The sequence below is a fragment of the Oncorhynchus clarkii genome, chromosome 2, assembly GCF_045791955.1.
Source record: "Oncorhynchus clarkii lewisi isolate Uvic-CL-2024 chromosome 2, UVic_Ocla_1.0, whole genome shotgun sequence".
In the NCBI taxonomy this organism is placed as follows: domain Eukaryota; kingdom Metazoa; phylum Chordata; class Actinopteri; order Salmoniformes; family Salmonidae; genus Oncorhynchus; species Oncorhynchus clarkii.
In genome coordinates this window covers 26,943,145-27,087,323 of record NC_092148.1, presented here as the reverse complement: position 1 = coordinate 27,087,323, position 144,179 = coordinate 26,943,145, and the positions used below count along the sequence as shown (strand labels likewise).

General features: G+C 41.5%; 2 protein-coding genes across 2 annotated transcripts; both read right to left on the bottom strand.

Moving 5' to 3' along the window:
- Positions 1-39,049: 39,049 nt before the first annotated feature.
- LOC139365594 (inactive phospholipase C-like protein 2) lies at positions 39,050-99,346 on the bottom strand. The gene is made up of 6 exons (XM_071102822.1): positions 99,006-99,346; positions 57,906-60,389; positions 53,944-54,147; positions 48,331-48,406; positions 43,447-43,556; positions 39,050-40,667 (listed from the first exon to the last, which is right to left on the bottom strand). Exons 1-6 carry the CDS (start codon positions 99,252-99,254, stop codon positions 40,461-40,463), a joined length of 3,330 nt encoding a protein of 1,109 aa, XP_070958923.1. The 5' UTR covers positions 99,255-99,346; the 3' UTR covers positions 39,050-40,460.
- A 14,766-nt stretch (positions 99,347-114,112) lies between these two features.
- On the bottom strand, positions 114,113-118,180 carry LOC139380612 (cysteine-rich venom protein ophanin-like). Its single transcript, XM_071123488.1, has 6 exons — positions 118,082-118,180; positions 117,782-117,872; positions 117,311-117,453; positions 115,280-115,368; positions 115,074-115,156; positions 114,113-114,887 (listed from the first exon to the last, which is right to left on the bottom strand). The coding sequence occupies exons 1-6, from the start codon at positions 118,178-118,180 to the stop codon at positions 114,760-114,762; spliced, it is 633 nt and encodes a 210-aa protein (XP_070979589.1). The 3' UTR covers positions 114,113-114,759.
- Positions 118,181-144,179: the final 25,999 nt, after the last annotated feature.

Sequence of the window (144,179 nt, the reverse complement as noted above, 5' to 3'; positions counted from 1 at the left end):
GCAGAGTCTATATCCGCGCTTATAAACTAGGGTCGCAACAATACTAACAGCATAATAATTGGTTATAACGTGCTGAGATTGTCCTTTAAGTTGATGAAGTTGAAGAACACTGCTAATCCACATGATAAAAGAGCTCGCTAAGACCTGTTTTTCGAAATGTCTCTCAGCTCTGTACTGTATAAGGCATTTAGAAGTACAGGGAATGAAAAGTCATGCTGATGCCAGAAGAAGAGGTGCTCTCACAGATGGTGTGTGATTCAGACAGTGAGTACTGTTACATGCACACAATACGATTTGTGAATAGTCAGATTAATATCAATTTCATTTAAACATTTACATGCTTTGCAAGAGGAACGATTTCCCTAGTAATCCTATTTACATGATCACATCTGAAATCAGGCTACCTGATGGGACTTTGATAAATGCAGAAAATCGCCAGTCAAAATAAACGTTCTACCACAGCGACCATGTCATTTTTATGAAGCATATTTAAGGTCATATTAACATCCAGCTTATCCTTCAACACTCATTTTCTTTACTTATCCGTAATGTGTACAGTATTTATTGTCTGTTTGTTGACTGTGACCGTCAACCAGATCATGATTATGAACCAATGGAGGCTTCCTCAAAATGATACATCCTGAAATGTTTTTTCTACTCTGTCATTTGGGAAATGTTCTCCCTGAAAGTGTTGTCTCTGTAAGTTGTTTGAAAACGAGGGCCATGGAATTCCTTTTCTTCTGCGTGACTTTCATCACTTCTGTTCAACTAGCTGCAGTTTTGTGAAATTGTTCCTCAAAATGAGCATACTTCAATGTTCAGGTGAACTTTCTCTTCATGTGCAGCATCCTACAAGCTAATGAATCAAAACGGATAATCACCTTATAGTGGGAAATGCCACAGTTGGAAACATCAGTGGTTGTCTTGGCAGAGCTTCAATAGACTAAACAAAGCACGGAGACAGAGAAAATCAAAGCACATATGTTTGGACAGTTTTGATTGTTATAGAATTGTTTTGTCTAGTCTTTGAACAGAGACGGGGAAAATGTCAAGGTTGTTTTACGCTTTGTGAATTTGGTTTAATTGCCCATCTTTTCAGTGAAGCTGTTCTATGTAGGTTCATGACATTAGTTTGTATTGCAAGTTGAGTAACAAGGAAATGAGTGACACTTAGTATTACTGGCCTAATACCGGATTTAATCATGTGGAATGAAGACGTTAAATAGCCCTCAACTGATTGTTACTGTTAGTCTGCAAGACAAGGACAGTCTTAAGACAGGACAAAGGATTCACCACAATATCAGATACCTTTTACTTTTTGGCATATATTAACATTTCACTACATTTTCTATTTACCCTAGCTTCCTTTTTAAAGGCTTGAAAGAAAGTTTCACTCTGCTTTCTGCCAATAAAGGTCTGTTTTTTTTTATTCATTACAGAAGCGACATAAATAAACTTGATTTATAGTAGGCCATAAAGCAAGCAGTGCATCCCATAACCCGCCACTGCAATCTACACTCTAATTACAACTCCAATCATAAAAGATCAGAAGAAAATGTAATATAAACAAAACTTCACATAAAGTAAGCAATATTGTAATGATGAACACAGATGGAACGATGCCTTTAAAGTTGTTTTTAAATTTACCGGTAGATATCACAGATTATTATAGAAAATTGTCAGAAGTTTTGATGTAACTAATTATGATGGACATTCAAATTTGGGGAAATACATTGTTGTTTTTCTCTGGTGCCACTTTCTTTAAGCAGTGTACATATCAACATGTGAAGAAATGAGATGAGTAAGATTAAGACAATTAGAAATATATACTGAACAAAAATATAAACGCAACATGCAACAATTCCAAAGATCTTACTGAGTTACAGTTCATATAAGGAAATCAGTCAGTTTAAATAAATAAATTAGGTGCTAATCTATGGAATTTACATGGCTGGGCAGGGGTGCAGCAATGGGTGGGCCTATGAGGGCATAGGCCCACCCACTTGGGAGCCAGGACCATCACCCCTGGCATCAGCTCTGGTGGACATTCCTGCAGTCAGCATGTCAATTATATACTCAAAACTTGAGACATCTGTAGTATTGAATTGGTTGACAATACGGCACATTTTAGAGTGGCCTTTTATTGTCCCCCCGCAAAAGTGCACTTGTGTAATGATCATGCTGTTTAATGAGCTTCTTGATATGCCACACCTGTCAGGTGGATGGATTATCTTGGCAAAAAAGAAATGCTCACTAACGCCATTTGTGCGGATGGAACATTTCGGGGATCTTTCATTTCAGCTCATGAAACATGGGACCGACATGTGACAGTGCAATTTTTTTTGTGTGAAAGGGGTAGTCAATTATTTTACACTTTCACTGATAAGATAGTAATGCAGGCTGGAGTCATCATTTGTTTAACCCTTGAAATGAAGTGAACTCGACATTAATGTAATCTTTGGCAGATGCAGGGTACAGATCGAATACAACAATCCCACTACTTTTCACTGCCAGTGGAACCAGTTCTTTCCAGATAAAGAAGTCACATCAGAGGGGTAATCAGACACAGCGTTACATGGGAATTCAACATGGATATCTGCCATTAGGATCGCAAATCAACAACAACAACCAGCAGACAAATGAAGGAGAACAAAAAAAGATGTGCAGATAGAGGAAGTGTTAATCTTCTGTGTTGTGTCTAATCCTGTTGAGAGGTGTAAATACCTACCTTATCCACCACCTTACAAAGTGCCATTCAGCCACTCTCTGGTACAAACTCAAGCAAAACAAGATGGCTTCCTCCACCTCCCCGTTAACTAATGACAATGTCAAAATAGGTTGTACAAGTCTATACCTTGCCATGTAGATTAAATGCAATTAAATTAGCAACTATACAAACACATATAAACATGTCAATGATGCATTGTAGTAATTCATTTTAAAACAGTTATTTACTGGTTGGTTATCTACTTAGGTAAAAAAAAATAAAGTTTTTTTAAAGCATTGCTGTCTTCATATCCACAAGCATTTTTTGAGCAAGTTGAACAAAATTCTTCCCCTCTATCCGTCCTCAATTATAGGATAATTATTAGCATCTGTTATATGGACATCAGGATAAGTAACACACACTTAATGGCCTCTTCATGTGGAAAATGTACAATTAACAATTAACCAGATATAGGATGTATACCTAAGGCACAGTGATGCCAAAACGTTGGTAAATACTCAATAAATCACTGGGAGTTTATATATGGAGTGTGCGACTCTCTTTATTCTGATACTCCGAATTTCATCCAACATCCATTTATTTTGATGTTTACTACAACAAAGTTCAGCGTATTGCCAGTCTTGCACTATTAAATTGACGTTGATGATGAGGGAAATCTGCATAGCTAAACAAAAGGCCATGAAAGAAGGCTGTACACTGAGGACAGTAAGGAAATGGAGATACCTAGTCAGTTGTACAACTGAATGCCTTCAACTGAAATGCGTCTTCTGGATTTAACCCAACCCCTCTGAATCAGAGAGGTGCGGGGGGCTGCCTTAATTGACATCCACAACATCAGCACCCAGGGAACAGTGGGTTAACTGCCTTGCTCAGGGACAGAACGACAGATTTTTACCTTGTCAGCTCGGGGATTTGATCCAGCAACCTTTCGGTTACTGTCCCAACGCTCTAACCACTAGGCTACCTGCACCATGAAACAGCCTCAAGAGACCCTCTCAATCTGGAGAGAAAACATTAATGTGTGGTGTTCAGTATATCCTGGAGTGAATGACATGGAAATATTGTTTGTTGACTATACAAATACTGAACTGGACATCACAAATGATGAGCTGCACACATGCATGCATGCACGCACGCACACTTACACACACACACAATAATGCACAAACCCTTGCTGACATCATATCGTCATGCCCTCCAGCACTCCGCAGGTAGCTGTCTCAGACATCCTTCCAATACAGAGCCATAGATCATTTCTAAGATTCAAAAGTTACTGTTGACCGACCGCCTTCTTGGCTGAGAAATACACACAGGGTGTGTGTGGGGTTTTATCGACAAAGCCACCATCTGGTGTCAATGCTTTAGTCATTCACCATGACCAATTGTGTTATTGGAGTATTGAATAATTAGTGGGTTGATCATGACTACACAAAGCATGCATTTCCACTGTCTTAGCTGTTTTGAAAGAGGTCAAAGCCAGTGGGAATATTCACGTGACAAGTATAAAAATAGATTAGATAGAAGGTTAACAATCATTCATACACGTCTGATTGTTTGTCAACCAAATTGATTGAACCAGGCTTTCTAGACCATGTTTGATTGCTATATCACATAGTATCAACACACTAATGTAGCTTTCAGACAGAATATTCTCTTTACTGGACTGAAGGACTGCTCTAAATGAGTTCTTAGCTACAGTATGACTCACATACTGTTCTGGGCAGTGAAGGATATTTTATTAATGAACTCTGCACTTTGTTTCAGGTTAAATTCAGCCTGAAACGGTAAGGAACTATCTTTAAAACCACCCACTACCACACCATCAAGGTAGAATGAACTAAATGGTATTTTTAAAACTTCTGTCTAGTGGACGTCAGCATGCATTTTGCCAAAATCCTATCATGAGTAGTAGTAGATTTGACAGTTTGTGGTTTACACAAGTGAGATATTGGTAGACAATTGCACCCTCCCAACTTCTCAAGAATGTCACCTCTTTTGAGGGCTTGAGCTTCAAAGACCCTCCCTCATATTGCACAAAGACCCCCTCATATTGCACAAAGACCCCCCTCATATTGCACAAAGACCACCCTCATATTGCACAAAGACCCCCTCATATTGCACTTTAACTGTTAGTTCAAAAAAAAGATGCATTTTGACAGGAAGTAAATGGACGTTTTAGATTTGTATGTCGGCCACGTCTGCAAAAACAAGGCAGGTACAGGTGACATCCAGAGTGAAACTGAATCGCATTACAGAATACTGTCCCTGGTTTAGGTGGACATTTCTGTTGGATTCCATTTATCTTTCAAACATTCTTTTGTATTAGCAGCAAAATTGTAATCTCCTGATCCTGTCGACTCCAGATGATGGTGTGGAAGCTGAAGAATAAGTATTACATATAAGAACTAATGAAACAACTCAATAACAAGTTCACAATGGCATGTGGAGGAATTCATTTGACGGGCGTTACGAGTTATTTTGGTAAACGCGTTTGTCCTTTAGCTTGTGTACGGGCTGTGTTATATTCCTGTCATGGGGCCTTATGCTCCACAGGGAGTAAGAAAGAGGAGAAGAAGTGACTGAGTAACATTCCTGTCATGTACGCCTCTTTTTCATTCCACCACATTATTTTGAATAGTGAGTTGAATTGCTGCGTCTATGGACTGTTATCTTGTCATCCGTATTTGACAGCTTCTCTGACTCCAAGGCTGAGGGTTTTATTGTAGTTTGAGCCTCTCATTGAAATGATTTATGTGGATGGCACAGATGCTGTTCAGATCCTGCTTTTTCATTCAATTACTGAATCCATCTTGCTGTTTTAATGATCCTATGAAAAGCAGGATATCCCTCCTCTTCGACTCCTCTCTTCAGCCCGTATTAAGGCCCCTGATGGCATGGCAATGTTGTTATCAGGTGCTTCTATGTTGCTCAGAAGTGAGTCGACTAAGGTTGGAGGATTTGGAATAAAACTATTAAAGGTGCAATATGCAGAAATCAATCTGCCATTTCCTGGTTGCTAAATTCTAATAGTTCACCTAATTCTCATAACAAGCAAAGTATAGTGTAGATAATCATTGTACCATCCAAACCACTGTGAAATAACCCAAAAATATTGTATTTTTAGCTGTTTGAAGCTGGTGTACAACACCGAATGTAACAGACACAAAAAGGAAACGTAAGAATGGAATACATCAAAATATTTCACATACAGTAGAACAGATCTACTGCTTCTTAGACTTGCTTTCAATGAGAATGAAACAGATATATAAGTCACATTTCTACAGTATGCAAATTTGGTCGGGTCACTCAAAAGGTTACATATTGCAGCTTTAAAGAAATGATACCTGTCTTACACGGGTTAATGACAATAGTGTCATTTTTATCTGTTATACATTTTATTAATGGTAAATCAGTGCAGTTGCTTTGTTGCAGGATTTGTTCAACCGTATGTAACATTAATAGACCTCTATAGGCCTACTCTTTTTCTTGCTTTAAGTGTAAATTATATGATTTTTGTAAATCATTTTGAAGGTTAAAAACATGGTTTTGAAGGCTAATGACAAGTTATCTCTCCTCACTTGTATAAAACATTTCTAGCATTTTTGAAACAGCATTTGGACTCTCTTGTCTGTCAACAGGTTTACGAGTGTTTGTTGGCATAACAAAATGCACTGCCTCCCTCAGTTCTCCAAGCAGTGCAATACTCTCCTGTGAAGATCTCTCCTCCTGGTCCTTGGGGTATCAGATTCCAAGCAGAAACTAGCTACCTGCTTCCTTTTCTCTGGGTGTTTTTGTTTTTCTCTCTTAAGTGGCGTAGCTCTCCACGGTTCCAGGAGACCTCATGCATTTTTATTGCCATCTGGAAAATTCCAACAAGAGAACTCGCTGTAAAAACTGCTTACCGTAAAGCAGTCATTTGACTGGCCGAGACCCTGTATGAGAGAGAGAGGATAAAAAGCATAGTTTAAAATAGCTTGAATCTCCTAATAATCTCACAGAGAGAGAAACAATGTGTTTGAATGTCACACCACAGCAGATAATCCACTAAGTACCCCTCTTCCTCCTTCCCTCTTCCTCCCCAAGAGCACCAGAGTTTGATGAGTCGTCCCAGACGCTAGTTGACATTTTGTCCTCACTCTGAACTGGATGCTGCATGAAAAATGCAGTCAAGCAAGGAGCCAGGAGGAATACCCAGTCCCCCAGTGTGTGTCTCTCTGTGGGGAGTGCAAGGTGAGCAGAACTTGAGCTTGTCATGGCTCCACGCTCCTGACAAACATAAGTAGATGCTAATGGCAAAATCGTGACAGAGCAGAGTCCCACCACCATATGGCTAATTGCCACAACAATATCTTCTGTGTTATTAATCACGTTTTCATAGCGTGCCATGATAATTGGAATAATTAGAGAGGGAGAAGGCACTGGGATGCCTCTGCGACAATGTCCCCTGCTCGCCAAAAACAGACCTGCAAAATACAGTATGTCACTTTTCCCCTTACCCTTAACCTTGTCTTCCCTGTGCCCTTCTTATTCCCCTTCCCCTTCTTCATCTTATTGTCTTTCCCTCCTCTATTCCACCTACCTCTATCCTTCCTTCCTTCCTACTCTTTCCATCTCCTCCCTTCCTCCACTTCTTTTATCTCACTAATCGCTCTCTAGTTCCCCATATCCCCGTGTTGTTTACAGTTTTGCTGTGAGGAATGGAGGGAGTAATTAATGAATACAGTTCCTTGCCTGTCAGGAGGACCTTGGTTGCTAACTTGCTGCTAGCTGTGGGCTGTGGTGCGGGCATCTCCGGTAGCTGAATGAGGCCACATGTCCCACACATAGACAATGGAGGAGATACTTTTAACCCTTTCTGGTCCAGTACACTGCTGTCACATTTGTTCAGTATGTGCCCTGTATGTTTGTGGTGGTAATAAAAGGCCTGTGAATCTCAATGGTTTATTCTAAAGTCATTAGTATCTCAGACTGGCCGTATATAGGCCATGATTAATAGTGCAAAGAAACATTCAGATCCTTGAGGTAATGACACTGTAAATCTCTCAATGTTTGTGCAGGAGCAGCCTCAATGTCTCTGCTACTCAAACGGCCATTTAAATGCCTAACTTTATTGATTCCGACAGTGAGTCAATCAATAGGACATCTGTAGCATTACAGCTCTATTCCCGTCCTTGATGGATACTTCTGCCAAAATAACCGGAGAGAGATCCAACTTTTTCCGTTCACTCGTAATGAAGACATCTTCCCTTGACCTGCACGACCTATGTCTGGAAATAATGAGAGGAGGGTTAGGATAGATAGAAAAAGATCAACAGAGAGAGGGGAGGGAGAAATAGAAAGGCTGCGGGAGAGAGAGAGAGACTGTTACAGAAGAGTGAAGTCATGGGTAAAAGGAGCAATAAGCCACAGGAAGATAGAGAGCATCTGCCATTATAATGTTCTGTAGGAGAGGTCAGGCAGAGATAGAGAATACAGTACTGCTGTCTACAGTGGATACAATTATGAGGAAATGATTTAACCATTGTTTGTTGTCAAAGTTATTACCAAATCACATAGTTTGATACTCGGATGAGAGCAACAAATGAGTGCACAGTATGTTTTCCATTTGTGCTTATCTACTCTCCAAAATGAATTGTGAAGTAAGAGAGTTAACCCTCTGAAGCCATTATTTTTTAACTCATCCTGCAAGGCACTGATTTAGGATTACGTTTGACTGAAAAAGTAGTTTTGGCTCCACGTTCACTGTTGTCTCTAATCACTTGAGGTCTCGTTAATGACTTGACTTCATTTCAACGAGTCCCATCCCCAAGGCCTCTTGTTAACACTATTCACATCTTGCTCAATATCTCTTATCAACACTTCAAACCATGCTGCCAAAGCCCTATTTTTTGCTCCCGTCGTCTGAAGGGGAAAAACCCACTGCAGTTTGTCAGTGACATGATCTGTTTATGGTTGACTAACGGAGGTGTGGATTATGCAGAATAAGCAGAAAGAGGGTGTAACACACAGCTGGAGGGAGGGGCCAGTGCTACTCTTCTCTCCCCTCACTGTTGTATCAGACTGTAAATGTCAAAGCAGCTGCTTCTCTGACCATAAACCAGAGAGCTGGGCCCTTAATTATTTCTCTGTAGATCGGGAAAGATCCCCGACAAAGACCTCCCCTGGGAGAGGGTTAGTGCTATCTGGGATCCTTTGTACATCCCTACCTTAACCACTACCCTAACCTTAACCCTTACCTTAACCATTTTAAATGTAAACTTTAATCTGTGATGCTTGCATTTTTGTATACAAAATATTTTGTTACATGTTCTGTAGTTTGATAAGATTTAATGTTTATCCATTAATAGCATATCAAAACGCATAGGTTAAAAGATCTTGAATAATCTCACTGTAAAAGCTTCAACCAATAGGGATATTCACATGTTCAAGGCTGGACAGTGAGTTGTAGCTCTGAGAGTACATGGGAAGGCTTTCCGTCTGCTGTTGAGTGTCAGCTCTGGGAGATGGGCCTGTGTGTTCACCATACAGATAGCAGCTCTTCTCTATAGAGGTGAGCTCTAGGTGCCTCCCCATATTAGTTTGCTTTCCACTTAATGAGGCAGCGGAGCATGAAGGTCCAAGCACTGCTAAATGCTGTGTTCATTAAACCAATGGTGCTTAATGATGACGGTAAAGACAGCCACGACCTGCTCTGCTCACGCCTACTGGGGACTGCCATTATGGTTACCGCCAGCTGGAGGACAACATGGGAGGGTGTTCTCCCTGGGACTATAGGCTGCCACGGAGGGACATTTAGCTGGGATAAATGACCACTCTGGCAATGGTAGTGTTTTTCATATAGAGATATGGTACAGTTGTTTGGGAAAATAATGGATATTCGTTTTAAGTTATTGTTTTAAGTTTATTTGAGTAACTTTAACGGGGATAATTTGAGGCGTGCTTGAGGCATTTCATAGACACTTGCAGGATTTCAAATTGCTTTCGAATATTTTCTGGTTAAGCAGTTGTCATCATAGAATGTAATATTTGTGCCTTTTTAAGGGCAGTGCAATATCGAGTGACATATGTACGTTGTGCAATGTTGCTGGCTAAAATAAATAACATGCTTACCCAGGATTCAGCTCTGCATCCACAACCACCTGCACTATACCCTGTTTAGTTCCGTGGGCTGGTGACCTTCTTACTTGTAAAATAAAGTTACTCTGTGACAAAGTGCAGAAAGCCATCGGAACAAAAATATCCTCTTTCCAGTAGTATTCCATCTTAGCCCACTCTGTATTTTGCTTGGAAGAGTGTGGACATTGGAGTCTGTGGACTGCATCAGTGCCCACACACTGCCAGCCATCACCACGGGCTATGTGCTTCATGCAGATCCCAAAGGACACACTAATGTATCCAAATATATTTACAACAGATGTTGCATTTTATTTTTCATGATAAAAACCCATTTTTGAAAACGTACTTCATAATGGGTATTGTAGGTTATTTTGTGTGCGTGCGGGTGTGTGAGGGTCTTCAAGTATAGCGAGCGAAGTACCCCACCTACTGGTGGTAAATTGCACTTAACTTTTTTCTGTTAATACCAAGACTTTTCTTATATTGATGGCCCTGATTTGAAATGAAATCGATCAAACAATGTTTGAATGAGCTGTGTGCCTGTGTGCCTAGTTTACCTACTATGTGAACTGTCATCATGCCATCTGGAATGTTGATCCTGCAAATTAAACTGTTATCAGGTGATGTTGAATTTCATAGGCCTATCCCACTGGTGTTCATGAGTAACATGTTCTTTGACACAAATCAAGAAAATATGTGATTAAATCAATGTGTTCAATTTATGTTATTAAATCAAATTAAGCATTTTGCTAATTTGAAATTGGATTAAATCTGAATCAGATGAAACAACTATTCTGTACAGGAACGTACTGAGTAATAAAACCTCCAACTTCACACCTTTGAGTAAGTAGTTCAAGGACTTTGACGAAGAACACTTTTCACAGGACTCCATCAAACTCCTACGCCGGTATGTGTGCTTGTGCATTCTATCACTTGTGTTCTAATCACCTGAGTCAGACTTGGATGATTAGACAACGGGAGATGGAGAGAAGAGTGGGATACGAGGGGGAAAAAATAAACAAAGGACGCATGGAGAGTGAGAGAAAGAGAGGGGGAGGATTAGGTGAGGAAGAGGGCAAGTAGCGCTCTCATGGAGCCTGATGTGGCTAGAGAGACCGAGAGAGAGGCGGAGTGAAGGAGAGCAATGCTGGCTAAGTGAGCCCTTTATAAATGAAAGCAGATGCCTGGCATTATGAATTTGTTTGTGTCGCAGATGGAGCGTACAATGATGATCGTGATCGCTCACTCACAAGCCCTCGACTTGTACATGTTTCCACCTTCTGAAACACAAAAAGAATCATCCCGGAATACAAGCGAGCAGGGCGATAAGGAGGAGGACCTTTCAAACGAGTGATTAGTGAGCCTAACAAGGCCCTTCTCAACGAAGAGGGGAGAGAAACACTTATTTTCCCCTCCTTTTCCTTCCTCCTCTGCTTTTTTAAAGCCTGAGCATTGATTGATCTTGGCGTTGGTGCTCAGTGATTGATTGGATTGCCTGCGGAACATCATCCCGCTAACTCTGCGAAAGGGGAGTTTGTCAGTGCCATTGATCTTGTTGTAAAATGAAATGTTCCATTTCCAGTGCATTTTATTGTTAAATGCAGTTCATTAGCTACACAGAGATGTATCACCAGTCTCCTCCAGGCTAGAGGGCGCCATGCAGATAGAAAGGAGTGTTCACTGTCTCATCAGTGATGCCTTGGTTTCTCTAAAGAGGGTTGAACTGAGGTAAGGATGATAGAGGAAGAAGAGTGATTTAAAGTCAACGGATCCTGGGTTCAAAACAACAGGGTACTTGGGGAAAAAACGAGCTCCGACTGGGATTTTGTTTTTGAATGGTCATCCAACTCGGAATTTCAAGTCAGAAACATTTTTCTAGAGCTTTGACTTTCTGACCTGGAGATCACTGACGTCATTATTTGAGCTAACTTTTTCCCCGAGTTCCAAGTTGTCTTAAAAGCACCATTTGGTACAACATTGCTGCAACCTCCTCGAAATACCCAACATTCTGCTTCTCAAAGTTCGTACAACTGAAAAATTACATTTTACAATGCATATAACTGTGGCGTTTACAATTGTCCTTGCGTAATATGGGTCTCTCTCTGTCTCTATCTCTCAAACGCTGGCACGCACACACACACACACACACACACACACACACACACACACACACACACACACACACACACACACACACACACACACACACACACACACACACACACACTAACATTCACAGCCCAATTAAAAGCTGTCATTTGAAGAAATCTTGGATGTCCTAGGCTTCCTGTCTCACCAGATGTTATTGTGCACCTGCAGGCTACAGTGCTACTCTCTCTTCTTCTCTTCTCTCTTTCTGCACTTCATCCTAACTGTGAATAGTCTTTTTAGTATAGTTGGCCCTCTGGGGACCGGCTGGCACTCGCAGACACATCAAGGATAGAACTGCACCTCTGTTTGCCCCTGTCAAACAGTCTGTGTGCAGGGACAATTACAAAAACAAACTTTCCCCTCACATGGAGCCACTGGGTTTCCACAGAAGTACAGGCATAATGCAAGTTATGAAAAGCAACCACTTGTTTATTTAATTAGTAGGCAGGCCTTCTCTGGAATGTGTGTGTGTGTGTGTGTGTGTGTGTGTGTGTGTGTGTGTGTGTGTGTGTGTGTGTGTGTGTGTGTGTGTGTGTGTGTGTGTGTGTGTGTGTGTGTGTGTGTGTGTGTGTGTGTGTGTGTGTGTGTGTGTAATAATAAAACTTTGGAGTGTGCTTATATTTGTCCAATTTCACACATGTACAAGTGTACCTGCCGTCCTGTGTGCGTGCGTGCGCACCTGTGCACATGCATTGAGAGCTTACACACGTGTGTGTTGTGTGTGTGCGTGTGTGTGGAAGCCACTTTTGTGCTGACTTTGACAGTAATTGATGTGATCAAGTCTTCAAAAGATTGCAGGACTGTTATAGACACATGCACTTGTTAATAATCTAATTTCAGAATGTTGTGCATGTTTTGTAACTCATCAAAACTCGGCGTAATTGACATGGGTAATTAGCAAGCTGCTATTGTTGGACAGACTGTGCTTGAGCTGTACCACCTATATTAGTTCTGATGTACACAACCACCCACACATTAACTAACACATTAGTGTACAGTACATTCCAGTTATTATAGTGCTTTACACTTTCTTAGCTTAGTGTAGATGCAATTTGACATTTAAGATGTAAGAGCCATAATTTAGGCCTACCACTAAAATGCTGTATAATGTACACGGTACAATATCACAGGATTTAACTAAGAGCCTGCGGTTTAATTTGATTAGAAAAGGGACACATTGGAAATATCTTACCTTCCACACTTAGTTTTGGTGATGTCTTGCAGTACCGCGCGTCGTCAGCCATAACAAATAGTACACATTGTCACAGACGTAGCCAGCTCCTCATAGGGCTACACGGGAGCCTAACATTGCGCTCATCCATATTCATCCCTTGGAATTGGGGATGGTGACATATGGTTGGTACTCTTGTACATCCCCCCCTGAACGAGAGACACAAATTCGAAATTGGATTTAACACTTGAATTCCCTGTTGACCAGCACGGCTGACACAATTACCATCCTGGAGATGCCACACACACAGGCCTAATCCAATTAGAACACAACCACTGTGTGTGTGCGTGCGTGTGTGCATTTGTGTGCATTTTTGTGTGTGATTAAGAGAGATGGAGAGTCTGGTACTGGTACTAATCGTTCCGATTGTGGGCTGGTCAAATCACTCTCCAAGTGAGCCATCCCTCGTCTATCTTTATTTTCCCCTCTCTCTCTCTCTCTCTCTCTCTCTCTCTCTCTCTCTCTCTCTATCTCTCTCTTTCTCTCTCTCTCTCTCTTTCTCTCTCTCTCTCGCTCTCTCTCTCTTTCTCTCTAACTCTCTCTCTCTCTCTCTCTCCTCTCTCTCTCTCTGTCTTTCTTTCTCTGTCTTTCTCTCTGTCTTTCTCTCTCTTTCTCTCTCTCTCTTTCTCTCTCTTTCTTTCTTTCTCTCTCTTTCTTTCTCTCTCTCTCTTTCTCTCTCTGTCTCTCTTTCTCTCTCTCTCTGTCTCTCTGTCTCTGTCTCTCTTTCCCCCATTCTCTTTCATTCTTATCTATTCTGTTCTTAATCTTCTATACTGTGGCACTTTGGTTTCCCCATGCAAGGGAACTTTAGCAATTTCTCGCTGATAAGAATCAATTACTTTAAATGATCAATGTACCGCTACTTCATAAACAGAACCAATGCAAGAATGTGTCTACAGGGCAGTATATGGAGATATCAGCTATATCTCATCCATTTATCTCTGTCTAGCTCCTTTTACACGTGATTCTATCATGGAACAGACGGAACCATAAACATCACATGTTGTGGACAGTCTCACCAAGTGTTTGCACAACGCATGTACCTACAGTACCAGTCAAAGGTTTGGACACACCTACTTATTAAAATGGTCTGACTGTGAAGTGGACATACTCGGTATTCATATCCCGAAATAAAAAAATATCTCACTACAATACATTTATTGAAAGTCAGCAAAAATAGATAAGATCTTGCTACTATTGACACACCCTGATCTGTTTCACCTGTCTTGTGCTTGTCTCCACCTCCCTCCAGGTGTTGCTTATTTTCCCCATTATCCCCTGTGCATTTATTTATTTATTTATTTTTTACCCCCCAATTTCATGGTATCCAATTGGTAGTTACAGTCATGTCCCTTCGCTGCAACTCACGTACGGACTCGGGAGAGGCAAAGGTCGAGAGCCGTGCGTCCTCTGAAAGCCGCACTGCTTCTTGACCTGGAAGCCAAGCCCGCTTAACCCGGAAGCCAGGCGCACCAATGTGTTGGAGGAAACACCGTACACCTGGTGACCGTGTCAGCGTGCATGCGCCCGGCCCTTCACGGGAGTTGCTGGAGCGCGATGGGACAAGGAATTCCCAGCTGGCCAAACCCTCACGATGCTGGGCCAATTGTGCGCTGCCTCATTGGTCTCCCGGTTGCATCCAGTTGCGACAGAGCCTGGACTGGAACCAGGATCTCTAGTGGCACAGCTAGCACTGCAATGCAGTGTCTTAGACCACTGCGTCACTCGGGAAGCCACCTGTGCAGTTATACCTGTGTTTTCTGTTTGTTTGTTGCCAGTTCGTCTTGTCTCGTCAAGCCTACTAGGGTATTTCTCCCATACTCCTGTTTCTCTCGAGCCCTGCCTGCCGTTCTATACCGGTCTGACACTGCCCTGGATTACTGACCTCTGCCTGCTCTGACCCTGAGCCTGCCTGCCGTTCTGCACCTTTCTGACTCTGCCCTGGATTACCCGACTTCTGTCTGCCCTTGACCTGTTGTCTGCCTGACCCCTGTTTTGTTAATAAACATCTGTGATTCGAACTGTCTGCATCTGGGTCTTATCCTGAGGTCTGATAACTATAGAAAGGAAAATACCTGTCTATTTGTGGAAAAATCACCCTGATTAACTCTTTAGTCATATCCCAGTTTACCTATTTGTGTATGGCCTTGCCTACACCTATTATTCAATTTTATTTGGAGCGGCAAGCCAGACAAAATTAAATGGGCCTATTTATATAATGAATATGAATTCGGAGGGCAGAAATGATTAAATATTAAAACATTAGACCTCTCACTAAAGGCTTCAGTCATAAAAATGTTATACTTAAATCTGAACAGGTTCTCGTGCAGATTAGTAAGAATGTCTAACCCCTCACTTTATTTATATTACAACCTCTCATTTTCGGTTATTTAAAAATGAAATATAGCTATTTTTGTTGGCACCACCAGCCAGGACATTGGATCTGATTCCATAGGCCGACCCCCAAAAAAACGTTGCCGCAGAAGAGGTAGACGGAGCAGCCTCCTAATCAGACTTCGAAGGCGTGCACACCACCATCTGCTTCCGAGTATATAACTCGCCAATGTCCAGTCTCTAGATAACAAGGTAGACGAAATTAGGGCAAAGGTTGCTTTCCAGAGATAAATCCGGCATTGTAACATTCTCTGTTTCACGGAAACATGGCTCTCTCAGGATATGTTGCCGGGGTCTGTACAGCTACCGGGAATCTTTATGCGTCGCGTCGACAGAAATAAACAGCTCTCTGGGAAGAAGGGCGGGGGTGTACGCTTCATGATTAACGACTCATGGTGTAATCGTAACAACATACAGAAAGTCAAGTCCTTTTGTTCACCTGACCTAGAATTCCTTCCAATCAAAAGCCGACCATATTATTATTATTGTTTTTTAATTTAACCTTTATTTAACTAGGCAAGTCAGTTAAGAACAAATTATTATTTACAATGACAGTCTACCAAAAGGCCTTCTGTTGGGACGGGGGCCTGGGATTTAAAAAATTATTACAATCTAAATATAGGACAAAACACACATCACAAGAGAGACACAACACTACATAACGAGAGACCTAAGACAACAACATAGCAAGGCAGCAACACATGACAACACAACATGGTAGCAACACAACATGACAACAACATGGTAGCAACACAACATGGTAGCAGCAAAAAAACATGGTACAAACATTATTGGGCAAAGTCAACTGCACAAAGGTCAAGAGGGTAGAGACAACAATACATCATACAAAGTAGCCACAACTGTCAGTAAGAGTGTCCAATCATTGAGTCTTTGAATGAAGAAATTGAGATAAAACTGTCCAGTTTGAGTGTTTGTTGTAGCTCGTTCCAGTCGCTAGCTGCAGAGAACTGAAAAATAATAAAAATTATCTCCCAAGAGAATTCTTGTCAGTCATTATTACAGCCTTGTATATCCCTCCTCAAGCCAATACCACAACGTCCCTCAAGGAACTTCACTGGACTCTATGCAAACTGGAAACCATATATCCTGAGGCTGCATTTATTGTAGCCAGGGATTTTAACAAAGCAAATTTGAGAACAAGACTACATAAATTTTATCAGCATATTGATTGTAGCACTCGTGCCAGCAATACACTGGATCACAGCTATTCTAACTTCCGCGATGCATTCAAGGCCCTCCCCCACCCTCCCTTCAGAAAATCCGACCACGACTCCATTATGCTCCTACCGTTCTATATGCAGAAATTCAAACAGGATGTACCCATGACTAGAACAATTCAACGCTGGTCTGACCAATCGGAACCCATGCTTCAAGATTGTTTTGATCACGTGGACTGGGAAATGTTCCGGGCAGCCTCTGAGAATAACATTGATTTATACGCTGATTCGGTGAGTGAGTTTATAAGGAAGTTCATTGGAGATGTTGTACCCATTGTGATTAAGAAAACCTACCCTAACCAGAAACTGTGGATAGATTGCGGCATTCGCGCAAAATTGAAAGCTTGAAACACTGCTTTTAACCATGGAAAGATGACTGGGAATATGGCCGAATATAAACAGTGTAGTTATTCCCTCTGCAAGGCAATCAAACAAGCAAAATGTCGGTATAGGGACAAAGTGGAGTCGTAATTCAACGGCTCAGACACGAGACGTATGTGGCAGGGTCTACAGGCAATTACGGACTACAAGAAGAAAACCAACCACGTCACGGACACCGACGTCTTGTTTCCAGACAAACTAAACACTTTTGCCCGCTTTGAGGATAATACAGTGCCACCGACGCTACCAAGGACTAACCCTCGCAAGGCTGCCTGCCCAGACAGCATCCCTAGTCGTATCCTCAGAGCATGCGCAGACCAGCTGGCTGGTGTGTTTACGGACATATTAAATCTCTCCCTATCCCAGTCTGCTGTCCCCACATGCTTCAAGATGGCCACCATTGTTCCTGTACCCAAGAAGGCAAAGATAACTGAGCTAAATGACTATCGCCCCGTAGCACTCACTTCTGTCATCATGAAGTGCTTTGAGAGACTTGTCAAGAATCATATCAAATCATATCAAAGTTTTAAAAAAATTTATCACCTCTACCTTACCTGCCAACCAAGACTCACTTCAATTTACTTACCGCCCCAATAGGTCCACAGACGATGCAATCGCCATCACACTGCACACTGCCCTATCTCATCTGGACAAGAGGAATACCTATGTAAGAATGCTATTCATCAACTACAGCTCAGCATTCAAAACCATAGTACTCTCTAAGCTCATAATTAAGCTTGAGGCCCTGGGTCTCAACCCCGCCCTGTGCAATTGGGTCCTGGACTTCCTGACGGGCCGCACCCAGGTGGTGAAGGTAGGAAACAACATCAACACTTCTCTGATCCTCAACAGTGGGGCCCCACAAGGGTGCATACTCAGCCCCCTCCTGTACTCCCTGTTCACCCATATGACTGCGTGGCCATGCACGCCTCCAACTCAATCATCAAGTTTGCAGACGACACAACAGTAGTGGGCTTGATTACTAACAACGACAAGACAGTCTACAGGGAGGAGGTGAGGGCACTCGGAGTGTGGTGTCAAGAAAACAACCTCTCACTCAACATCAACAAAACAAAGGAGATTATTGTGGACTTCAGAAAACAGCAGAGGGAGAACCCCCCTATCCACATTGACAGGACAGCAGTGGAGAAGGTGTAAAGTTTTAAGTTTCTCGACAGGATGCTCTCAATTGTGCATCTGTAAAAGTTTCTGAATAGGGTAGGTTTTAATAGTCACAGTGGGTACAACATCTCCAATGTAACAGCGCCTCTTCAACCTCAGGAGGCTGGAGAAATTTGGCTTGTCATCTAAAACCCTCACAAACTTTTACAGATGCACAATTGAGAGCATCCTGTCGGGCTGTATCACTGCCTGGTACGGAAACTGCACCGCCTGCAACCGCAAGGCTCTCCAGTGGGTGGTGCGGTCTGCACAATGCAAACTACCTGCCCTCCAGGACATTTACCTGCCCTCCAGGACATTTACAGCACCCGATGTCACTGGAAGGCCAAAAAGATAATCAAGGACAACAACCACCCGAGCGTCTGCCTGTTCACCCCTCTACCATCCAGAAGGCGAGGTCAGTACAGGTGCATCAAAGCTGGGACTGAGAGACTGAAAAACAGCTTCTATCTCAAGGCCATCAGTTTTTATTTATTTATATTTTTTATTTCACCTTTATTTAACCAGGTAGGCAAGTTGAGAACAAGTTCTCATTTACAATTGCGACCTGGCCAAGATAAAGCAAAGCAGTTCGACACATACAACGTCACAGAGTTACACATGGAGTAAAACAAACATACAGTCAATAATACAGTATAAACAAGTCTATATACAATGTGAGCAAATGAGGTGAGATATGGGAGGTAAAGGCAAAAAAAGGCCATGGTGGCAAAGTAAATACAATATAGCAAGTAAAACACTGGAATGGTAGATTTGCAGTGGAAGAATGTGCAAATTAGAAATGAAAATAATGGGGTGCAAAGGAGCAAAATAAATAAATAAATAAAATAAATACAGTAGGGAAAGAGGTAGTTGTTTGGGATGTTAAACGGCCATCACTGACACAGAGAGGCTGCTGCCTACATACAGACTCGAAATCATTGGACACTTTAATAAATGGATCACTAGGTCACTTTAATAATGCCACTTTAATGTTTACATTCTTGCATCTCATATGTATATACTGTATACCATCTATTGCATCTTGCCTTGCCGCTCGGTCATCGCTCATCCATATATATATGAACATATTCATCCCTTTATTTAGCTTTGTGTGTATTAGGTAGTTATTGTGGAATTGTTAGATTACTTGTTAGATATTACTGCACTGTCGGAACTAGAAGCACACGCATTTCGCTACACTAGCATTAATATCTGCTAACCATGTGTATGTGACCAATAACATTTGATTTAACAAAATCCAGAAAATGACATTGTATGATTTTTAAGTAATTAATTAGCATTTTATTGCATGACATAAGTATTTGTTACATCAGAAAAGCATAACTTAATATTTGGTACAGAAACCTTTGTTTGCAATTACATACTTTTCCTGTAGTTCTTGACCAGGTTTTCACACACTGCAGCAGGGATTTTGGCCCACTCCTCCATACAGACCTTCTCCAGATCCTTCAGGTTTCGGGGCTGTCGCTGGGCAATACGGACTTTCAGCTCCCTCCAAAGATTTTCTATTGGGTTCAGGTCTGGAGACTGGCTAGGCCACTCCAGGACCTTGAGATGCTTCTTACGGAGCCAGTCCTTAGTTGCCCTGGCTGTGTGTTTCGGATCGTTGTCATGGTGGAAGACCCAGCCATGACCCATCTTCAATACTTTTACTGAGGGAAGGAAGTTGTTGGCCAAGATCTCAAGATACATGGCTCCATCCATCCTCCCCTCAATACGGTGCAGTCGTCCTGTCCCCTTTGCAGAAAAGCATCCCCAAAGAATGATGTTTCCACCTCCATGCTTCACGGTTGGGATGGTGTTCTTGGGGTTGTACTCATCCTTCTTCTTCCTCCAAACACGGCGAGTGGAGTTTAGACCACGTGACCTTCTCCCATTCCTCCTCTGGATCATCCAGATGGTCATTGGCAAACTTCAGACGGGCCTGGACATGCGCTGGCTTGAGCAGGGGGACCTTGCGTGCACTGCAGGATTTTAATCCATGACGGCGTAGTGTGTTACTAATGGTTTTCTTTGAGACTGTGGTCCCAGCTCTCTTCAGGTCATTGACCAGATCCTGCCGTGTAGTTCTGGGCTGATCCCTCACCTTCCTCATGATCATTGATGCTCCACGAGGTGAGATCTTGCATGGAGCCCCAGACCGAGGGTGATTGACCGTCATCTTGAACTACTTCCATTTTCTAATAATTGCGCCAACAGTTGTTGCCTTCTCACCAAGCTGCTTGCCTATTGTCCTGTAGCCCATCCCAGCCTTGTGCAGGTCTACAATTGTATCCCTGATGTCCTTACACAGCCCCCTTGGCCATTGTGGAGAGGTTGGAGTCTGTTTGATTGAGTGTGTGGACAGGTGTCTTTTATACAGGTAACGAGTTCAAACAGGTGCAGTTAATACAGGTAATGGGCTGAGAACAGGAGGGCTTCTTAAAGAAAAACTAACAGGTCTGTGAGAGCCGGAATTCTTACTGGTTGGTAGGTGATCAAATACTTATGTCATGCAATAAAATGCAAATTAATTTGTGATTGAAAATGTGATTTTCTGGATTTTTGTTTTAGATTCAGTCTCTGACAGTTGAAGTTAAAAATTACAGACCTCTACATGCTTTGTAAGTAGGAAAACCTGCAAAATCGGCAGTGTATCAAATACTTGTTCTCCCCACTGTAGGTTGCAAAATAGTTGGGAAGAGATTTGCGATGTACCCATTCCATGGCACATGCTTTATAAATGTATACACAAAACGACGCCAGATTCAAAACTTTAAATTATTATACAAAATTTGACAACAAATAGAATGTTATATATGGGGGGGGGGGGGGGGTACAACCATCCCAGCTCTCCAGATTTTGCTGCGACGAGACAGGCTCATTAGATAATTTGTTTTGGTACTGTAACGAGTGCACTGAGAGTCGGGAAGCAAATTCTATGAGTGAATGTTTTAATAAATAAAAGAAACAATAAACACAAAACACAAACAACGCACCGACAAGAAAACAGAGTCAATAACACCTGAGGAAAGAACCAAGGAGAGTGACAGATATAGGGAAGATTATCAAGGAGGTGATGGATTCCAGGTTAGTGTCATGAGGCACAGGTGCGCGAGACGATGGTGACAGGTGTGCGGCATAATCAGCAGCCTGATGACCTAGAGACCGGAGAGGGAGTATACGTGACAGGTACTTTTCATATTTAGCTTGTTTTTTGTCATATGTTCAGGAATGGCTAAAGAATTGCAACATTTACCTGGAGCTAACTCTGCAAATAGCACTGCTGGATGATTTGAAAAGTTGCAGTCAATCGATCACTAATATCTTCTTAGGGCTGCAATCCAATTAACGGGATGATATGACAACAGCCAGTGAAGGTGCAGGGCGCCAAATTCAAAACAACAGAAATCACATAATTAAAATTCCTCAAACATACATGTATCTTATACCGTTTTAAAGGTAATCTTGTTGTTAATCCGATTTCAAATAGGCTTTACAGCGAAAGCACCACAAACAATTATGTTAGGTCACCACCAAGCCACAGAAAAACACAGCCATTTTTCCAGCCAAAGAGAGGAGTCACAAAAAGCACAAATAGAGATAAAATGTATCACTAACCTTTGATGATCTTCATCAGATAACACTCATAGGACTTAATGTTACACAATACATGTATGTTTTGTTTGATAAAGTTTATATTTATATAAAAAAATCTGAGTTTACATTGGCGTTCACTAGTTCCAAAAACATCCAGTGATTTTGCATAGCCACATCGATTCAACAGAAATACTCATCATAAATGTAGATGATATTAACTTCAAAAAGTTATGTTACAGGTCGAAGAAACATTTCAAACTAAGTATAGAATCAATCTTTAGGGTGTTGTTATCATAAATCTTCAATAAAGTTCCATCCGGAGAATTCCTTTGTCTCTAGAGAAGCAATGGAACGCATGTCGATATCATGTGAAATGCGCGTGACCAGGGTATGGCTCTCTGCCAGTAACCTGACTCATTCAGCTCTTATTCAGGCCCACAACACAGTAGAAGCCTCATTCAAGTTTCTAAAGACGGCTGACATCTAGTGGAAGCAACTTCATCCATATACCACTGTGAATTCAATAGGGCCTGGGTTGAAAATCGACCAACCTCAGATTTCTCACTTCTTGTCAGGTTTTTGCTTGCCATATGAGTTCTGTTATACTCACAGACATCATTCAAACAGTTTTAGAAACTTCAGAGTGTTTTCTATCCAATACTAATAATAATATGGATATATTAGCAACTGAGACTGAGGAGCAGGCCGTTTACTCTGGGCAACTTTCATCCAAGCTACTCAATACTGCCCCTGCAGCCATAAGAAGTAAGATCTTAAGATCTTTAATTTACAGTTTGTAGGAACTATGAGAATAGAAAGGTTCAGAACCTTTGTGAAACATCACAGCACAGTTGAAAATAGAAAAACTGGATGGTCTTCAGAGATAGATGGGATGGGACAAAAAACAAACAAAATACAATTATTTTAAAATATACTGTCTCGGTAAAATGTATATAGTATGTACAGTATAAGCTGGAAGTAGAAGTCAAATGTTGTTGTCCGTTAGTTTACTCCAATTCGACCATGAAGGCCTGATTCACGCAGTCTCTGAATAGTCGATGTTGAGATGTGATTGTTACTTAAACTCTGAAGCATTTATTTGGGCTGCAATCTGAGGTGCAGTTAACTAAGGAACTTCTCCTCTGCAACAGAGGTAACTCTGGTCTTCCTTTCCTGTGGTGGTCCTCATGAGAGCCAGTTTCATCATAGCACTTTTTGCGACTGCACTTGAAGTAACTTTGAAAGTCCTTGAAATTTTCCACATAGACTGACCTCCATGTCTTAAAGTAATGATGGGCTGTCATTTCTCTGCTTATTTGAGCTGTTCTTGCCATAATATGGACTTGGTCTTTTACCAAATAGGGCTATCTTCTGTATAACACCCCTACCTTGTCACAACTGATTCGCTCAAATGCATTAAGAAGGAAATTAATTCTACAAATAAACTTTTAACAGGGCAAACCTGTTAATTTAAATGCATTCCAGGTGACTACCTAATGAAGCTGTTTTTGAGAATACCAAGAGTGTGCAACGCTGTCATCAAGGCAATGGGTGGCTACTTATATATAAAATATACACTGCTCACAAAAATAAAGGGAACACTAAAATAACACATCCTAGATCTGAATGAATGAAATATTCTTATTAAATACTTTTTTCTTTACATAGTTGAATGTGCTGACAACAAAATCACACAAAAATTCACAAAGATCCAACTTTGATGTAATGTCCTTAAAACAAGTCAAAATGAGGCTCAGTAGTGTGTGTGGCCTCCACGTGCCTGTATGACCTCCCTACAACGCCCGGGCATGCTCCTGATGAGGTGTCGGATGGTCTCCTGGGGGATCTCCTCCCAGACCTGGACTAAAGCATCCGCCAACTCCTGAACAGTCTGTGGTGCAACGTGGCGTTGGTGGATGGAGCGAGACATGATGTCCCAGATGTGCTCAATTGGATTCAGGTCTGGGGAACGGGCGGGCCAGTCCATAGCATCAATGCCTTCCTCTTGCAGGAACTGCTGACACACTCCAGCCACATGAGGTCTAGCATTGTCTTGCATTAGGAGGAACCCAGGGCCAACCGCACCAGTATATGGTCTCACAAGGGGTCTGAGGATCTCATCTCGGTACCTAATGCTGGCGAGCACATGGAGGGCTGTGCAGCCCCCCAAATAAATGCCACCCCACACCATGACTCACCCACCGCCAAACCGGTCATGCTGGAGGATGTTGCAGGCAGCAGAATGTTCTCCACGGCGTCTCCAGACTCTGTCACGTCTGTCACGTGTGCTCAGTGTGAACCTGATTTCATCTGTGAAGAGCACAGGGCGCCAGTGGCAAATTTGCCAATCTTGGTAATCTCTGGCAAATGCCAAACGTCCTGCACGGTGTTGGGCTGTAAGCACAACCCCCACTTGTGGACGTCGGGCCCTCATACCACGCTCATGGAGTCTGTTTCTGACCATTTGAGCAGACACATGCACATTTGTGGCCTGCTGGAGGTCATTTTGCAGGGCTCTGGCAGTGCTCCTCCTGCTCCTCCTTGCACAAAGGCGGAGGTAGCGGTCCTGCTGCTGGGTTGTTGCCCTCCTACGGCCTCCTCCACGTCTCCTGATGTACTGGCCTGTCTCCTGGTAGCGCCTCCATGCTCTGGACACTACGCTGACAGACACAGCAAACCTTCTTGCCACAGCTCGCATTGATGTGCCATCCTGGATGAGCTGCACTACCTGAGCCACTTGTGTGGGTTGTAGACTTCGTCTCATGCTACCACTAAAGGGAAAGCAACGCCAGCATTCAAAAGTGACCAAAACATCAGCCAGGAAGCATAGGAACTGAGAAGTGGTCTGTGGTCATCACCTGCAGAACCACTCCTTTATTAGGGGTGTCTTGCTAATTGCCTATAATTTCCACCTGTTGTCTATTCCATTTGCACAACAGCATGTGAAATTTATTGTCAATCAGTGTTGCTTCCTAAGTGGACAGTTTGATTTCACAGAAATGTGATTGACTTGGAGTTACATTGTGTTGTTTAAGTGTTCCCTTTATTTTTTTGAGCAGTGTATTTTAATGGCTTAAGGACAACAAAGTCAAGGTATTGGAGTGGCCATCCCAAAGCCCTGACCTCAATCCTCCAACTGTATATCCACAGTAAAAACCAGTCCGAAATCGACATCACCTGAAAGGCCTCTCAACAAGGAAGAAGCCACTGCTCCAAAACCGCCATAAAAAATCCAGACACATGTGGACAAAGATCTTACTTTTTGAAGAAATGTCCTCTGGTCTGATGAAACAAAAATAGAACTGTTTGGCCATAATGACCATTGTTATGTTTGGAGGACAAAGGGGGAGGCTTGCAAGCCGAAGAACACCATCCCAACCGTGAAACACGGGGGTGGCAGCATCATGTTGTGGGGGTGTTTTGCTGCAGGAGAGACTGGTGCACTTCACAAAATAGATGGCATCATGAGGTAGGGAAAATTAGGTGGATATATTGAAGCAAATCTCAAGGCATCAGTCAGGAAGTTAAAGCTGGGTTACAAATGTGTCTTCCAAATGGACAATGACCCCAAGCATACTTCCAAAGTTGTGGCAAAATGGCTTAAGGACAACAAAGTCAAGGTATTGGAGTGGCCATCACAAAGCCCTGACCTCAATCCTATGAAAAGTTTGTGGGCAGAATTGAAAAAGCATGTGTGAGCAAGAAGGCCTACAAACCTGACTCAGTTACACCAGCTCTGTCAGGAGGAATGGGCCAGAATTCACCCAATTTTTTGTGGGAAGCTTGTGGAAGGCTACCCGAAACATTTGACCCAAGTTAAACAATCTAAAGGCAATGCTACCAAATACTAATTTGGTGTATGTAAACTTCTGACCCACTGGGAATGTAATGAAATAAATAAAAGATTAAATAAATAATTCTCTCTACTATTATTCTGACATTTCACATTCTTAAAATAAAGTGGTGATCCTAACTGACCTAAGACAGGGATTTTTTACTCAGATTAAATGTCAGGAATTGTGAAAAACTGAGTTTAAATGTATTTGGCTAAGGTGTATACTAAAAATATATATATGGGGGATTGGAAAGGATGCAGACGATTACATTGATGGACGTTACAATCTACAGTGCCTTGCGAAAGTATTCGGCCCCCTTGAACTTTGCGACCTTTTGCCACATTTCAGGCTTCAAACATAAAGATATAAAACTGTATTTTTTTGTGAAGAATCAACAACAAGTGGGACACTCATGAAGTGGAACGACATTTATTGGATATTTCAAACTTTTTTAACAAATCAAAAACTGAAAAATTGGGCGTGCAAAATTATTCAGCCCCCTTAAGTTAATACTTTGTAGCGCCACCTTTTGCTGCGATTACAGCTGTAAGTCGCTTGGGGTATGTCTCTATCAGTTTTGCACATCGAGAGACTGACATTTTTTCCCATTCCTCCTTGCAAAACAGCTCGAGCTCAGTGAGGTTGGATGGAGAGCATTTGTGAACAGCAGTTTTCAGTTCTTTCCACAGATTCTCGATTGGATTCAGGTCTGGACTTTGACTTGGCCATTCTAACACCTGGATATGTTTATTTTTTAACCATTCCATTGTAGATTTTGCTTTATGTTTTGGATCATTGTCTTGTTGGAAGACAAATCTCCGTCCCAGTCTCAGGTCTTTTGCAGACTCCATCAGGTTTTCTTCCAGAATGGTCCTGTATTTGGCTCCATCCATCTTCCCATCAATTTTAACCATCTTCCCTGTCCCTGCTGAAGAAAAGCAGGCCCAAACCATGATGCTGCCACCACCATGTTTGACAGTGGGGATGGTGTGTTCAGCTGTGTTGCTTTTACGCCAAACATAACGTTTTGCATTGTTGCCAAAAAGTTCAATTTTGGTTTCATCTGACCAGAGCACCTTCTTCCACATGTTTGGTGTGTCTCCCAGGTGGCTTTTGGCAAACTTTAAACGACACTTATTATGGATATCTTTAAGAAATGGCTTTCTTCTTGCCACTCTTCCATAAAGGCCAGATTTGTGCAATATACGACTGATTGTTGTCCTATGGACAGAGTCTCCCACCTCAGCTGTAGATCTCTGCAGTTCATCCAGAGTGAGCATGGGCCTCTTGGCTGCATCTCTGATCAGTCTTCTCCTTGTATGAGCTGAAAGTTTAGAGGGACGGCCAGGTCTTGGTAGATTTGCAGTGGTCTGATACTCCTTCCATTTCAATATTATCGCTTGCACAGTGCTCCTTGGGATGTTTAAAGCTTGGGAAATCTTTTTGTATCCAAATCCGGCTTTAAACTTCTTCACAACTGTATCTCGGACCTGCCTGGTGTGTTCCTTGTTCTTCATGATGCTCTCTGCGCTTTTAACGGACCTCTGAGACTATCACAGTGCAGGTGCATTTATACGGAGACTTGATTAAACACAGGTGGATTGTATTTATCATCATTAGTAATTTAGGTCAACATTGGATCATTCAGAGATCCTCACTGAACTTCTGGAGAGAGTTTGCTGCACTGAAAGTAAAGGGGCTGAATAATTTTGCACGCCCAATTTTTCAGTTTTTGATTTGTTAAAAAAGTTTGAAATATCCAATAAATGTCGTTCCACTTCATGATTGTGTCCCACTTGTTGTTGATTCTTCACAAAAAAATACAGTTTTATATCTTTATGTTTGAAGCCTGAAATGTGGCAAAAGGTCGAAAAGTTCAAGGGGGCCGAATACTTTCGCAAGGCACTGTATGTGCTGCTTGTGAGATCTGGCTCTTACTAACAAACAGTCGAATTGCCCCATTCTTTGTCCCTAACAGGGAAAGACACACATGACAGATCCATCTCAAACGTAGCCTCCTACCGGTATTCAAGTCTCCCCGCCCAGCGCCCACAACCAATGGCCACTGCATGCAAGTCAGACGAGTGCACTCTTGGGGCTGGAGGGCAGGGATGGGGAATTTTCAAAGATTCAGAAGCTTATGAAATTAACTAGTTTAATGTGCAATTCATTACCTTTAAAATAAAAACATTTAGGAGACTCAAAATCAAATGAAAAAGTAATTGATCAAATAAAATCCACCGAGCTGCGAGGGCACTTTTTCGTAAGAGGGCCAAAGGGCACTGACTGAGCCTTATCTGTGCATGTGCCTGGTATTGAGCTAATACGAGCCGCCCCAGTCCACCTGACACCTGAGACAGAGGTAATACAGCCCGCATTACATCACCTTACCAGTTATAATGGGTCTGCTTGTTTGGGTTCTTTCCCTACCTGTATGTATGTCTGTGCTGATGAAGGGGATACAGCTCAGTGTGTGTGAGTACTGCGAGGCAGGTATTAGCACTGACAGATCGCACCGTTAATTGCTAATTGTGTTTCTCATTAGGTGCAGGGGTGACAGGTGTTGTTAGTGTGTTGTGAGTTTTCCGGCGCTCTCTCATGACTTGTGCTATCTCCCCCCTTGCTCCACCGCCGATCCACACGCTAATGGCTCCCCCGAGAACTGCCATCAGCCCCTGCCCTGGGCTCGATGCAGCGAGAGGTCGACTTTAGATACTCTGTAACAGCCGTACATGAGGTCGCAGTGGGATGTGGTTTCCTGTATTACTTTGTCAGTTTTCACATATAGACTCAATCTATTTTGTTGAGTAAAGTAATATATACATATTAACATTTGAACTATGGTTCATGGAAGCAAATTGGTTCTTAACTGTATACTTGACATTGACAATGCTCTCTTTCCTTTTTCTCCTGATACTTATACTTATTCAAAGAATACAACACCAACCAGCTGTACTCAATGGTACATAGTGGTTACTTGGTTGCTTGCTTCAATGAATCCCGAATAAAACAGTATTTTGTCACTCACAATCAAAATGATTTTACTATGGAGATAAATCCTGTTCTCTTTACCTTTCACATCACAAGAAAGAGAGTTCTAATGTACATACGATGTGAGGGTTTCAAATGAGTATTAGAAAGGGGGTTCCCCAAGGCTCCAATTTAGGGCCTGTTTTGTTCAGCGTTCATCTAAATGATATCGGCAAGGCTGTGAAATACCATTTCACTGCAGAACCTATGACATTCTATAAAATGTGCGTTGAGGACAATACAATGTTTGAGTTCCATGGTTCGTTCCCTGACATTACACAAATTGTGTTCCCTGACATTACACAAATTGTGTTTCCTGATGTTCCTACGATGTCCCAAACTGTTTTAAAATAGTAAATAAATCGGCATGGCAAAAAAATCCATGCCTTCTTCTACATTATCTTCCTGGATGCAACTGGCTTTAGCCCCGAGGTCCTGGCCTAACCACATGGCTGAATCAGTGGGTCAGTGGTGGCAGTGATAGCTTGTCTAATAGAATATCCTGGGTTGATTGTTTTGTTGTTTTGTTGTTTTGATTGGTAATTATTATTGTTGCTGAGACCCTGGTGTCCCCGTTTACCTCTCCCTGCTCCTCTGGTGAGCTGTGTTTTCACCGGCTACTAATTACAACCTGAGGCCCTGTCCCCACACGGCCAGAGTCTGAGACGTCCCCCCCAGTGTCACCTCTGTGTCCCCCACCACTGCCATTAGCTGCACTTTACAGCCAGTATTAGCCCAGATATTAGCGCCTCGCCGGCCCACCTGCTGCCCTTATGGGACACTCTCATTGGACCCCTATGTGGGTCTGTTCTGTGCTATTGGGGAATGGGGACTATCGGGGCACATTGCGTTAATAATAATAATGGCCCCCCCAGGCACTATCCCAGTCCCTACGTACACAGTCCCGCTAACGAAGTGTCTCAGTCAGGGTCCTGTGTGCCAATAAGCCCTTCCCCAGGGAACGGCATGTCTCGTCCACACAATGCACAATAGCGCCAACCCCTCATCCCCTGATCCCCTCCTGCTTTGTTAGATTGACTCTTCCTCACCCCCACCCCACCTCCTTCTCTCTCTTTCTATGCTCGTTGGTCTTCCTTTGATGTCACCTGAGTAGGTTACTCTTGACTTTGTCTCTGTAGTAGACACTCCCTCCATTTCTCCCTCGCTCCCCTTGTGAGAGTGACTCCAGGGAGCCCCCCCCACCTCCTTTGTCATGAGATCACTCTGCCCCTCTGGGTATTTTTATTTTCCTGTTCACACAGCAGATCCATCCAGTGCCAATTACCTCATCATTTCCACCAACTAATTCATCAGCCTCAGCAGTGTGGCCTTCTTTCTTGCCACTGCAATTTCATTTTAAGATATATGATTTAGTGTTATATTTCCATAGAAATGTAAAGAGCATTTTTTATTGTTTACTTACCTCGTGTTTACTTTTGATTAAAAATGCTCAATGGACAGGACAAACATCTTGTTATATTGCCCAAGCCGAAAAGTGTTTAACTAAGCTTTTGAGGTCGACATCAAGTGTTCTGATTAAACATCTTATGCATTTGAATTTACAGTGCCTTGCGAAAGTATTCGGCCCCCTTGAACTTTGCGACCTTTTGCCACATTTCAGGCCCAATTTTTCAGTTTTTGATTTGTTAAAAAAGTTGGAAATATCCAATAAATGTCGTTCCACTTCATGATTGTGTCCCACTTGTTGTTGATTCTTCACAAAAAAATACAGTTTTATATCTTTATGTTTGAAGCCTGAAATGTGGCAAAAGGTCGCAAAGTTCAAGGGGGCCGAATACTTTCGCAAGGCACTGTATATATACTGAAGAAAAATATAAGTGCAACATGCAACAATTTCAAAGATTTTACTGAGTTACAGTCAATTGAAATGAATTAATTAGGCCCTAAGCTATCAATTCCGCATGACTGAGTACCGATATGCATCTATTGGTCACAGAAACCTTCAGAAAAAGGTAGGGAAGTTGATCATTAAACCAGTCAGTATCTAGTGTGACCACCATTTGCCTGATGCAGCGCGACACATCTCCTTCGCATAGAGATGATCAGGCTGTTGATTGTGGCCTGTGGAATGGTGTCCAACTCCTCTTCAATGGCTTTGCGAAGTTTCTGGATATATGCGGGAACTGGAACATTCTGTCATACACGCCAATTCAGAGCATCCCAACATGCTCATTGGGTGACATGTCTGTTGAGTATGCCTGCCAGAGAAGAACTGGGACATTTTCAGCTTCCAGGAATTGTGTTCAGATCCTTAGAAATGGGGCTGTGCATTATCATTGTGAAACATGAGGTGATGGCGGCAGATGAATGGCACGACAATGGGCCTCAGGATCTCATCACAGTATCTCTGCATTCAAATTGCAATCGATAAAATGCTATTGTGTTCGTTGTCCGTAGCTTATGCCTGCCCATACCACAACCCCTCTGCCTCCATGGGGCACTCTGTTCACAGCATTGACATCAACAAACCTCTCACTCACATGTCTGCCATCTGCCTGGTACATTTGAAACCAGGATTAATCAGTGAAGAGGACACCTCTCTAGCATGCCATTGGCCATCAAAGGTGAGCATTTGCCCACTGAAGTTGGTTACGATGCCGAACTGCAGTCAGGTCAAGACCCTGGTGAGGACGACGAGCACACAGATGAGCTTGGTGGATAGATTATCTTGGCAAAGGAGAAATGCTCACTGAAAGGGATGTGAACAAATTTGTGCACAAAATTTGAGATAAATACTTTTTTTTGTGTATGGAAAATGTCTGGGATCTTTTATTTCACACCTTATGAAAAATATAATAAAGTGCCCGTGCCAACTCCTTTCAGTAAAACCATGAATATCTGTGATAAAGGAACAACCTCCACTGTACTTCAAATAAGCCCATACTGTTAAAGCTGTGATAGGTGTTAACAATAGAACAGTACCATGGATCTCTGAGAGGTTTTCCTGGAGTGCCACAACGCCACTCACTCTTTGATCCCCCCTGGAGGCTTGGACAGGCGTCAGTAGAGGCTGGTACGGTGCACAGATCTGATTGAGTATGACAGTAGATCCCTGAACAAGGCTGAAGTGTCCAGACACATCTTAGTCCCCATCACACAGACCGATGTGTCGAGTAGATTTAAGTTATCTACTGCATGTCTATACAACTTCAATCTAATCGGATATGTCACGTATGTCATACTCAAACTCTCAATGAGGTGATCTGGCAGTACACGACAAAACAGTCTGCGATATGATTTGTGTAACATTGTTCTCACACCTATATGTGGTGTGGATAGACATAAACAGCTAACGTACTACCAGTGAAATGTTTATGTTTGGATATAACACCATTACATACTGTAGTGGAGAACTTTTTTCAAATATAATCTCTAGCTTTGTCTTGACACTATCGCATTGGTCTTTTTCTAATGATACGGGGAGGATTCCACAGTAAACTGAATTTTAAGTTGTTTCTGTCACTTTATTTGGATAGTCCCATATAGAATATGCCACATAGATCTACAGATGGTCACACTATCAACAAACTATCTGTTGATAAGCAAATGCTCGCTAAGGTTATGGTTCGGGTTAGGGTTAGAATAAGGGTAAGGGTTCTAGTTAGGGCTAGGGTTAAGGTTAGGGCTAGCGTTCGTGGATAGTTAGTTGAAATGTTGTTGACAGTTATTGAACATCTACTTGGGACTATCCAAATAAAGTGTTACTGTTGTTTCTTTTAACAGACGTTCAAGCTCTCTATACTGTGATTGATATAGAATTTGTCCATAATAATGTTTCACTGCCATTCTGCTCCTAGTTGACTCCTTGCCATTCATCGTGTCACTTCATCACTTAAATAGCCAATAATCTGTGCAACACAACAACAGTCTATTTAGATCTTCTCTTTCTTCTGGCAAATACTATTTAAACAACCTGGTAAACATGTCTGTCTTAATTCATTATTCTCCTCCCCATCATGATCAAACATCTCGATTTAATGAGGCAAATAGATATTTCTGCAGTGATTGTCTCTCTCCCTCAAAGTATTAAGACTATTAAATGGACACATCTGTTTTTAATTAGGAGCTAAAGTCACCTCGACGCTGCCTTCCATTTTAATGTACTTTGAGCAGTGATTCCATCATGCCCCCTCCCCCCCTCCCCCCTGGCAAACAATGCAGTGTTTCTCTGCGGCTCTCTGTAAACAATGGCCTAAAATTAGATAAGTAAAGGAAGGATGAAACAATTCTACTGGCATACAAGAGACACTGCAGTGCACAGAAAGGTCTATCCTGCTCATTCATTTGATTGTAGGGTTATGTCCAACAGTATAATGATGTACATTAGATAATTGTCCCATCCTTCTTTTATGTAATTATAGACAATAGCATCTCAGGGATTTGTCGATAGAGAGAGTAGGCAATAGTATGAGCTGTTTCGGTTTGGTTCCTGTTGCTAAATCAAATCAAAGTTGATTGATCTCGTACACAGTTTTGCAGATGTTATCGCAGGTGCAGCGGAATGCTTGTGTCTCTAGGTTCTATGTGGCCTAATAGCACCTTGGACGTTTGCGTCAGAGATTTATAGGCACAAATATCAATACATTTTGTTTTGTGGCCTTACAAATAATGCCAACATATCAGTGATCCTCAAGATGCATAAGCATCTGCTGATCATCTGGTACCCCTATAGGGTTACACTACCCCTCCAGTAGTGTAACCCTATAGGGGTATCATGATAAAGGTTAGTCGATGAAGCATGATGTTGGTTTTTGAACATGAGGCATATGTGCATACGGCTGCAAGCAGTCAGATCCTCACTGAAGGGAAAGGTGGTGCATTGTGGGATGCTGCTTTTGGTTAGTTGAGGAGGGAAGCAGGCAGTTGTGAGACTCCGGGAGGCAGCTCTCAGAGCCAGGTCCCTGTAGAATAACCCATAATTGGAAGGCAGAACTCATGAGCACCTTCTGTGTAGGGATGCTACGGCGCTTGATTTAGCTCCACCTGCCACCTAGTGGAGTAGAGGAGCTTTTGTGAGAGAGACTGTTGTAGCTCAGGCGTTTACGTTTTAACCAGTGCATACAGTATATGAAAGCCAGTATCTCAGGTCTTGTGCACTAGATATTAGTCTGGCCATTTTGAGTAACTGAAACCATTTGTTTGTCCTTTTGAAAGGCTTTGTTGGTGAGGTGTTCTTGATTTTTTTTCATTAAAAGGCATGTATTATATATGTGGAACACATGCTGTGTCATTGTTGGGGGTCTGAGTTCAATGGGCTAATAGACAGGCTGAAAATGGGCTGATAGACAGGCTGAATCCTGCATACTTGTTATACACTATAACAGATACAGGTGTGTTGTGAGAATTTGAATTACAAGTGGGCCTGTTGTGTATGCAGGCAGAGAAACAATTATCTGCAGGGCAAATCATGTTTCTTTTAGAGTCTTTCACAGAGGAACCAAAATGAGGCTATGCTGTTTTTTCTGAGATAGCACCCAAACAATATAAGATGCCTTATGTGCTCTTTATATAGGAACAACATGTGAATATATAACCCACACATCCATAACTGACATCCCAGTCAGTATGCAACTGTCCCCCTGTATGGATGTCTTAACCTTCAGTTTATCATATTCCCTTCTGACAACATTATGCCTGCAGTACCGCCTACGGCCACTGAGGGCCAATATAACACCTCTTATTGAAACGTTCTTACGAGGAATGTGGAGAGCATTGATTATTACCTTAAACATCACAGGCACATGACAAGGATTTGGTACTACCAAACATGTTCTAGTTTGGAAAGTACAGCTGTTTTAATTGTTTAGTTGTGTCCCACATTTTCGTATGTTTGTTTTGGTAGGCTACTATACACTGAATGTACAAAAAATTAGGAACACCTTCCTAATATTGACTTGCACCCCTTTTGCCCTCGTCAGGGCATGGACTCTGCAAGGTGTCGAAAGCGTTCCACAGGGAAGCTGACCCATGTTGACTCCAATGCGTCCCACAGTTGTGTCAAGTTGGCTGGATGTTCTTTGGGTGGTGGATCATTATTTATACACACAGGAAACTGTTGAGTGTGAGAAAAAAAAACAGTAGCTTTGCAGTTCTAAGCAGACTCAAACCAGTGCACCTGGCACCTACTACCATACCCAGTTCAAAGGCACTTAAATATTTTGTCTTGCCCATTCACCCTCTGAATAGCACACAAGTAATCCATGTCTCGATTGTCTCAAGGCTTAAAAATCCTTCTTTAACCTGTCACCTTCTCTTCATCTACATTAATTGAAGTTTCCCTCACTAACTTTAAACATCAGCTATCTGAGCAGCTAACCGATTGCTGCAGCTGTACATAGTCCATCTGTAAATATCCCACCCAATTTGCCTACCTCATCCCCATATTGTTTTTATTTACTTTTCTGCTCTTTTGCACATCAGTATCTCTACTTGCACATCATCATCTGCTCATCTATCACTCCAGTATTAATCTGCTAAATTATAATTACTTCGCTACTATGGCATATTTATTGCCTTACCTCCTCACGCCATTTGCACACACTGTATAGACTTTTTTCTATTGTGTTATTGACTGTACGCTTGTTTATTCCATGTAACTCTGTGTTGTTGTTTGTGTCGCACTGCTTTGCTTTATCTTGGTCAGGTCGCAGTTGTAAATGAGAACTTGTTCTAAACTAGCTTGCCTGGTTAAATAAAGGTGAAATAAAATTAAGTGGATTTAACAGGTGACATCAATCAGGGATTGTAGCTTTCACCTGGTTAGTCTGTCATGGAAAGAGCAGTGTTCCTAATGTTTTGTACACTCATTTTATATGCCATGGGTGGGTTGTAAAGTGGTAGCCTAATGTGATCTAGGCCTTTTCTCTCAAAGTATCTTTGATCCTTCCCCTAAACACCCCACACTCCTTTTCACATTTGTAAAAGCATTAATGGGTAGGCCACATAAGAAATCTATATCCAGTGAATTTCTTTTTGATCACTCAAAAGCTTTCACAAGTCCTTTAAAATGTCTATTTTTGACTCAAGCCAAGTCACTTTGAGACTAATCATTTAATGATCTGAGGCCTAAGAGGAAGAGAGTCGGTCATGTCTGAGGATGACACTCTCACAGTTCTCAGAGATCCAGTCAAGGAGAGATAATGATATTTATGAAAGAAAGTAGAATAATTGGTGTGTTTTCAACCCCCACTTTGTCTAGCCTGGAATACAAACTGGAATACCCTGTTTCACTTTCACTGCCATGATAAAACTGGAGTTCGTGCAGCAGTGTGACAGTGAAAGGAACGGAAGACCAGTCAACGCTGGATCCCTTGTCAAGGTTCTGCTATGTTAGTTACCAAAAATATGCACAGTATTCCTCTAACAGATTTTAGGGTCAAGATGGTAGCTTGGATTGGTAGTCTGACATGGCATCGCCACTTCCCCAGGTATCTCGATTGTATGTTGATATGTAAATACATGACTGTTTTATGATCAGTGTGTATGGTACACATTGGTCGACATGACAGCTTCATCTGTGAGACAGACAGCGTGAGAACATTGGGTGGTCAAGCTAACAAGGAGAGCTGTTCAATGTCATTTTGACAATGCAAAACTTGAAACTCTGGATGTGGAACATTTCCACTTTACAGTTTAACTAGACAACTTGTTAAAGAATGACATAAACAGAGCGACCTGCAGACCTGGCTTGCATACATGTGTTCCATTAAGCTTCTCTTGAGATAAGCACATAATTTGTCCTGTATAGCTTTATAGTTGAGGGGGGGGAACATGGTGTTGTTCACTACGTTGTTAGCAGACGAGCAATTCCCTGGACATGCCAGCCGCTAGCTAAACTGATAAGCAGCTAGCTATCTACACATCTCTTTATGTGGAGGCAGAAAAAGACTCTCGGTGTTAGCATTAGCTCTGGGAGAGCTCTATCTTTTTGTGGGCCTTTTTCTCTGAATACTCTTTCTAGTCTTGAGGCTTATGCCCACGGGCATGATTGCGGTGCTTAGTCTGCAGAGAGGCGCATAGCACTGAGTGCTCTGGATGACCAACACAGGTTTTCTACAAAGGGGACCGTCGAGCGAGAGCAATACGCTCTGGCACGTGCAGTTTAGTGACTGGCAGAGCATGAATTATTCACCGTGAAAAGATAGTATCTTTCTAATACAGGGCTGCTGTTTGTTCAGCTGCCTCTGGTTATTCCTAGAGAACGTTGCACAGAAGCCTGACCCATAAATCAGTTATGGATCAAAAGTCTCTTTTCTCTGTGGGTTAAGAAATGACATTTCTCTTGCTCATAACAGTGGCAGAATATGAGTTTTGAGTGAGCATTGAAAAGGGATGAATGTGGATCGATGGGAGCAGAGCAGAGCTGAGAGAAGGTACTGGCTGACTTTAGCTCCATAGCCTTTGCTCAGTCCAAGGCATCTCCCGGCCATCACGCCATGGCATGCCGGCCGGATGTAGCTCCCAAGAATGAGGCCTGGTCCACAGCTAGACAAATGGCCTCCACTGCTTCATCACGAAGACCACAGGGAGACTTGCTTCTCAGGCCAGACCAGCGACCAGAGGATTGCACGTACAAGTGCATCTCGGGCCAGCTCACAAGTCTACAGTGCCTTGCAAGCACAACTGCATAAACAAAACAAACACATACAGCATGAGAGGCTGTCTGTCCTAAAGCAAATGTTGGATAGTTAATTTATTAGCCAATGCATCACCCACTAAATATCTAAGTTTAGACCTTTCACAATGTTACAAAGCAGATCTATTCCAAACGTTCAGATTTATTTATGGGGAATGTGTCCTCACTGGTTGTTGACGTGATCTGCGAGGCCCTGTCTTGTCTGTGGTGCGACTGACACTAACCAGACACTGTCACGGGCATCCAGAATGGCATTCGAATGGAATCCATTCCCCTCTCTTTGAGATTGTTTAACAGTAAAGTTTGTATTAGTTTATACACAGGTTTCCTTGTTTTCAGGTATAGTCATAAAAAAAAACATTATACCCAGATTTGAGTCATTGCTATAGATGGTGCAGCTGAACTGACATGAATCCCAATTCTCCATATGAGGACTATGTTTAATTTATACAAATGTATGACAAAAATACTGTTCAAAAGGTTCATCCTCAACATCACCCGGGGAACACACTACCTGCCCTCCAGGACACCTACAGCACCCAGTGTCACAGGAAGGCCAAGATCATCAAGGACCTCAGCCACCCGAGCCACGGCCTGTTCACCCCACTACTATCTAGAAGGCAGAGACAGTATAGGTGCATCAAAGCTGGGACAGAGAATGAGAAACAGCTTCTATTTCCAGGCCATCAGACGGTTAAACGTTCACCACTAGCTGGCCTCCGCCCAGTACCATGCCCTGAACTTTAGTCATGGTTCTAACCGGGTACCACCCCGTACTCTACCCTGCATCTTAGAGACTGCTGCCCTATGTACATACTGTAGTCATTAAACACTGGTCACTTGAATAATGTTTATATACTGTTTTACCCACATATATATATATACTGTATTCTAGTCCTGGCTTATCCTATAGAATGTCTTTTTAATTATTTGTTCAGGAGTGTTTTTTTTATTGCAAGGTATGACTGCACATCTGCAAATCTGTGTACGCAACCAATAAACTTTGCTTTGATCTATTCTAAATGCTATTTTGTGGTGCTGTACTCTGGTTTGACTTACAGGGGACAATCTTTCTGCTTTTCTAAGAACATGTCCTGGGGCCTTTGTCCTGTGATGTGTTGGGGTGCTTGTTTTTCTGTGCCGACCAGTGACCACAATGCAGTGGTCTATCAGGGAAATAAAGTGGAAACAGAGTGACAAAAAAAAGAAGAAGAATTGTGTCTGTTTTTATGGGTTATCAGCTGTGTGTGCAGGTCTGTGTGTATCTGAGAACATGTACCAGACACGCCTGTGGTTTGCTAGATATCCCTAGGCTCTTTCCACTCCTATCAGCACACTGTTAACAAATCTATAGAGATCCTTCAGTTCCTCCAGCAGGTCCATGCGATGGCTGGGGTATCCAGACCCTGCAGTCTCTGTCTGCCCGAGAACAGTAATAGCATTAATACAACAGAAAACAGCACACTGTAGAATGTTAATGAATGTTCATACGGTCGGTCATTGAATTTGACACCAGACACCAGAAACGATTTAACGTGGTTTATTCTGAAGGTTTCAGGAATTAACAGAAAAGCAAAACCGGTATTTTTTTCTTATTTTTCTCTCCATCGGTAAAAATGGTTAACAACAGTTATAAATACAACAGTCACAGCACTGAGGTTTGTGAATTACTTTTTGTCCCAGTGTGGGCCCAGTTAAAACACTGGTGGGTGAGATCCAGAGGTGGCGGTGGGTGGCTAAAGTTGACCAGGAGCAACGCTGTTTCAGCACTGTGGAGAGAATGAACAAAATACAAACTAGAAGCAACTGGTGGGCAAAAGCAGGTTAAGACGGATGTGAGGAAGAGCATCTCTTTCCTCACCATCCATCCCTTTTGTTGACTGATTTGTAGCAATGAGGCACAGTCATATATGAAACCGTATTCATGAATAGGGTGCTAGTTTGTTACCAGGACGGGTTGAGAAGCTATTATTACTTTGTACACCTTACTCAAGCCTCTCACGTGGAATGGTGAAATGATACCAAAACGTAGACCTAACGAGTTATTCTCTCCATGGTTCCTTCCCTAAGCAGTTGCTGGTTGTGTTTAAGACTCGACTGCCACCCTTTGGACCACACACTGAGGTTGAAAGTCTCTATCCGTCCCTCGTCTCGACAAAGGAACTCTCCGGTGGGAAAGTGTAAAGGACACCACAATTTCATTTGTACAAACAAATAAAATAGTTATTTTTCATGGACGAGCCATTTCCTTTACAAAATAAATCTTATTTCTCAAGAATACAATAATAAAATGAAGCACGCTGCAAAAAAAAGTAACAGAACTCCATATATAAACATACTATTTTGGCAGACAAGAACAAGTTCATTCTTGTAAACAGCTCTCGCCTCCCTTTTCTTCGTTCCTTCTCTCCATTGTTCCCGTTTCCTATTACATTCACAGCTCTAATTTCTGGTTGGTCAGAAACCCGTAAATTGTGCTTAAGAAATCCTTGGACCCTTTAGAGCGGCTCTCCTAGGGTCAGACCCTGGGGTCTGCCTGTAAATAAGTGCACTCTCTCTACAGTAGGTCACGGCTTTAAGACTGTCCCGTGGCTGCAAGTTCACTTGACCCTCCTAGTTGACCTGCAACATCTTGCTGTTGGACGTTGAGGTGGGCAGGAGGGGTTAAGGGCTTTTTGTGTGGTACCTGGTTAAGCAAAGGGAGGTTTGAGTGAGATTGGGGTGGGAATGGAATGGTTGTATACGGCACTGGAATAAGAATAGTTGTGTGGCAACGGCATTAAAACAGGTACACTGTAGTCAGGTTTGAGTGGCAACGGCACTAGAATAGGTACACTGTAGTCAGGTTTGAGTGGGACTGCGGTAAGGAGGTTTATGTATGCCACTAGGGTAGGGCAAGGGGCTTGGAAGTATGAAGGGTTTAGGGCGTAAGCCTTCAGTTGTCCTCCTCAGAGAGCTCGTCCTCCCCCGTGGCTTTCTCAGGGATGGCGTCCAGGCTGCGTGGTCGGGCCCTGGACTCGGAGCCCGCCGTGCTCCCTGAAGGCCCGTCCTTACTGAGGTTACAGGTGAGGGCGGCATAGTGGATCTGCTTCAGGCTCTCCTGGACCTCACTCTTTGCGTGCTTCAGCAGGTCCGCCTGGCCCTGGAGGGGAGGAAGGGACATGACAGAAATGGCAATAGAGACAATGGAGCATGTATTAACAACTTTAATCTCCAGTTTAAACCGAAAGACACAGGGTGAAAACAATTGTACCTTCAAAAAGGTCACGAAGCGAGAGAGTAGTGTGGTACTAACTGTTTAATCTTAGTTGTATGCGGTCAGACATTGGAGTCCTACACCTCCCCAATACCCACGGAGCGTAACCGCTGCTTCTGTGTATAATGAATTATGCAGCGTAGCCAAACACTCACCAATTTCCCGGGGACCATGTATAAATGATGAGCCCAAACGCTCATGAGGTGAGCATGCAATTAACGCATGCAAATATCACAAATAAATATGCGGAAGGTCATTCCTCGATAATTACCCCTTGCATTGACACAGGGATTAAATGAATGGCATGAAGACAAATACATCAGACAGTGTGTGCAATCTAACTAGCTCAGACATAGGCTCTTATTCCACCGTGCTGCAGCTGAAAAACAAATGTCAATTTAAACCTTATGTCCCTTCTGTAAACAAACTCTCAAAAAATATTGTTTTTTCCTTATTTAGTGAAGCTCAACTGCACGGTGGAATCATAATCTCTGAAGTGTTCGCTCTGAAGTTGTTTCTTGAATTTAAATTCACTGCTTATGTCTGTCCTCAAAACAAACATTAAGTTAAACCTCTTACATGTAACTAAATGTAATCGAAAATGTAATCTTCGTAATCCCCAAAAGTAATTATTTATCATGAGATAAACAATAACTAGTAATGCTGCATACTCCAAGGTTAAACTCTCACTTTTCTAGTAAAACTAGTTAGAAATTGCAGAGGTGTAGTCACTATTGAGGACACAAGCTTAATTACACAGATCATATTTTGATTATTTCCTATTCAACAAAACTGTATGTATAAGGCTTGAAATTACATTTTTTCAAATCCATTAAGACTTCACCTTCCTTAGAACTGTAAAATACATATTTGTATATTTAGTGTTAGAGAAAATGGGCAAAGTTTCTAAAGGTCTCTCGATCAAAACATCGGCCCCATCGCTTTGAACATCTCTCGGAGCTCTAGCTTCACTTCCTGAACCTGTTAGGAACTCGCCTTTCATCTCATTTTAATATTCTCCATCTACGACAAACAACGTATTTGTTAATCTATTAATTCTTTAAGAAATATTACATAAGTATTCAGACCCTTTACTCAGTACTTTCTTGAAGCACATTTGGCAGCAATTAGAGCCGAGTCTTCTTGGGTATGACACTACAAGCTTGGCACACCTGTATTTGGGAGTTTCTCCCATTCTTCTCTGCAGATCCTCTCAAGCTCTGTGAGGTTGGATGGGAAGCATTGCTGCACAGCTATTTTCAGGTCTCTCCAGAGATGTTAGATTGGCTTCAAGTCAGGGCTCTGGCTGGGCCATTCAAGGACATTCAGAGACTTGTCCCGAAGACACGCCTGCATTGTCTTGGCTGTGTGCTTAGGGTTGTTGTCCTGTTGGAAGGTGAACCTTCGCCCCGGTCAGAGCTCTGGAGCAGGTTTTCGTTAAGGAACTCTCCTCTTTGCCTCGATCCTGACTAGTCTCCCAGTCCTTGTCGCTGAAACCCCCCCCCACAGCATTATGCTGCCACCACCACACTTCACCGTAGGGATGGTGCCAGGTTTCCTTCGGACGTGACCCTTGGCATTCAAGCCAAAGAGTTCAATCTCAGTTTCATCAGACCATTGAATCTTGTTTCTTATGGTCTGAGAGTCTTTAAGGGCCTTTTGGCAAATGTGCCTTTTATTGAGGAGTGGTTTCCGTCTGGCCACACTACCATAAAGGCCTGATTGGTGGAGTGCTCCAGAGATGGTTGTCCTTCTGGAAGGTTCTCCCATCTCCACAGACAAACTCTAGAGCTCTGTCAAAGTGACCATCAGGTTCTTGGTCACCTCCCTGACCAAGGCCCTTCTCTGATTGCTCAGTTTAGACGGGCGGTTCTGGTTCAGTTTGGCCGGGTGGTTGGTGGTTCCAAACTTCTTCCATTTAAGAATGACGGAGGCCAGTGTGTTTTTAGGGACCTTCAATGCTGCAGAAATCGTTCAGTACCCTTCCCCAGATCTGTGCCTCGACACAATCCTGTATCAGAGCTCCACGGACAATTCCTTTGGCTTGGTTTTTGCTCTGACATACACCGTCAACTGTGGGACCTTATATAGACAGGTGTGTCTTTCCAAATCATGTCCAATCAATTGAATTTAGCACAAGTAGACTTCAATCAAGGTGTAGAAACATCAAGGATGATGAATGGAAACAGGATGCACCTGAGCTCAATTTTGAGTCTCATAGCAAAGAGTCTGAATAGTTACAAAAATAAGGCATCTGTTTTTTGTTATTAATACATTTTCTAAATATTTCTAAAAACCTGTTTTCGCTTTGTCATTATGGGGTATTGTGTGTAGATTGCTGATGAATTTGAATAAAGTCAAGGGGTCTGAATACTTTCCGAGGGCACTGTGGGTGGATTAAATGGTAGGAGGGACATCCCTGCTGCAAGTGGTGTCAGATTTCACATCCTGCTTCATACAGGCAGAAGAGACATGCTTCCTGTGTCAGAATCAGGGCTATCAATCAATGCAAGCCATTTTGATCTACGGTGTCCACAGATCGATTTATACGTGATGGTTTTAAACGATTTATTGGTAGCTAAAATAGATTAAACAAAAGCTAAATACTGTCACAAAAAAAGATTGCTGAAACAAATTACTCAAACTAGGTGGTCATTATCCTTACCTTGAGGATGGTTATGTTCCAGGTGAAGCTCTCCACAGCCTTGGCCAGCTTCCTGCCCTTCAGGCCCTCCTTTACCGCCATGTCATGGAGGTTCTCATGGAACGCCATCGCTGGGGAGAGAGGGGTCAGGGGACACATGAGTTTTACGCTCTGTATTCACAGACATTTGTCACAGAGGCTAGCATTGACGTACAATGCATTTATATGCTAGGTTTTCATGAAATGTCAATTGGGGTTAGGCAAGTGTCAGCACTATGAGAAAAGTCTTAAGTTAAGGCCTTCACACATTTGGTTTCATTCTTGACGTGTGAGACAATGATAAAACACCAACACACTTTAGATGATTATACGTTAAGTATTCATTTCGGATTCAACCATCTGTCTCTGTCAGTTTTGTATGTTAGTCTCTCAGTGTACATAGAAATTACACCAGCCTGAAAACAGCTGCCCAGCAGACAACATGAGGAAGGAAGCAAAGCCGGTGAGGTCAAGATGGAGTGAGAGACATCTTCTTGAGAGCATGAGAGAAAGAGAGAGCAAGACTAGCATGGGCAGGGCAGACAGACACGTCATCCCCTCACTGTGGATTAGCATCAAGGTGCTGAGCAGAGGAGGGACTTGTCTCCCGAGGAGCTCCCTTCCTCCTCTCCTTCCTCCTCTTCCCTCCTCTCTCTCGGACTGCGTGCTGCTCTCCGTTAGGATACACAGACGAACATTGCCGTGTGTTTCATTTGAGTCATGTTGCAGTGGAGTCCACAACATCGGAGCAACAGCTGAGGGTCTGGCCGTTAAGGTGCTCTGTAACGGGAGCTTGGTATACTACTGATAGTAGTCACCAGACTCAGCTGATGGCAGACACACACACACACACACACACACAAACACAAGCTGAAACGGTCGGACTGAGCATGCTCAGATCTATCACGGGGTCTCTATCAGCTCTGGGTCAGTTCCCAGCCCTGTTGCCGTTGTTTCCATGGCAACACCAAATACCATACATTTGAGATATACAGTGGGTGTGGGTTGGATGGATGGATGTGGAGGAGATTCTGAGGTCTGTGATATTGGCACTCCAGCAGTTAGCACATAGCTGACCTAGATGAAGAGTCTAGACAGAAAATGGCCCAAAAAAATGTTCACAAATTAGGCCCTGGTTGAGGCTATTATTGTATTCTCTTATAGAGAATGCGTAGGGCATAGACTTTTTTTTTTGGACCATACACAGTGCTAATAATCTGTTCCTCCCAGCCATTTTGAATTTGTGCACTGTGAAACATCTGAATGATTCCGGAATGATTATCCCCCACCCTCAGGTGTTGTGCTGCTGTAACTACAGTCACTACTGTTGTACTCATGAAGCATGACTGTGCTGGAAAGACACACACACACACAAACTCTCAGCAGGGGTTGCTTAGCAACGCAGTGTAGAGTGTGGAGGGGGACTAATTCTGTAATTCTGAGCAAACCCTTTCAAACTCAATTCTCTGCAAGCGTATGCTCGCTGACAGAGACTGTATAGAGCCACCAAAAGGTTCTCAGTCACCTTTGACAGTCCATAACCGAGCGGCAGGTAGGAAAGGGGTTTGCCGTGGCCAATAACAATACAACAGGGATTAGCTTCTTTAGATGGTGTAATCTTCTCCCTCGTCTGCCTGGAGCTCAATAACTCAGCATAATGAACTTGGACCAGAGTGCCCAGTCATAGGAAATATTCATGAAACGGTTTCCCCAAGCTGTATTGTAGCCTAGGCTACAATGTTTACTAGCTTTATTAATAATGGATTGAATCGCAAAAGCAACACATTGATTGAGTGTCCCCAATCCTCCTGAATAGATGATGCATTTGACCCTGTAGAATAATCACCTACGGCATTTAATGGCCATTACTGTGATGGTGTTTTTCCATTCATCTTATGTTCCACATTTTCTCTTTAGCTTGTTTTTTTTAGGCAGTTCGTAAAAGTTAACCTAGGTGGGATCTGTTATAAGCATTACTCTGTCCAGACTAGGTGTATTTTGGGGTTCAGCTATTGAATTGTCCCAGATGTACCCGTGTGAGTGTCAAGTATTGCATTTGATCTGTGCGCTTTAGACAGTAAGTCTAAAGGTGCGGCAGGATAGCCTAGTGGTTAGAACATTGGGCTAGTAACCGAAAGGTTGCAAGTTTGAATCCCCGAGCTGACAAGGAACAAATCTGTCGTTCTGCCCCTGAACAAGGCAGTTAACCCACTAGGCCATCATTGAAAATAAGTTTTGTTCTCAACTGACTTGCCTAGTTAAATAAAGGTAAAATAAAATAAATAAGTACTGAGCTTTGTTTATTGTTACCCAGAGGGTCTTTTGAGGCGGGTTGTTCTCTCTGAGCAGTTATGATGGATGACTCCGAACTCCAGTAGCTTTTTGCTGGAATGTTCTGCTCACTGTCTGGGGGGAATACAGTTTGTATTGACCCATTTTCCACTCACACTCACAGCTGACAATACGTATCGATGAAAATACAACATCTGTTGTGTCCTATTTTGCAAAATGTCAGTGGTTGAATCCAGCCCAGTAGATTTGATATGGTGCCTGGTAGTGACCTGCCTTTGGCAGCTAATGTGGAAGCCCATGTTTAACTTGTTAAGTTGTCTTGAGATCCCATATTAAGTAATGAAATAATACAAATACTTATGAAGCATTTCCTAGCTTCAGTAGCCTATAGTTTTGGCTCAACTGAGTGGCCTAGTTAGGTACATTTTAGGGATGGGAATTTGAAAGAATTTCTGTGTTTGAGTACTCATGGAAATAATTGAGTACTCACATGTTAGCGTGAAACGGGGCTGAAGGCAAAAAAGTTTGCGCTATGCTGGTTGTTCTGATACAGAACTGAAAACCAAACTTAACACATTTTTCACTGCACTTTTTCAATACACACACCTTACTCGAGTTTGAAATTGTCAGTGCTTATAAATGTAACCAACTAAATAGTTGTATTTGTGAATTTCAAGTACTTGTATTCAAATAATTAGTAAACAAATGCAAACCTTAAGTCGAGTACTGGGTACGTGTGCCCATCCCTAGTTACTTTTAGGTTCATTTTTCATAGACATTTCAAAGATTAGAGGCAAATAGCCATACATTGAAAAAGTGTGATGTTTCATAGCAACTTTGAAGAGGAATGCTTTCAGACTATGGACACAATATACTGTAATACTATAGATCTAGAGAACACCAAAAAGTGAACCATCTGAGCACAATTCCGTATCACCCTGCTGCCTAGAGAAACAGTTGTTTTTGTTGTCCCTTTCATCACCATTCCTTTAGGCAGTTCACATCTTAACTCTCAGACTACCCATGGCTAATGTCTCGGGCAGCAGCTTGAAGGCAGGTCCTATTGGTGTTGTGATGAATACTAAGAGGAGACGACGGCGAGAAGCCATTGATTTGCGACGCACACCTCAGTTAAAAAGACACACTTCTCCACCCCCTTGATGAGCCAAGACAATAGACTATGAATATTTTATATGTCATCCATCTGGAAACCAATAAATCCCAGCCCCCTGGAACGACGGCCTGTTTTTCCTCACTCGGCGCTCCAAGCAAGTTACTCCATGATAAATTAAACATCTACAATGCTTAGATGGAAAACATTGCTGAAATACGCTGCATTAGATTAAAGACACAGACGTCTAAATTATCCTCTCATTGAATATGATTTGATTTGTACTGTAGTAAATCTACAGGTCAATTTTATGCTGCTTTTTAAAGCACACAATTTGGTTTTGCAGAGTTTGAACCACTAGAGCTCTTTCTGGAAATATCCACCTTGTTGAGTTCTCCTCATAATGGGGGAAGGAAGAGGAGAGTGAACATTCTGACAGCTTCTCAAGCCAAGACTCTCCCACCTTGGAGCGAGGGGTGGGATCTCTGCCAGTGTGTTCCATTGATGAGCTGCCAATCACACTATCAAGGCTTCAAGATCCTCCCGATCCCCCACGCCCCAGAGCAGACTGGATTAACACTGCCCCTGCCCAGGTCAAGTCAACACATTATGCAGGGCCAGAAGGCTATTCTCAGAGACTCACCAAAGGAGTGGGATAAACAGTGCTAATAGCACAGATATAATACAATTGCAAGAGCACACAAGCTGCAATATTCATATCAAAGTGCAAACACAGAATTCTCCTCACAATGAGATCAATTATTTTCCAATCAATTGCTCATACAATGATTCCCTTTAATTTTGTTATAAATGGGATTGATCTCGTTCTGCACGTCTTGTAGCGGTGCGGTTCCTGGTGGAAACCAGGCATAAAGGGACCGCTGCCGCCTGCCAGTCTTTGATGTTGTTCTGTTCAGAACCTGGGTGTTTAACACCTCAGCTGCAACCCTCCTAATTAGAGGAGCAGCGAGGCCGACGCCGTGAGAATCATCAAAAACCAGGCACATCCAAAGCAGCGTTTCAAAGCATCCGGGTCACAGAAATGAGCATGAATCAAATGTTAATAACTCTTATGTAACAGGGCCGGCATAAATCAGTCCATCTTTTTTGTTAGCTGCCGCTCTCCATGGCAGACTTCAGAGAGGGGGGATGATTGTACATGAAAGGAAGAAGGGAAGATCTGAGGGACAGTGGATCTTTGCAGAGAAATGGGCTTTTCATGTTAAACGCTCTTTATTCAGCTCTATCCCTCTCGAGTGTTGGGCCAGTAACCAGAAGGTAAAAATCTGTCGTTCTGCCCCTGAGCAAGGCAGCTAACCCACTGTTCCCAGGGTGCCGAAGACGTGGACGTCGATTAAGGCAGCCCCCCTGCACCTCTCTGATTCAGTTAAATGCGGAAGACACATTTCAGTTGAATACATTCAGTTGGACATCTGACTAGGTATCCCCTTTCCCTTTCTTACCTGCTTTCTGGGTTAGCAGTATTCGGTCGTAGACTCCCTCAGAGTTCTCCAGCAGAGTCTTGCTGGTCTGGATCATCTGTCAAGAGAGGAGAAAACAGTCCATATGAACCTCTTTATTCCCTTTACAGCAGCCTGGCATCCTGCGGTGGTGAGCAATCTTCATTTTGCGAAGTATGTATCCAGTGAGGGGGAGAAAGAAGCCTAGGCCCTTATTACAGAGACAGAGGGCCAAGCAGCGGGAGTTGTGCTGAGGCACGGTAAAAACAGAGGGAGGGGAGTGTATCAGAGCATGCGATTGAAAGTTGCAAGACAACTAGGGTATTACAGTAATTGCATGTTACCGTTATAAAAAGTCCTGTTTCAGAGTTGGTCTGAAAACACGTGATTTCAAGAGTAGGTTATTATTGTTTATTACAGGAATCTGTTGTAAATAGGAGAGGCCTTGTTCGGAGGCGTAACGCAGCCTTATCTGTGGCATTACAGCTGGGTGGCGGACCTCTAAATGTAGCTCCCTGCCTTAATTGAGTGCACACACTTCTGACCTCCATGACTGTGTTGAAATTGTCATGGTGGCTCTGATCACAGATAGAGGCCCATTTCCACTTCTTATGCCTGACCAAAAAATAAACAGCCCAAAATACATCCCTGGTACATCAGGGGTATTTCGGGAGGTTAATGATGCGTGTGTTTACTGTCATGGATCCTGGTAAATACCCACTGCACGACCCAGAAGCCATACACACGGGTACGACCATCTAGATCTTTCTCCCTTCTTACCGACTCTCGGAATGCAATTAATATGATCATCTGAAGGAAATGATGGATCATCTAAAATTAGAATAGGTTTCTTAATGCGATTCTGGGGCGAGATGACACAGTTACGGCAGCCTTCCGGGTGCTGGGCTTTATGTTCGCTGCTCTGGCATAATTGACTTGTACATTCCCTCAGTGACTTAAGAGCACTGCAAGGTCACATAATAAAAGCAGGTCCTTGTTCCATTGCCAAGGCAGACCGGGCGGGGGGCTTGGGGTGGGTAGCGTGGGCAGCTGTTTCAGCAGAGCTCCAGTTGCCAAGTCAATCTCTGACGGGCAGCCGGTGACCCAACAACATGCGCCAGCGCCCCCCCCCCCCCGAGATCGATGCCTGTTGCTGTGCCAGTTTTCCAGCCAGTGGGAAAGAGGAGAGTACCTACTTAGGAGCATTGAGAGCGATGTGACAGGAGCTAAGGGGATCAGCAGCACTGTGACTGTGTGTCTGTGACAGCTTGTCCATGGTGGACTGCTGGGCTGGGCGTTCCACTTCAGGCAGTGAAGAGAGAGATGAAGGTTTCAAACAGACTCCAGCCCTCTACACCCAAATGGGGACATTAGGTAATAAAGATATTAGAAAATGTTCTTTGGTGATACATCATTTGAAAATTAGGAGTAACTTACAAAATTAGTTGAAAGCACTGACAATTAATAATATGGCCTATATATTTATTGAGGTGGGCATCAAACCTAGTTTTATGAGGGCAACCCAGCGCATTCCTACAGTCTGTGATGAGTGTAACACGTCGTGACTAAGCTGAGGGAGGCGGGCGTGGTGTGTGAGAGAGGAGGGGGGGCTGTTTGTGACAGTTCACAGCTGCAGTAACAGGGCTGGAGGCTGTCAGGCACACTGATTACTTTACTAATGGGTGAAGAAATTACAGCCTTGGTGACAGACACAGCAACATGGGGAGGTATTTATAGTAGATTGAGAGGTAAGCAGCTGAACTGAACGCTGGCTTTGCTCGCTAAATACTAGCTATGGTGATTTGTGTATTTTGTGGTGCTACTGGGAGTGTTTTACAAGGCTTCAAAATGGTAATGGTTATCATAAACAAACTACTACTTTGTAGAACATTGGTACTTCCCTACATTTTTTCTAGTAAAATCTACACAATACATTTACAACATGAAGAACAGCACTTTCAATTAAGACAATTTCTGCAGAGGAGCACTTTGAAGATACTGGAAGAGTCCACATTTACTTTTCATATGCAAACAAAACCAGACAAACCCATAATAGAGTAGTTTATATCTACAGTTGAAGTCTGAAGTTTACATACACCTTAGCCAAATACATTTAAACTCAGTTTTTCACAATTCCTGACATTTAATCCTAGTAAAAATTCCCTGTCTTAGGTCAGTTAGGATCACCACTTTATTTTAAGAATGTGAAATGTCAGAATAATAGGAGAGATAATTATTTATTTCAGCTTTTATTTCCCAGTGGGTCAGAAGTTTACATACACTCAATTAGTATTTGGTATATTGCCTTTAAATTGTGTAACTTGGGTCAAACGTTTTGGGTAGCCTTCCATAAGCTTCCCACAATAAGTTGGGTGAATTTTGGCCCATTCCTCCTGACAGAGCTGGTGTAACGGAGTCAGGTTTGTAGGCCTCCTTGCTTACACATGCTTTTTCAGATCTGCCTATAAATGTTCTATAGGATTCAGGTTGGGGCTTTGTGATGGCCACTCCAATACCTTGACTGTTGTCCTTGAGCCATTTTGCCACAACTTTGCTTGCAAGTATGCTTGGTGTCCTTGTCCATTTGGAAGACCTATTTGCGACCAAGATTTAACTTCCCGACTGAAGTCTTGAGATGTTGCTTCACCATACCTACATAATTTCCCTCCTCATGATGTCATCTATTTTGTGAAGTGCACCAGTCCCTCCTGCAGAAAAGCACCCCCACAACATGATGCTGCCACCCCCGTGCTTCACAGTTGGGATGGTGTTCTTCGGCTTCCAAGCCTCCCCCTAACGATGGTCATTATGGCCAAACAGTTCTATTTTAGGACATTTCTCAAAAAAGTACGATCTTTGTCCACATGTGCAGTTGCAAACCGTAGTCTGGCTTTTTATGGCGGTTTTGGAGCAGTGACTTCTTCCTTGCTGAGCGGCCTTTCAGGTTCTGTCGATATAGGATTCGTTTTACTGTGGCTATAGATACTTTTGTACCGGTTTCCTCCAGCATCTTCACAAAGTCCTTTGCTGTTGTTCTGGGATTGATTTGCACTTTTCGCCCCAAAGTACGATCATCTCTAGGAGACAGAATGTGTATCCTTCCTGAGCGGTATGACGGCTGCATAGTCCCATGGTGTTTATACTTGCGTACTACTGTTTGTACAGATGAACGTGGTAGCTTCAGGCGTTTGGAAATAGCTCCCAAGGATGAATCAGACTTGTGGAGGTCTACAATTATTTTTCTGAGATTTCTTTTGATTTTCCATGATGTCAGGCAAAGAGACTCTGAGTTAAGGTAGGCCTTAAAATACATTCACAGGTACATCTCCAATTGGCTCAAATGAGGTCAAATAGTCTATCAGAATCTTCTAAAGCCATGGCATCATTTTCTGTAATTTTCCAAGCTGTTTAAAGGCACAGTCAACTTAGTGTATGTAAACTTCTGACCCAGTGGAATTGTGATACACTGAATAATAAGTGAAATAATCTGTCTGTAAACAATTGTTGGAAAATGTACTTGTGTCATGCACAAAGTAGATGTCCTAACCGACTTGCCAAAACTATAGTTTGTTAACAAGACATTTGTGGAGTGGTTGAAAAACGAGTTTTAATGACTCCAACCTAAGTGTATGTAAACTTCCGATTTCAACGGTATTTACTTAGTCGGCTTGTTGTTGTGTATTCTATGCAAGATAAATATTCCTCGCAAGGCGCATTCAAGTTATGAGTGCCAAAGGGAGGGAAACCTGCATTCTGACAAGCAGTCAATGCACAACAATTCTTAATTCAATCATGGGGGAAAATAACCGTTTTAAATAGCATTTGTTTAAAAAAAATAAAAAAAGAGAGGTGGATCCGGCTTTCCATTCATACTTATTTCTCTACTCCTAAATATGCTGAACTGCACCATTTTAAACCAAGAGTTTTTAGCAGCGGCATGGTTGAGCACGTTACCGCTCTGCAATTCACCTCGAGTGCATAGGGAGAGTGGACCTAAACGTAACACGGGTCAATTGTAGGGTAACTTGGGGTAAAACACTTCCCTACCTCATCATTTTTGGGAGTGATGAGACAGATTACATATTTAGTTGAGCAAGAGTAGTGGCAACCAGGGAAAGTGTTGGAGGGGGGAAAAAAATGGTACATGAAGTGGTTTCTGTGAGAAGTACAGACAAGGGGCGTGTCAGCATAATTGTATTTATTCCTTTTGGATGTCCTTTTAAAATGTCACCCAAAATGAGCTTCTCAGTCCTTCTACATAAAATGTATCCAGGGGACGACGACACACGACTGGATCTTCGTTCACTTCACATTTTCCTGAGGACACACGAATCATTGTCTAACGATTAACTCACGATCCAAACTTTACTGACGTCTGTCCATGACTCTCAATGAGTGAGACACTTTTGAGTAGAATTACGCAAGACTCATTTGTTCTCAAGTTAGTTAGCACATTACCTTCATGCTCTGTGTGGGGGTTCTAAAGTCAAGAGAAAGACATTATGAATACATTAGGTAAATAACATGCAATGCTATGCTAATGGTGTACTAATGCAGTCTGTGGCCTTTGACCTGTGTTTCTACAGTGGATAATAAGCTTCACCAATACTTCTCCAGGATTTATGCTTTGTACACGGCAAACACGTCTGACATAGAAAACAGCTGGTGTCAAATAGAAATATCAAAAATATGAATATTTTAAAGCGTATTCAATACATATTCAGAGCAAATAGGCTACAGATTTGAGAATGAAATATCAGATGTTCCTTTTTCTATGGCCACGTTGGATAATCTAGCAGAGCTTTCAAGTTGTTGTTAACTTGCGCTCTGTATTGTAGCATATACATTAGATAAGTAATGAAACATTCAAAATGGGGATAAAGGGCATTCTATAACACTCTTGTATTTTTAAAGGTACATTGATTACGGTGAGGTGTAAGGCGTAATAGGTCTGTATTGAAATAGCCTCAATGACGCATCATAAACTGGGTGTTCAGCCCTGAATGCTGAATGGCCGACAGCCGTGGTATATGAGACCATATATAATGGGTATGACAAAACACATATTTTTATTGCTCTAATTATATTGGTAACCCGTTTATAATAGCAATAAGGCACCTCGGGGGTTTGTGGTATATGGCCAATATACCACGGCTAATGGAATGTATCCAGGCACTCAGCGATGCGTCATGCATAAGAACAGCACTTAGGCGTGGTATATTTGCCATATATAATTAAGGCCCGAGGGGGTGTAATATAACTTCAGTTCTTTGTCAACATTGATTAAATTACTTGATTAAAACAACTCTTCCCCTGCCTTATTACCTAACCCTCTTAACCCCATGTTACCATTCAAATCCCACTAAACCCTCCTCTTGACTTGATTAGAATCAAACTAATGATCTAGGTGTTTTGAGGTTGTTTTTACAATCAGCACATTAGTGGTGGTCTTAATGAGAAAGGCTTTTATTAAGATTAAAATATGCAGTAAGATCCCGGATTTCAAGTCCTGGTCCTAAAAAAGAATGTCCTCGTTCAACTAACCTTATAAAACAAAGAAGAAAAAAGAAGAACAAAAACATGATACTGTTCAAACAAAAGACTTCTTGTACTCACCATGTCATAGGTGGTGACCACCTTCTTCAGGACATCTGGTAGCTGGCCCTGGGGCTCCATGGTGGGGTACTGGTCCTTGAGGTTGAACACCAGGAGGGGGTTGTTGTCAGCCCCTGTCAGCCGGGAGGACAGGGCCAGAATGCACTGCTTCAGGTTGGCCACCGCCGAGAGGCCACATAGTTCCTTGAAGGGCACTATGGCATTCTGCAAAGGAACATGAAAGCTTGGGTTGGTGTCCTGACGATGAACTAAAGACTAAGCATGTTGTTGTATTGAAGACAAAGAACACTGGACAAAGTGGAAGATGAAAATTTGAGTTGGTTTCTATAATGGACAAGATGCAGCATATTGTACTGCAGACTAGGGATGTCACAAATTAAACAATTTTGTTAAAACAATAAGAAAAATGGATAAAATTACATGTGAATTCACAATGCAGATGCACTGCTTGGGAGTCCATTTCAGATGGTTACGCGTTGCACCTGTACTGCCATTAATGTACCTGAATTCCACCACGCAATGTTTGCATTTCCTTCTCAACGTATTGCCATACAGGACTTTGCTGCTGTCGCTTGCCTTTCTCTGCCATTTTTCCAACTGTTAACGACGATGACGTAGTGGACTTCAAAAGAATTGATTCCTCGACTCCCATTCATGAGTGTCAAGATTCGATTCCGCTAGGAAGTGACTTCTAAGATTTTGTATTTTTAGAACGGAGGAGACTGTTTTCGGAAGTACGGAAACGAATCAAACACTTGCATCTTTCATAGCGAGCTAGCGAAGGATGGAGAGAGAGAGGGGAAGGGCACAGTATAGGCAGGTCGACCAACAGGCAGACAGCCTAGTTCACGGTTCTGACTCTATCCATCAGCAATCAAAAGCTCTATCTCGCAATGCAATGCTGTATCTCACAATGTCTGGGCCTGCAATGTCTCACAACTTCAGTAAAGCAGGGCCTATCATCAATGAATAAGCTAGGATATAGAGATGAGAGAGATGCAACACGTCACTCTCACACAGTATCGGCACATATGCACGCACGGGTTCGCTTCACACCGTTTACTTTCTGGATCTACATAAACATTTTAAATAAACTTTTTCAGTTAGGGATCCCAATTTCTTTAACATTTAAACGTCCACACCCCTATTGCAGATAAAGTTGCAAAACAGTATTAGCCGCAAGGATACTGGGGCATGAATGACAAGTGAATTATTACAGTTCAGAGTTCCTGTTTGTTTTCATTTCGGTTTGGTTTGGTTTTAGTCATTTAAGATAAAGCTCACAGCCGTGACAGTTCACTTGAGTAATGATCTCATTCAGCTGGTTCATTTAATTCATTATGACTGAAGATCAGTGATTAGATGATTCCTAATGTTTTCAATTATCTATCATAGAAAATAACTGAGCTCTGTTAAGTTACCTAAGTTAATGTGGCCTACGTAGTTACTAATTAACAGGCTAGAAGCAGAAGTACAAGTACAGAGAAACACCCTGTGATAGGAAGTAGTTAAGAGTACTTGTTACCTTCAAGGACCTTTGTTGGTTTTTTTAGTCATTCGATAACACACACACACACACACACACACACACACACACACACACCTTCCTGTGAAAGGCCCAATTTAAACAGCGTGTAAACAACCGGGAGGACAAACAGCCACAGAGAGAACGCCCAAGATGTGTTAGTCTCAGGGCCAGTGGCCTGTTATCCATAATGACTACAATGTAAACAGAGTGACCAAAATAAACCTTAATACACAATACATAATGCACCACAAAAGACCAACCACAGAGTGGGGAAACAATAGAGTATGTGACTTCCTTCTGACACATTGCTCTGTATTGCTTCAGTGGGAAAAAGATGGCGAAGATCAGAAAAGACCAGCTGATTGAAGTAGACTAGCTCATGCGGGGCCTAGTGGGAAGCTAGTGAGCACACAGGAATGCACAAAAGCAGATGGATCATCTGAACAGGCAAATTGTCACGTGGGTACTGGGTAAGAATAGCCTACTGTTCATCTTCTGGTCAATATCTTTCTGTTATGTCCTGTTTCAACCAATAAAAGATTGATCATTGCTCCTAACAGCTTCCTGAGTGCAAATTTGAAGTAAAACACCATATCTGTTTTTTGCTCTTTTAAAAATAGGTGACGCACTAGTCTCGTTTCCACTCCAATTTAACATAATTTGTGGTAATCTGTCCTTTAGACTGCATACAGTAATCTCCTTCTAAAATTATTACTGACAAGCCCATAAGCGCCACAGTGCAGTATTACATAACACGTTTTCCAGTTGATATATTAGAAGGTATGCTCATAAGCCACTACCTGGATATCTGAATATCAACCCCGGGCCTCAGTGCTCCAGTGGGGATGTCACCAGACTGCCTCTGAGCTGCGAAGTCTCCTTGAGTCTGTCTTGACTGTTGTGCAATACACATGGATTAGAGCAAATCTGATTAAATCAAGCTTGGTGGTTTTGTTTTCTCTTGCCAAAAGGGGCTTTCTTTTTAGATGCTACACAGCCTTTGTAGTAAATCTTGCTGTGATCCTCGCTTGACTCTAGGGGTCAGTGTTCATATTCTAACAAAAACATGCCAATGTAGGCGGATGAGTAAATAAACTTGATTCAAACGACTCATCCACGACTTTATTAAAGCATGCACATCGCCCCAAAATATTACTTAATATAGGCTAGCCTGGCCAATATGAACTTGGAATAAATTGGTGATGTTTTACAAGTCAATCCTTAGGGATGGATCGAAATTTACAGAATGGTTACCCAGGCCTACCTGTTTGACAGACTAAATTAGGCTGTAGGCTGCTATAGCCATAGATTTGTCAGTCAATTCCTCCACCCATCATGCATTCTTTAAATATCCTACCCCGTGTCAGTGAAGGGCTGTTAAATTAAAACCAACACTCAAATCGAGAGGGTATGCCATAGGCCTACCTTTTATTTAAAAATGGCAAAAATCACAGGCCTACCTCTTGTTAGCGTAAGATTATGAAGAAAATAAAATGGGATCCGATTATGTAGTGATCTATAACAGCGTTTTGGTCCGCAATGTTTTATGCTAGAAACAAGATGTAAAGTACCCAGGAAAGACGCGACTCCGATGGATCCTTTCTTCGACATTAAGAGGCTGAGCTACAACCTTCTATAGCCGATGAGACAAAACAGACTTTGGTTGGGAGATGAAATCTAATTCTGTCACTATCAGTTGATTAAGCTGTTCACTGTATACAATAGAAGACGTTTAAACCCAGACAGCCTTTAGGGAAACACTTCTGACCATCTCTCGTTGGGTTAAACCACGGGAAAAAAGTGGCCAGCAGATAAAGCTTACATTTGAAAGCTTCGGTACTCTGTCTGGGGTGGAAAGATAGGCCTAACCTTTAAAAGAACCAATGCTCAGATTCCCAATCATTTGCAAACACGGACAGCTACGTTGCAAACCAGACACACTGATTTGGCATTGGAGAAATATGATAAGATGAACACATAAGCTATCGCCCAGTCCATTCTTAGCCTGTAATTTTGGTAATTTGTGTGGTATTAAAAAAGATGTCAAAGTGCATGACATTTTTATAAAAAAAATTGGTTTTTTCCCCCCTCGGACCTGCAGGAGAGAGATCTTTCTATCCCTACTGTTGTCCATGGTGGTCTGCCAACCCATAACCTTCTGGCCCGCAGGCCTGTGCGCTATAAATAATTCCTGCGTTGCCATGCAATGCTCTGGTCTGTCCAAGACATGAGGGTAAACGGTAGACATGTTCTCTGCTATCCACTTTGCTTTAATTATTATTTTGGGTATAGGGGAGGGTCACTTATTTTTAGAATTTATTTTGAGGGATTAGGTAAAATATATTTTGCTTATGGGAGGGCAATCCAGTTTCATTTCAGAGGGGACTGATTTTCTCCATGTAACCCTTATTACAAAAAATGTACAATCCCTTACCTGCATGTTTTCTCTGAGGTCGGTGGCTTCCCTCAGTGGCAGTATGGCTGTCTTGAAGATGTCGTCCACAGCCTTGATGACCAGCACCCTCATGGTGGCATACTCCCGACTTCTCTTGCCCTTACGCACAGACAGTCCCCTCTTGTGAGGCTTGCCCCCGCCCCTTCGGTTGGTGATGGCCACATGGACAAACAGCCAGGCGTGGGGAAGAACTTCTCCCGTTAGCGATTGTAACGGTGTGTGCCGGAATCCCGGCTGGAGACACTCGAAGGGGATTGTGTACTGGCCGATGAACTCGTCGCCAATGTAGTCATCATCAAGCACCACAAAGCGCACCATGGCCAGCTCAGGTAGATTTATCTGAAACTCAAAGCTTTCGTCAAACAGTGGGTTCTCCCCATTCTGATTGACAGTTTTAGTCCTTTGCTCTGCACAATCAGCAGGGATGCCATGGATCTCCACATAGATGTAAGGGTCAACAATATCTCCTTTGGCGCCTGAGCCTTTTGGTTTGGGGAAGTTTTGTCCACTTATGATCTTTATGTGCAAGAGCTGAGGAGACACACCAGGCACTGAGTCTTTAGTGTTGGCACTGAAATATGACACCTGCTCCCTCATTATGGCTGGTCGCAGCACATAACCACAGTTCCCATTCTGACGGAACCAGCCAATGTTTAGGTCCATCATCAGGCCGGGGGTCTGGTAGTTCATTGCCACGATCTGGCAACCACACTTCCAAAAGTCCTGAGGGTTCATGTTACTGGAGTCAATCCGCATTGGGCTGGGGTAGACTCTCGCCAATAATTTCTTGTTGTAGTTAACAAAGTCGCCTGGGAATTCACTGGCACAGCGACTGGCAAAGACCTCATTGAACGAGCAAAGTTCCCAGTGCCTCTGGCTTTGGAAAGCTGTTGGGAAGTCTTTGAACGCAATCGATTTACACAACGTTACCAGATCAGAGAGGTCCTTGGACAGCTGGAACTTTTTCAGTGGTATGCTCTGTTGTTCGTCGGCTTCAATGTTCATTCTTTGGGACATCTCAGCCCCCTCATCCTCATCAGTCACTTCGCCCTCTGAGCCGATGCAGATCGCGCCCAGCTTCTTCCCCTTCAGCAGGATTTTACACTTGAGGTCAAAGGGTGAGGGCAGGTAGCTGTCCTCAGATGAGGGTGGATTCATGTGAATCTTATCACCAAGAATCTTTTTCAAGTGCTGAAACATGACCCTCTGCTGCTTTAAAGAGCAGTGGTTCTCCAGACACAATATCAGGGGAAAGTCAGATGCAACAAAGGCATATTTGTTGATGACGTCACAGACACTGCGGAAGACTATCTGCGAGGTCATTGTGTGGCCAGTGTAAATGACAGGCTCATTATCTGGTCCATCCCAGACATCTAGTTCAACACTACGACAGCCCATCTTGAGGGCACGGATGTACCCTGTAACGTCAGAGGGGCCTCTAAACTGATCCTCGATCAGGTATGTGTTGTGGGAAGCGTTGATGTAATAGTGGGACAGGGGCTGGTTCATATCCTGACACACTGTTTTTTGTTCAGGGTCAAAGATGTGGCACTCTGGCGACATGAGATAATTGGTAAACCCATCAAGGGAGAGCCAGCCCTTGAGCTGCCCCTCTTTGGAAGGTTCATAGCTCTGAATGACCTCCAGACTGGTGTCTTCACTTACTTGTGCCATACCCTGCTCAGCCTCCAGAAACATAGTTAAGTCCTTGGTATCTAGAAATTCCTTGTTGCTAGAGAACTGGACAAGAAGGAAATACATTTCTGGTCTTGTGCAAAGGTCATGAAAGACTTCAATGAACTCCTCCTTAGTCACACCACATCCCACCTTATCTTTAGATTTGTGAAACTCCTTGAACTTGAGTTCAATCTTAATGTTTTTGAGACCAGGGTTTAGGTTTTTAATTAGCTGCACAGCAGCACATAGACTGATGTGCTTGCTGTTGTTGGCATCAGCCTCCTCAAAGAGGTCACCGAGCCAGGAGGAGCGCATGTTGTTCTGGTTGCTTTCAATCATATTCAAGGTGTGTTTCCCATAGGATATCAGGTATCTAAGCCCGGTCACCCATATGTTGGCCATATCGGCAGAGTTTGCAACCAAGTCCAAAGACTCATAGTTTTCCCCATAGATGATTGAGAAGGCACAGTCCTCTGATATCTGATCATATATTCCGTTGGTCCGAAACGTTTCTGTGTTTTTCCCTGTCCGCACCTCTTTGATGGACTTGACATCAATTTTGGCTTTCTCTGACTCTTTTTTGGAGGGTTCCCACCTTAGAGACTGCATGTCGGCGTCCAGGAGGAAGTAGCGGTGGTAAACGCGGGAGTTGGAGCGGACCTTCTTCAGTTCAGAGCCGTCCACCATGGCGTTGATGCAGTCGCTCGCACTGCTGATTTTCTTCTCAGTGGGCATGCTGCTGAACGAAACCGTCTTCTTCCTCTCTCTGCGCTGCCTCGAGCCATCCTAAGGAAGAGAAAAGTAAAAACCTGAATACCTGATCTGTAAACCAGTGGAAAATAAGTACATCTCTTTAGATTTAGAGGTAAAAGGAGGAGCTGAATACTCTTTCAATCACTTCTCTGAGCAGGAAGAAAAATATTTGATTTGAGATATACTTACTATAGGCCAACTGAAAACATGGGAGTGGGGGTATTCTAGACTCTGTATGACTAAGCATTTGCACGTGTCTGCATATTGAAATGGGTTGATTATTTCACTGAAATATTTTTAACTCCTTAGCATTCCTTGGTGATTGGAGCTGCCTAATGTCAGTGTTTGACGTCTAACTGCATTATCGTGAGCATTGCTTTTCAGAGACAAAACAGTTTACTAGATTAATCTCTATAAAACAGTATTTTACCTCTCAGGCTTAACCCCTGAGGAACTATGTATTCATTAATTAAGCACCGTTTCAGATGACCAAAAATACACTGATATAATTTCTTAAAAATAGCCATGAGGAGCTTTGTGAAGTACAAAACAATGTTCAAATATTGGGCATAATGCAGCCTGCTAATTCTCTTTGTCCATGTTGCTGCTGGTGATGGCAGGCCTTTATGGTCTAGAGGTCCTCAATGTTTCCTTTTCAGCCCTACCTCTCAGAGCCCAGAGGGAGAGAACTATCGAACTAAACTTGGCTCAATAAAGAAAATTAGAACATTTCTGTGAAATGCGTACAGTAAAAATCTTGACTCTGTGGAAGCAAGTCACACTCAGATCAAAAGAGGAAGAGGCAGGTATATGGGACATAATCAGATGTGCTTAGGCAGCAGGTATGGGGATATTAAATCATTTCACTATACGAATAGTATCATTATTTTTGCCATTTAGTTGGATATTTTAAATACATGTGCACATTTTTAACATGAGCACTGCTGCTGCGCGAGGGAGAGAGGCTCAAACAACCTTTTATTGGTCATGTACACAGATTTGCAGATCGTTATCGTAGGTGCAGTGAAATGCTTGTGTTTCTAGCTCCAACAGTGCAGCAATAAAAAATAAAAGACAATCCAGAAAAATAAAGAAATATCAGAACGCGCAATGTCAGAGACTGGAATATTAGAGACGGGAGATGAGAGAAAGAGACATCTCGGCTAATTTAGCTAGCCAAGACTAGCTAACTTGTAGCAGCCACAATGTTATTTATCATCCCATACAACATTACCTGTCTTGACTGGAGCAGCCTAGAGAAGCTATAGCTAGCTAGGCTAAATGCTGTGCTTTCTCCCCAACCCCATTCAGATAAAACAATAGCCTACCTGTTGGTTGCTCGTTGTAGCCTACTCCTTCTCATTTTGCTAACTTTTAATTCCATAATTGTATTCCATCTGGCATTGAATTAGTGAACACTCACTCCATTTGCTACATATTGAGCCTTCGTTGCCACTTCGATTGGCCAACTTAACTTCTTATGGCTTGAATCCCGCTAACGGGATAGATATGACAACAGCCAGTGAAAGTGCAGGGTGCCAAATTCAAAACAACACAAATCTCATAATTAAAATTCCTCAAACATAGAAGTATTTTAAACCATTTTAAAGATAAACTTGTTGTTAATCCCACCACAGTGTCAGATTTCAAAAAGGCTTTACGACGAAAGCACACCAAACGATTATGTTAGGTCTACACCTAGTCACAAAAAAACAGCCATTTTTCCAGCCAAAGAGAGGAGTCACAAAAAGCAGAAATAGAGATAAAATGTATCCCTAACCTTTGATGATCTTCATCAGATGACACTCATAGGACTTCATGTTACACATTACATGTTTTGTTCGATGAAGTTCATATTTATATACAAAAATCTGAGTTTATATTGGCACGTTAATGTTTAGTAGTTCCAAATCATCCAGTGATTTTGCAGAGAGCCACATCAATTTACAGAAATACTCATAATAAACATTGATAAAAGATACAACTATTATGCATTGAATTATAGATACACTTCTCCTTAATGCAAACGCTATTTCAGATTTTTTTTTAAACTTTACCGAAAAAGCACACCATGCAATAATCTGAGTACAGCGCTCAGACAACAAATCAAGCCATACAGATATCCGCCATGTTGTGGAGTCAACAGAAGTCAGAAATAACATAAATATTCACTTACCTTTGATGATCTTCATCAGAATGCACTCCCAGGAATCCCAGTTCAACAATAAATGTTTGATTTATTCAATAAAGTCCATCATTTGTCCAAATACCTCCTTTTTGTTTGCGCATTCAGCCCAGTAATCCAAATTCATGATGCACAGGCCAGAAGAAAAGTCAAAAAGTTCAGTTACAGTTCGTAGAAACATGACAAATGAAGTATAGAGTCCATCTTTAAGATGTTTTTAACATAAATCTTCAATAATGTTCCAACCGGAGAATTCCTTTGGTCTTCAGAAATACAATGGAACTCAAGCTAACTCTCACGTGAACGCGTGTGGTCAGCTCATGCCACTCTGCCAGACCACTGACTCATTCAGCTCCCATTCCCCCGTCCTTCACAGTAGAAGCATCAAACAAGGTTCTAAAGACTGTTGCCATCTATTGGAAGCCTTGGGAAGTGCAATTTGACCCTATAAACACTGTATATTCGATAGGCAAAGAGTTGAAAATCTACAAACCTCAGATTTTCCACTTCCTGGTTGGATTTTTTTCTCAGGATTTTGCCTGCCATATGAGTTTGGTTATACCCACAGACATCATTCAAACGGTTTTAGAAACTTCAGAGTGTTTTCTATCCAAATCTACTAATACTATGCATATATTAGCAACTGGGCAGGAGTAGCAGGCAGTTTACTCTGGGCACCTTATTCCTCCAAGCTAATCAATACTGCCTCCAGCCATAAGAAGTTAAAACAACAAGCTACACACCACACCTGAAGGTTAACGGTATTTTTATGTGGAGCAGGCAGCACAACATTTTAAGATTAATTACATCCTCTAAGGAGCTATTCTAATGTCTATAAATATTTTACCTTAGATAAGTGCTTCATACTGAAACTATAGGCTGTAGAGAGCTTAAAATAACTCAGCTGAGTGGGAACAAACAATTGTTATTGTGGGTCAATTAATGCATCATAATTCATCATGTCTCACTCTAATATACAGTATCTACTGCTGTACATATTCTTAGTATAGCTTGTTTAAATTCCCCAAGTGTATATATGTATACATTGCATTTGGATTACTGTTACAGCTATTCGGGTTCGTTCCAACATTTGTTGATAGCTTGCGTTTGTTTTTTGGGGGATTATTTTACATTTTACTGCATTGTTAGGCGCTAGTAACATAAGCATTTCATTGAACCCACTATAACATCTGCTAAACTGTGTACACATCCAATAAACTGATTTGATGAGATGCTAACAGAGGTCAAAGTAAAGTTGAGAGCAGCATACCATACACAGTGGGGCAAAAAAGTATTTAGTCAGCCACCAATTGTGCAAGTTCTCCCACTTAAAAAGATGAGGCCTGTAATTTTCATCATAGGTACACTTCAACTATGACAGACAAAATGAGAAGAAAAAAAATCCAGAAAATCATATTGTAGGATTTTGAATTAATTTATTTGGAAATTATGGTGGAAAATAAGTATTTGGTCACCTACAAACAAGCAAGATTTCTGGCTCTCACAGACCTGTAACTTCTTCTTTAAGAGGCTCCTCTGTCCTCCACTCGTTACCTGTATTAATGGCACCTGTTTGAACTTGTTATCAGTATAAAAGACACCTGTCCACAACCTCAAACAGTCACACTCCAAACTTCACTATGACCAAGACCAAAGAGCTGTCAAAGGACACCAGAAACACAATTGTAGACCTGCACCAGGCTGGGAAGACTGAATCTGCAATAGGTAAGCAGCTTTGTTTGAAGAAATCAACTGTGGGAGCAATTATTAGGAAATGGAAGACATACAAGACCACTGATAATCTCCCTCGATCTAGGGCTCCACGCAAGATCTCACCCCTCACCACTCAAAATGATCACAAGAACGGTGAGCAAAAATCCCAGAACCACACGGGGGGACCTAGTGAATGACCTGCAGAGAGCTGGGACCAAAGTAACAAAGCCTACCATCAGTAACACACTACGCTGCCAGGGACTCAAATCCTGCAGTGCCAGACGTGTCCCCCTGCTTAAGCCAGTACATGTCCAAGCCCGTCTGAAGTTTGCTAGAGAGCATTTGGATGATCCAGAAGACAATTGGGAGAATGTCATATGGTCAGATGAAACCAAAATATAACTTTTTGGTAAAAACTCAACTCGTCGTGTTTGGAGGACAAAGAATGCTGAGTTGCATCCAAAGAACACCATACCTACTGTGAAGCATGGGGGTGGAAACATCATGCTTTGAGGCTGTTTTTCTGCAAAGGGACCAGGACGACTGATCCGTGTAGAGGAAAGAATGAATAGGGCCATGTATCGGGAGATTGAGTGGAAACCTCCTTCCATCAGCAAGGGCATTGAAGATGAAACGTGGCTGGGTCTTTCAGCATGACAATGATCCCAAACACACTGCCCGGGCAATGAAGGAGTGGCTTCGTAAGAAGCATTTCAAGGTCGTAGAGTGGCCTAGCCAATCTCCAGATCTCAACCCCATAGAAAATCTTTGGAGGGAGTTGAAAGTCCGTGTTGCCCAGCAACAGCCCCAAAACATCACTGCTCTAGAGGAGATGTGCATGGAGGAATGGGCCAAAATACCAGCAACAGTGTGTGAAAACCTTGTGAAGACTTACAGAAAACATTTGATCTCTGTCATTGCCAACAAAGGGTATATAACAAAGTATTGAGATAAACTTTTGTTATTGACCAAATACTTATTTTCCACCATAATTTGCAAATACATTCATTAAACATCCTACAATGTGATTTTCTTGATTTTTTTTTCTCATTTTGTCTGTCATAGTTGAAGTGTACCTATGATGAAAATTACAGGCCTCGCTCATCTTTTTAAGTGGGAGAACTTGCACAATTGGTGGCTGACTAAATACTTTTTTGCCCCAGTGTGTGTGTGTGTGTGTGTGTGTGTGTGTGTGTGTGATATATATATATATATATATATATATATACACATACATACATACACACACACATATCAAAAACTTTTTTTTTTATTGTATTTTTATTAATATATTTTTATTAATATATATATATATATATATATATATATATATATATATAATTTTTTTTTACCTGTCACATCTGAGAATGTGGAAAGTGTTTTGTTGGTTGATTGAAAAACAACTTAATAAAACTTTAAATATAAAAGAGCCTAGTGTTGAGTTTGTTGTAACACTTGAGGTTTGGACACCAATTCTATTATACTATAAGATTTAGCTAAATAAGAATCACAGCCTGTGAGTACACTACAGATGTCATAGCCTACAAACAATAGTAGGCAAGGTCACATATTTTCTTTAGTACAGTATATGTAAGTGTTGACCCGTCTGATGCTGTGGTTCTCCGCCCTGGTGAAAGAATAGCAACAAGCATCCTGACATGTTATCTATTCTAGTCAGCTACTTCCTGCCCCTCGCTGTCTACCTTGAGGTTCAAATGAGACAAAGGAAAGCCAGAGTAAGCCATGATTGCACTTAAAAAAATACAGACAAGCCTCTGCAGGCAGCGCTAGAGCTTTTCTTTCATTCTATAGTCTGCCGGTGTACACAGAGGGTTAAAAAACGATTTCATGTTCAAAACAGTGCTGGACGACATGTTCAGAGATATAGGACTACACCACAGAGAAATTAAAAGATCCTCCAATACACTCTATAGGTCAACATCTCAATTGTATGATCGGATTCCAAAACGTAAGCCATTGCAAAAATGTTTGGGTGGTATGGTCCACAGATTGTGGCATATGTATCTTTTACCTTTGAGAAAGCTTCAGTATTCATTGAATAAGTGGCTATTGTGATGAAGAACTGCTGGTGAGCTATTTTGTTTAACACCATTACTGGCAGAGGTCTAAACTTCACTGTAACCCCCACTCGTCTGGTCTCGTAGAAAAATGACTGCAGAGAAAACTGTCCAACAAGAAATCAGCACATTTTTCATTTACAACCTATACATGAGCACATATTTACACGTTATACATTGCATAACAGCTCATCATAGCGGTTTTAACTTTTTATGGATAGGGTCTGTATTCGGAAGTTTGGATGACTGAGGTGCCCAAAGTAAACTGCCTGTTACTCAGTCCCAGAAGCTAGGATATGCATATGGTAGTATTGGATAGAAAACACTCTAAAGTTTCTAAAACTGTTAAAACGATATCTGAGTATAACCGAACTGATTTGGCAGGCGAAACCCAAAGGACAATCCATCCAGGAAATATAGTTTTTTTAAGTCATTCGACTTTCCAATGCTTTTCTATGGGAAAGCCTAATTATTAGGACCTAGATTGCAGTTCCTATGGCTTCCACTAGATGTCAAGTCTTTAGAAATTGTTCAGTTTTTTTGGTGTTGTTGAAAAATTAAGTATTCATATTCTTTCTACGTGTCACTCAGAAGGACTCTAGAATTTTGGTGCGCCTGAATGACTGCGCGCTCATTTTTCTCCGGTATTGAAAACAGTTTATTCCGTCTTAAATTTGATAGATTATTTACATATTAGGGTACCGGAGGTTGGATTAGAAACATTGTTTGAAATGTTTGGACCAAGTTTACAGGTTACTTTTTACATTCCTTTGTAGGCATGTATGAACAGGTGTATTTCTGAATCAAACGCGCCAAATAAAGACATTTTTGGGATATAAAGAAGGACCTTATCGAACAAAACAACTATTCATTGTGTAACTGGGACATTTGAGATTGCAAGAAGATGAAGAGCTTCAAAGGTAAGCAATTTATTATTTCTGACTTTCGTGATGCATCTGCTTGGTTGGAAAATGTTTGTGACGCGCTCCGGTGAGGGCGCGCCCTTGGTAATTTATCTCCGGTATTGAATATACTATTTTCAGTCTTAAATTGTATCATTTATTTACATATTAGGGACGTTGTTTGACATGTTTGGACCAAGTTTATTGGTAACGTTTGGGATTCATTTTGTATGCACTTTGAACGGAGGGGAAACCGGTGGATTATTGAATGAAGCGTGCCAAATAAACTTATATAAAGGACTTTATCGAACAAAAATAACCATTTGTTATGTAACAGGGACCCTTGTGATTGCAACCAGATGATGATCTTCAAAAGGTAAGGGATTATTTTATCGCTATTTCTGACTTTCATGATGCGTCTGCTTGGTTGGAAAATGTTTTTAATGCCTTTGTATGCTGGGCGCTGTCCCCAGATAATCGCATGGTGTGCTTTCCCCGTAAAGCCTTTTTGAAATCTGACAACACGGCTGGATTAACAAGAAATGAAGCTTTAAATGATGTATGACACTTATATTTTCATGAAAGTTTAATATTACAATTTCTGTCATTTGAAATTGGCGCTCTGCAATTTCACCGGATGTTGTCGAGGTGAGACTCTAACGTCCCAATGATCCGTAAGAAGTTAACAAAGCCAGTCAGTGAGAAATGAGCTGAAAGGTTTTTTTTTTTTTTTAATTGCCCAGTCATTCTAAATTAGACTTGGCTCTGTGTGTAAAAAAAGGACTGTTGCATCACTATTTGTTTCAATATCACAGTATCAAATTGCAACACATAGAATTGTGATACGATATGTGTTGCGATTCTAAGTATTGTGATCATATCTAATCATGAGGTCCCTGGAAATTCCCAGCCCTTGCTAGGAGAAACATTTTGTTCATGTAGAGACACTCTTTAAAATGTTACTTGTGCATTCAATTATTTTTGGCATTTTCAGGAAATGCCTTTAACTAGCAAGTCGGTTAAGAACAAATTCTTACTTACAATGATGGCCTACCCCGGCCAAAACCTAACGACGCTGGGCCAATTATGAGCTGCCCTATGGGACTCCCAATCATGGCAGGTTGTGATACAGCCTGGAATCGAACCAGGTTCTGTAGTGAAGCCTCTAGCCCCGAGATGCAGTGCCTTGGAGCCCCAAGACATATTTTAACCTTTCAAGGAGCGGAACCCCTCGACAACATTCCGTTGAAAAGGCAGCGCGCGAAATTCCAAAATATGTTTTATAAATATGTAACTTTCACACATTAAGTCCAATACAGCAAATGAAAGATAAACATCTTGTTAATCTACCCATTGTGTCCGATTTATAAAATGCTTTACAGAGAAAGCACAACATACATACATACATGTTAGGTCATAGCCAAGTCTAAAAAAGAAAAAAAGTAGCCATTTTTCCAGCCAAAAGATAGGAGTCACAAAAATCAGAAATATAGATCAAATTAATCACTACCCTTTGATTATCTTCATCAGATGACACTCATAGGATATCATGTTAAACAATACATATATGTTTTGTTTGATAATGTGCATATTTATATCCACAAATCTGAGTTTACATTGGCACGTTACGTGCAGTAATGTTTTGATTCCAAAACATCCGGTGATTTTGCAGAAATACTCATAATAACCATTGATAAAAGATACAACTGTTAGTCACAGAATTAAAGGTAGACTTCTACTTAAGGCAACTGCTGTCAGATTTCAAAAAAACTTTACGGAAAAAGCATAATCTGAGAACGGCGCGCCGAACCCAAAACAGGCAGAGGAATATCCGCCATTTTGGAGTCAACAAAGTTAGAAATAACACCATAAATATTAACTTACCTTTGATGATCTTCAAATCAGAAGGCACTCCCAGGAATCCCAGTTCGACAATAAATGACTGATTTGTTCCATAAAGTTTCATCATTTATGTCCAAATAGCCACTTGTTGTTAGCATGTTCAGCCCAGTAATCCATCGTCATGAGGCGCAGGCACTTCATCCGGAGAAAAACTTGAAATGTTCCGTTACAGTCCTTTAGAAACATGTCAAACGATGTATGGAATCAATCTTTAGGATGTTTTCACATAAAACATCAATAAAGTTCCAACCGGAGAATTCCTTTGTCTTCAGAAAAGCACTGGAACGAGAGGTAACTCTGTCGGGAGCGCGCGTCATGAGACCAAGGCACTCTGCCAGACCACTGACTCAGAGGTCTCATGAGTCCCTCCTTTATAGTAGAATCTTCATTAAAGTTTCTAAAGATGTTGACATCTAGTGGAAGCCGTAGGAAGTGCAACTTTATCCATATCTCAATGTGTATTCGGTAGGCCAAGCTTTGAAAAACTACAAACCTCAGATGTCCCACTTCCTGGTTGGATTTTTCTCAGGTTTTCACCTGCCATAAGAGTTTGGTTATACTCATAGACATCATTCAAACAGTTTTAGAAACTTCAGAGTGTTTTCTATCCAATATGAATAATAATATGCATATATTAGCATGTGGGACAGAGTAGAAGGCAGTTCACTCTGGGCACGCTATTCATCCAAAAATGAAAATGCTGCCCCCTATCCCAAAAACCTCTTAGAGCTACCCCCTACTTTTTTTCAATTTCCGCCTGAAGACATACCCAAATCTAACTGACTGTAGCTCAGGCACAGAACCAAGGATATGCATATTCTTGGTACCATTTGAAAGAAAACACTGAAGTTTGTAAATGTGAATTGAATGTAGGAGAATATGACACAATAGATCTGGTTTAGATAATACAATGAAAAAAAAACATATGTTTTTTATTTTTTATTGTGGTATCATCTTTAAAACGAACAAGATAAAACAAACATTCAGTGAAAAACATGAGGGCAACAGTACTTGTGCAGTTTCAGAATGATAACTTCCAAAATGACTGTGCTACATGACATTTATCAAAATAATAATTATTGATAAAAAAAATATGAAAAAAAAAATATATATATACATTTACAAAATAACATGGGTAACTATTTACACACTTTCAATATTTGGAAGACCCTCAGTCCTCTATCAAATCAAATGTATTTATATAGCCCTTCGTACATCAGCTAATATCTCAAAGTGCTGTACAGAAACCCAGCCTAAAACCCCAAACAGCAAGCAATGCAGGTGTAGAAGCACGGTGGCTAGGAAGAACTCCATAGAAAGGCCAAAACCTAGGAAGAAACCTAGAGAGGAACCAGGCTATGAGGGGTGGCCAGTCCTCTTCTGGCTGTGCCGGGTGGAGATTATAACAGAACATGGCCGAGATTTTCAAACGTTCATAGATGACCAGCAGGGTCAAATAATAATAATCACAGTAGTTGTAGAGGATGCAACAGAACAGTTTAGGGTTCCATAGCCGCAGGCAGAACAGTTGAAACTGGAACAGCAGCAAGGCCAGGTGGACTGGGGACGGCAAGGAGTCATCATGCCAGGTAGTCCTGACGCATGGTCCTAGGGCTCTGGTCCTCCTCCTCCGAAAGAATTAGAGAGAGCATACTTAAATTCACACAGGACACCGGATAAGACAGAAGAAGTACTCCAGATATAACAAACTGACCCTAGCCCCCCGACACATAAACTACTGCAGCATAAATACTGGAGGCTGAGACAGGAGGGGTCAGGAGACACTGTGGCCCCATCCGATGAGACCCCCGGAAAGCGGCCAAACAGGAAGGATATAACCCCACCCACTTTGCCAAAGCTCTACACAATATTGTGCTGCTGATGCCAGGTGCCATAGCAGTCCCTTTCTGCTGTAAAGTGAGTATCAACAGGTATAATAAACAGATATACATGAGTACAGGGAACATAAGGTTGAATATATTATTATAGACCTGCTAGATCTACTGTCTCTATTATATTATGACAGACCAGCTAGATCTACTGTCTTTATGATATTACAACAGACCAGCTGTATCTACTGACTCCATTTCACTTTGGCCATTGTTGTGGGCCTGCCCTCCCCTCAACAGCCTCAAATAGGCTATTTCATGTGGGTCGGGGTGGGGCGGCAGACACACGCATCTCACATTTCATAACATTACATTTTTATATATTGCTTCTAAAATGTAAAAAAATCACATAATATTTTATATTATTAATTGCAAACAAGGGCATTAGCATGAGAAGAACTTACCAGTCCAAAACATGTCCTCTCCGTTCAAAAAATATTCCTACACTTGGGAATCGCTAAATGAATCGTCCTACAACAATCTCTGTCTCACTTTTCTTCTAAAATTGTGTGTACACCTGTATATCTAGACTTCGATTTAGCTTTCCCTGACAGTCGCCATACTGATTGATATATTAACAGCTGAATCTGCGTGTTTACCAAACAATGCTGTGCGTAATATGCGTAGCTCCTTCCGGTATAAAACTTCAATAGCGAATGACTCGTTACGCTGGAGTTTACTACATGGGTTGGTCTTCCAACACATAACCATTGCATATTGCCGTTTACCTCAGCTCATTGGCTATCTACCCAGCTAGATTTCAAGACGATCAGTGGTCATTGGGTTAAAATACAGTCAATCAACGAAACAGTGGTCATATCATTGGTGCTCAGAGATGTCATTACTTGTCTTCAAATCGCGAAATGTCCCATCAGGTTTGGTTGTGTTACAAACAAACCAGTTGATTGCAATGAAACCAAACATGACTGGAGAAGTCACATTTTGTGTGGGTATTTAGCCTCGAATGTGTCGTCGAAAATGGAATGAGACGGAATTCACGAAACAAGCGGTTCACAAAATGTTTCGTTAGGCTATAAAAACAGGTTTTATCAAACAAAAGATCATTCATTGTGTAACAATGAGCATTGGGATTGCAAACAGACGAAGATCTTCAAAGTTAAACGATTTCTTTTAATGCAGTTTGTGATTTTGTTAGCCTGTGCTGAAATAGTATTTTTTTTAAAGGGGCTCTATCCTCAGATAATCGCATTGTATTCTTTCGCAGTAAATCCTTTTTTAAATCTGACAACGCAGTTGGATTAGTAAGATTCTAGGCTTTCGATACATGTGAGACTATTTATGTAGCGATCACCGTATGTTGTGGAATTTCAGCCCGCTACCGGGTTCTGTGCGCAAGAGGTTAACATGCTATTGAAACCAGCATTTTTCTCATGTTCTGAAAACAATTTTTTAAATGTATTTTTATTTTTTATTGTCCAGCAGCCAAAGGCATAATCCTAGTCATAGCTTTTGAGAATGGCGATTTCCCTCTAATTGCATTTTGGAACATTTGCGTGTCGCCTACAGCCATGTGTGTGCACTGTTGAGCTTATAATATGAAAATATAAAACAAATTAAAAAAATGTTAAGCTAAACGATCTGTCCTCCCTGAACTGTCCCCAAAGCCGGTTTTGAACCAAATACATATTTTTTTATCGCCTCCAATTTCGAGCCACGGAGGAACTTATTTTATAAGGGTATAAAAAGTATTTGATTGTAATATTGCAATATTTTATAGGCTACCAAGAGTAGCCAACCATCTAAGAGTCTTAAAAGGGTTGTGTTCTATTTTGAGACAGGCTGGAATATGCAAAGAAGCCAATATGCAGAGTAGCCTACATTTTTATCTGATTCTCTATGTTAAAGAAATATAGTAATTGATTTCATTTTGTAAAGTCATTTCTTGCATCATACAGTGATGTAAAAATGGTGTTACAGACTTTTTGTTGACAAGTACTAAATCAGTCATCCAAAGGACAAGTATCTAAAATAGTTAATGTCAAGCCCTTACATGGGTCTACGTGACCGTTTAGTCATGGTAATTAGGCTTCTCCAAGCTCTGATGCTGCTGATTGTCATTAGTAGCCTACCAAACTTGCTAACTGCCTGGTACTCAGCACTCTACTGCCTGGTACTCAGCACTCTCCTAATAACTCTGACATCAATGCAAATGTAATCGAAAATCTAATCAAACACTTCATAAGAGCCCATGAGTCTATGTTGTGCAACGTTTCTATAGGCTATACAATTGCGTGAGAACAGAGTGATTGCCTCTACTAAAAAGAGGATCCAATCAGCTTTCTATAGGCTAGGCCTACTATTTTCTCCACTTTCCTAATATTAAGCACATTGCTTACCTTTAAAACAGGAGTATAGCCTACCTGGCTGGCATGAAAATGTCCCATGGGAAAAGCGTTCTCTATTTGCTATTTAATAGATTACATGTATTTTTTCCTCTGCCCCTGTTTCGAGACAGGTGCATGATTTAATGGTCCATTCTAAATCAAAACAAATTTCACACAAATTATTAAGTATATGTAAAGACAAGATTAAATTAAGAATAGGCTAATATTGTCACCCATCAGACTATCATTTGTGAATTATATATTATCACTGAATGATGCCCAGCATAAGGCAAGAAACAATGCCTTTTTTTTTTTACGTCTTTCTCGAATCATAGCCGCACACCTCGTAGTATAGGCCTATATGTTTTGAGAAGGTTTGTATTGCAACTAAAGTGGGCAAATAACTTTTTAAAATTAAGCACATCTATAAATAACTAGGCTGGGGGTGCCGATCTGTATTTATGCTAGCTTTTTTAACTATTTAGTATCCTATTGATTAATTTTATGTCCCCCCTAAAAAACTTGTATAAACACAGTGAATATAATGTAGGCTTACATGTTATGTTAACTTGGGGTCTCATGGCACATGGGGTAACATGCCTGTACTTCTCACAGAAACCACTTCATGTCACCATTCCCCCCCAACACGTTCCCTAGTTGCCACTACTCTTGCTCAACCAAAAATTATGTCTCATCACAATTTAAGTCCCTACCCAAAAATGATTTTGAGGTAGGATGGTGTTTTAGCCCAAGTTACCCCACAATTGCACATGTTACATTTAGCCCCACTCCTCCCCTATGCACTCATAGTGAATTGCACAAGGCCATGACACTGCTAAAATCTACTGGTTTAAAATGGTGCAGTTTGCGCATATTTAGTACTTAAGAAACAAAGGCAAATAAAACTGCTGTTTTCCCTGCTATTGCAAGAATTATTGTGCATTGACTGCTTTTCAGAATGCAGGTTTCCCTCCCTATGGCACTCATAACTTGAATACACCATAAGAGGAATATTTATCTTGCATAGAATACACAACAACAAGCCGACTAGGTAAATAGATAGATAGATATATATAAACTATTCTACAATGGGATTGTCCGGTTTTTCTATTCATTACTTGTTTTGTTTGTAGAGGAAAAGCAAATGTGGACTGTTCTAGCGTCATCATATTTAAAAAAAAAAAAAAAATCATATTATTTTAGCGTGGCAGTAATGATTTTGCCGCCAAAATAACTGCAGAGGAAACACTGTTGCTCCACCTCATCCCCTTTCACAGACAGAAACTGAAACCCCCAAAACCTGTCAAACATACAGTGGGGAGTTACAATTGGGGAGTTAAAGGACTGCCTGGACTCCACAGATTGGGACATTTTCAAGGAAGACCATATCAACATGACAACACGGACAGGGTAGCATCTTACATCAGTGTCTGTGGAAAACTGCTTTCCAACCAGTACTTTTGTCACATTCAACAATGCCAAACGCTGGGTCAATCCAGAGCTAAAAGGCCTAAACTCAGCCAAGGAAGAGGCACATAGGAGTGGCAACATGGACCTTTTTAGAGTGCCCTACCGCCTCACCCATTGTCAACAGCGTCACAAACGTCAGGAAAGCTGCAGGCCCAGGCTGGATTTCCCCAGCCACAGTAAAGCACTGTGCTGACCAGCTCTCCCTTCTATTTACGGACACCTTCAATACATCACTTGAACTATGCATTGTTCCTGCCTGTCTTGATTCCTGCATTGTTCCCATTCCAAAGAAATATAAATATCCTGCCTGAATTACTACAGACCTGTTGCACTCACATCAGTCATCATGAAGTCCCTCAAGTGCCTTGTTCTATCCCACCTCAAAACCATCACTGACACCATCCTTGAACCCCTGTAGTTCACCTACAGAGCCAACAGGTCTGTGGATTACGCTGTCAACATTGGCCTCCACTCCATCCTTCAGCACCTCGACAACCAAAGGACATGCGTAAGGATACTGTTTGTGGACACCATCATCCCAGATCTGCTGCAGGACAAAAAAACCTCACTCAACAGAACCTATCCAATGGCGTGGTTTTAGAGGCCCTCTTTGGCTGCAGAGACAATGTTGCTGTTTTTAAAGCTGATTTCCTACGATTCTAATCAGTTTGCCAATGGCAAAGGCCCCATGCCATACATTTTTTTGAATTTTATATTCTCTGACTGTTTTAGTTTTCATTTTGGTGATTGTTAGTTCTCAAATTATCTTTATTTAAAAATGTTTCAAAATGCGCCATTATATTTCCAACATACTTTATATCTGATATTAGTTGTTAAATTTTACACTAAAAACATACCACAGTAGCGGCCAAGATTTAGCAGCAGTCATGCGCCGCTGCTGAATGCATATAGGGGAAACACTGCTTATTAAATCGGCCACCTGCTCCACACTGATCGTCCCACTCAGTCTATGCACCCTGTACTTTCATACTAGACTGCACATTGCTTTCTGCACTGGCTTTGGGCTATGCTTCAGACTGACTCCCACATACAGTGCCTTCTGAAAGTATTCGGACCCCTTGACTTTTTCAACAATTGGTTAGCCTTATTCAAAATGGATTATATAGTTTTTCCTCATGAATCTACACACAATACCCCATAATGACAAAGCAAAACAGGTTTTTAGAAAAGGTTGGTAATTGAAATATCAAAATTACATAAATACTCAGTACCTCGTTGAAACACCTTTGGCAGCGATTACAGCCTCAAGTCTTCTTGGGTATGATGCTACAAGCTTGGCACAGGTGTTATATACAGATATTCCAAGCTTTTAGCGTCATACCCAAGAAGACTTGAGGCTAATTGCTGCCAAAGGTGCTTTGACAAAGTACTGAATAAAGGTTTTGAAAACTTATGTAAATGTGATATTTCAGATTTCTTTTTTTGCTTTGTCATTATGGTGTATTGTGTAGATTTCTGAGGAAAAAAACAAAGTGGAAAGTCAAGGGGTCTGAGTACTTTTCGAATGCCCTGTATATGAACTCAGCAAAAAAAGAAATGTCCCTTTTTCAGGACCCTGTCTTTCAAAGATAATTCGTAATATCCAAATAACTTCACAGATATTCATTGTAAAGGGTTTAAACACCGTTTCCCGTGCTTTGTTCAATGAACCATAAATAATGAACATGCACCTGTGGAACGGTCATTAAGACGCTTACAGACAGTAGGCAATTAAGGTCACATTTATGAAAACTTAGGACACTAAAGAGGCCTTTCTACTGACTCTGAAAAACACCAAAATAAAGATTCCCAGGGTCATCTGTGTGAACATGCCTTAGGCATGCTGCAAGGAGGCATGAGAACTGCAGGTGTGGCCAGGGCAATAAATTGCTATGTCTGTACTGTGAGATGCCGAAGACAGTGCTACGGGAAGACGGGATGGACAGCTGATTGTCCTCGCAGTGGCAGACCACATGTAACAACAGCTGTACAGGATGGATACATCTGAACATCACACCTGCGGGACAGGTACAGGATAGCAACAACAACTGCCCGAGTTACACCAGGAACACACAATCCCTCAATTAGTGCTCTGACTGTCCGCAATAAGCGGAGAGACGCAGGTCCTCACCAGACATCACCTGCAACAACGTTGCCTATGGGCACAAACCCACTGTCGCTGGACCAGACAGGACTATCAAAAAGTGCTTTTCACTGACGAGTCGTGGTTTTGTCTCACCAGGTGTGATGGTCAGATTCGCCTTTATCGTCATCGACATGAGCGTTACACCGAGGCTTGTACTCTGGAGCGGGATTGATTTGGAGGTGGAGGGTCCGTCATGGTCTGGGGCGGTGTGTCATAGCATCATCGGACTGAGCTTGTTGTCATTGCAGGCAATCTCAACGCTGTGCATTACAGGGAAGTCATCCTCCTCCCTCATGTGGTACCCCCCTTGCAAGCTCATCCTGACATGACCCTCCGGCATGACAATGCCACCAGCCATACTGCTCGTTCTGTACGTGATTTCTTGCAAGACAGGAATGTCAGTGTTCTGCCATGGCCAGCGAAGAGCCCGGATCTCAATCCCATTGAGCACGTCTGGAACCGGTTGGCTCGGAGGGTGAGGGCTAGGGCCATTCCCCCCAGAAACGTCCGGGAACTTGCAGGTGCCTTGGTGGAAGACTGGGGTAACATTTCACAGCAAGGAGGAGAAACACTGCAGTACTTAATGCAGCTGGTGGCCACACCAGATACTGACTGCTACTTTTGATTTTGAACCCCCCCCCTTTGTTCAGGGACACATTTTTCCATTTATGTTAGTCACATGTCTGTGGAACTTGTTTAGTTTATGTCTGTTGTGGAAATATTTGTATGAACATAAGATTCAACATGTTAAGTTTTCTGAAAATAAACGAAGTTGTCAGTGAGAGGATGTTTCTTTTTTTGTTGAGTTTATTAACTATTTTGCAGTCCTATGGCTTCGGAGTAGAAGCTGTTTTGGGTCATGTTGGTTCCAGACTTGGTGCATTGGTACCGCTTGCCATGCGGTAGCAGAGAGAACAGTTTTTATTACTTGGGTGGATGGAGTCAGCTTCAGAGCTGGTGTAGTAGGATTAGATTTTGGTTCTGTATTGACGCTTTGCCTGTTTGATTGTTCGTTGGAGGGCTTAGCATAATTTCTTATAAGCGTCCGGATTAGAGTCCCACTTCTTGAAAGCGGCAGCTCTGGCCTTTACCTCGGATGTTACCTGTAATCATGACTTCTGGTTGGGATGTGTACGTATGGTCAATGTGCTCCTAGAAAAATTAAGGATTCTAGCTTTATTACCTCAAATGTTTTTGTCTATCTGTAACTGCACAGCACAATTTCAGAGTCAAATTCCCGTACAATCAAATGTACATGGTGAATGAAGCTGATTCTGATTCATTTCACCCTCAATTAACTTTCCTTAACACTAAAAGCATGCACTTTGCATGAACATTTGCAAATGGGGTCTAGTTTCTTACAGGGAGAGCTGCAGAATGAGTTTTAACTAAGCCCTCAATTTTGAGCGAGACACCTGATCCTGGAGCTTAAGCAGACATTGCAATATTCATTTCTTAAAGACCATGGCTTTAGCTTCAAAACAGGGTTTTTAAGCTAATTAACATCAATTCAGGGGCACACAATTCACAAAATCTACTCTATGGCTCCCATGCTAAGTATTTATTTTATGGTTGATTTGACTCTGAGGTCTGATACCAAATTACAGCATGAACAGCTGGACATTTGTCAGGTTCCTCAGTAGTATAACAGCCACATCCCAATTGGGGATTGAAAGTCCTGTATTTTAAGCATTGGCCCATATGTTCCTCCTAAAACAGGCTTTTCCTACATCCAACACCCACCATGTTCCTACATATTAAATATTCTTGAAAGCACTGTTTGCCAATGTGATCAACGCTGGAAATAGCCTACCATGAACATATCTGATATTTGCTGTGACCCCTAGCCTATTAATGCATCTAAATCCCCCTTTTTATATAGTAAAACCTAAGCCAGCATGGCTGACTCCTAATGGCTGTTTTCAGATGTGCTCTTTAACATGTGATGGTCTGTCTGCTCTGTGGATGTGAATGAACCCTGGTGTTTGGAGGTCAGACTGGTAGATGAGGTTGCAGTCACAGAGTGGGGGCACGAGCCTTCTCCACATAGGGAGGCTTCTTCACGTTATAAATCGGGGGGGAAATACAGTCTGGTCCAAATGTCTCAGGCTCAGATGTCAAAGCCAATGCTCTTTTCCCTTTTGAGCGTTTGATGTTATTGAGACGAGAGCCTGATAAGGGACAAAATTATGAGCAATATCCCCTTTATGCTATAATAGGTTGGCAGCGAAATGTGTAACCTGAAATCCTATCTGCTCTTCTGGAGTTTAGTGCTGTTGAATGTCGCTTGGTAACATTATCATTTGAATGATTAAAACGTTTTATAAAAGTCAAATATCGGTGTTGATTATTCAATACTATTTAGCCTAGCATAGATGTAGACTAATATTGATGATCGCATTATGCAGCAGTTGTGGTTGGTCTCTTGTGTGATGCTCAAAACTGCTAGCTCTATACAATGCGCTTGGTCTGGACTGTAATGGGTCCCCTGTGATTACTTCAGATGTACAGACTGTCCTGAACTGCTCATTGAACCAGTAAAGGGGGTTTCAGTCTATTAGGGAATTCAGAATTCTATGGGAGTTTTTGGAAGCCGAACACACTTAAATGTAATGGGGGAGACAAAAAAATACTCTCCAAATCTCCCCACGCCACTAAGCCCTGCACAGGTTTAGCTAGGCCTATGTTATTCAATTTATCAAACATCATGTCTCTGTGGTTTTACTTTACCCAGCAATACCTATGTACAAAATGACTGGAACTCCAGGTGAAGACCTTTGCAGAATCTGGCCTGCCTATGTATTTGGCCTGCCTATGTATTTGGCCTGCCTATGTATTTGGCCTGCCTATGTATTTGGCCTACACATTTGCAAAGGAAATCAGGCTTTGCCAACGCAGGCCTATGCGTGATGATAATTGGGCCTGTGACATTCTTAATTACGACAGCAGCTCAGCAGACACCTGGGATTGTCTGGATACAGCATCATCGTCGAATAACCAAACACAGAGATTTTGTGTTACTTCAGAAATTGGGACATTTTATTATCCAGTTAAAATCTATTAAATGAAATGGATTGTGTACCAGTATGCTGGTAATAAAGCAAAAAAGTAAGTATCTCTGCTGAGCAAGTAGGCTAAATGAAAACATTGGAGATTGTATGGTTGTGGTTATCACTAACAATTATGTTCTTGAGGATTCTGTTTCCTTTTAGTTTCAAGAAATGTTTCTCTTTCAGGATAATTTTGAGCCTTAATGAAATCATGTGTAAGTAACTAAAAACACCCTCCTGACTTTGGCCATTACATAAGACACAGAATTGTATTTTCAGGAAATAAATAACCACAGTTCAGACGGGGGGGGGGGGCGTTCTGTGGTATCGTTTTCTTATTTGGGGAGCTGAAGCCAGTCCTCACTGAGCGCAAGAGGAAATCCTGATTAGTAGTCCTCGCCTGGAAGCCGTTGAACAGGAACACTACTACTGTTGCAGGCAGCCACACCTAAAGGCCAACACGAATGAAAGCCCCCAAAGACCAGGTCAAAATCATTGTCCAGATCACATGGATTATCTTCAGTCATGCATTTAGGCTTTTTCTAAGCCTCAGGAAAGCTCCTCCAGTAGCAGTTCTGTCTGGAGTGATGTACTTATTTTGAATACTTTACTTTGAGATTAGATCCTTCCTCACAGCACAGAGATGTATGTGAATCTCTGGTTAGGTTCTGGAGGGGGTAAACATGAAGTGGTGGGGCCCTGAGGTTGATTAGTACCCATTTTTAAAGTACATCCAGCCTTCCCTTCAATTACACCACAGAGTAAGGGCGAGAAAGTGTTTGATCAACATGGCCACAGTCCTGTCACCAGATGTGACGTGTTGATACAAGAGATGAATGTGTCTCTGGAATGCCATAGCTTCAAGGAATACAGTTTTCATGGCTTCATACCGCCAAACCCTGAAGAATGTCATGGTTGAGACTTTCATCTGCATTTGTAGACCAGGCTAAATCTAACTCATAAATTCCACACACTTTGCCAACTGATAAGCTTGACTTTTAAGATTTAAAGGCCCTAAGGTATCAAAGCTATAATGTTACTAACCGTTTATGACAAAACCAGGCTAGCCGTGATGAACGAGTATGATCCAAGTTGCCAAGAGAAAAAAACAACCACTTTTTTTCCTTTCCTTAAAAATTCTTATGGCTTGAATCCCGCTAATGGGATCGATATGACAACAGCCAGTGAAAGTGCAGGGCGCCAAATTCTCAATCTCATAATTAAAATTCCTCAAACATAGAAGTATTTTACACCATTTTAAAGATACACTTGTTGTTAATCCCACCACAGTGTTCGATTTCAAAAAGGCTTTACAATGAAAGCACACCAAACGATAATGTTAGGTCTAAACCTAGTCACAGAAAAACACAGCCATTTTTTCCAGCCAAAGAGAGGAGTCACAAAAAGCAGAAATAGAGATAAAAATGAATCACTAACCTTTGATGATCTTCATCAGATGACACTCATAGGACTTCATGTTACACAATACATGTTTTGTTCGATAAAGTTCATATTTATATACAAAATTCTGAGTTTACATTGGCGCGTTAATGTTTAGTAGTTCCAAAACATCCGGTGATTTTGCACAGAGCCACATCAATTTACAGAAATACTCATAAACATTAATAAAAGATACAACTATTATGCATGGATTTATAGATACACTTCTCCTTAATGCAACCGCTGTGTCAGATTTCAAAAAAGCTTTACCGAAAAAGCACACCATGCAATAATCTGAGTACAGCGCTCAGACAACAAATCAAGCCATACAGATATCCGCCATGTTGTGGAGTCAACAGAAGTCAGACATAACATTATAAATATTCACTTACCTTTGATGATCATCAGAATGCACTCCCAGGAATCCCAGTTCCACAATAAATGTTTGATTTGTTCGATAAAGTCCATAATTTATGTCCAAATACCTCCTTCTTGACGCGTTTAGCCCAGTAATCCAAATTCATGACGCGCGAGCAGACGAAAAGTCTAAATGTTCCATAGAATCAATCTTTAGGATGTTTTTATAAATCTTCAATAATGTTCCAACCAGAGAATTCCTTTGTCTTCAGAAATGCAATGGAACTCAAGCTAACTCTCACGTGAACGCGCGTGGTCAGCTCATGCCACTCTGCCAGACCACTGACTCAATCCCCTCTCATTCCCCCCTCCTTTACAGTAGAAGCATCAAACAAGGTTCTAAAGACTGTTGACATCTAGTGGAAGCCTTAGGAAGTTTGGAAATTTAGGAAATTTGGAAGCCTTAGGAAATTTGACCCCATAGACACTGTATATTCGATAGGCAAAGAGTTGAAAAACTACAAACCTCAGATTTCCCACTTCCTGGTTGGATTTTTTCTCAGGTTTTTGCATGCCATAAGAGTTCTGGTATACTCACAGACATCATTCAAACGGTTTTAGAAACTTCAGAGTGTTTTCTATCCAAATCTACCAATAATATGCGTATATTTGCAACTGGGCCTGAGTAGCAGGCAGTTTACTCTGGGCACCTTATTCATCCAAGCTACTCAATACTGCCCCCAGCCATAGGAAGTTAAGTGTTTATAAAATAATTCCCTCAACATTTATAAAAAAGGTTGAATTGTAGCTACGCTACTTTGAAACAAGGTAATACATGCTTCATAAAATGACATAAAACATCCAGGTTTTAACCTCTAGCGTCGAGCAATCCCGTATCCGGGAGCGTAATCATAGCCTCAAGCTCATTAGCATAACGTAACGTTTCCTATTCATGAAAATCGCAAATGAAATGAAATATGTTCAAACACAAGCTTAGCCTTTTGTTAACAACACTGTCATCTCAGATTTTCAAAATATGCTTTTCAACCAAAGCTACACAAGCATTTGTGTAAGAGTATTGATAGCCTAGCATAGCATTAAGCCTAGCATTCAGCAGGCAACATTTTCACAAAAACAAGAAAAGCATTCAAATAAAATAATTTACCTTTGAAGAACTTCAGATGTTTTCAATGACGAGACTCTTAGTTAGATAGCAAATGTTAATTTTTTCCAAAAAGATTATTTATCTTAGTAGACGAAATAGCTCCGTTTTGTTCATAACGTCTGGCTAAGAAAAACACCGGAAAATGCAGTCACTTACAACGCCAAACTTTTTCCAAATTAGCTCCATAATATCGACAGAAACATGGCAAACGTTGTTTAGAATCAATCCTCAAGGTGTTTTTCACATATCTATTCAATAATCTATCAGTGGTGGCAGTTGCCTTCTCATCAGAAGAAAACGGAAAAATACAGCAGCTGGAGATTACGCAATAATTGCGACGGAGGACACCAAGCGACCACCTGGTAGATGTAGTCTCTTATGGTCAATCTTCCAATGATATGCCTACAAATACGTCACAATGCTGCAGACACATTGGGGAAAACATGGAAAACGTAAGCCGACACCTAGCTCCTTCACAGCCATATAAGGAGTAATTGCCATGAGGCGGTTTCAAAAAATGCGGCACTTCCTGATTGGATTTTTATCTGGGTTTTTTCTGTAACATCAGTTCTGTGGCACTCACAGACAATATCTTTGAAGTTTAGGAAACTTCAGAGTGTTTTCTATCCAAAGCTGTCAATTATATGCATAGTCGAGCATCTTTTCGTGACAAAATATCTTGTTTAAAACGGGAACGTTTTTCATCCAAAAATTAAAATAGCGCCCCCTATATCCAAGAAGTTAAACATTTATGATTAATAGTTTTAAAATGCTGACCACCTCCGCTCAAATTCAAGTTGTCCTGGACAAGAGGACAAGCGTTAATGTCGAGCCCTGCCCTAATTGGGAACCCCTGCTTTAATCTGACCTGAACCAGATTTGTATTAGACGATAATGTGATTTTAGAAACAATAGCCAATACTGTAAATGAAAGGTAGATGTGCAATATCAGTTATAACATTGCTTTATGATGGGAAAGTGTGACCACTTCTGTTTTTTCCAATGGTCTTCAAGCAAAAAATAAATAAATAAAAATGAGATGAAATCAAATATCTTTATAAAATGCATTGGGTAGAAGTAAATTAATCCACAAATATAAATTCATATACACATCTCAAATGACCATGTTTTCATTAATTTGATTATATAATCTTAAAGCCCATTCAATACAGTATGGGACTGGATCCAGGAAGTAAGGCAACATGTGCAGTCATCGTATTGCATAGGTCCAAACCCATGCTAGCAGATATCCATAGACTTCGTCATTGCGCTAACGCTAGTTAGCATTGGCTCACAAAACTGCCTCCAACTTCCTTCATACTGGACAGACATAAAAATGGTATCCACAATTCATCTGACTCTTACCAAAATATCACTTTAAAGAAGCAAGCAGCAATAAATCATAGGTGTCGTGTCACGCAATATATATCCATGAAGGAGAGTGAGCAGCTTCAATATCGTTCAGCATCTAATGAGGCATCATTAATGAGACTAGCCTAACATACTGCTGGAAGGCTTCTTAACACCACAGTACTGACTGTGAATAAAATTAGGCCCTACTGCTTAGTTTTTGCCATGGGTATCAAGATGCCCAAAGCCTGCATAAACTTTATTGTGATTACGGTTTTGCTAATTTATCAGCTGCATAGCTGGAAGAGCCCAAAGGTCAAACAGGAGAAGAGAACGGTGCTGGGGCAGAAGGAATGTGGTCAGGTCAAAGGAATCCATATGCCAATCATGAACAAATTAGGACGTGAGAAGAGAAATCTTGTGAGATCAATAAATTGTACTAAAGTTCTACAGTACAATGCCAACGCGTCGTGACAGTGACTGTCTTTCTAGCGTTCAATCACAGATCAAAAGATGCCGGCCGTGTTTGAGATCGACTAGCCTTCATTGCAGTCAGTGACTGCAGACTGAGCAAAATGTACACAATCGAACAGTTGTCATATCCTGGGCCAACTCTTGAAGATGTATGGCAGGGGTCAGTAACAGGCGTCCCGTGGGCCAAAACCAGCCTGTGAGTGATTCCCCCCCTCCAAAGATTTTTGTAAAAAAAAAACATTTTTAAAGACTAATATCACCAAGGATTTCAGTTTTTCTGCAAAAAATATATACTTAAATCACCAGAAATTCAGTTAACATTTATATAAAGTATTCCCACAAATAAAAAGACGTGATCGTGTCAATATAAAATCAGGTACAAAACTGTTTTCAAATACAATATATTTTTGGCCTTACTACTTGTGGTCAATTTTGCAGTGTAGAAATAATTATCTTCCGGACCCCCGAACATCCGCTCTAACAAAAATCAGACCGCAGCTGAATCTAGTTGCCTATTCCCTACCACTATACAATTCAAAAACGGACTTGGGTTTAAAGTGAACAGGTGCTAAGATCTGTTAATAATTGAAGGTGTCAGAAATGTGTATACCTGTGTTATGGTGCGCTTATGCACTTCCCTTCAATTAATGGTGGTCTACTATGAACATTACCCTGGTAAAGCCACTTGAGTACTGCCAAGTCATCGGTGGTCCCCCTAAAATAACAGGTTATAGCCAGTAGCTCTCCGTCAAGTCCCCAGCCCTGTAAATGAGTGACACCTGAGTGGATTAATTAATAAATTATACTGGTACATGGGGGATGGACAGTCTTCCAGTGGTGTGTATTCATGGATGTGAAGGGTAGCCAGACTTCCCCAAAACATTACCAAGAGAGAAAACATAGCAAAAAATGTGTCTTTGTTTTTCATAATTTTCCTTCAAATCACAAGAGGCTGAATGCATCTCATCTGAGAAAGCATCCAAGCAAGCGAAACAGCGCATCTCTGTCTCCATGTGTAGGCCATCTGATGCGGTTTTGTCCAAAAGAGTATGACGCAGCCCGTAGCTTTGAATGCCAGGGAAGCCAGCAAGTATTTGGCCTTTCTTTATAAAAATAGTATAAAATAATAGCTAATCAGCGTCAGCTCAACTGTGAATGGTCCTGGCGCACCCCCAAAAAATACAAATAAATAAATACGTGTCAATGGAAGCCAGTTTGGGTTTGGTTTCACTCCTATCAAATCGCATTGAGAGCAAACGTCATTGACAGAAACAACTTGAATTGTTGTATCTCATTGTGTTGTCCTCCAGTGGCAAGCTAGCTAAAATTGTCCCTTTCCTAAATTAGCCATGGAGATAGGGATTTGGACTTGTGGTTTTACTTAATTCTCCGTACTGGCCAATGCTTATAACGCAGATTCTAATCCAACCATTAATTCATACATTGTGCCCCTGGCCTGAGGATGGAAGTTCAATAAGTAGCTAGATTTAGAAGGCTAATGTTAACTAGCTAACATTGCCCATGAAAGGAAGTTAGGCTAGCGAGCAAGCATTTTATCCAGGTAGCCTAGGACCACAAAAAAATAAAATAGTGTACTGTATGACAGAGTGATAGACTGTTTCATCAACATGAATGAGGAGGATGGCATTGGCCTTTCTCTTCAAATAGGGTGAGTCAACATGTTCGCTCTATTTGCACGAACGCACATGCACACAGAAATCAGAACCATGGACAGCCACATCATATTAGCTTACGTTGACTGGACTAAATATTTTTTGGTAGTCACAGTATTAGACTAAACATACTGTAGGTGATTTGATGATGATGAAGTTGAAATGGTGCGGGAATAGTGGAGGCAGCTCCTGTTTTCTTTGCGACTTGCGCCAACTCTCCATGGTTCTAAATCAATAGTTGTTTAGTGGCCCGAAAATGTCAGAAACATTACTTTGCTTGACCATGCTGTAGGGCATGTAACTGTCAGTTATATGCAATATGCTTTGTGGACTTCACTGGACAGATGTTGCTGTCCGTTGTTTTGATGAAACAAAGGTGTGGTTGAATTTATTCTGCTACTGTCTTCTTATTGTCTCTGCCTTTAGGCATATTTGTCACAGTTGCAAGGCCTATGAAGTAACAGGTTAAAGAGCAAACAACGCAATTACCACAACACATAGGTTGTAATATAGCTTTTTTTCTGGCTTCCCCAGTGATTTTACCCACGCACCACTACTGCGGTCTTCCCTAAAAACGTACTACTGCTCCTCTGACCAAGTAGCTTAGCATGAAAATGGGTTGGCGTTCGAACTTTCTATGTCCTACACATATTTTCCGGCTTTTCACTGACAGCAAATGTTGCGCAGCATACTAGGCTAAGAGGCTCTCTCCTTTCAACCGAGGCAGAATATTGTCGCAGTGCTTAATTTCTAACATTCTTGCAGCCATTTATATAACAAGGTGAAATATTAATTACAAAAAATATAACGAACAGTGATGCACAGTGCATGTGTGACAATTATGTATGCCTACATGCATCCGATGGCCGATTACTGAAACCATAATATAGCCTACCCAATGATAAGTAATTACAGGATCAATGAGGCGAGGCATTGCTCCCGCAATCCATTTGCTCCATGTTCCCTTCATAGCTCTTAGGGCTGACTCCATTAAGTCGACTGGTCGATTGTTTGGTCGATAGGCTGTTGGTCGACCAAGATTTTTTTTAGTCGAGCAGTGGCAAATAAAAAATGTGTATGGCACACGAGGCACCCGTCTGATTCACGCCTGTCTGAGTGGACTAATCCATTGCAGAGGCCGCAGGGACGGCACACCAGTATCACCAGTAGTACATTTACCAATTCATTCCCATTATTTCTAAAAATCTACAATGTTTTTTTGTTAAGGTCATTTCTGTTTATGCATTCAATATATTATTACTACAGTCTTACCATTGTCATTGTAGGAGTGGACACATTGTTTGCAGAGTGCACAACCTAGGCTTCCCTGGTTTATTTCATTCCATTTACGAGTTGTCAATTTATTCCATGTCTTGTTTGTACTGTACTGCTCCTGTCAATCTTGACTAAGGACACGCACCTAATTACACATAGAAGTAGGCCTATAGACTATCGGGCCTGCATGCAAATGTAGGCCTATAAATGTGCCCCTTTGGGATCTGATACTATTTCTCAAAGTAATTTTTTTCTTCGCCTCAAACAGCAAGTAAACAAAGACTTTTTACATCCATTGAGAATGCCAATAGTTCCTCAATGTAGCCTATTTGAAAAATCTTTCTTGATAAAAATGTCATGCTCTGATCCGGTGTAAACGTCATAAAATAGACCTACCTGATTACTTCTTATCCCGCAAACAGCCTACAGCTGTGTCTGTCTCTCCGGAGCTCACTGTCACAGGAAACTGAGGGCCCAGAATATTTTATACAATGTTACAAGTTTGCTAGCAGGAGCTTTGGGCCGGACCAAGCTAATAGTTGACAATGTTTCAAGTTCCTTACAGACAGGCCATGCATAGCCAATGTGATTCATAGGATATTTTCTACCTGCGGACTGCAATGTTTTTATTTGTTGGCTTTATGTATGCTATTTTTACATATCGGCAATGGCAACAGAAGTTTAAATTTGAATAGTTTTCATTCAGATAGAATTTTGATTAACCACATGACATTGATTGAGATATATAAAACTGTTCCATGAAAATGTGCATTTGAAAATCATAACTGGCATGCAGATCAGTAGAAATAGTATGATAACTTGGCACTGCAAATGGAAAAAGTTGCCGACCACTGGTGTAGCCCATTACCGGCAACTTCAGGAGCATAAACTGGTATAATCTGCAAAGGCCAGCAGCAACGGGAGGAAGAGTGTCGGGAACAGGTTTTTATTCTTCTGGTTAGGCTATATTGATCTCTGGCTCCCTCTTCAGTAATTTGTGTGTCTTCATTTTTAAATCGCAGTGCTTAAAGCATCAGACAAGCTCAGTAGCCTACATATAGTTGGCTGTATTCAAACATAGGGTGTGTCTATATATGGAAAAATACATGTTTTACATGTAGAACAGACGACTCTCGATCGACCAACATTTTGTTTTGTCAAGGACAGCCCTAATACTTTGCACATTTTAATCATGAGCCAGTCTGTTGCGAATTGATTTAATTTGGAGAGTAGCTAGGGATGGGCACAGTTATTCAAATATTTGAATATCTGAAACGGATGTTAGTATTTGAATAGGCCTAATTTTTTTTTTTTAGGCCTAATTTAATTAGGAATGAAAATGCCTTGTCTTAAGTAAATTATCCACGACACTGTTACATACAAGGATGACATTTGAAACTCCTATTTTATTTTATTAAAATGTGTGTGTGTATGTATATATATTATATATATATATATATATATATATTTTATGTTTTTGAATAATACAAGTTATACATTTGCTTTATGAGTAGTGTGTGACCATATAGCAGCAACACATAGATTCTAAGTGATTGCAATGGGTATTTCTCCATTCTGTTTCATACCGTTCAAACTTCAACCAAAAATTATTTGACGCATTTATCCATTTCTGCATTTCCTGCACTCATTTGAGATCATGTCCACACTGCCATGTAGAGCTGCACGATATGGGCAAACAATCTAGGCCTTATTTTTAACCAAATGTTGCAATTGCGATTTTGACTTGCGATTTAGAGCAAAACACTTGGGAGAACTGTTGGAATCATGGAAATATGATTAGGGAGGAGTTATTGTGACAGGGTAGGAACCAAAGTGTTGAGAAGTGTTTCCTAGGGGACCCTATAATCTTTGGCTACATTCAATGTTCGCTTAGCTACTTCATGTAGCTAACACGGTCTTGCTTTGCATATTCCTCTTTGATTTAGAAGATACTGTTGCACAAACAACATGCTGATTTAGGTCTACACCATCACTGGTATTATCAGGCTGTATATCTAATTACGTCTGCTCTGACTCAGTATATTTATTAGTTAGCTAGAATTTAGCATTAGTGGCTAACAATTAGCGACTATCAATATTTAGGCCAAACTTGCTGTTTGCAGATGTAAGAATCACAAACGAATTGTGTAATTATAGAACGCAAGTGGATTTATATTAAAAAGCAAAGCAAAAACAGAATCATTGTCATCAACATTGTTGCATGCTCTGCATTGACCATGCAGACTGAATGCAAGTGTCTCGTGGTCGAGGAACAACAAATTTGCACCTTGAGGCAGGGGACGGGGCTAGGTCTGTGTGGATAGCGACATGGAGAGAGAGCTGAGAAAGATGACTAAAGTAGCTTTGCAAACTATATCACATTTAACGAACCAAACATTCAAATACCGTTACAGAAGGTAAAGTAAAATCCCAAACTGGTCCATGAATCAATACCGGTATACCGCCCAGCCCTAGACTCAAGACATGCACTTTCTAGTCTGTCTCTCTCCATCTCACACAACCGGCCCCTCTGCCTGCTGCTCCATCATAGCGGAACCCTCCGCATTTCTCCCTCGTGCAAGGCTCAGGTAAAAAAATGTAAGGGGGGGGGGGGGGGGGGGATCATGAGATTTGAGTAGTGAAATTATTTCTAATGCCTATCCGTAATAGCAGCCACACACCAGACATTTCCAACCTGGCCTCAGAGCATTTCATATTATTATGTGCATACAATTCTGAGACACTGCATTAGTATGATATGTAATGTTTCATATGGCATTTATTATTTTGTGGATGTCCATCATCCATTTCATATTATATGTTACAAATTGCAATTCGTACAATATTTTACATATTTGCAAACGTAGGATGTGTTACGAATTCCAAATTGTTGTGGCTAACGTTAGTTAGGTGGCTAGGGTCTAGAGTTACGGGTCAAGGTTAGGGCTAGGAGTTAGGTTAGGGTTAAGGTTATGGAAAGGGTTAGCTGACATGCTAAGTAGTTGCAATGTTGTTAATTAACTAAAATTGTCCTTGATGAGATTCGCACACAACCTTTGGGTTGCTAGATGTTAGGGGTCAAGGTTAGGAGTTAGGTTAGGGTTAGCTAAACGGGTTAAGGTTAGAAGAAAGATTAGCTAACATGCTTAGTAGTTGCAAAGTAGCTAAAAAGTAGTAAGTAGTTGCAAAATGTCACATTTTGCTAAAATGATAAATGGGATTCGAACACACAACCTTTGGGTTGCTAGACATTCACGTTATACACCCACCCCGACCATACAAACCCTCCTTTAGTTTTTGTCTCATGTACTCTTCCATCTTATATAACCATAGCAAATGTAACATATCAATCCAATTTCAGTGTCCAAGATTTACATTTACCATGTTACATCTAGTCTATGAGACCAATGGCATTTCACATTGAAACTGGGTTTGGTTAGCACTAGGGTGCAAGAAATATCAGGCATCATAAACTGGTGTAGGATTGTGTCATGTAAACTACTCAATATCGACAAATAACCCTGATCTTGAGAAAAGGGAGAAAAATAAAATTGCTGCAAGGGATTCCTAAGCTAACTAAGTAGCAGTATAAGGCTCCCCTTGAAATATGGAGCATCTGAATTGGAAGACAATGTTTTGCTACTTTTGTTCTGCCTGGACCAGATCAGAAGACTTATTTGCAGTGGACAGTTGGAAAAATCCTAGGCCTACATTTTGCTTGGTTGATCACTAATCAGGGACATGCTCTGAGCTGTGGTTTGGCAACAAGATATAGAAGAGAATTGATAGCTATCTATCAATGGAGGGACCTTGTTAAGTGAACTATCTGTGAGAAAATAATTTAACCATTCAACTCATTCAAAATCAGTAATTTTCAGTTGTTGGTCAAAACTGAACAGATACAAATTAACTGTTAGGCCAAAGTGACCTTCCCTTTTACTTGAGTAGTTTTCTTTTAAGATATCTTTACTTTTACTCAAGTATGACAATTGGATACTTCTTCCACCACTGCTGACCACATCCTCTCATCACTGCAGAAAAACTATCCTGCTTTAGTAGAGAAATAGGTTATTATATTACTCAGGGATTGGAACCTTTTAAAATAAAAATAAATAAAAAAAGAACAAAACCATTTTGAGGAACAGAAACAAAAGTGATATCTAGTGTTCGGGTCAGAACCATTATTTTCAAATCTTAAGAACCGGTTAATAATGTTTTTCCTTGTTCCATGTTCTAAAAATATTACACATTTTTAGTGCATCATTCTGTAATAATGCATGTAATATCCTAAACACATTCCAATTCACATCATGATGTTCAGTGCTTCATGACAAGACCGCTACATTGCCCACCCCGCTCTCTCCCCACATCACAGGAGGCATAATGGCTGGAACGAAGCAAATGGAATAGCATCAAACATATGGAAACCATGGGTTTGACGTATTTATCTGAACTTATCTGACCAATCAAAACATGTAAACAAATATCTTACCCGTTCCACAGAAAGCTGTTCTCTCAGTGAAAATGTGTTGAGTAAATAATCTAAATGTAAAAACAAATGTTGATTTCAAAGGTAAAAAAATGACAGAAAACATTCAACTTGTGCAAATGGGGATTTGCGCTCCATAATACAGTTGAAAATCAGCAGTCATTTTATGAGTGAAGACAAAGAGAAAGTGGCCACAATCCACAGGCCACAATCACTAGCCAGATCAACTATATGCGAAGGATATGCGTCATGCTGCATGAGGCAAATGGTGGTCACACCAGATACGGACTGTTTTTCTGATCCACACCACTATCTTTTAATTTTATTATTTTTTTAAAGGTACTGTATCGGTGACCAACAAATGCATATCTGTATTCCCAGTCATGTAAAATACATAGATTAGGGCCTAATGAATGTAAATTGACTGATTTCCTTATATGAACTGTAACTCAGTAAAATCTTTGAAATGATTGCATGTTGCGTTTATATTTTTGTTCAGTGTCATTTCAAAAAAGCATGGTGGCATCACTTTCTAGTCACTGACATATTTGCAAGGCTACAGTGTAAGGTGGAAGTGGAATGGAGAGATGTGAGCATGTAATATGGCTGCACAGTTATGAACAGGTCCAAGACCTGAAGCAGAACCCACTTCTACTAATGGGGGTTGTCCATTTTAACTCTGGTCTGACAGGGCCAGCATGATTAGCCTGGAAATTTGCCCAATTCTGGTTTGCATATGGACCAGTGTTGTATTATACCAACTTGTCAAGACTGGCAGAGAAGGCTGTTATTGTGTAGTCTTACAGTCCCTTATTGCAATTGGGACATTGGTGGTAAGCCACATGTGCAGCCGTCTTCATCGACCTGGCCAAGGCTTTCGACTCTGTCAATCACGGTATTCTTGTCGGGAGACTCAACAGTCTTGGTTTCTCTAATGACTGCCTCGCCTGGTTCACTAACTGCTTCTCAGATAGATTTCAGTGTGTCAAATCGGAAGGCCTGTTGTCCGGACCTCTGGCAGTCTTTATGAGGGTGCCACGGGGTTAAATTCTCGGGCCGACTCTTTTCTCTGCATATATCAATGATGTCGCTCTTGCTGCGGGTGATTCTTTGATTCACCTCTACACTGACGACACCATTCTGTATACATCTGGCCCTTCTTTGGACACGGTGTTAAACCCTCTTTGGGCTAGGGGGCAGTATTTTCACGTCCGGATGAAAAGCGTTCCCAAAGTAAACTGCCTGCTACTCAGTTCCAGAAGCTAGGATATGCATATTATTACTAGATTTGGAAAACACTCTGAAGTTTCTAAAACTGTTTGAATAATGCCTGTGAGTATAACAGAACTGATTTGGCAGGCGAAACCCAGAGCACAATCCATCCAGGGGAAAAAAATGTTCGAGGTCAATGTGTTTTCCATTAGCTTTCTATGGGAAACCCTTTTTAATAGGAATCTGGTTGCCGTTCCTATGGCTTCCACTAGATGTCAACGATCTTTAGAATTTGGTTGATGTTTTTCTTTTGAGAAATTAAGAAGTAGTCCTGTTCTTTCCATGTGTCACTCAGATGGACTCAAGTTTTTTGTTGCGCATGACCTGGAATGCGCTTCACGTTGTTTTTATCCAGTATTGAATACAGTATACCCAGTCTTAAATTTTAGCGATTATTTACGTTTTAGGATACCGTAGGTTGGATTAGGAATGTTGTTTAAAATGTTTGGACCAAGTTTACAGGTAATTTATTAGATACTTTGTAGGCATGTTGAGCAAGTTGAAACCGGTATATTTCTGAATCAAACGCGCCAAATAAATTGACATTTTTGGGACATAAAGAAGGACATTATCGAACAAAAGGACCATTTGTGATGTTTCTGGGAAATTTTGGAGTGCCAACAGAAGATGATGTTCAAAAGGTAAGGCATTAATTATATAGCTATTTCTGACTTTTGTCGCACACCTGCCTGGTTGAAATGTGATTTTCATGTGTTTGTATGCGAGGTGCTGTCCTCAGATAATCTCATGGTCTGCTTTCGCCGTAAAGCCTTTTTGAAATCTGACACAGCGGCTGGATTAACAAGAAGTTAAGCTTTATTTTGATGTAGAACACTTGTATGTTTTATGAATTCTTATTATGAGTGTTTTTGAATTTGGCGCACTGCAATTTCACTGGATGTTGTCAAACCAATCCTGTTAACGGGATTCGAGCGGGAATGGGATATAAATCAAATCAAATTTTATTTGTCACATACACATGGTTAGCAGATGTTAACGCGAGTGTAGCGAAATGCTTGTGCTTCTAGTTCCGACAATGCAGTAATAACCAACAAGTAATCTAGCTAACAATTCCAAAACTACTACCTTATACACACAAGTGTAAGGGGATAAAGAATATGTACATAAAGATATATGAATGAGTGATGGTACAGAGCGGCATAGGCAAGATACAGTAGATGGTATTGAGTGCAGTATATACATATGAGATGAGTATGTAAACAAAGTGGCATAGGTAAAGTGGCTAGTGATACATGTCTTACATAAAGATGCAGTAGATGATATAGAGTACAGTATATACATATACATATGAGATGAATAATGTAGGGTATGTAACATTATATTAGGTAGCATTGTTTAAAGTGGCTAGTGATATATTTTACATCATTTCCCATCTATTCCCATTATTAAAGTGGCTGGAGTTGAGTCAGTGTGTTGGCAGCAGCCACTCAATGTTAGTGGTGGCTGTTTAACAGTTTGATGGCCTTGAGATAGAAGCTGTTTTTCAGTCTCTCGGTCCCAGCTTTGATGCACCTGTACTGACCTCGCCTTCTGGATGATAGCGGGGTGAACAGGCAGTGGCTCGGGTGGTTGTTGTCCTTGATGATCTTTATGGCCTTCCTGTGACATCGGGTGGTGTAGGTGTCCTGGAGGGCAGGTAGTTTGCCCCCCGGTGATGCATTGTGCAGACCTCACTACCCTCTGGAGAGCCTTACGGTTGTGTAAGGGATCCCTAAGAGGTTTAACAAACCTCCAAACGAGCTTCAACGTCATACAACACTACTTCCGTGGCCTCCAACTGCTCGTCAATACTAGTAAAACGAAATGCATGCTCTTCAACCGATCGCTGCCCGGACAAGCCCGCACGACTAGCATCACTACTCTAAGCGGTTCTGACTTAGATATTTATAGTTGTCCACAAATTCTAGGTGTCTGGCTAGACTGTAAACTCTCCTCCCAGACTCACATTAATTAAGCATCTCCAATCCAAAGTTAAATCTTGAAATCGGCTTCCTATTTCGCAAAAGAACCTCCTTCACTAATGCTGCCAAACATACCCTCAAAACTGACTATCCTACCGATCCTACCGACTTCAGCGATGTCGTTTACAAAATAGCCTCCAACACTACTCAACAAATTGGATGCAGTCAATCACAGTGCCATCCATTTTGTCACCAAAGCCCCATATACTACCCACCACTGCGACCTGTATGCTCTTAATGGCTGGTCCTCGATACACATTCGTCGCCAAACCCACTGGCTCTTGGTCATCTATAAGTCTTTGCTAGGTAGAGCTCTGCCTTCGTTCACTGGTCACCATAGCAACACCCAACCATAGCACGCGCTCCAGCAGGTATATTTCACTGGTCATCCCCAAAGCCAACACTTGCTTTGGCCGCCTTTCCTTCCAGTTCTCTGCTGCCAATGACTGGAACGAATTGCAAAGAAAACACACAAAAACACTGAAGTTGGAGACATATCTCCCTCACTAACTCACTAACTTTAAGCAACAGCTGTCAGAGCAGCTTACCGATCGCTGCAGCTGTACACAGCCCATCTGTAAATAGCCCATCCAACCAACTACCTACCTCATCCCCATATTTGTGTTTCTGCTCTTTTGCACACCAGTATTTCTGCTTGCACATCCTCATCTGCACATATCACTCCAGTGTAAATTGCTAAATTGTAATTACTTTGCCACTATTGGCCTGTTTATTGCCTTACCTCCTTACTTCATTTGCACACACTGTATTCAGATGTTTCTATTGTTGACTGTACGTTTGTTTATCCCATGTGTAACTGTGTTGTTTTGTCGCACTGCTTTGCTTTATCTTGGCCAGTCGCAGTTGTAAATGAGAACTTGTTCTCAACTGGCCTACCTGGTGAAATAAAGGTGAAATAAAATACATTTAAAAATTTGATCATTTGCTGACTGGATCCTTTGGCAGTAGACTACCTTCGGACCAGTCAGTTCTTGCACGACAAGTGCATTATGCTTTGTTCAATAGCAATAAGAGGTTTGTTGACAAAAAAAGGTTTCCTAAATGTGGGCTTCCTGGACCAACCAAGAGCTTGGTGAGTGAAGGTATGTGCAATACATTTTGGGTGGGTAAATACAGATTTCTCTGCTCTCCAATACATTTCAATAGATATAATTGACCTATTAACAGAGGATATTGAACCTTGTGTCACAGGAGTGGACATCAGATAAAATAAATAGTTCTTCACAGCTGGGAAGTGAGACAGGTCCTTGTGTGGTAAGAGATTACTTGGAACTTTACATGGCAGAAATGTCAATATTACCTAACATCAATCTCCAGGCAGAGAGAGCATGAAAGTTCAACGCTTTCAATGTGCCAAGAAAGTGCTGCCCACAAAACCTGGCTTGGAAAAGAGCTTAACTGGAAAGAACTGTGTTCATTGCTGGCAAATCAACAATAACACAATGAAAAGGCTCACAATGAATAACAATCAATAACAAGTACGAGCCTCATCTACAGTTGGTCCAGAAATGACCTGATCTAAAGATAGTGATGCAACTTTAGTCACAGTGTGGACTATCCATTCATAAGGCTACACAGTTGACTTGCAGATCTGATAAGTTTATCACTAAGAAAGCTAGGAGCGTGGATGGGCAACTCCAGTCCTCAGGGGCTCAGTGGTTGTTACACTTTTCCCTCAAACCCTAGCAAACACATCTGATTAAACTAATTGCATTCTAAACTAAAGATCATTAGTTGATTTTTGGAGTCAGGGGTGTTAGCTGGGGCAAAAATGTGAAAGCAATCAGGCCACAAAGGACTGGAGTTGCACATCCCTGGGCTAGAGTGTAAGCCATAACCAGCTTAAAAATCTAAAGATACAAAGCAATATGGGATAGACCTAGGCCTACATTAGCCGTTTCCATTAACTTGTGCAGTGATTTTGTTGTTGACATTTAGAAAGTTTGCATAGAAATTGCAACAACTGCCTTTGTTTCTACTGAACTGTCTTGTGACAAATACAGCAGACCGTAATGACGTCAACCCCCTCCCCAAAAAATTACAATGTTCGCAAAAACCTTGAGTGCCAAATAAAAAATTAAGTGGTTGAACTGTTTCCATTATCCATTTAGGGAATTTGCGCATTAATAAATGTGACAGTCTGTATGCCTTCCCACCTACAGTATGTTTCATGTCTCAGGTAGCCCGCAAAGGCCAGCATGGATAGAATGCAAGAATTTACTCATCTTTGCCATATTCTAATAATTCTCATGTGCCAACGTATCGCCATGGTCTGTGCTCTTGTGAAACTTGCACTCCTGTAGAGCTGAAATAATTGGATTGTAAAACTTGCATCCAGCCAACCAGAAAAGCAAGGCAAAACAATTCAAGCATTCTTGAAAGTCAAGACAATCCTTGTTCTCCAAATAAACATTTGTATAGTTGAAAAACATTTTTTTTTGCAAGCAGTAGACATTTAGAATTAAAATGTGTAGTGAAGCTTTATAGTAACGTGTGACATCACGTGCCCAGAGTACCTTAAATGATTCATTTATTCTGAAAAACTGTTTCCATCATCATTTCTTGCAATGAAGAAAGTTTGACTAGACAAATCCACCCGTTGAATGGATAAAAAATGTTGATCTTCAGAACATTTCTTCAATAGCTGCCGTTTCCATTACACGTCGCAATGTTTTTTTTTGCGACATTGACCCAGGTTTATTCAACAAAAGCAATGGAAACCTGCCTAGTGAGCGGCAATAAGAGAAATACAAAAAAGCTGTGAGTTTAGCAATGTGATAGCCTCAGTCTGCAAGACCTAGGCTACACTTGAATGAAATTTGTAGGCCTATTTAGGGATTTGTAGCCTTCACTTTCAGGGAAAACAAAACAACCTTGCAAAACAGTCAATATGAGGAAATAGGTGAATGCATAATTTCCTTCATGAGGCCATCTGTTGTTGGCTAATATTGAGGCCAACTGACAACACTATCTAAATGAAGACAACGAAATTCAAAGCTGAAAGGTCTTAATGAGGAAAAGCCTTGTCTCATGTGATGAACTGCTTACCAAACCAATGTGTTGAGAAGCAACAATGGCATCAATTTAATTTGGAAACTGTTCTTAACCACAGGAATTGGTCCAGACTTTCCCAAATGTTGAATGGCAACATATGGTAAACGTCAAGCACTCAAAATTGCTGTTTGAAAGATGCCGCAAACGGATCACTTTTTTCTCTGAATGGTGAATTGACACTTGCAATGAAATTCAGACAAGACCTATACTCTCACCTGACTGTTTGCATTGTCAATGTGTGTGTGAACAGTGGTTTTTGGATTGCAAGTGGTCGAGGTTGCTGAACCAATGTGCATAACATGTACACTTAGTGGAAGATCAAATCTAAGGATGCATCCACGAAGCTAACAATATAGCCAATCATGGACCTCTTTGTGTTCTCAAATCCGTGTAAATCTGCATAAAAATATGATTTACCTTTATAATGCTGCTCCTGCGTGGTATTCCGGATTTGGAATCCAATCTGACAGAGGAATTGTTGGCGGTTTCAAGCCCTGGGCTGTCATGTAACGTTTCTGATCCAACCATGTCTGCCGGTATCCCACAGTCCCCATTGAAGACCGATACTTCGCACTGCGTCCTCCCGTCTGTTTTATCACTGGGCAAAGCCACCGAATCCCCAGTATTCGATGGAGATGAGCCGTTGTTCTCTCCAAACTCCGCCATAGGCACTCCACGCACACAGACAGACCAAGCTTAGCTGTCAAGCTGCTATGTAGGTGTTTCACTTGCAACGCTGTTGTATTTCTCCAATGTCCTGGCTTGCTAGCTAGCTACCTCGTTATAACAACTGCACAAAAACGTTCCGTACCATTTTCTTGGTCCATATTTGACTGGTATTTAATGTCGCGTGTTCCATGGATTGTGCTCTGTAAAACAAAACATCAACAAGAGACATTGAATACCAATAGATTAAACTGTTCAATGCTCGACATGATCTGAAATTGTATGCAGACGATGTCTAATAATGTGACTTTGAATGGTAACGTTAGCTGACGAACGTTAATTACGTACAAACAGTTCAATTGCATTCAATAGCATTTTCAATTTGCAAAGCTGTCGGTATAACATTGCAAAATTATTTCATAATGGATGCATTAGCTAGCTACATCGTCTCATTTGAAATTGTCTGGTAAGTCATTCGATAGTTAGCTGCCTAGCTATGCAACATTCGTAAATTAGTTTAACGTTAGTCAACAAGTTAGCCATATTTGCGTTCGTCTGGGATAGAAGTGGCTTGTTTGTTAGCTGCTGTGTTGTATATCTGGACTAGAGCTAATTTAGTTATAGCTAGCAAACTTAGTTATACGTCCTTACTCAGTCATGTTACGTTAACTGATAAATTAGCCCACATTTAATTAACTTGCCAATAGTTAGCTAACATTAACTAACCTGGCAAACTAACACTAATGTTACAGACAAATGTGTTTTAACTAACCCTCTCGTATCTGTTCTACAGCCACACATGCCAACATAATTTCATGTTATCACACTTGCCTTGCTTGATAAAGTCTTGTCAAAAGAGAACGAAGTTCTATTCTGTTGTGCTACCCAGCTGCAACGACGAGACTACTGTTCAGTCCATGCATCACCACCAGTTGCTGCATTAGTTAGCTTGCAATGCAGCTAATGTTAGTTAGCAAGTAGTCACGGACTAAACCCAACTGTCAATACATTTGCTATCTAAATATGTATCTAGCGAGCTACCCGTTAAGCAAAAGTCAAAAGGTGAACGAACTACTTGTAACAGGCAGCAACGACAACGAACCTTCTGTCAATCAAACCTTGCTCATAGAAAAATATATGTCTTATTGAAATACATGAAAACTGCTTTCATCGATCAAAACCAGTGCTTTATAATTACACTAGAAGACAGCACCGGGCACAGTTTTGAAGCCAACACGCCTACATCTTGGCACGCACCCACCACAGTAGAAAAAATACATTTTTACATTTATTCTATTACAAACACCTTAATGCATACTTTACAATTATATTATGTGAGTTAAACATACGTTATATATATATATATATATATATATATATATATATATATATATAAAGTATAATTTTTGAAAGTACTCATGTTACTTTCCCCACGACAACAACAAAATACATATGCATGTAATTCTGTCCTTGATACATTTAATGAAATACTGTAGAAATTCATTCATTCCTTTGTGGGACTCCTTCTTCTGTGGAGTGCCAATATGGCCGACCAGTGGCTTCAAAGAGTCTCTTTGGCCAACACCCAGCATATACCATCCAGGGTTTATATACAGTGCATTCGGGAAAGTATTCAAACCACGTCCCCTTTTCCATATTTTGTTACGTTACAGCCTTATTCTAATATTTGTTTCCCATAATGACCAAATTAAAACATGTTTGTAGAAATTTGTGTACATTTATTACAAATAACAAACAGAAATACCTCATTTACACAAGTATTCAGACCCTTTACTATGAGAAATTGAAATGAAATTGAGCTCAGGTGCATCCTGTTTCCATTGATCATCCTTGAGATGTTTCTACAACTTGATTGGAGTCCACCTGTGGTAAATTCAATTGATTGGACATTATTTGGAAAGGCACACGATTGTCTATGTAAGGTCCACAATTGACCGTGCTTTTCAGAGCAAAAACCAAACCACGAGGACAAAGGAAATGGCCGTAGAGCTACGAGACAGGGTTGTGTCGAGGCATATATCTGGGGAAGGGTACCAAAAAATGACTGCAGCTTTGAAGATCCCAAAGAACACAGTGGCCTCCATCATTCTTAAATGGAAAAAGTTTGGAACCAACAAGACTCTTCCTAGAGCTGGCCGCCCAGCCAAACTGAACACTCAGGGGAGAAGGGCCTAGGTACGGGAGGTGATCAAGGACCCGATGGTCACTGACAGAGCTCAAGAGTTCCTCTGTGGAGATGAGAGAACCTTCCAGAAGGACAACCATCTCTACAGCACTCCACCAATCAGGCCTTTATGATAGAGTGGCCAGACAGAAGCCCCTGCTCAGTAAAAGGCACATGACAGCCCGCTATGAGTTTGCCAAAAGGCCCCTAAAGGACTCTCAGACCATGAGAAACAACATTCTCTGGTCTGATGAAACCAAGATTGAACTCTTTGGCCAGAATGCCAAGCATCATGTCTGGAGGAAACCTGGCACCATCCCTACGGTGAAGCATGGTGGTGGCAGCATCATGTTGGTGGGATGTTTTTCAGCGGGAGGGACTTGGAGACTAGTCCGGATCGAGGGAAAGATGAACAGAGCAAAGTACAGAGAGATCCTTGTTGAAAACCTGATCTAGAGCACTCAAGGTTCACCTTCCAACAGGACAATGACCCTAAGCACACAGCCAAGACAATGCAGGAATGGCTTCCTGTCAAGTCTCTGAATGTCCTTGAGTGGCCTAGCCAGAGCCTGGACATGAATCCGATCAAACATCTCTCGAGAGACCTGAAAACGGCTGCTCCCCATCCAACCTGCCAGAGCTTGAGAGGATCTGCAAAGAATAATGGGAGAAAATCCCCAAATACAGGTGTGCCAAGTTTGTAGCGTCACACCCAAGACTTGAGGCTGCAATCGCTGCCAAAGGTGCTTTAACAAAGTACTGAGTAAAGGGTCTGAATATGTAAATGTAAAATAGTTTTTATTTTTAATACATTTTCAAAAATGTCAACCTATTTTTGGTTTGTCATTATTGGGTATTGTGTGTGGATTGCTAAGGAAAAAACTTGAATCAATTTTTGAACAAGGCTGTAATGTAACAACGTGGAAAAGTCAAGGAGTCTGAATACTTTCCGAATGCACTGTACATCATTGATCAAAACACATGGTGAAACTGAAACATCACTAACATCACACTCACCACATTCTTTGGGTGAGATTGGAAACCCAAATTGGTTTACACAGACTTGCCTGGTTTAGATTTTATCTGTCGGAAAGATATCAGTTTGTCCTCTGACAAATCAACTGTAAATTTCGGTGTTCCTCAAGGTTCTGTTTTAGGACCACTATGGTTTTCACTATATATTTTACCTCTTGGTGATGTTATTCGGAAACATAATGTTAACTTTCACTGCTATGCGGATGACACACAGCTGTACATTTCGATGAAACATGGTGAAGCCCCAAAATTGCCCTCCCTGGAAGCCTGTGTTTCAGAAATATGGAAGTTGATGGCTGCAAATGTTCTACTTTTAAACTCGGAACAAAACAGAGATGCTTGTTCTAGGTCCCAAGAAACAAACGGATCTTCTGTTGAATCTGACAATTAATCTTGATGGTTGTACAGTCGTATCAAATAAAACTGTGAAGGACCTTGGCGTTACTCTGGACCCCGATTTCTCTTTTGACGAACATATCAAGACTGTTTCAAGGACAGCTTTTTTCCATCTACGTAACATTGCAAAAATCAGAAACTTTCTGTCCAAAAATGATGCAGAAAAATGTATCCATGCTTTTGTCACTTCTAGGTTAGACTACTGCAATGCTCTACTTTCCTGCCACCCGGATAAAGCAATAAATAACTTCAGTTAGTGCTAAACATGGCTGCTAGAATCTTGACTAGAACCAAAATATTTGATCATATTACTCCAGTGCTAGCCTCTCTACACTGGCTTCCTGTTAACGCAAGGACTGATTTCAAGGTTTTACTGCTAACCTACAAAGCATTACATGGGCTTGCTCCTACCTATCTTTTCGATTTGGTCCTGCCATACATACCTACATGTACGCTACGGTCACAAGACGCAGGCCTCCTTACTGTTCCTAGAATTTCTAAGCAAACAGCTGGAGGCAGGGCTTTCACCTATAGAGCTCCATTTTTATGGAATGGTCTGCCTACCCATGTGAGAGATGCAGACTCGGTCTCAACCTCTAAGTCTTTATTGAAGACTCATCACTTCAGTAGGTCCTATGATTGAGTGTAGTTTGGCCCAGGAGTGTGAAGGTGAACGGAAAGGCACTGGAGCAACAAACCGCCCTTGCTGTCTCTGCCTGGACGGTTCCTCTCTCTCCACAGGGATTCTCTGCCTCTAACCCTATTACAGGGGCTGAGTCACTGGCTTACTGGTGCTCTTCCATGCCATCCCTAGGAGGGGTGCGTCACTAGAGTGGGTTGAGTCACTGATGTGATCTTCCTGGCCGGGTGACAAGGTACAAATCTGTCGTTCTGCCCCTGAACAGGCAGCTAACCCACTGTTCCTAGGCCGTCATTGAAAATAAGAATTTGTTCTTAACTGACTTGCCTAGTTAAATAAAGGATTTTTTTTTTAAAAGTATGCTCTCTCTAATTTTCTCTTTCTTTCTTTCTTTCTCTCTCTCGGAGGACCTGAGCCCTAGGACCATATCTCAGGAATACCTGGCCTGATGACTTCTTGCTGTCCCCAGTCCACCTGGCCGTGCTGCTGCTCCAGTTTCAACTGTTCTGCCTGCTGCTATGGAACCCTGAGCTGTTCAACGGACGTGCTGTCCCAGACCTGCTGTTTTCAACTCTCTAGAGACAGAAGGAGTGGTAGAGATACTCTAAATGATCGGCTATGAAAAGCTAACTGACATTTACTCCTGAGGTGCTGACCTGTTGCACCCTCGACAACCACTGTGATTATTATAATTTCACCCTGCTGGTCATCTATGAACATTTGAACCTCTTGGCCATGTTCTGTTATAATCTCCACCCGGCACAGCCAGAAGAGGACTGGCCACCCCTCATAGCCTGGTTCCTCTCTAGGTTTCTTCCTAGGTTCTGGGCTTTCTAGGGAGTTTTTCCTAGCCCCCGCACTTCTACACCTGCATTGCTTGCTGTTTGGGGTTTTAGGCTGGGTTTCTGTACAGCACTTTGTGACATCAGCTGATGTAAGAAGGGCTTTATAAATACATTTGATTTGATTTGATCAAAACACATGGTGAACCTGTAACATCACTAAGTAACAGCTCCATTGGCACAAATTTAACCATACAAATCAATATAGGTTACGATCTAGGTTTTCTCTGCATCTCCAATCAATTATAAATCATCAAATATGTTGTAGAATGTTATACATTAAAAAGGAATGTTTGAATTATACAAGGAAAACCAGGGATGCTAGACATCCCAAGTGGGAATTTAAAAAACAATATATATTTAAATCATACTTCGTTAACATATTTTAAGTATATCCCCCCATCGCGACGTCCCCAAAGGCTAACTCTCTAGCCCTTGCTATCTCCTTGCTTGCAAATTCGGCCTGCTAACTGCTAGCTTGTTTAGCCCGGTCCGCTAACTGCTACCGTGTTTAGCACCGTCTACTAACTGTTAGCTTGTTAGCACAGGCCTGCTAACCGTCTGAATCGCCGCGTCCCAAACACTCACTGAACCCATATTTACTTTCTATCCCTTTTCGATTTTTAATTTGTTTATACCTTCCGGTAACCTGCCTCACCCAATGTGATACGGAACCGCTATTATTTTTACATTTTTAGAACACACTCAAGAACCTCCAGAAGCTAACCAGCTAACTGGCTACAAGCTATTTAGTCATTGTTAGTTTTCTAACCTGGATAACACTCGCCAGTCCAGCTTCCCTGCCCCATCCACCGCTGCCCCCTGGACACTGATCACTTGGCTACATAGCTGATGCATGCTGGACTGTCCATTAATCACGGTAATCCATTCTGCTTGTTTATGTTTTATCTGTCGGCCCCAGCCGCACTTAGGCTCTGTGTGTAGTTAATCCGACCCTCTCTGCCTAGTCAATCGCCATTCTACCTGCTGTTGTTGTGCTAGCTGATTAGCTGTTGTTGTCTCACCTACTGTTTTAGCTAGCTCTCCCAATTCAACACCTGTGATTACTGTATGCCTCGCTGTATGTCTCTCTCAAATGTCAATATGCCTTGTATACTGTTGTGCAGGTTAGTTATCATTGTTTTAGTTTACAATGGAGCCCCTAGTTCCACTCTTTATACCCCTGATACCTCCTTTGTCCCACCCCCCACACATGCGGTGACCTCACCCATTACAACCAGCATGTCCAGAGATACAACCTCTCTCATCATCACCCAGTGCCTGGGCTTACCTCCGCTGTACCCGCACCCCACCATACCCCTGTTTGCGCATTATGCCCTGAATATATTCTACCATGCCCAGAAACCTGCTCCTCTTATTCTCTGTCCCCAACGCCCTAGGCGACCAGTTTTGATAGCCTTCAGCCGCACCCTCATACTACTCCTTCTCTGTTCCGCGGGTGATGTGGAGGTAAACCCAGGCCCTGCATGTCCCCAGGCACCCTCATTTGTTGACTTCTGTGATCGAAAAAGCCTTGGTTTCATGCATGTCAACATCAGAAGCCTCCTCCCTAAGTTTGTCTTACTCACTGCTCTAGCACACTCTGCTAACCCTGATGTCCTTGCCGTGTCTGAATCCTGGCTCAGGAAGGCCACCAAAAATTCTGAGATTTCCATACCCAACTATAACATCTTCCGTCAAGATAGAACTGCCAAAGGGGGAGGAGTTGCAGTCTACTGCAGAGATAGCCTGCAAAGTAATGTCATACTTTCCAGGTCCATACCCAAACAGTTCGAACTACTAATTTTGAAAATTACTCTCTCCAGAAATAAGTCTCTCACTGTTGCCGCCTGCTACCGACCCCCCTCAGCTCCCAGCTGTGCCCTGGACACCATTTGTGAATTGATCGCCCCCTATCTAGCTTCAGAGTTTGTTCTGTTAGGTGACCTAAACTGGGATATGCTTAACACCCCGGCAGTCCTACAATCTAAGCTAGATGCCCTCAATCTCACTCAAATCATCAAGGAACCCACCAGGTACAACCCTAACTCTGTAAACAAGGGCACCCTCATAGACGTCATCCTGACCAACTGGCCCTCCAAATACACCTCCGCTGTCTTCAACCAGGATCTCAGCGATCACTGCCTCATTGCCTGTATCCGCTACGGAGCCGCAGTCAAACGACCACCCCTCATCACTGTCAAACGCTCCCTAAAACACTTCTGTGAGCAGGCCTTTCTAATCGACCTGGCCCGGGTATCCTGGAAGGACATTGACCTCATCCCGTCAGTTGAGGATGCCTGGTCTTTCTTTAAAAGTAACTTCCTCACCATTTTAGATAAGCATGCTCCGTTCAAAAAATGCAGAACTAAGAACAGATATAGCCCCTGGTTCACTCCAGACCTGACTGCCCTCGACCAGCACAAAAACATCCTGTGGCGGACTGCACTAACATCAAATAGTCCCCGCGATATGCAACTGTTCAGGGAAGTCAGGAACCAATACACACAGTCAGTCAGGAAAGCTAAAGCCAACTTCTTCAGGCAGAAGTTTGCATCCTGTAGCTCCAACTCCAAAAAGTTCTGGGACACTGTGAAGTCCATGGAGAACAAGAGCACCTCCTCCCAGCTGCCCACTGCACTGAGGCTAGGTAACACGGTCACCACCGATAAATCCATGATTATCGAAAACTTCAACAAGCAATTCTCAACGGCTGGCCATGCCTTCCGCCTGGCTACTCCAACCTCGGCCAACAGCCCCCCCCCCCCCCCGCAGCTACTCGCCCAAGCCTCTCCAAGTTCTCCTTTACCCAAATCCAGATAGCAGATGTTCTGAAAGAGCTGCAAAACCTGGACCCGTACAAATCAGCTGGGCTTGACAATCTGGACCCTCTATTCCTGAAACTATCCGCCGCCATTGTCGCAACCCCTATTACCAGCCTGTTCAACCTCTCTTTCATATCGTCTGAGATCCCCAAGGATTGGAAAGCTGCCGCAGTCATCCCCCTCTTCAAAGGGGGCGACACCCTGGACCCAAACTGTTACAGACCTATATCCATCCTGCCCTGCCTATCTAAGGTCTTCGAAAGCCAAGTCAACAAACAGGTCACTGACCATCTCGAATCCCACCGTACCTTCTCCGCTGTGCAATCTGGTTTCCGAGCCGGTCACGGGTGTACCTCAGCCACGCTCAAGGTACTAAACGATATCATAACCGCCATCGATAAAAGACAGTACTGTGCAGCCGTCTTCATAGACCTTGCCAAGGCTTTCGACTCTGTCAATCACCGTATTCTTATCGGCAGACTCAGTAGCCTCGGTTTTTCGGATGACTGCCTTGCCTGGTTCACCAATTACTTTGCAGACAGAGTTCAGTGTGTCAAATCGGAGGGCATGCTGTCCGGTCCTCTGGCAGTCTCTATGGGGGTGCCACAGGGTTCAATTCTCGGGCCGACTCTTTTCTCTGTATATATCAATGATGTTTCTCATGCTGCGGGCGATTCCCTGATCCACCTCTACGCAGACGACACCATTCTATATACTTCCGGCCCGTCCTTGGACACTGTGCTATCTAACCTCCAAACGAGCTTCAATGCCATACAGCACTCCTTCCGTGGCCTCCAACTGCTCTTAAACGCTAGTAAAACCAAATGCATGCTTTTCAACCGTTCGCTGCCTGCACCCGCACGCCTGACCAGCATCACCACCCTGGATGGTTCCGACCTTGAATATGTGGACATCTATAAGTACCTAGGTGTCTGGCTAGACTCTAAACTCTCCTTCCAGACCCATATCAAACATCTCCAATCGAAAATCAAATCAAGAGTCGGCTTTCTATTCCGCAACAAAGCCTCCTTCACTCACGCCGCCAAACTTACCCTAGTAAAACTGACTATCCTACCGATCCTCGACTTCGGCGATGTCATCTACAAAATTGCTTCCAACACTCTACTCAGCAAACTGGAGTTTATCACAGTGCCATCCGTTTTGTCACTAAAGCACCTTATACCACCCACCACTGCGACTTGTATGCTCTAGTCGGCTGGCCCTCGCTACATATTCGTCGCCAGACCCACTGGCTCCAGGTCATCTACAAGTCCATGCTAGGTAAAGCTCCGCCTTATCTCAGTTCACTGGTTACGATGGCAACACCCATCCGTAGCACGCGCTCCAGCAGGTGTATCTCACTGATCATCCCTAAAGCCAACACCTCATTTGGCCGCCTTTCGTTCCAGTTCTCTGCTGCCTGTGACTGGAACGAATTGCAAAAATCGCTGAAGTTGGAGACTTTTATCTCCCTCACCAACTTCAAACATCTGCTATCTGAGCAGCTAACCGATCGCTGCAGCTGTACATAGTCTATTGGTAAATAGCCCACCCATTTTCACCTACCTCATCCCCATACTGTTTTTATTTATTTATTTTTCTGCTCTTTTGCACACCAATATCTCTACCTGTACATAACCATCTGATCATTTATCACTCCAGTGTTAATCTGCATAATTGTAATTATTTGCCTACCTTCTCATGCCTTTTGCACACAATGTATATATAGACTCCCCTTTTTTCTACTGTGTTATTGACTTGTTAATTGTTTACTCCATGTGTAACTCTGTGTTGTCTGTTCACACTGCTATGCCTTATCTTGGCCAGGTCGCAGTTGCAAATGAGAACTTGTTCTCAACTAGCCTACCTGGTTAAATAAAGGTGAAATAAAAAAAATAAAAAATAAAAAAAATATTTAAATTGGAGAAATATTAAATATTTATTGCATGTAATGTCAATTTTATTAGCGTTTAATATATTAACTACATTTCAAATGATCTAAATTGGGAAACCTGTGCTTAAGTACAGTGCCTTGCGAAAGTATTCGGCCCCCTTGAACTTTGCGACCGTTTGCCACATTTCAGGCTTCAAACATAAAGATATAAAACTGTATTTTTTTTGTGAAGAATCAACAACAAGTGGGACACAATCATGAAGTGGAACGACATTTATTGGATATTTCAAACTTTTTTAACAAATCAAAAACTGAAAAATTGGGCGTGCAAAATTATTCAGCCCCTTTACTTTCAGTGCAGCAAACTCTCTCCAGAAGTTCAGTGAGGATCTCTGAATGATCCAATGTTGACCTAAATGACTAATGATGATAAATACAATCCACCTGTGTGTAATCAAGTCTCCGTATAAATGCACCTGCACTGTGATAGTCTCAGAGGTCCGTTAAAAGCGCAGAGAGCATCATGAAGAACAAGGAACACACCAGGCAGGTCCGAGATACTGTTGTGAAGAAGTTTAAAGCCGGATTTGGATACAAAAAGATTTCCCAAGCTTTAAACATCCCAAGGAGCACTGTGCAAGCGATAATATTGAAATGGAAGGAGTATCAGACCACTGCAAATCTACCACGACCTGGCCGTCCCTCTAAACTTTCAGCTCATACAAGGAGAAGACTGATCAGAGATGCAGCCAAGAGGCCCATGATCACTCTGGATGAACTGCAGAGATCTACAGCTGAGGTGGGAGACTCTGTCCATAGGACAACAATCAGTCGTATATTGCACAAATCTGGCCTTTATGGAAGAGTGGCAAGAAGAAAGCCATTTCTTAAAGATATCCATAAAAAGTGTTGTTTAAAGTTTGCCACAAGCCACCTGGGAGACACACCAAAAATGTGGAAGAAGGTTCTCTGGTCAGATGAAACCAAAATTGAACTTTTTGGCAACAATGCAAAACGTTATGTTTGGCGTAAAAGCAACACAGCTGAACACACCATCCCCACTGTCAAACATGTTGGTGGCAGCATCATGGTTTGGGCCTGCTTTTCTTCAGCAGGGACAGGGAAGATGGTTCAAATTGATGGGAAGATGGATGGAGCCAAATACAGGACCATTCTGGAAGAAAACCTGATGGAGTCTGCAAAAGACCTGAGACTGGGACAGAGATTTGTCTTCCAACAAGACAATGATCCAAAACATAAAGCAAAATCTACAATGGAATGGTTCAAAAATAAACATATCCAGGTGTTAGAATGGCCAAGTCAAAGTCCAGACCTGAATCCAATCGAGAATCTGTGGAAAGAACTGAAAACTGCTGTTCACAAATGCTCTCCATCCAACCTCACTGAGCTCGAGCTGTTTTGCAAGGAGGAATGGGAAAAAAATTCAGTCTCTCGATGTGCAAAACTGATAGAGACATACCCCAAGCGACTTACAGCTGTAATCGCAGCAAAATGTGGCGCTACAAAGTATTAACTTAAGGGGGCTGAATAATTTTGCACGCCCAATTTTTCAGATTTTGATTTGTTAAAAAAGTTTGAAATATCCAATAAATGTCGTTCTACTTCATGATTGTGTCCCACTTGTTGTTGATTCTTCACAAAAAAATACAGTTTTATATATTTATGTTTGAAGCCTGAAATGTGGCAAAAGTTCGCAAAGTTCAAGGGGGCCGAATACTTTCGCAAGGCACTGTATATTCTTTGTATATTAGATAAAGAGCTTAACAAATATACTTTGAATACACCTTAAGTACATTTTATGTATACAGTATTTCTGACAATTAGAAATATACTAAAAAGGTATTTGAATTAGAATTCCTGTATTTTCTTCTGCTTACACTTCTGCTTATTAATCACATTAGCTATATAAAGGTTACCTTGATTGACCATGGAATTTTCTCAGCTTTAAAAATATATATATATTTAACTTTAATTTAACTAGAAAAGTAGGTTAAGAACAAATTCTTATTTACAATGACGGTCTACCACGGCCAAACCCGGACGACACTGGGCCCATTGTGCGCCGCCCTATGGGACTCCCAATTACGTCCGGATGTGATACAGCCTAGAATTAAACCAGGGTCTGTAGTGACGCCTCTTGCACTGAGATGCAGTGCCCAAGACCACTGCGCCACTCAGGAGCCCTTATAAAGCAGTTGAACAGGAATTCAGAAAGTACTTCAAAACAAATTATTGGCACTTGCAAAAGTATTCACACACCTTGGATTTATTCACATTTTGTTGTTACAAAGTGGGATTCAAATGGATTTAATTGTCAACAATCTACACAAAGTACTCTAATGTTAAAGTGGAAGATTTATCTTCTTTTTTTTAAAAGATTGATTGAAATTAAATTACTAAAATATAGTAAGTATTCAGCTCCCTGAGTTTATAGTATGTAATGACACTGTTGGCAGCGATTATAGCAGTGAGTCTTCTTGCTTAAGTCTCTAAGAACTTTACACACCTGGATTGTGCAATATTAGCCCTTTATTCTTTTCATAATCCTTCAAGCTTTGTCATGATGTTGGTGCTCATGGCTAAACAGCCATTTTCAAATCTTGCCATAGATCTTCAAGCAGATTTAAGTCAAAGCTGTAACTTGGCCACTAAGGAACATTCATTGTCTTCTTGGTAAGCAACTCCAGTGTAGATTTGGCCTTGAATTGTAGGTTAATGTTCTGCTGAAAGGTAAATCCCTCTCCCAGTGTCTGTTGTAAAGCAGGCTGAAGCAGGTTTTCCTCTATGATTTTGGCTGTGCTTAGCTCCATCCCGTTTCTTTTTATCTGGGAAAAACTCCCCAGCATTTGCCGATATCAAGCATACCCATACCATGATGGAGTCACCACCGTGCTTGACAATAAGGAGTCAGTTACTCAGTGATATTTGTGTTGGATTTGCCCCAAATACAACGCTTTGCGTTTAGTTTTTTTGCAGTATTACTTTAGTGCGTGCATACAATGTATTTTTGGGAATATTCTGTATATTTGTATTAATATTTTCACTCTGTCATTTAAACAATTATTGTGTCACGACAATATCAATTTTTCCCATCACAGCCATTAAACTCAGAACGTATTTTACAAATCACCAATGGCCTCATGGTAACATTACTGAAGAGTTTCATTCCTGTCCTGCAGCTCAGTTCAGAAGGATGACTGTATGTTTAATGTATCTGGGTGGTTAAATACATATTCCACAGCATAATTAATATCTTGACCATGCTTAAAGAGATATTCAATGTCTGGTTTGATATTGTTACCGATCTAGCAATCACTGCCCTTTTATGAGGCTCTTGAATGGCTCCCTGGTCTTTGTAGTTGAATCTGTGCTTAAAATTCAATACTTGACTGAGGGACCTTACATATGTTGTATGAGGAAGGGTTAGTCATAAAAAAAATCATATCAACCCCTCCATGTAACATATTCTGTGATTTGTAAAGCCTGAACTAATTTATGCAGGCCTAAGCAAAAAGGCTGAATTACTATTTTAGTTATCAAATTTGTATTCATCTTATTATTTATTTATCTTCCACTTTGACATTAGAGTATTTTGATAACACACATGACAATTCAAGTTTTAGGGAAGTTATAGGCCCCGGATTGAACATAATTATACACTCGCAAAGCCAACTAAAAACGAGGGCTGAGGGCCTTACGTTGAAAACTTCCCTTGCTTGGCTAATCATTTGGACCACTCGCCAAGATGGCGATGGGGATTCCCCCAAGGGCATAAGTGGACGAGGGTGTGTCTTTTAAGTCAAATCAATGCTTCAATTTAAAAACAACCAAGTGTATTTTGAATTAATACACTAAAATTACAATTCAAGCGTTTCAAATTGAAGTACAGTTTTAATGAGTGTGTTTAAGTTTAAAGATAGTGAACATATAGTATACTAAAAGACTGAAAAACAATTAATTTAAACTATATTTTGAATAAGTGTATTGAAGGTTGACAATAGTATATTTATAGTATACTAAAAGCTTAAAAACAATTAATTTAAAGTACACTTTTTATAAAGGTGTAATGATAAGTGTAATGATATTATATTTATAGTATACTTAGGATATACAAGAGAAAAATCTCGTATTTGATGTATATTATTATAATTTTTTGTATATTTAAGTATACTTGTAATATATTAAAATATTACATATTTTTCGCATGGGATGTTAATCAGCAAATGTTAAGATCTTGGATTTAATTCAAGATGCTAGATTGTGTCAATCCAAATGATTTCCTGGGTAAAAAATATAGCATTTTACAGTCTGAAAAATGTCAATCTGAGACGTTATCAATATACTGTATTTATGTAAATTATCAACAGAAAACTATATGTTCCTTCAATAGCATAGCCTATAGAGTTATTGAAACAAATAACAGTATAATTCATTGTTTTGCTTGTAGCAGCTCTTATTCTCTTTAGCTATTTAAAAAAGATCCTTACAGTTTACATTCTAATATTTTAGTCAAAGTTAACCATGTCTGAGTTTATGTGCAGGAGGGTATGCATTGCTGAAGTCTATGTAGCCTACACATGAGACATGACCATAAACAGTTAAATGTAACCTTTTTGCATCAATTTCCAGACCTTAAATATACTGCGGAATACCTTACCTCTATATCAGTGTGCCAGTTCCACCTTGTGTTGCCTTCTCAGGGTTCTTATTAAAGTCATGTGTCTTGTTTCTGATTAAGGATTAGTCAATTGTTAAAAAGACATATTGATCAGTTTCAGGATGTTGTAAGGGACATGAGAAGGGACGGTGTGTATCAAGCCTGCAGATAGTTATTCTGATACAGAATTGACTGTTGTACAACAGAGGCATCTGGTGGTGACACTGACTATCTGATGTCTGACCTGTTACTGTGGCCTTTGGATCTATTTCCATCACCCCAGTTTCCCATTTAAAATCATAAGAACATGTTGCGCTTTGGGGGTTGTAAAACCATTAACACAGAGTCCATGAATTAATCTTCATGATCGTTTATTGTGATTGAGGAAAATAATAAGGGTTATATAATGCTGTCACGTGAAAATTTGGATAGAGAAAATTACGAGCAGCATTCCTTGCATTTCATCAAACATCAAATAATGCCCTGATTCAACTTAAAGTTAAATGTGTTGAGGTATTACTGTTCTGTATAACCACATTACTGTGTAGTTTATTTGCAGAAATTTAAGTATCAAAATGTTCACTGTTACAGTAACTGATGGAAATATTGCCTTCTCAAAATGTAGAAGATATTCTTATTCAACTTGCATGCAAATCAAATACGGATTTTTTGGGAGGTCAAATTGGTATGAAGACATTGAAATCAATGAAAGGGAACAAAATAAATTGCTCTGCTTCCAACTATCATTAGTTACTATAGGTTAGACACCTTATGTTACCCCCAGAATAAGAATAATGTTTTAAGGTTTTAACTGTACCTTAGACCTACAGTGATAATTAAGAAATTATTAGTGACAGTTAGTATTTTTCAAATGAACTGACTTCCCCAGAAGTACAGTAGATAGATCAACCAGGTGTATATGTTTTTTTTTTCTTCTCATAGACAAGGAAACAACAGAGGAATCATTCAAAGTTATCTTCAGTGGACCATTTTGAAGAGGCCTGGTGGTTTTAGGTTATTTTGGAGGTGCACAGGCAGAGGGCGGGACACCAGGCATACACCAAAGAATTGCTGCACCCGGCCTGCTTTTTCATGGCGGCACAGTTGGCATACTTGTTTACGTAAGGACAGGGATTGGCTGAAATGACACACGAGAAGAAACATTGGCAGTCAATTCATTGTATATTGACAGTTTACACTTGGTGATTATTGTACATTGAACCCGTGTGTGAACATGTTTTTAAAAGGCATCACTAACATTGCTGAGTCATATTGGTAAGATTTTAGACGGCAGGCATGTGTTTTCATCCTGTCTGGTACTTACTGCAAAGCTTATTTTCGCAGGAGTTGGGGCAGTCAGCACATGTAGCTCCTTCCTTGTATGGAGCCACTCCTTTGTAGTTTCCCCTGTTAACCAAAGTATTGAAATGATTCCTGGACGATGCCTGCCTTCCACTACCAGTTACAGTAAATAGGGTGAAATTGTACACAGGTGTTAGGTGCATTTTGGGTGTGATTGGTGCAACATACGCTCTGTAGTATTGGCATCCATAGAAGTAGACTGAGCCAGGACACAAGGCCACACCACAGCCAACCTTGTACGAACTGTTCCAAACCACCTATATGAAAGGAAACGCAGTTTAGTGTTATCAGAGTTTCATTGGCAAATATCCATAATGACACTTGTCGGTAACTACGCACCTCTTGGTCACATGAACATATTTAGCAGATGTTATTGCAGGTGTAGCATAATGGTCCATAACAATATACAGTACCGGTATACAAAATGTTAAGAACGAAGAACACCTGCTCTTTCCATGACATAGACTGACCAGGTGAATCCAGGTGAAAGCTATGATCCCTTATTCATGTCACTTGTTAAATCCGCTTCAATCAGCGTAGATGAAGGGAAGGAGACCGGTTAAAGAAAGATTTTTAAGCCCTGAGACAATTGAGACATGGATTGTGTATGTGTGCCATTCAGAGGGTGAATGGGAAAGAGTCTTTGAATGGGCTATGGTAGTAGGTGCCAGATGCACCAGTTTGTGGGGGGGGGGGGGGCAACTCAATATTAGGAATGTTTGGTATACTCAGTGTATGTACAATACAATGACTGAAATTGCTACCAAAAGAAATGTCAATGAGTTAGTAACCTATTTTGTAAGTATACTCCTTTGGTGTCAACAAGTATATGCAATTAAATATCCCTGAAAATGTATGTGACAGAATATGAACTGTAGTTTTGGTGTGTGTTTCCTATCTGACCCTAATTAGTGGTGGACATGTAAAATTTATAAAAATACAACATAGTCCATTGTGGGTCCTTTTGTACCTAAAGGTCCAGTGTTAAGACTGCATAGTGTTGTTGCTGTGCACTCTGTTTTGGGTGTGGTCGAATCTGTTCAGAAGGTATGTTTATTTCTCTATCGGTGTGCTTAGGGTTGTTGTCCTGTTGGAAGGTGAACCTTTGCTCCAGTCTGAGGTCCTGAGCGCTCTGGAGCAGGCTTTCATCAAGGATCCCATTGTACTTTGCTCCATTCATCTTTCCTCGATCCTGACTAGTCTCCCAGTCCCTGCCACTGAAAAAAACATAATCACAGCATGATGCTGACACCACCACCATGCTTCACCGTATGGATAGTGCCAGGTTTCCTCCAGATGTGACGCTAGGCATTCAGGCCAAATAGTTCAATCTTGGTTTCATCAGACCAGAGAATCTTGTTTCTCATGGTCTGAGAGTCCTTTAGGTGCCTTTTGGAAAACTCATAGCGGGCTTTCATGTGTCTTTTTATTGAGGAGTGGCCTCTGTCTGGCCACTCTACCATAAAGGCCTTATTGGTGGAGTGCTGCATAGATAGTTGTCCTTCTGGAAGGTTCTCCCATCTCCACAGAGGAACTCTGGAGCTCTGTCAGAGTGACCATCAGGTTCTTGGTCACCTCTCTGACCATGGCCCTTCTCCCCTGATTGCTCAGTTTGGCCGGGTGGAGAGATCTAGGAGGAGTCTTGGTGGTTCCGAACTTCTTCCATTTAAGAATGATGGAGGCCACTGTGTTCTTGGGGACCTGCAGACATTTTTTGGTACCCTTCCCCAGATCTGTGCCTTGACACAATCCTGTCTCGGGGCTCTCAGACAATTCCTTTGACCTAATGGCTTGGTTTTTACTCTGACATGCACTGTCAACTGTGGGACCTTATATAGACAGGTGTGTGCCTTTCCAAATCATGTCCAATCAATTGAATTTACCACAGGTGGACTCCAATCAAGTTGTAGAAACATCTCAAGGATGATCAATGAAAATTGAGCTCAGGTGCATCCTGTTTTCAAGTCTCATAGCAAAGGGTCTGAATACTTATTCAAATAAGGTATTTCTGTTTTTTGTTTTTAATAAATGTGCAAACGTTTTCGCTTAGTCATGATGGGGTATTGTGTGTGGAGGAAGTTGTTTTATTTAATCCATTTTAGAATAAGGCTAACAACAATGTGAAAAATGTCAAGGTGTCTGAATACTTTCTGAAGGCACTTCATGTCATAATGTATCTGCACATAAGATGAATATTACCTGTGTGTAGTGGCCGATGGGTTTACCATTGATAGATCCATTGGGATAGGAGTAATCTCTGACCTCACTGTGCCAGGCTGTAACGATTTGAGTCCAATTCCTCGAAGCGGAGGACATGAACAGGTTCTCACCCATTTCATAGTCTGTTCATAAGTAAAGCATGCATGGAAAAGTTTGCTACATACTGTCGGTGGGTAACAATTAAATCAAACTGGAACAATTGACGAAAATGTATTTGAATGCAGGATATAAGATGTCAACAAATATAAGATACCAGGTAAGTTACCATAGTCACTGGTGATAAGAAATCATGACATTCCAAATATATTTCAGCTTAAGATTGCGCTCACATTGATACCATTGCAGCGAAAGTCTTGAGTTGCATGAATCAATCAAATATATTTGTCTTAGTTTGCTCTACAGCAGGGGACGAACAGGAGATGTCAAGGAGAGACAAAGGGGAAAACGTACCGCCAAGCATGCGACTGCTGGGTGGGCCATGAGTCATGGAGCAGGTGTCAACCCAAGCCTGAGCACTGGCCGCTGCCTCCTCGCTCCAGTTCTGCAGATCAGATACAAAAAACTCTAGAATAATGCCATCCACAAGACTGCCATCCACATTCTAGTGTCCAAGGAGTATACCATAGGGCTGCTCTATGAATTACATATCAGGGATTATACTCTTTACGATGGATTTTGGGGAATACTATGTTGGAAACATTGATTCTGAGGTTGTTACTGATGGAAAGTATATGAATCATGAAAGCGTACCATCTTGAGCATGTCTCTAGCAGTTGGCGTAACCGCTCTCCGGAAGGCGTTGTGCTGGTTAAGGATCTCAGTCTGAACTACTGTGCTGTCTGGGCACATTTCTACACACACACACACACACACATATTATATTGTGGGATTATATGCACATTACTAACCCCACAGGTAAATTCTTCACTAAACCATAATACAAAGCAACTATTTGCTCCTAATGTATTTTCCAACATCTTGATTATGAGTCCCAAATCAATCCACTTTCTTTTGAAAAACAGCACGTGATGAATTAAACATTGTGTGTAATGACTAAATCCAGTTTAAATAGTTTAGAATCATGTTGGTAGAGGATAGTGAAAGTGCACACCGTTTGCAAAGTCTTCACGTTTTGCTGCATGAAATTGCAGGGGGGGGGGGGGGGGGGTGTTCTCCTACAGTACAGATCTACTCAACCTACTCCACCTTTCTGAAGTAAAATGAAGTTATAGAAAATGTAAACACACTACAACAAAAACAACAAAGATGTTTTGTTTTTGCTTATGTCTTCACACCCCAGAGTTAATACTTGGTGGAGCAGCCATTACAGATGTAAATCATTTAGAATAACATTCTACCGACTGTGCACAACTCTTAGGGCAGCATATGCCAATTATTTTTTGTCAGAATTGCTCAAGCGCAGTAAATTTGGTTGGGTATCATTGATGGAAAGCATATTTAAACCTCTTTTCAAGCAAATTTATGTCAGGACTGAGTCCAGACCACTCGGCGACACAACACCTTTTGGAAATCCATTCGGGTGTGTCTTTGACATAAGGTTAGGTATAATTGTCTCACTGAAAAATACAACTCTATCCCAGGGTTTTCAGAAGACTGAGGAGGGGATTTTTTGGTCAATATTTACCTGGGCTTTGCGGCTTTCATATTTATTTTGAAATTGACAAACTTCCCAGTCCCTGCCGATGACAAGCTTTACCAAAACATGAATCTGCCACCATAATACTAACCCTGAGGTAGTTTTTTTTTCTACAGGAAAATTATAACTATTTTAATGCCAAAGACACACCTGAATGGCTTTCCAACAGGTGTTTACTTGTTCCTGAATGGTCCAGTCTCAATCCTGAATTAAATCTCCTTAAAAAAGGTTTGAATATTGCTGTCCATCAATGATTCCCAGCCAAAATTACTGAGCTTTAGCAATTCTGACAAAACAATGAATACATGTTGCCCTAAGAGTTGTGCGAAGTTGGTCGAATCTTATTCAAAATGATTCAATGCTTTTAAGGGCTGCCAAAGGTGCTTCAACCAAGTATGAACTCTGGGATGTCAAGACATATGCAATCAAGACATTTTCATTTCATTTAGAATTGATTTGGAGAATGTTCTACAACTGTCTTTCACTTTTAAAATCTGGAGTCGGTCGTGTGGCTCTGTTGTGGAACATATGAAAATGAATCGCTTTTTAAATGTTACGGCAGCAAGGGGTGTGTAGACACTGGACACTGTGTTAGAATGTCCGCAAGGCATTGTACTTACGTGACTGTGGGCACAGCAGTAGGAGATGGCCCAAGGGAAAGAATGAAAAGCTTTCAGAGTCAGACCTTTCATAAATACTTTAACATGTAATTGGCCTCACATCTAATGTACTGTTCCATATTACATATGTGGTTTTCTTTTCTGTAATTAGTAGGAGTACTTACCACATTGCACGCAGAGTACACGTCATGCAGTGTCAGGATGCAAACCAATAACGCAAACATTGTGTCTGAAATCCGGGAGAGAGACACTGCACCTATCTAGAATAAGAATCCACATGATCAGAATGGAGTACCTTGCCTTAGTTGACCTGTTGTCAGAATCTTTGCACAACTGTATGAAAGTATCTGTTGCATTTTTGTTACTGTATTTTAACACCAACTTTTGTCTTTTCTCACTAACATATCACATTGATAGCCATAAGCGAAAAATGCACTAAACAATGAAAATAGGCAATCCTTTTAGAATCAAGAGACTAGCCTTTGCACATCACGGAGACTGATGAATTCATATTTTAACTTGCATGTTCTCGAATAGTTAATGCTGCAAAGATCTGTAATTCTTGCAGAGCGAAGAGGCTTACCTGCTCATGGGTCTTCAAGAGGTTGAGTGGCACTTGGTGCTGTTCTTTTTCCTTTTATAGGGCCAACGCCGGGCTACATTCGTGACTGTGGTAGGCTCACCTTTTTTTTCACTACTAATGATGCAGAGGCTGTCAATATTACACAATAGATGCAGAACAACAATGCATCCAGAAACCAGCATTGAGAAGCTGACAGAGGTAAATATGAATTTGTAAGCGCATGGGGTGTAGTTTCTCCACTCTGCAGCCCTCCACAAAGAAAGGAGAAGCGCTCTGTAAATACTAGTGTAAATAAAATAACAATTATGGATGGCGTTGACTGCATATGAGTGGATACATTTCTTTGTTTGGAATGATACACCAATTAGGGAGCAAATAGTCTTCCTTGAGTTTGTTCTAGCTTGCACTTTTGTCAGTCAGATTAATTAGCCTTTGAAGACTTTGCCTGTGGGGTCTGCCTAGTCAATGTGTCTGGGTCACAATAATGACTGTTTAGTGTGTATGACCAAATCCTGTTGTATAAATTCAGTTAACAGAAGGATTTATCCTTTGCATAATAACTATCTGCTCTGAGGTCAGAGGCATTTCTTTAAAAATGGAATGCATGACTTGTTGGCAACTGACATAATACAATTGGAAATCATTTTGTACACCTTATCATGATGCAAGGTGACTTTGGGTGTTCAGAAAGGTCCCTAACAAATAAAGTGGAAACCTAGTCAGTTGCAGAACTGAATGCCTTCCGCATTTAAATCAACCAAAAATGTGGGGGGATGCCTTAATCAACATCCACGGCACCCAGGGAACAGTGGGTTAACTGCCTTGCTCAGGACGACAGATTTTTACCTTATCAACTCGGGGACTCATTCCAGAAACCTTTCAGTTACTGGCCTAATGCTGTAACCACTAGGCTACCTGCCACCCTCAATAAGATTATTTGATTATGCTAATGACTTGACTTTATATCAAGATCTCGTTAACTTTGATTAATAAACCAATAAATCACTGAATTGACTGTGTATCATTGCTAATAAACAAATGTCTGTCATAGTCAAGGTGTAATTCGTTTTTTCCAATCCGATTCCCTCTATCCCTAAAAGGCTGAAATTCAGTATGTCTAGAGGGCACATAGAAAGTGGGTAGGTACATTTATGAGAATAGTTTTTTTTTGAAATCTGCAACACACTTAAAATGCAATGAGAGAATATGCTGAAACCAAGCACCCAGGTCATGTCTTTCAATGTCATATCACGTTTACCATCATTAACCTGTCAACAACGCTTGTGATGTTTGTATATTTAACTGGGTGTTGCTCTCTACATACTATACATTTTTGGGTGCAGCAAATACAATACATGCTCTCTGACCTAAAAGATACCAAATAAAGTACAAATGCAACATTCAACAATTACAAAGATTTTACTGAGTAACAGTTCATATAGGGAAATCAGTCAATTGAAAGAAATTCATTAGGCCCTAGTCTATGGATTTCACATGTCTGGAAATACAGATATGCATCTGTTGGTCATAGATTCCTTTTTTTTTTAAACGTAGGGGCGTGGATCAGAACCAGTCAGTATCTGTTGTGACCATCATTTGCCTCATGTAGCACGGCATCTCCTTCGCATTGTTGATTGTGGCCTGTGGAATGTTGTCCAACTCCTCTTCAATGGCTGTGCGAAGTTGCTGGATATTGGCGGGAACTGGAACATGCTCTCCTATGTGTCGATTCAGAGCATCCCAAATATGCTCAAATGTCTGGTGAGTATGCAGGCCATGGAAGAACTGGGTCATTTTCAGCTTCTGGAAATTGTTATATTTTTGGACCTGATGTGGTAAGACAGTTGAAATAAAATCACAATCCATTTTGAAAGTTATATTCTTCAAGACTCAATGGCTACACAGTATATTAATTGAAATGTCCTGAAATGGATGTACCAATCCCTGATTGCCCCTTTTAAATAATGTTTACAGTTTTTTTTTTTTTTACAGTTACTAACAAGCATTTACTTATACGTAAGATACTTTTTCTAATGTCTTAACACAGCAACATCACACAATTTGTCAAATAGTAAATTTTCTGCTCAAAACCACATTTTGTTCCTTAAACACCAACTCTCCATTTTAAAATACAAAAAAACTTTCTCTACGTACACTAACTCTATCAAAACACGGCAAACCCAACTCAATATCTAATCATTGTCAAAACACTTACACATGTTTTCTATCCAAGAGGAACATATAGGAAATCATAGCACAGCAACTTTCAAAAATACTAACAGTTGATGGCGTTACAAAAACTGCATTACTTTTCATGTTTCAGTTCTACCTGCATACAATAGACAATACAAAATCCATAGTGTTTCATAATTCACTTTCCTTTTACTGTAAACCACTACATTTTTTGGTTGAGTGTTGAATGTGTGCATTTTTGGCAACATACTATCTAAAAGTGAATGAGTCATTTTTCCTTTATCGAACGTAGAGTAGAAAAAAATATTAAGTGACAGAATTGCTGCAGTAAAATCTTTATTAGCAACATGAAATTGCTGCCAGTGATCAATAACAAAACACAACATACGTGGCCTTTGGTTCCAAATGTGTAAAATTAAAACACAATTACAGTAAAAAATGGGAAAAAGGGACTTGACAATAGAACATTTATTTACAACATTTTACTTCCTCATTCAAAATCTCCTTTGGTGAGAAGTATTTCTGTAGGTCATTTTTTGTTACGTTTATATATTGAAGGTTGAGACATTTTTTGTCATTCTCCATCCAGTTTGTTCCGTTTTTTTTAAGATAAGGGAAGCCTGATCTTTCCTGATTAAGATCCTCAAACTTAATCCCTGACCCCCCCCCCCCCCCCCCCCCCCACACACACACACACACACACACACACATACACACACACTCAGTTGTATGACCTATAGATAATGAACAATCCTCAGACTGTACAGTTCCATTTGTCCAGTGTCTCTTGAATATTTGAGCCATGTGAAGCTACACCTTCAGTAATAGACACTAGAGGGCATTCTCACTTATTAAAAGGATGAGGCAGCTACACTCTCCTCCGTATGTATTTGGACAGTGAAGCAGAAATGTAAAATGTGGCTCTGCATTTTGGATTTCAGATCAAATGTTTCATGAGGCAACAGAACAGGGTGTCACCTTTTTGTGGCTATTTTCATGCACATCTGTTTTACAGTTTAGAAATGAAAACACTTTATCTAGTCCCTGAACACTTCTAAATGAATCCTGATAATGCCATGGTTTCTTTTTAGTGAGTAATGGTTAGTGAGAAGGTTAGAGGCTAGAACAAAACATGTTAACCTCTTAAATTTTTTTATCTGCAAAACACTTAAAATGTAATGAGAGAATATGCTGAAACCAAACACCCACGTCATGTATTCAATGTCATATCACCTTTACCCTCATTCACCTGTCAACAACACTTATGTTTGTATATTTAACTGGGTGTTCCTCTCTACACACTATACATTTTTGGGAGGCAGCAAATACAATGTATGCTGTCTGACCTAAAAATACTGAAGAAAAGTATAAATGCAACAACTTCAGAGATTTTACAGAGTTACAGTTCATATAAGCAAATCAGTCAATTGAAATACATTCATTAGACCCTAATCCATGGATTTCACATGACTGGGAATACAGATATGCATCTGTTGGTCATAGATTCCTTTTTTTTTTAAAGTAGGGGCGTGGATCAGAACCAGTCAGTATCTGTTGTGACAACCATTTGCCTCATGCAGCACGACATCTCCTTCGCATTGAGTTGGTCAGGCTGTTGATTGTGGCCTGTCGATTGTTGTCCCACTCCTCTTCAATGGCTGTGCGAAGTTGCTGAATATTGGCAGGAACTAGAACACGCTGCCGTACGCATCGATCCAGAGCACCCCAAACATGCTCAATGGGTGACATGTCTGGTGAGTATGCAGGCCATGGAAGAACTGGTTCATTTTCAGCTTCTGGAAATTGTTATATTTTTGGTCCTGATGTGGTAATACAGTTGAAATGAAATCACAATCCATTTTGAAAGTTATATTCTTCAAGACTCAATGGCTATACAGCATATTAATTGAAATGTCCTGAAATGGATGTACCAATCCCTGATTGCCCCTTTTAAATAATATTTAAACCCTGAACCCCCCCCACACACACACACACACACACATACACACACACTCAGTTGTATGACCTATAGATAATGAACAATCCTCAGACTGTACAGTTCCATTTGTCCAGTGTCTCTTGAATATTTGAGCCAAGTGAAGCTGTACCTTCAGTAATAGACACTAGAGGGCATTCTCACTTATTAAAAGGATGAGGCAGCTACACTCTCCTCCGTATGTATTTGGACAGTGAAGCAGAAATGTAAAATGTGGCTCTGCATTTTGGATTTCAGATCAAATGTTTCATGAGGCAACAGAACAGGGTGTCACCTTTTTGTGGCTATTTTCATGCACATCTGTTTTACAGTTTAGAAATGAAAACACTTTATCTAGTCCCTGAACACTTCTAAATGAATCCTGATAATGCCACGGTTTCTTTTTACTGAGTAATGGTTAGTGAGAATGTTAGAGGCTAGAACAAAACATGTTAACCTCTCATATTGCAAATAATGTGAGTTTATCATTTTATGTTTTTTTTGCAGGGGGGGGGGTGATCTTTGTGCCTCTGTATCCTCACATATTATTAACGATTCATTCATGATTATTCATGATCATGGCAGCATCCACAGTAATGTAGAAGTGTTCAGAAATATCTTATATTCTTACTTACAATAAAAGTAACTCCAAAATGACAATACATTATTCACCATTCAGTTATTTTGGGCTAAGTTTGACCCGAAATGCAACCAAAACAAACTGCAAATGTAAAGTCACAAGCTTGATGTAGTCATTGAGTGCAAAGAATATGGGATCAAATCATTTTGGACTATTTTAATACACTAAGGGAATTTGTCCAAATACAGTACTTGGCATCAAATGAGGGGCGGGGGGGATAGATGCATAAAGTGCTTTCATTTCTAAACGGGAAAACAGATATTTTCAAATGAGGCGACAGTACAGAAAAACAGTAGAAAAAAAATATTAAGTGACAGAATTGCTGCAGTAAAATCTTTATTAGCAACATGAAGTTGCTGCCAGTGATCAACAACAAAACAAAACATACGTGGCCTTTGGTTCCAAATGTGTAAAAATAAAACACAATTACAGTACAAAAGGCACAGAGGGGAAAAAACACAAAAATGCACAGTCCTGTTCTAATCTATATGATCTTCAGCATTTGGCCACATGTTCTCGTCCACATCACATCTTATGTCGTCTCTCCTTATGCAGCTTGGATAGAAATGCTTGGCATGCCTCATCCACCCCTGTCAGTCTTCAGCTAAGAAGTCTCTGCACCCAGCATCCATTACATCCAGGAGGGTCATTTGGTCATGTGGCTGATGATCATCCACTTTCCACCTCCAGGCAGAAAGAAAGGTGAGTAGATGGGGAGGAAAAGGAAACCATTCTTGGATGGGCTGCAAACCAGTTTGTATTTGCATGTGAATGGTGGAATGCTACATTGCCTCATGCAATCACAAATGTTGTACTTTGTACTGCTCCCCTGATTCCTGCTTCAGTAGGAGAGAGATCGGTCCCTCTTTTTGTGTGTCTGACAGTTTGCCATTTATATACAAATAATTTAAAACATGATAGTGATGGTAATTTCAGTAGTTTATCAAATGTTTATATCTCCATTGGAATGTCCAGGCTAGGGCTTTTCCCCATCCGAAAGGAATGAATTGCCATCGATAATTCATTTTGTGTAATTAGACCTTCACAAGAATCCTGTTTTTTGTCACATAGTTTATAAAAAGATTGGTAGAAGGATATCACAACTCATCGTGAAGTGAGGTTGAAGGAACTTGACAATATAACATTTATTTACAACATTTTACTTCCTCATTCAAAATCTCCTTTGGTGAGAAGTATTTCTGTAGGTCATTTTTTTGTTACGTTTAAATATTGAAGGTTGAGGCATTTTTTGTCGTTCTCCATCCAGTTTGTTCCGTTTTTTTAAAGATAAATGAAGCCCGATCTTTCCTGATCAAGAAATGTAAAATGTGGCTCTGCATTTTGGATTTTAGATCAAATGTTTCATGAGGCAACAGAACAGGGTGTCACCTTTTTGTGGCTATTTTCATGCACATCTGTTTTACAGTTTAGAAATGAAAACACTTTATCTAGTCCCTGAACACTTCTAAATGAATCCTGATAATGCCATGGTTTCTTTTTAGTGAGTAATGGTTAGTGAGAATGTTAGAGGCTAGAACAAAACATGTTAACCTCTTACATTTTTTAATCTGCAAAACACTTAAAATGTAATGAGAGAATATGCTGAAACCAAACACCCACGTCATGTATTCAATGTCATATCACCTTTACCCTCATTCACCTGTCAACAACACTTATGTTTGTATATTTAACTGGGTGTTCCTCTCTACACACTATACATTTTTGGGAGGCAGCAAATACAATGTATGCTGTCTGACCTAAAAATACTGAAGAAAAGTATAAATGCAACAACTTCAGAGATTTTACAGAGTTACAGTTCATATAAGCAAATCAGTCAATTGAAATACATTCATTAGACCCTAATCCATGGATTTCACATGACTGGGAATACAGATATGCATCTGTTGGTCACAGATTCCTTTTTTAAAAGTAGGGGCGTGGATCAGAACCAGTCAGTATCTGTTGTGACAACCATTTGCCTCATGCAGCACGACATCTCCTTCGCATTGAGTTGGTCAGGCTGTTGATTGTGGCCTGTCGATTGTTGTCCCACTCCTCTTCAGTGGCTGTGCGAAGTTGCTGGAATTTGGCGGGAACTAGAACACGCTGCCGTACGCATCGATCCAGAGCATCCCAAACATGCTCAATGGGTGACATGTCTGGTGAGTATGCAGGCCATGGAAGAACTGGTTCATTTTCAGCTTCTGGAAATTGTTATATTTTTGGTCCTGATGTGGTAAGACAGTTGAAATGAAATCACAATCCATTTTGAAAGTTATATTCTTCAAGACTCAATGGCTATATAGTATATTAATTGAAATGTCCTAAAATGGATGTACCAATCCCCCCCCCCCACACACACACACACACACACACACACACACACTCAGTTGTATGACCTATAGATAATGAACTATCCTCAGACTGTACAGTTCCATGTGTCCAGTGTCTCTTGAATATTTGAGCCAAGTGAAGCTGTACCTTCAGTAATAAACACTAGAGGAAATTCTCACTTATTAAAAGGATGAGGCAGCTACACTCTCCTCCTTTTGTATTTGGACAGTGAACCAGAAATGTCAAATGTGGCTCTGCATTTTGGATTTTGGATCAAATGTTTCATGAGGCAACAGAACAGCTTGTCTCCTTTCTGACGAAGAGGAGTAGTACGAAGGATCAGAGGACCAATGCGCAGCGTGGTAAGTGTTCATCTTGTTTATTTGCCTGAACACTAAAATACAAAATAACAACGTGAATAAACAAAACAAATGAAACAGTCCCGTGTGGAACAAACACTGACCCAGGAAACAATCACCCACAACTCAAAAGTGAAACCAGGCTACCTAAGTATGGTTCTCAATCAGGGACAACGATTGACAGCTGCCTCTGATTGAGAACCATACCAGGCCAAACACAGAAATCCCAAATTATAGAAAAAGGAACTGCCCACCCCAACTCACACCCTGACCATACTAAAACAAAGACAAAACAAAGGATCGAAGGTCAGAACGTGACAGTACCCCTCCCCCCTAAAGGTGCGGACTCCGGCCGCAAAACCTGAAGGGAGGGTCTGGGTGGGTCTGGGAGGGTCTGGGTGGGCGTCTGTCCGCGGTGGCGGCTCTTGCGCGGGACGTGGACCCCACTCTACCATAGTTTTTGTTGCCTCATCAACTGCCTCCGTGGCCTCTTTACACCCTCGCTGCCGACCTCGGACTGGGGACCCTAGCCCTGGGTCCCGAATGGATTGGAGATTCTGGAAGCACCGGACGGACAGGAGACTCCGGCAGCTCCGGAGTGAAAGGCGATTCCGGCAGCGCTGGAGTGACGGGCGATTCCGGCAGCTCCTGGCTGACGGACGGCTCCGGCAGCTCCTGAATGACGGACGGCTCCGGCAGCTCCTGGCTGACGGGCGGCTCCGGCAGCTCCTGAATGACGGACGGCTCCGGCAGCTCCTGGCTGACGGGCGGCTCCGGCAGCTCCTGACTGACGGACGGCTCCGGCAGCTCCTGGCTGACGGGCGGCTCTGGCGGCTCAGGACAGACGGGCGTCTCTGGTGGCTCAGGACAGATGAGAGACTCTGGCAGCTCAGGACAGACGGGCGGCTCTGGCAGCTCCTGACTGACAGACGGCTCCGGCAGCCCCTGACTGACGGACGGCTCTGGCAGCTCCTGGCTGACGGGCAGCTCTGGCGGCTCAGGACAGACGGGCGGCTCTGGTGGCTCAGGACAGACGGACGGCTCTGGCAGCTCAGGACAGACGAGCGGCTCTGGCAGCTCAGGACAGACGGGCGGCTCAGGACAGACGGGCGGCTCTGGTGGCTCAGGACAGATGGGCGGCTCTGGTGGCTCAGGACAGATGGGAGACTCTGGCAGCTCAGGACAGATGGGAGACTCTGGCAGCTCAGGACAGATGGGAGACTCTGGCAGCTCAGGACAGACGGGCGGCTCTGGCAGCTCAGGACAGACGGGCGGCTCTGGCAGCTCAGGACAGACGGGAGCACCTGTAGGGAGGAGACGGAGAGACAGCCTGGTGAGGGGGGCTTCCACCGGAGAGCTAGTGCGTGGAGGAGGCCCGGATAGACCGGACCATGGAGGCACACTGGAGGTCTCGAGCACCGAGCCTGCCCAACCCTACCTGGCTGGATGCTCCCCGTAGCCAGGCCAGTGCGGCGAGGTGGAATAGCCCGCACTGGGCTGTGCTGGCGAACCGGGGACATCATGCGCCAGGCTGGTGACATGTACCCCGGCCCGCACTGGAGACCAGATGCGCTGAGCCGGCTTTATGGCACCTGGCTCGATACCACTCTAGCCCGTCCGATACGAGGCGCTGCTATGTACCGCACCGGGCTATGCCTGCGCACCGGGGACACCGTGCGCCTCACGGGCTAACACGGTGCCTGCCCGGTCCCCCTCTCTCCACGGTAAGCACGGGGAGTTGGCTCAGGTCTCCTACCTGACTTAGCCACACTCCAACTGTGCACCCCCCAATACATTTTTGGGGCTGCCTCTTGGGCTTCCAACCGCGCTGCCGTGCTGCCTCCTCATACCACCGCCTCTCGGCTTTCGCTGCCGCCAGCTCTGCCTTGGGGCGGCGATACTCTCCCGCCTGTGCCCAGGGTCCTTTGCCGTCAAAAATCTCCTCCCATGTCCAGGAGTCCGGAGATCGCTGATGCTGCCCGTTACCACGCTGCTTGGTCCTTTGGTGGTGGGTGATTCTGTAATGATTGTCCTCCTCTTCTTCTGACAAAAAGGAGTAGTAGCAAGGATTGGAGGACCAACGCACAGCGTTGCCAGTGTTCATCTTGTTTATTTCCCTGAACACTAAAATACAAAATAACAACATGAATAAATGAAACAAACGAAACAGTCCCGTGTGGAACAAACACTGACATGGAAAATAGTCACCCACAACTCAAATGTGAAACCAGCCTACCTACGTATGGTTCTCAATCAGGGACAATGATTGACAGCTGCTTCTGATTGAGAACCATACCAGGCCAAACACAGAAATCCCAAATTATAGAAAAAGGAACATAGACTTCCCACCCCAACTCACGCCCTGACCATACTAAAACAAAGACAAAATAAAGGAACTAAGGTCAGAACGTCACAGCTTATGTTTGTATATTTAACTGGGTCTTCCTCTCTACACACTATACATTTTTGGGATGCAGCAAATACAATGTATGCTGTCTGACCTAAAAATACTGAATAAAAGTATAAATGCAACAACTTCAGAGATTTTACAGAGTTACAGTTCATATAAGGAAATCAGTCAATTTAAATAAATTCATTAGATCCTAATCTATGGATTTCACATGACTGGGAATACAGATATGCATCTGTTGGTCATAGATTCCTTTAAAAAAAGAAGGGGCGTGGATCAGAACCAGTCAGTATCTGTTGTGACCATCATTTGCCTCATGCAGAACGACATCTCCTTTGCTTTGAGTTGGTCAGGCTGTTGATTGTGGCGTGTTGATTGTTGTCCCACTCCTCTTCAATGGCTGTACGAATTTGCTAGATATTGGCAGCAACTAGAACATGCTATCGTACGCGTCACTTCAGAGCATCCCAAACATGCTCAATGGGTGACATGTCTGGTCAGTATGCAGGCTTCAGATTCTGGAAATGGTTATATTTTTGGTCCTGATGTGGTAAGACAGTTGAAATAAAATCACAATCCATTTTGTAAGTTATAGTCTTCAAAATTCAATGACTATACAGTATATTAATTGAAATGTCCTAAAATTGATGTGCCAATCCCTGATTGCCCCTTTTAAATAATATTTAAACCCTGAACCCCCCCCCACACACACACACACACACACACACACACACACTCAGTTGTATGACCTATAGATAATGAACATTCCTCAGACTGTACAGTTCCATTTGTCCAGTGTCTCTTGAATATTTGAGCCAAGTGAAGCTGTACCTTCAGTAATAGACACTAGAGGGCATTCTCACTTATTAAAAGGATGAGGCAGCTACACTCTCCTCCGTATGTATTTGGACAGTGAAGCAGAAATGTAAAATGTGGCTCTGCATTTTGGATTTCAGATCAAATGTTTCATGAGGCAACAGAACAGGGTGTCACCTTTTTGTGGCTATTTTCATGCACATCTGTTTTACAGTTTCGAAATTAAAGCACCTTATCTAGTCCCTGAACACTTCTAAATTAATCCTGATAATGCCATGGTTTCTTTTTAGTGAGTAATGGTTAGTGAGAAGGTTAGAGGCTAGAACAAAACATGTTAACCTCTTAAATTTTTTTATCTGCAACACACTTAAAATGTAATGAGAGAATATGCTGAAACCAAACACCCACGTCATGTATTCAATGTCATATCACCTTTACCATCATCATGCATAAAGTGATATTTACCTCATATACGGTAAAACAGATTTTTTTTCATGCAGAATGCCACATTGTATTTGAGGATATTTTCATAGATATTTACTTTAAATCCAATATGCTGGAGTGTAGAGCCAAATGTTAAACAAATGAAAATATTAAAATATGATTCACTATCGAAATACACATGGAGGGGAGTGTACGTCCAAATGTTTATTTTTTTCCCCTCTTTTTTTTTATCATACCCTCCCTTCCCTGAATGGAGTAAACTTCTACTGTTACTTAAAGCTATTTTGACTCACATATACTGTACACTCTAATTCCAACCCTCAAATGTCCACGTGCTTAGCCATCTTTCCCAGTACTCTACAATTGTGAAACGGATACATATTTACAATTTATACTATTCAATTTAAGTCATGCATGGTTTTTCATTGAAGGCAGACAAACCAATTCATTCCTTTCTCTTTTAGGTAATTGCCTCTTCCATTTTTGTGGCAGAGATGTGATGAGTTATTATACTTTTGTATTGAACATACTGTACATTTCCATACACCTTTGTTAATTGCGATTGTGACAATTTTACCATCATTATTTACAATATCATTCATAATGATACCTTCCATATACATTTTTTCCAAATAAATGGGTCTTATCAGTATATTGGAGTTAAACTGTAATATTTGTTCTGCCTCTTCTGGAGGATGAAATTAGAATTGTAACCAACTCTGCATGACTGAAGGACACTTTAAATAGGGTTCCATTGTCAAGCCACCCGAAATGGTAACATCGGATGACGCTAGAGAGACGAAGCAGGTACGGGGAATAAAACACTTAATATAGAACGGACATGGAACGAGACAGTAACAGCATCAGCAAACAGGGAACACAGACAGAAAACAACAATTAATGCAGCAGTGGGGAGCAGAGCAAGGTAACTGACAAGTATAGGGGAGGATATAAACAGATGATGAGTGAGTCCAGGTGAGTCCAATATCGCTGATGCGTGTGACGAGGGAAGGCAAGTGTGGGTAATAGATGATAGGAGTGAGTGATGCAGGGCAGCCTGGCGCCCTCAAGCGCCGGGGGGGGGGGGGTGGCAGACATGACAGATATGGTTGGTTTTAATCTGTATTATGGCGAAAAGGCCCTCTTTTGAACATTGGTTGTGCCTCTCTTAGGCTACGTTTACACAGGCAGCCCAATTCTGATCTTTTTTCACTAATTGGTATTTTGACCAATCAGATCAGCTCTGAAAAAGATCTGGTGGGAAAAGTTCAATGTGATTGGTCAAAAGACAAATTATTGCAAGACATATATATATTAGAATTGGGCTGTCTGTGTAGACGTAGTCTGAGTAGCCGTGACAGATATGGTTGGTTTTAATCTGTATTATGGCGAAAAGGCCCCCTTTTGAACATTGGTTGTGCCTCTCTTAGGCTACGTTTACACAGGCAGCCCAATTCTGATCTTTTTTCACTAATTGGTATTTTGACCAATCAGATCAGCTCTGAAAAAGATCTGGTGGGAAAAGTTCAATGTGATTGGTCAAAAGACAAATTATTGCAAGACATATATATTAGAATTGGGCTGTCTGTGTAGACGTAGCCTGAGTAGCCTACTAGGAAAACCAGTTTGGATTTAGATATCATTTCGGCATAATGGGGGTTTTGAGAGGTTTAATGGCTTCATATTAATTGCGTAGTCTCTAATCCATTAATTTTGAGCCCCTTAATGTTATCATTACCTCCGATTTTTAGAGCTAACATTTCAATAACCATAATAAATAAGAATGGTGACAGAGGACTTCCTTGTTTTACTCCTCTTGACTATTCAAATTTCTCAGAGAAATAACTTAATTTTACACAAAGGATTGTTGTACAAGACGTTTACCCTGCATATAAGAGTTTCTCAAGTAAAAAAAATACAGGCACTTAAACAGATTCTGGACTTACAGTATCAAAAGCTTTCTCAAATGTTCTATAAAGATTACACCTGGTTTCCCTGCATTTTCTTACATTTTCAATAATTTTTCAAATATTTTTTTAAGATCTGATGATTCTTTTTAAATTCTGAGCAATACATTTTGCCAATATTTTTGTGTTGCAACATTGAAGGGTGAGGGGCCTCCAATTTTGTGCTTTGTACTGCCCCCCTGATTCCTGCTTCAGTAGGAGAGAGATCGGTCCCTCTTTTTGTGTGTCTGACAGTTTTCCATTTATATTCAAGTAATTTAAAACATGATAGTAATGGATCTTTCAGTAGTTCAGAAAATGTTTATATCTCTATTGGAATGTCCAGGATAGGGCTTTTCCCCATTCGAAAGGAATTAATTGCCATCAATATTTCATTTTGTGTAATTAGACCTTCACAAGAATCCTGTTTTTTGTCACATAGTTTATAAAAAGATTGGTAGAAGGATATCACAACTCATCGTGAAGTGGGGTTGGAGGAACTTGACAATATAACATTTATGTACAACATTTTACTTCCTCATTCAAAATCTCCTTTGGTGAGAAGTATTTCTGTAGGTAATTTTTTGTTACGTTTAAATATTGAAGGTTGAGGCATTTTTTGTCGTTCTCCATCCAGTTTGTTCTGTTTTTTTAAAGATAAATGAAGCCTGATCTTTCCTGATTAAGAAATGTAAAATGTGGCTCTGCATTTTGGATTTCAGATCAAATGTTTCATGAGGCAACAGAACAGGGTGTCACCTTTTTTTGGCTATTTTCATGCAAATCTGTTTTACAGTTTAGAAATGAAAACACTTTATCTAGTCCCTGAACACTTCTAAATGAATCCTGATAATGCCATGGTTTCTTTTTAGTGAGTAATGGTTAGTGAGAATGTTAGAGGCTAGAACAAAACATGTTAACCTCTTACATTTTTTTATCTGCAAAACACTTAAAATGTAATGAGAGAATATGCTGAAACCAAACACCCACGTCATGTATTCAATGTCATATCACCTTTACCCTCATTCACCTGTCAACAACACTTATGTTTGTATATTTAACTGGGTGTTCCTCTCTACACACTATACATTTTTGGGATGCAGCAAATACAATGTATGCTGTCTGACCTAAAAATACTGAATAAAAGTATAAATGCAACAACTTCAGAGATTTTACAGAGTTACAGTTCATATAAGGAAATCAGTCAATTGAAATACATTCATTAGACCCTAATCCATGGATTTCACATGACTGGGAATACAGATATGCATCTGTTGGTCATAGATTCCTTTTTTTTAAAGTAGGGGCGTGGATCAGAACCAGTCAGTATCTGTTGTGACAACCATTTGCCTCATGCAGCACGACATCTCCTTCGCATTGACTTGGTCAGGCTGTTGATTGTGGCCTGTCGATTGTTGAAACACTCCTCTTCAATGGCTGTGCGAAGTTGCTGGATATTGGCGGGAACTAGAACACGCTGCAGTACGCATCGATCCAGAGCATCCCAAACATGCTCAATGGGTGACATGTCTGGTGAGTATGCAGGCCATGGAAGAACTGGTTCATTTTCAGCTTCTGGAAATTGTTATATTTTTGGTCCTGATGTGGTAAGACAGTTGAAATAAAATCACAATCCATTTTGTAAGTTATATTCTTCAATACTCAATGGCTATACAGTATATTAATTGAAATGTCCTAAAATGGATGTACCAATCCCTGATTGCCCCTTTTAAACAATATTTCAACTCTGAACCCCCCCCCCCCCCCCCCCCCCCCCCCCCCCCCCACACACACACACACACATACACACACACTCAGTTGTATGACCTATAGATAATGAACAATCCTCAGACTGTACAGTTCCATGTGTACAGTGTCTCTTGAATATTTGAGCCAAGTGAAGCTGTACCTTCAGTAATAGACACTAGAGGGCATTCTCACTTATTAAAAGGATGAGGCAGCTACACTCTCCTCCGTATGTATTTGGACATTGAAGCAGAAATGTAAAATGTGGCTCTGCATTTTGGATTTCAGATCAAATCTTTCATGAGGCAACAGAACAGGGTGTCACCTTTTTGTGGCTATTTTCATGCACATCTGTTTTACAGTTTAGAAATGAAAACACTTTATCTAGTCCCTGAACACTTCTAAATGAATCCTGATAATGCCACGGTTTATTTTTACTGAGTAATGGTTAGTGAGAATGTTAGAGGCTAGAACAAAACATGTTAACCTCTCATATTGCAAATAATGTGAGTTTATCATTTTATGTTTTTTTTGCAGGGGGGGGGGGGTGATCTTTGTGCCTCTGTATCCTCACATATTATTAACGATTCATTCATGATTATCCATGATCATGGCAGCATCCACAGTAATGTAGAAGTGTTCAGAAATATCTTATATTCTTACTTACAATAAAAGTAACTCCAAAATGACAATACATTATTCACCATTCAGTTATTTTGGGCTAAGTTTGACCCGAAATGCAACCAAAACAAACTGCAAATGTAAAGTCACAAGCTTGATGTAGTCATTGAGTGCAAAGAATATGGGATCAAATCATTTTGGACTATTTTAATACACTAAGGGAATTTGTCCAAATACAGTACTTGGCATCAAATGAGGGGCGGGGGGGATAGATGCATAAAGTGCTTTCATTTCTAAACGGGAAAACAGATATTTTCAAATGAGGCGACAGCACAGAAAAACAGTAGAAAAAAAATATTAAGTGACAGAATTGCTGCAGTAAAATCTTTATTAGCAACATGAAGTTGCTGCCAGTGATCAACAACAAAACAAAACATACGTGGCCTTTGGTTCCAAATGTGTAAAAATAAAACACAATTACAGTACAAAAGGCACAGAGGGGAAAAAACACAAAAATGCACAGTCCTGTTCTAGTCTATATGATCTTCAGCATTTGGCCACATGTTCTCGTCCACATCACATCTTATGTCGTCTCTCCTTATGCAGCTTGGATATAAATGCTTGGCATGCCTTATCCACCCCTGGCAGTCTTCAGCTAAGAAGTCTCTGCACCCAGCATCCATTACACCCCAGGAGGGACATTTGGTCATGTGGACGATGACCATCCACTTTCCACCTCCAGGCAGAAAGAAAGGTGAGTAGGTGGGGAGGAAAAGGAAACCATTCTTGGATGGGCTGCAAACCAGTTTGTATTTGCATGTGAATGGTGGAATGCTACATTGCCTCATGCAATCACAAATGTTGTACTTTGTACTGCCCCCCTTATTCCTGCTTCAGTAGGAGAGAGATCGGTCCCTCTTTTTGTGTGTCTGACAGTTTGCCATTTCTATACAAATAATTTAAAACATTATAGTAATGGTAATTTCAGTAGTTTATCAAATGTTTATATCTCCATTGGAATGTCCAGGCTAGGGCTTTTCCCCATTCGAAAGGAATTAATTGCCATCGATATTTCATTTTGTGTAATTAGACCTTCACAAGAATCCTGTTTTTTGTCACATAGTTTATAAAAAGATTGGTAGGATATCACAACTCATCGTGAAGTGAGGTTGGAGGAACTTGACAATATAACATTTATTTACAACATTTTACTTCCTCATTCAAAATCTCCTTTGGTGAGAAGTATTTCTGTAGGTAATTTTTTTGTTACGTTTAAATATTGAAGGTTGAGGCATTTTTTGTCGTTCTCCATCCAGTTTGTTCCGTTTTTTTAAAGATAAATGAAGCCTGATCTTTCCTGATTAAGAAATGTAAAATGTGGCTCTGCATTTTGGATTCTAGATCAAATGTTTCATGAGGCAACAGAACAGGGTGTCACCTTTTTGTGGCTATTTTCATGCAAATCTGTTTTACAGTTTAGAAATGAAAACACTTTATCTAGTCCCTGAACACTTCTAAATGAATCCTGATAATGCCACGGTTTCTTTTTAGTGAGTAATGGTTAGTGAGAATGTTAGAGGCTAGAACAAAACATGTTAACCTCTTACATTTTTTTAATCTGCAAAACACTTAAAATGTAATGAGAGAATATGCTGAAACCAAACACCCACGTCATGTATTCAATGTCATATCACCTTTACCCTCATTCACCTGTCAACAACACTTATGTTTGTATATTTAACTGGGTGTTCCTCTCTACACACTATACATTTTTGGGATGCAGCAAATACAATGTATGCTGTCTGACCTAAAAATACTGAATAAAAGTATAAATGCAACAACTTCAGAGATTTTACTGAGGTACAGTTCATATAAGCAAATCAGTCAATTGAAATACATTCATTAGGCCCTAATCTATGGATTTCACATGACTGGGAATACAGATATGCATCTGTTGGTCACAGATTCCTTTTTTAAAAGTAGGGGCGTGGATCAGAACCAGTCAGTCTGTTGTGACAACCATTTGCCTCATGCAGAACGGCATCTCCTTCGCATTGAGTTGGTCAGGCTGTTGATTGTGGCCTGTCGATTGTTGTCCCACTCCTCTTCAATGGCTGTGCGAAGTTGCTGGATATTGGCGGGAACTAGAACACGCTGCCGTACGCATCGATCCAGAGCATCCCAAACATGCTCAATGGGTGACATGTCTGGTGAGTATGCAGGCCATGGAAGAACTGGTTCATTTTCAGCTTCTGGAAATTGTTATATTTTTGGTCCTGATGTGGTAAGACAGTTGAAATGAAATCACAATCCATTTTGAAAGTTATATTCTTCAAGACTCAATGGCTATACAGTATATTAATTGAAATGTCCTAAAATGGATGTACCAATACCCCCCCCCCACACACACACACACACACACACACACACATTCAGTTGTATGACCTATAGATAATGAACAATCCTCAGACTGTACAGTTCCATGTGTCCAGTGTCTCTTGAATATTTGAGCCAAGTGAAGCTGTACCTTCAGTAATAGACACTAGAGGGCATTCTCACTTATTAAAAGGATGAGGCAGCTACACTCTCCTCCGTATGTATTTGGACAGTGAAGCAGAAATGTAAAATGTGGCTCTGCATTTTGGATTTCAGATCAAATGTTTCATGAGGCAACAGAACAGGGTGTCTCCTTTCTGACGAAGAGGAGTAGTACGAAGGATCAGAGGACCAATGCGCAGCGTGGTAAGTGTTCATCTTGTTTATTTGCCTGAACACTAAAATACAAAATAACAACGTGAATAAACAAAACAAACGAAACAGTCCCGTGTGGAACAAACACTGGCACGGGAAACAATCACCCACAACTCAAAAGTGAAACCAGGCTACCTAAATATGGTTCTCAATCAGGGACAACGATTGACTGCTGCCTCTGATTGAGAACCATACCAGGCCAAACACAGAAATCCCAAATGATAGAAAAAGGAACTGCCCACCCCAACTCACACCCTGACCATACTAAAACAAACACAAAACAAAGGATCGAAGGTCAGAACGTGACAGTACCCCTCCCCCCCAAAGGTGCGGACTCCGGCCGCAAAACCTGAAGGGAGGGTCTGGGTGGGTCTGGGAGGGTCTGGGTGGGCGTCTGTCCGCGGTGGCGGCTCTTGCGCGGGACGTGGACCCCAGTCTACCATAGTTTTTGTCGCCTCTTCACCTGCCTCCGTGGCCTCTTTACACCCTCGCTGCCGACCTCGGACTGGGGACCCTAGCCCTGGGTCCCGAATGGATTGGAAATTCTGGAAGCACCGGACAGACGGGAGACTCCGGCAGCTCCGGAGTGAAAGGCGATTCCGGCAGCGCTGGAGTGACGGGCGATTCCGGCAGCTCCTGGCTGACGGACGGCTCCGGCAGCTCCTGAATGACGAACGGCTCCGGCAGCTCCTGGCTGACGGGCGGCTCCGGCAGCTCCTGACTGACGGACGGCTCCGGCAGCTCCTGACTGACGGACGGCTCCGGCAGCTCCTGACTGACGGACGGCTCTGGCAGCTCCTGGCTGACGGGCAGCTCTGGCGGCTCAACACAGACGGGCGGCTCTGGTGGCTCAGGACAGATGGACGGCTCTGGCAGCTCAGGACAAACGAGCTGCTCTGGCAGCTCAGGACAGACGGGCGGCTCAGGACAGACGGGCGGCTCTGGTGGCTCAGGACAGATGGGCGGCTCTGGTGGCTCAGGACAGATGGGAGACTCTGGCAGCTCAGGACAGATGGGAGACTCTGGCAGCTCAGGACAGATGGGAGACTCTGGCAGCTCAGGACAGACGGGCGGCTCTGGCAGCTCAGGACAGACGGGAGCACCTGTAGGGAGGAGACGGAGAGACAGCCTGGTGAGCGGGGCTTCCACCGGAGAGCTAGTGCGTGGAGGAGGCCCGGATAGACCGGACCATGGAGGCGCACTGGACGTCTCGAGCACCGAGCCTGCCCAACCCTACCTGGCTGGATGCTCCCCGTAGCCAGGCCAGTGCGGCGAGGTGGAATAGCCCGCACTGGGCTGTGCTGGCGAACCGGGGACATCATGCGCCAGGCTGGTGACATGTACCCCGGCCCGCACTGGAGACCAGATGCGCTGAGCCGGCTTTATGGCACCTGGCTCGATACCACTCTAGCCTGTCCGATACGAGGCGCTGCTATGTACCGCACCGAGCTATGCCTGCGCACCGGGGACACCGTGCGCCTCACGGGCTAACACGGTGCCTGCCCAGTCCCCCTCTCTCCACGGTAAGCACGGGGAGTTGGCTCAGGTCTCCTACCTGACTTAGCCACACTCCAACTGTGCACCCCCCAATACATTTTTGGGGCTGCCTCTTGGGCTTACAACCGCGCTGCCGTGCTGCCTCCTCATACCACCGCCTCTCGGCTTTCGCTGCCGCCAGCTCTGCCTTGGGGCGGCGATACTCTCCCGCCTGTGCCCAGGGTCCTTTGCCGTCAAAAATCTCCTCCCATGTCCAGGAGTCCGGAGATCGCTGATGCTGCCCGTTACCACGCTGCTTGGTCCTTTGGTGGTGGGTGATTCTGTAACGATTGTCCTCCTCTTCTTCTGACGAAGAGGAGTAGTAGCAAGGATTGGAGGACCAACGCGCAGCGTTGCCAGTGTTCATCTTGTTTATTTCCCTGAACACTAAAATACAAAAATAACAACATGAATAAATGAAACAAACGAAACAGTCCCGTGTGGAACAAACACTGACATGGAAAATAGTCACCCACAACTCAAATGTGAAACCAGGCTACCTACGTATGGTTCTCAATCAGGGACAATGATTGACAGCTGCTTCTGATTGAGAACCATACCAGGCCAAACACAGAAATCCCAAATTATAGAAAAAGGAACATAGACTGCCCACCCCAACTCACGCCCTGACCATACTAAAACAAAGACAAAATAAAGGAACTAAGGTCAGAACGTCACAGCTTATGTTTGTATATTTAACTGGGTGTTCCTCTCTACACACTATACATTTTTGGGATGCAGCAAATACAATGTATGCTGTCTGACCTAAAAATACTGAATAAAAGTATAAATGCAACAACTTCAGAGATTTTACAGAGTTACAGTTCATATAAGGAAATCAGTCAATTGAAATAAATTCATTAGATCCTAATCTATGGATTTCACATGACTGGGAATACAGATTTGCATCTGTTGGTCATAGATTCCTTTAAAAAAAGAAGGGGCGTGGATCAGAACCAGTCAGTATCTGTTGTGACCATCATTTGCCTCATGCAGCACGACATCTCCTTTGCTTTGAGTTGGTCAGGCTGCTGATTGTGGCGTGTTGATTGTTGTCCCACTCCTCTTCAATGGCTGTATGAATTTGCTAGATATTGGCGGGAGCTGGAACATGCTATCGTACGCGTCGCTTCAGAGCATCCCAAACATGTTCATATGGTGACATGTCTGGTCAGTATGCAGGCTTCAGATTCTGGAAATGGTTATATTTTTGGTCCTGATGTGGTAAGACAGTTGAAATAAAATCACAATCCATTTTGTAAGTTATAGTCTTCAAAATTCAATGACTATACAGTATATTAATTGAAATGTCCTAAAATTGATGTGCCAATCCCTGATTGCCCCTTTTAAATAATATTTAAACCCTGAACCCCCCCCCCCCCCCCCCACACACACACACACACACACACATACACACACACACAGTTGTATGACCTATAGATAATGAACATTCCTCAGATTGTACTGTTCCATTTGTCCAGCGTCTCTTGAATATTTGAGCCAAGTGAAAACTGTACCTTCAGTAATGAACACTAGAGGACATTCTCACTTATTAAAAGGATGAGGCAGCTACACTCTCCTCCATATGTATTTGGACAGTGAAGCAGAAATGTAAAATGTGGCTCTGCATTTTGGATTTCAGATCAAATGTTTCATGAGGCAACAGAACAGGGTGTCACCTTTTTTTGGCTATTTTCATGCACATCTGTTTTACAGTTTAGAAATGAAAGCACTTTATCTAGTCCCTGAACACTTCTAAATGAATCCTGATAATGCCATGGTTTCTTTTTAGTGAATAATGGTTAGTGAGAAGGTTAGAGGCTAGAACAAAACATGTTAACCTCTTACATTTTTTATCTGCAACACACTTAAAATGGAATGAGAGAATATGCTGAAACCAAACACCCACGTCATGTCTTTCAATGTCATATCACCTTTACCATCATCATGCATAAAGTGATATTTACCTCATATATTGTAAAACAGATTTTTTTTTCATGCAGAATGCCACATTGTATTTGAGGATATTTTCATAGATATTTTATTATATTATTTACTTTAAATCCAATATGCTGAAGTGTAGAACCAAATGTTAAACAAATGAAAATATTAAAATATGATTCACTATCGAAATACATATGGAGGGGAGTGTACGTCCAAATGTTTATTTTTTTCCTCTCTTTTTTTTTATCATACCCTCCCTTCCCTGAATGGAGTAAACTTCTACTGTTACTTAAAGCTATTTTGACTCACATATACTGTACACTCTAATTCCAACCCTCAAATGTCCACGTGCTTAGCCATCTTTCCCAGTACTCTACAATTGTGAAACTGATACATATTTACAATTTATACTATTCAATTTAAGTCATGCATGGTTTTTCATTGAAGGCAGACAAACCAATTCATTCCTTTCTCTTTTAGGTAATTGCCTCTTCCATTTTTGTGGCAGAGATGTGATGAGTTATTATACTTTTGTATTGAACATACTGTACATTTCCATACACCTTTGTTAATTGCGATTGTGACAATTTTACCATCATTATTTACAATATCATTCATAATGATACCTTCCATATAACCTTTTTCCAAATAAATGGGTCTTTGCTCTATCAGTATATTGGAGTTAAACTGAAATATTTGTTCTGCCTCTTCTGGAGGATGAAATTAGAATTGTAACCAACTCTGCATGACTGAAGGACACTTTAAATAGGGTTCCATTGTCAAGCCACCTGAAATGGTAACATCGGATGACGCTAGAGAGACGAAGCAGGTACGGGGAATAAAACACTTAATATAGAACGGACATGGAACGAGACAGTAACAGCATCAGCAAACAGGGAACACAGACAGAAAACAACAATTAATGCAGCAGTGGGGAGCAGAGCAAGGTAACTGACAAGTATAGGGGAGGATATAAACAGATGATGAGTGAGTCCAGGTGAGTCCAATATCGCTGATGCGTGTGACGAGGGAAGGCAAGTGTGGGTAATAGATGATAGGAGTGAGTGATGCAGGGCAGCCTGGCGTCCTCAAGCGCCGGGGGGGGGGGGGGTGGCAGACATGACAGATATGGTTGGTTTTAATCTGTATTATGGCGAAAAGGCCCTCTTTTGAACATTGGTTGTGCCTCTCTTAGGCTACGTTTACACAGGCAGCCCAATTCTGATCTTTTTTCACTAATTGGTATTTTGACCAATCAGATCAGCTCTGAAAAAGATCTGGTGGGAAAAGTTCAATGTGATTGGTCAAAAGACAAATTATTGCAAGACATATATATATTAGAATTGGGCTGTCTGTGTAGACGTAGTCTGAGTAGCCGTGACAGATATGGTTGGTTTTAATCTGTATTATGGCGAAAAGGCCCCCTTTTGAACATTGGTTGTGCCTCTCTTAGGCTACGTTTACACAGGCAGCCCAATTCTGATCTTTTTTCACTAATTGGTATTTTGACCAATCAGATCAGCTCTGAAAAAGATCTGGTGGGAAAAGTTCAATGTGATTGGTCAAAAGACAAATTATTGCAAGACATATATATTAGAATTGGGCTGTCTGTGTAGACGTAGCCTGAGTAGCCTACTAGGAAAACCAGTTTGGATTTAGATATCATTTCGGCATAATGGGGGTTTTGAGAGGTTTAATGGCTTCATATTAATTGCGTAGTCTCTAATCTATTAATTTTGAGCCCCTTAATGTTATCATTACCTCCGATTTTTAGAGCTAACATTTCAATAACCATAATAAATAAGAATGGTGACAGAGGACTTCCTTGTTTTACTCCTCTTGACTATTCAAATTTCTCAGAGAAATAACTTAGTTTTACACAAAGGATTGTTGTACAAGACGTTTACCCTGCATATAAGAGTTTCTCAAGTAAAAAAAATACAGGCACTTAAACAGATTCTGGACTTACAGTATCAAAAGCTTTCTCAAATGTTCTATAAAGATTACACCTGGTTTCCCTGCATTTTCTTACATTTTCAATAATTTTTCAAATATTTTTTTAAGATCTGATGATTCTTTTTAAATTCTGAGCAATACATTTTGCCAATATTTTTGTGTTGCAACATTGAAGGGTGAGGGGCCTCCAATTTTGTGCTTTGTACTGCCCCCCTGATTCCTGCTTCAGTAGGAGAGAGATCGGTCCCTCTTTTTGTGTGTCTGACAGTTTTCCATTTATATTCAAGTAATTTAAAACATGATAGTAATGGATCTTT

Bases quoted from the DNA above. Each gene is read 5' to 3' on its own strand.
- LOC139365594 (XM_071102822.1), bottom strand. From the start codon at position 99,254: ATGGCGGAGTTTGGAGAGAACAACGGCTCATCTCCATCGAATACTGGG. The intron at 54,148-57,905 runs GTAAGGGATTGT...GTTCCTTTGCAG, and splicing joins ACCTCAGAGAAAACATGCAG to AATGCCATAGTGCCCTTCAA. The intron at 48,407-53,943 runs GTGAGTACAAGA...CTCTCTTGACAG, and splicing joins TGGTCACCACCTATGACATG to ATGATCCAGACCAGCAAGAC.
- LOC139380612 (XM_071123488.1), bottom strand. From the start codon at position 118,180: ATGTGCCCAGACAGCACAGTAGTTCAGACTGAGATCCTTAACCAGCAC. The intron at 117,873-118,081 runs GTACGCTTTCAT...TCTGATCTGCAG, and splicing joins CTAGAGACATGCTCAAGATG to AACTGGAGCGAGGAGGCAGC. The intron at 114,888-115,073 runs GTAAGTACCAGA...GTGTCATTTCAG, and splicing joins CTGCGAAAATAAGCTTTGCA to CCAATCCCTGTCCTTACGTA.